The sequence below is a fragment of the Alligator mississippiensis genome, chromosome 15, assembly GCF_030867095.1.
Source record: "Alligator mississippiensis isolate rAllMis1 chromosome 15, rAllMis1, whole genome shotgun sequence".
NCBI lineage: Eukaryota > Metazoa > Chordata > Crocodylia > Alligatoridae > Alligator > Alligator mississippiensis.
In genome coordinates, this window is record NC_081838.1 from 29356878 (window position 1) to 29489765 (window position 132888).

Here is a 132888-nt window from a genome sequence, read left to right on the forward strand (position 1 = left end):
TCAGCGTGGGGGGGCGGTGCTATTTGGGGGCGGGGCTTGGGGAGGGAAGGGGGGGCCTCCCAGCCAATGGATTCAGGGGTGTGGTCAAGGGGAAGGGGTTTGGCCCCCGAGTGGGACATGAGAAAGGGGATGTGGCTATGGAGCTGGGTGGGGGCCATAGGCAGAGCTGTGCTTTGGGTGGGTGAGGGCAGAGGTGGGGTGTGGGATCAGGGGTGGAGTCTGAACTATGGGGGAGGGGTCAAGGAAAGGGGCGTGACTGCAAGAGGATTGGGAGAGAGAGAGAGAGAGAGAGTGTGTGTGTGTGTGTGTGTGTGTGTGTGTGTGTGTGTGTGTGTGTGTGTGTGTGTGTGTGTATGTATATCAGGGTGAAGGGGCGTGGCCACGGGAAGGGGTGCGGTCTGCCGAATGGGAGGGAGTGATGGGTGGGGGTGTGGCTACAGCCAGGGGGCCACCAGGGCAGTGGGGGGCGGGCCCCATGCAAGGGGCGGAGTCATGGGAGCAGTGAGCAGAGCTAGGGGAGTAGGGCAGTGCCAATGCAAGGGGCAGGGTCATGGGAGCAGGGAGCAAGGCTAAGCGAGCAGGGGGCGTGGCCAGTGCAAAGGGGCGGGGCCAGGGAGTAGGGGGCTAATTCAAGGGGCGGGGTCAGAGGGAACGGGAGGCAGGGCCAAGTGTGCCTGGGGGGCAGGGCTAAGGCAGGGGGCGGAGCCAATAACAGGCGGGGTCATAAGGGTGGGGGCCAGGTCAGGGGTGCGAGGGCGGGGCCAGGGAGCAGGGTTAGCTCAAGGGGCGGGGCACGGTGACGCAGGTACGTACCCTGGCGCAGGCGCGAGAGGTGCGCGAACAGCGCGTCCGCGTGGGGCGCAGGCACGAGGCGCGCGAGGCCGTCGCGGTCGAGGCGGCAGAGCGCGCGCCCGTCCACGTGCCCGAGCCGCGCGGGGTCGAGCCCGGCCAGGCCCAGGGCGGCGCGCGGCCCACGTGACCCAGCGCCGCACGTGCTCCGCGCTCCAGGCGCGCGGGTCTGCGGGGGGCGGGGCGTCAGTGCGCGGGCACGTGGCCCCGCCCCCCGTAGACTGGACCCCGACGCCTGGGTCCCAGCCCCGCCCGCCCCGAGCTGGGGGGCGGGGCCCAGTCGGACGCCTGGGTTCCCGCCCCCCCCCCCGCCCCCAGCACTGACCTGCGGGCACGATGACCCTCTTCTCGTCGGCGGGGGCCGGGGGGCTGCCCCCGTACGCGATCGGGGCCGCATCGGAGCCCCCGGCCTGGTCCCGCGGGGAAACGCCGCAGCCCAGGGGAGACTGCCTGCGGGGGGCGGGGGCACGCGTGGAGTGAGCGCGTCGGGGCTGGGGGGCGCAGTGCGGGGGGGGGGCGGGGCGGGAGCGAGGGGCAGCGCTGACCTCTCGGGGCTCCAGCCGGGCTCCTGCTCTGCCCCCGGCAGCGGGTCGGTCCGGATCGGGGCCCCGGGGTCGTAGGCGGCCTCGAACAGCGGCTGCTCCTCGCTCACCAGCGCCAGCGCCGCCTGCGGGGCACGCGCAAGTCAGCGCGGGCGGGGCCGCACTCCCGCCCCGCCCCGCCCCTCTCCCCCCAGCTGGGGGGAGCCCAGGTTGAGCTGTGCACATATATAGCAAATACGGTAAAATGGAGGGGGGGGGGGTACCGTATAGGTTTGCGTATCACCCCACCACTAATACTGACACCTTCATGCCCTCCGCCCCCTCCTCCTCCAGCTGCAGAGAGCCCTGGCCTCCAAGTCAACCTCCAGCAGTCAAACCTGAGCACTTGGGTGCAGGCAGCCGGACGCCTGACCTGGGAAGGGCGCTGGGATCTCTGGGGAAGGGGTGCGGGCTGGGGAAGCAGGGGGGCTGGGAGACCCGGACGCCTGGCTTCTCTCGTGGTTCCCCTCCCCGCTGACCCCGCTCACACAGGCGCCTTGCACGGAAAGCAGAAGTGCGACCTATGTTGCGGTTCCCCGCCCCCCGCCGTGCACCAGCGCTGGGCTTATGTGAGGGCTGTGCAAAAGCTTGGGCAGGGGGGGCTGAGTCTGGCCTGGGAGGCTGCAGGGCAGGCACTGGGAGCCCGGACACCTGGGTTCTCTGGGGGGAACGAGGTCTAAGGGGTGAGAGTAGGGGGCTGGGAGCCCCTCCAGCTTGGGGGGGGAGGTGCTGGGAGAGAACCCAGGTGTGGGCTCGCGGGCCTGGCCTGAAGGATGCATCTCGGAGACCCAATCGAGGCACATGCCTCGCATGACGGATGTATCGCCACAGGTGCCCTCCCGCACGGGGAGGGGAGGGGGCCTGGCAGCACCCTGGGTGCATGTCTTGGACAAGGGGCTGCCAGGCTCCTTGCACAGGGTTGGGGGCACTGAGGGCAGATGGGCCTGGGAGAGCCCAGATGCCTGGTTTCTCTGGAGGGGAATGAGGCCTAGCAGCGGTGAGAGCAGGGGGGCTGGGAGCCTGGATGCATGGGTTCCCTGGGGGGATGGCTGCATGCTTGGTGCTGTGCACTGACTTGGGGATGGCGGGGGCAGGAAGCAGAGGCAGACGCCGGAAGTGGTGGGGGGCCCTGAGAAGGCACCTGCTGGCTGGGCCTTTAAATAGCTCCATCTGGGCCCAGAGCACCCCCCCCCCCCCCCCAGCTGGAGAAAGCCCAGGGGTACGGGCGCCCAGTCCCCCCCCCCCCCACTCCCCAGCCCAACTCTCACCCTTCCGCAAGAACCCAGGCGTCCGGGCTCTCACCCCCAAGACCCCAGGCATCCAGTCTCCTAATCCCCCCAGACTGGGAGAGAAAGAGATCAATATTGTAGAAAAGGGGTGAGCATGACAGAGAGAGAAGGGGTGAGTGTGACAGAGGAGGAGGGATGGGGCAAAGTGTGAGAAAAGGGATGGGTGTGAAAGAGGAAGAGAAGGGAGGATGGACATAAGGAGTGAGAGAGTGAAGATGTGAGCGTGACAGATGGAAAGGAGGATGAGTGAGAGAAGGAGAGATGGAAAAGAGAGAGAGAAGGTGAGTGTGAAAGGGAGAGGAGGGATGCAGAAGAGTGAGAGTGAAGGCATGAGTGTGACGGATGGAAAGGAGGAATGTAAGACTGAGGGAAGGGATGAGTGTGAGAGGCAGGTGAAAAAGTGAGAGTGCAAAGGAGTGTGTGTGAAAGGGAGAGAAGGAAGGAGACAAGTGTGAGTGAGAAGGGGGAGTGAGATGACGGAGGGATGGAAAGGAAGAGGGGGGGAAGAAGGGAACGAGTGAAAAGAGTGATAGGTGAGAAAATGGCATGAGAGAGAAGGGTGGAGTGTGGATGAGCTGGATGGAGGAAATGAAAGAGGGAGGAGACGGAGGAAGAGAAGGGCTGGGTGGGAAGGAAGGAAAGGAAAGGAGGGAGTGTGGAAGGGAGACAGGAGGAGGAGTGCAATGGGGAGGAAAGGGGGGAGTGTGGCAGAGGGAAGAAGGAATGAATGTAAGAGATGGAGCATGGAAGAGGAAAAGGAGTGTGGAAGGGAGGGAAAGGAGAAGTGAATGAACAGAATGAAACAAGGGATGAGAACGAGGGAGAGGGAACGATGTGAGCGAGAGAATGAAGGAGCGTGACAGAGAGGACGGAGGAAAGAAAAAGAAAGAAGGAATGAAGGGGAAATGCCAGGGAGGAGTGTTTAGGGGGAGAGTAAAAGGGAGCGGGGAAGGCCAAGAGGAGGGCAGGAAGTGGAGAACAAATGAATAAAAGAAAGAGGAAAGGAGGAGTGTAAAGGGGGAGAGAACGTGGGAGCAAGAAAGGGACAGAAGATGAGTGCAGAGGAGGGAAGGAAGGAGAGACAGAGGGAGAGGGGGAAGCCACAGAGTGAGGGAATAAGAGAGGCAGAGAAAGGAGGAGTGCAGAGGGAGCAAGCAGGCCTGGACATGAACGAGGGAAGGAGAAAAAGGAGTGCAGAAGGGCAGGAAGGACAAGCTGGGCCGGAGGAGCGAGAGAATGAGAAAGGGGCAGATGGACAAGTGTGGCAGGGGGAAGGGGCGGAGAGAATCGGAGGGCAATGGGGAAGGGTGAAAGAAAGAGTGTGGAAGATGGGAAAGAAGGAAGGAGAAAGGACAAGGGTGAAGGACAGATGCTCCGGCCTGATGGGGAAGGAGAGAAAGAACGAGTGTGAAGAGTAAATGAAGAAGGGGAAGAAACAAGTGGAGAAGACAGGAATGAGGGACATGGGAAAAGGACGAGTGCGAGAGATGGGAGAGAAGGAAGGAGAAAGGGGCCCAGGCCTGACAGGGAAGGAGAGAATGAATGAGCGCAGAAGGAGGGAATGGGGGAAAGGATGAGCATGAGAGATGGGAGAGTATGAAGGAGTGGGGTCCAGGCCCATGGAACAGGGGGAAGAAGGAGTGTGAAAAGCAATGAGAGAAGGGGGAAAGAACGAGTGTGGGATGCGGGAGACGATCCAGGGAAGGAGGGAAAACGAGCGTGAAGGTGGGTCCAGGGGAGGCTGACGGAGCGGGACCCTGGGTGGGGGAAGGAAGCACGCGAGGGCCCCGGAGCGAGGCAGCGGAGGGCTGCGGGGCAGGACCCCGCCAGGCTGCCTCTGCGCTCCTGGACGCCTGGGTTCTTTATTTAAGGCCGGGGGAAGGGGAAGGAAGGAAGGAAGGAGCCGCAGCCCTGGCCCGGGCACCCACCTTGATGGTGCCGTCCATGGCATCCCCGGGCAGCTGGGTTCTCGGGGGCGGGTGGCTGGGACCGGGACGCCGGGGTCCTCGCCGGGGCCGGGGGTGGGTGGGTGGGTCCCGGATGCCTGGGTTCTGGGTGCGCGGGCCCCGGACGCCTGGGTTCTCTGTGGGAACGGGGGGTGGGTGGGGCCCGGATGCCTGGGTCCTGGGTGTGTGGGTGGGGCCCGGACGCCCGTGGTGTGTGTGTGTCTGTGTGACCAACACAGACACCTGGGTTTGGTGTGGGTTGGGTGTGTGTGTATATGTGACCTGGACGCCTGGGTTCAGGATGTGCATGTGGGTGGGTGTGGAGTGTGTGTATGTGTGACCCAGACGCCTGGGTTCAGGGTGTGCGTGTGTCCCAGGCCCCTGTATTTGTTAGCTCTGTGTGTGCATGTACCCCCCCCCCACACACACACCCATACACACACACGGGTTCTGCGTGCATGTCCCAGACGCCTGGGTTCTCTCAATCTGTGTGTGTGTGTGCACGTGTATGGGGGGTGAGCACACGGCCAAGACGCCTGGGCTGCCTGCGTGGTGGGGGCCAGGGGAAGGGAAGTCACGCCAACGGCCGGTGCTGGTTTCCTCTTGGTTGTTTTTCACTAGGCCCGGACGCCTGGGTCTTTCCCCTCCCCCCACCCAGCACCCAGGGGGGGCAGGGCAGGAAGTGGTTTTGGGGTGAAAAGCCTCAAGAAATGCAAATCCTCGAAGGCCCAATACCGGGAACTGGGCCCCGCCCCCTGCAAGGCAGGGGTGAGGCCAGGGGAGGCCACACACACCCCCCCCCGCCTGGGCCAGGGGGCAACTGGGAGTGCCCCCAGGGCTGCTTTAGCTGCCCCCAGGGCCCTACTCACCCCCACCACTGTGGGAGGGTGTGTGTGTGTGTGTGTGTGTGTGTGTGTGTGTGTGACACCTGGGTTGTTTGTTTCTGCATCCAGGATGCGGGGGGGGGGGGGGGGAGTGTCCCTGACATCTGGGTTTTGTGTGCACATCTGTCTTGGATGCCTGGAATGCCTTGGGCAAGTGGGTGTGTGTGTGTGCGCATATGAGTGTGTGCACACCTTGGTTGTCGTGTGTGTGGGTGGGAGGGGTGTTTGTATGTATGTGTGTCCTGAATGCTGTGCATGTGTGTCGGACACCTAGGTTCTGTGTGTGTCCATGTGACCTGGGTGCTTTTTGTATGTGTGTGTCCCTGACACCTGAGTTTTGTGCCTGCTGTCCTGGATGTCTGTGTGTGTGTGTGTGTGTGTGTGTGTGTGTGTGTCAGGAGGAGAGGTGTAGGCAGCTGCACCTGCCCTGGGGGGGCTGTGGTTTCTGCTTCTGCTGCTGTGGCGGTTGCACAACCCCAGGGCAGTGAGGGTAGTGGTTAGAGCAGGGGGCTGGGAGCCCAGATGCCCGGGTTCCCTGGGAGGGCAGTGGGGGGTAATGGTTAGAGCAGGGGGCTGGGAGCCCAGATGCCCGGGTTCCCTGGGAGGGCAGTGGGGGTAATGGTTAGAGCAGGGGGCTGGGAGCCCAGATGCCTGGGTTCCCTGGGAGGGCAGTGGGGGGTAATGGTTAGAGCAGGGGGCTGGGAGCCCAGATGCCCGGGTTCCCTGGGAGGGCAGTGGGGGGTAGTGTTTAGAGCAGGGGGCTGGGAGCCCAGACACCTGGGTTCCAGGCTCTGCCCCTTGTGCAATCCAATGGCTGTTACCCAAGGCCGAGAGATTGCAACAGTCCTCCATTGCACAACCCTGCTGGGTGTGTGGGTGCGGCCGGATGTCTGGGTTCTGTGAGCTAGGGGCAGAAGGAGGACGCTGCCTCCTGCTGGGCCAACGTGTGTGTGTGTGTGTGTGTGTGTGTGTGTGTGTGTGTGTGTTGTGCAAACAGGCTTGAATACAGCTACACAACAGCACCCCCCCCTTGCAGTATGGGTTGGTAGGGGTGGGCCTGGATTTTGGGGTGTTGCTCTGAACTTTAAGAAAACAAAGCAAAAAAGTCCTCAAATTCAGGCCCTTTTGGGTATGATCAATACCCACAATGCACCAGGCCAAGGACCCTTGCTTCCATAGGCCTCTCTGCTTGTTAGAGGCAGCTGGGCTCCCCACTTCCCCCTGCCCAGAGCTGGGGTGAACCCAGGCATCTGGGCTGCCAGATCCCTTCAACACGCCCCCAGGACCCCACTTCTCACCCCCCCCAGCGCCCCCACAAGGCTGGAGGGAGCCCAGGTGTCCAGTCCCCTGCTCTTACCGCCCCCACACCCATGCTGGAGAACGCGGGGGGCAGCTCCTGCTTTTGCCCCCCCCCCCCGGCCGCTTCCTGGAGAGAAGCCAGGCATCTGGCCCCTGCTTTTACCACCCCTCCCAAGACCCCTCCCATGCTGGAGAGAAACAAGGGGTCCAGGCCTATACCTCCATGACCATCACCCAACATCCCTGCCTTCTTGTGGGGGGGAATCATTGGGACCCCCAGTGCCCCCCCCTCCCGTCACCTGCTTGGCCCTCCAGAGGGTGCTTTTGGTGGGGGGGAGGAAGGCAGGAGCCTGGGACACCTGGGTCCCCACCCCCATTTGAGTGGGGGAGGAGGGGCGGCTGAGGGAGCTACCTGCAGCTGACACCACCCCCCGCCATAGTGTGTGGCACCCCCTGGTGACCACTGCGGGAAGTGCAGGCTCAGTCGTATGGGGGGGAGGGGGGGTGGCACTGGGAGCCCGGACTCCTGGGCTCCTCCCCAGTCCAGGGGTCCCACCGGAGGTGGGGGGAGTTTGTATGTTGGGGGTTGGGGGGTAGGAGGACACCTGGGTTCTTTACCAGGTGTTGTGGGGGGGGGGGGTGCCTTCAGTGCTGGGTTTTGGGGAGTAGCAGGGATAACTCTGGTACTTCCAGCCCCCCCCCCCAAAAAAAAAAAACAAATCCCCTCCCCAAACTGGGAGAGACCCTAGGCGTCCGGCCCTCCACCCCCATACAAAGCAAGATTGAAACCTCCAAAAGCTTCTGGGTACAAGATTTTATTTATTTCAGGGCTCCCCACTATGCTAATCCCCCCCAGCTCCCCTCCCCCCCCCCCCCCCCCCGAAAGAGACCCTGGCTGTCTAGGCTCCTGCCCCCACCCCGCCCCCACCATTTCTAACCCCCTACCCCCAAGTAAAGCCAGATCCCAGGCCCTGCCGTGCCCACGGGGAGAGACTCAAGGCACCCGGGCTCAGAGCAGCAGGTGCGCGATGCCCAGGGCCAACAGCAGGGGGCAGAAGGGGAGGCTGGGGGCGGCTCCAGCAACCTGCGGCCCCTTGGTGGGGATCCCCTGCTGCTTCCCGAGGTCCCCAGGGTGTCGGGCAGGCCTGGTGGAGAGGAAGGGGAAGGTGCTGGTTTGGGGACCCCCCTTAGCTGGGGGGGCCACGTCCTTGGGCTTCACGAAGAGGTCCTTGGCGTTGCTAGGGCCTGGGGTTGCCGTGGTGACCCAGCTGGTGGTCCTGTTCCCCCCTTTGGGGGCTAGGCTGGCGCTGACTGAGGCGGGGGTGCCCTCAGGGCCTATGGCTTCCTGGATGACATGGGACTCATTGCGGCTCTTCTGGGCCGCCGCGGTCCCCGTGCAGAAGCTGCCGCTGCAGCAGGCGCCCTCCTGGGTGAAGAGCAGGGGACCGACGCGGCGGCGGACGGGGGCCGTGGTGCAGGGCTGGGGCTGGCAGCTCCACACGAACAGGGGCACCGACAGCTCTCCTGCGGGGGCACGAGATGGGGGACATCAGGGGTGTGGGGAGACGCCAAGTATCCCACAGTGCCCTGGGGTAGGCCCCCGGGACGGGGAGACACCCAGCATCCCACAATGCTCTGTGTGTGTGTGTCCAATGCCTGGGTCCCCTGCGTGTGTGTCCTGGACACCTGATTTCCATTCATGTGTGTGTGGGGTGTGTCTAGGATACCTGGGTTGTGTGTTGAGTGTGTGTGTGTTTGTGCATGTGTGTCTCCCCCAAATGCCTGGACTGTTTGTGTGTGCATGTACACGTTCCCAGTGCCCGGGTTCTCTGCCGTGTGTCCCGGGCGCCTGGTTCCATGCGTGTGCATGTCCGTGTGTGCATTGTGTGTCCCGGACACCTGGGTTCTGTGTGTGCGCGAGATACCTGCTTCTGTGTGCATGTGGGTCCCAGACACCTAGGTCTCCCCCCACCCACCCAAGGCCTGAGGACCCCCCTCACCCCACTCACCTGCCATGATGGTGCCATTGCCCTGGTAACACTGGGCCTCCCTGGGGCAGGTCACCTGCTCCAGGACCCCCGGCTCTGGCTTGGGGCTCAGGCCCGACAGGCACTGGGTGGCATCATGGGGAGCTGGGCCTGAAAGAGGGGTTGTGGGGGGCTCTGGTCAGACCTGGGCCCCTCCCCCAAGCTGGAGGGTGCCCCCCCAAATCCGACCCCGCGTTTTACCTTCATTGGGCCCAAGGAGCATGGGGTCATCGAGAGGCACGGGGCTCTTGTAAAGGTCATCGTTGCAGAGATCAGAGGGGCACAGTTGGACGTAGCGCTGGAGGGGGGTGGCCCCGGGGGGCAGCGTGGCCCCGGGGGGCAGCGTGGTCCCGGGGACCCCCTCGCTGCACCCCAAGAAGGTCGCCGTCACCCACATGGCCCCTGGAGGTGGGGAAGGGGGAGGCATGGTGGAGTTGGGGTCGGGGGGGCACAGTCCCACCCTATGGGGCTGGCGACCCTGGGTGGGGGAGAGAAGCTAGGGGGCCGAGGCACACATGTGTGCACACATACAGGTTGAAGGCATGGGGGACAGGTACAGAGTCCAGGCATTTGGGATGAATACACACACACGAACCCATGTATCCAGGTCTCTTTCTCTCACACACACAAACACCCATGTGTCCGGGGTTCTCACACACTCACACCCTGTGCCCCCCACTTACCCATCTACCCACACCCATGCCCCAGTCCCACAGCCCCGCCCTGCCCTTCTCCTTGCACCCCACTCTCAGCCCTGCCCCTGCCCAGGGCAATGGGGTGGGCCAAACTGACCTGTGTGTAGCGTGGCACTGGTGGCAAGGCAGGCAGGGGTGTGCGGGGGGCAGCTCTGGTTGGTCTTGGGGGTCACAGTGGCATCTAACACACGGCCTCTGGGGCCATAGAACAGCACTGAGCTGGCCTGGTGGCACGTCAGTGCCCGGGAACCTGCAGACATGGAGTGCTATAAGAATATGTGTGTGTGTGTGTGTGCGTGCATTGGTTTGTGTATGTGTGTGTGTGGCCTGGACACCTGGGGGGTGGGTGTGTATGTGTGTGTATGTGCACACATGCATGCGTGTGTGTTCTGGCCTGGATGCCTGGGTTCTGTGTGTGCACACATGCATTTGTGTATTTTTGTGTGTGTCAGCGATGTCTCATCAGGACACCTGGGTTCTGTGTGTGTGCCTGGCTCAGCTGCCTAGCGCGCGCGCGCGCGCGCGCGTGTGTATCCTGGATGCATGGGTCCTGCATGAGTGCATGTGTTTTGGGTACAGACACTTGGGGGGTGTCCATCCAACGCCTGTATTCTGGGTGCCTTGAGTGAGCAACCCCAAAACCTTTGGCAGTCCTTGTGCGTCCCTCCTGGGAGACAGAACCCAGGTGTCTGGGCTCCCAGTCACCCCACACAAATCCCCTTCCCAGGGCCCCCCCACCTGCCGCCCCCCCCTTGCCAGGACCTCACACCCCCTTCCCACGGCCCCCCCACCTGCCGCCCCCCCCTTGCCAGGACCTCACACCCCCTTCCCACGGCCCCCCCACCTGCCGCCCCCCCCTTGCCAGGACCTCACACCCCCTTCCCGCAGTATCCAAGTCTCACCCCTTAGGCCTCACTCCCCGCCCAGAGAACCCAGGCGCCCGGGCCCCTCCACCACCTGTTCTGCCCACTACCGCCCCCTCCTCCTCCCAGGGAACCCAGACGTCGGGGTACCTGGGGCCAACACAGCCAGGGCCCCCAGCAGGGCAGCCATCCATGTCCCAGCGACCATCATGACTGCGAGGCCCTGATGTTGCATGCGCATGTGAGCAGCCAGGCACAACCGGGGTTTATACCCCTGCCCCCCCTCACTTCCCGCTCCTACCCCCTTGCGCCAGGCACCCACTTCCTCTGGGCCAACGGGTCCCGTTACACAACTGACCCCCTGTGTGCACACACACACACACACACACACACACAACGGTCTGATGGGGGCAGGCCTGGGAACACACACACACAACCCAGGTGTACAGGACACACAGAAAGAACCCAGGTGTATGAGCCACACAGGTGCGCACACACACAGAACCCAGGGATTCGGCACACACACACACCCTCCCTCGCCCCCAGGCATCCAGGACACACACACAAACACACACACACACACACACACACACACGTACAGACACACATACACAAATATGCCCTCCTCCAGGCATCCAGAACACACGCACGCACGCACACAGAACCTGGGTATTCAGGGTAAACACACACACGCACACCCCGGGCATCCAGGACACCCCTCCACCCCACCTTGTGCAAGAAGCATTAGGACATCCCAGGAACTTTTTCCTAGCCCTAGCTCGGGGGGGGAGGGGGCAAGACACCTGGGTTCCCCCAATCCATACCTCACTTTCCCCATCTGTATACTGGGCCCTGGCCTGAGGAGGGAAGCTCCTGGGGGGCAGGAACCCCTCCATCCCCAGCCTGCTCCCAGGAGTCATCTACCAATACGTAGAGAACCCAGATGTCCAGGTCACCCGCCACCACCCTTGTTTATAGCCCACAGGCAGAAGGTGTTGCACCCTCCTTGCCTCACAGCCCCTTTCTCAACTGGGTGCTGCAATCGGGTGTCCCAACCGCCACCCCCTCCCCCTGCCGTTGCAGAAAAAGCTTGGCCCCCAAAATGCGCCCAGCCTTGGGGGACAGCATTGGGCTGGGTCTAGCAGGGCCCCTGAGAGGCACCCAGCTCTGGGGTGGGAGTCACAGCTGGGTATAATTGGGCCCTGAGATACAGCTGGCTCTGGGGTGGGCATCTTGGCTGGGTAGAACAGGGCCCTGCAATGCGCCCAGCTCTGGGATGGATGTCATGGGTGGGTAGAACCAGACGCCAAGATGCACCCACCTCTAGAGGTGGGGTGTCATGGCTGGGTAGAAAGGGCCGCGTGATGCACCCAGTTCTGGGATGGGCATCACAGCTGGGTGTAATGGGGCCCTGAAATGCAGCTGGCTCTGGGGTGGGTACCACGGCTGGGTACAAGGGGCCCCCTGAGATGCGTCCAGCTCTGGGGTGGAGCAGGGAAAACCTTGCCCACAGGACCCGGATGCCCTGCCCACCCCCCGGATTTGAGTAGGCCCCACAAAACCTAGAGATATTGTAAAATAAACCTTTATTTGCCCCAAATCCATGGGCTATAAATAAGACAAAAAATACAATAAACAAGGATAAGGAAGTGGCGGGTTGCCCCCCCCATCCGTGACTGGATCACAAAGTATCTAGTACGAGGGGGCAATAAATAGTGCAGGCCCAGGTCAGAGGTGGGGGGGTGCTCAGGTCGCCTCCCTGCCTGAGGAAGGCAGTGGGAAGCCAGGCATCCAGACTCGAGCCCCGACACCCCTGTCGAGCTGGGGGAGGAACCCAGGCCTCCGGAGGGGGTGTTCCCCGAGAGTCTCGTGAAGGACCCAGGTGCCCGGGCGGGGGCTATGGCAGCTGGATGAGGAGCAGGCCAAGGGGGGCCAGCAGCGCGGTGGCAGGGGGCCAGGGTGGGGCGGCCCCCTGGTTGCAGCGGTCACCTTGGCAGCACTGGGCCCCGGCCCCCTGAAGCCCCTTGTAGATGGCCGTGTAGGGGGAGTCGCACCAGGCCGGTGAGGCGCAGCCCCGCACCCTCCAGCCTGGGCCCTCGACCTCTGCAGGAAGAGGGGCGGTCAGCACCCCTGGGGCACCCCCCCAGCCCTGCCCATCCCCCCCCAGCCCTGCCTCCCCAACCCAGCCCCATAATGAAGCCCCCCAGCCTGTCCAGGATCCCCCCCAAGCCCAGACTTTAGCCTATCACAGCCCCCCCAAATCCAGCCCCCCTGGGACTCCCCAACCCAGTCCCATGGCTTATCCAACCCCCCCACCCCCAGACCCAGAATTCAGCCTACCCTGGGCCCTCCCATGCAGGCCCCTCAAAGCTCAGATTTCTGCCTATCCTGCCCCCCCATCAAACCCAGCCCCATGGCTTATCCAGGACTTCTGCCCCAGGCCCAGGCTTTGACCTGCTCTGACCCCCCAAATCCAGCCCCCCAGGACCCCCCCCATGCAGTCCTGTGACCTATCCAGGACCGCCCCAGGCCCAGGCTTAGACTTCTACCTACCGCCCCCAGCGGCACCCCCTCACCCTGACCAAGCCCCTCCAGACCCAGGATTCAGTCAATCCCGCCCAAAACCCAGCGCCCCGGGGACCCCCCCCTGCCCTGTGGCCTGCCTGAGACCCCCCCCAACACCCCTGGGGCGGCAGGACCCCCAAACCCAGCCCCCGCCAGGTACAGCCCTACCGTGGGTGCCCTCGGCCTCCAGGCAGCGCGTCATGGGCCCGCGGCAGTGCAGCTCGGCCAGCGCGTGCGGGGCGCAGCCGTGGGTGCGGTTCCCCTCGCAGCTGTAGCACGTCACGTTGTTGAGGGGCAGCTGGGACACCTCCACGTCTGTGGGGAGGGGGAGGGGGATCAGGCCTGCAGGCCCCCGCACTGCCGCCCGCGGCCCCCGCACTGCCGGCCCGCGGCCCCCCGCAGGCCCCCGCACTGCCCCCCGCGGCCCCCGCACTGCCGCCCGCGGCCCCCGCACTGCCGGCCCGCAGCCCCCGCAGGCCCCCGCACTGCCGGCCCGCAGCCCCCGCAGGCCCCCGCACTGCCGGCCCGCAGGCCCCCGCACTGCCGGCCCGCAGCCCCCGCACTGCCGGCCCGCAGCCCCCGCAGGCCCCCGCACTGCCGGCCCGCAGCCCCCGCAGGCCCCCGCACTGCCGGCCCGCAGCCCCCGCAGGCCCCCGCACTGCCGGCCCGCAGGCCCCCGCACTGCCGGCCCGCAGCCCCCGCACTGCCGCCCGAGGCCCCCGCACTGCCGGCCCGCGGCCCCCGCAGGCCCCCGCACTGCCGGCCCGCGACCCCCCGCACTGCCGCCCGCGGCCCCCGCAGGCCCCCGCACTGCCGGCCCACCGTGCGGGTCGTCGTTGCAGAGGCTGCGGTTGCAGCAGCGCAGCAGGAAGAGGCTCCCCGCGCTGTGGAAGCCCAGGGGCGCCCCGCACCCCCAGAGCCGGCCGCAGCCCTTCAGGCGCCGCTCGTCCGGGGCGTCTGCGGGGCGAAAGGGCGGAGTCAGCGCAAGCCACACCCCCTTCGCCTCCCGGGCCCCCCCACCACACCCCTTCTTCCAAATGAAGCCCCGCCCCCTAGCTGCTGTCGCGTCCCGCCCTGGCTCCAACAGGCCACGCCCCTCGCCCCCTTAGCCCGGCCCCTTTCTGCCTTTAACCTCACCCCTTCTCCCTTTACTCCCCGCCTGGCCCAGCCCCTTTCTTCTGTTGGCTCCACCCCTCCTTTCGCCTGGTCCCGCCCCTTTCCCTTAGCCCCGCCCCTACCGTGGGGCCCGCCCAGGGTCGCGATGTCCACGCACTGGTCGCGGGGGTCGGCGCAGGGCAGCGGGGCCAGATCCCGGCCCGAGCACGATCCCTCGGAGGCGGCGCAGGACACGCAGCGCAGGGGGGTGCCGCGGGGGTGCGGGAAGTCGGGGCCTGCGGGGGGGGCGGGGTCAGTGGGGGGCCCGATCCGGATCCTGGAGGGGCCTCGAGCCTCAGCCCGCTGCCCCCGTCCTGGGAGGCAAGGGCTAAGCGGGGCCCGATCCTGATCCCCAACATCCCCACCCCGGGAAGGCAGGAAGGATCCTCATCCTTGTCCCCAGCCCCCACCCACACGGAGGGGCCCGATCCTGAGCCCAGCACCCCCCTGCCCACTGCCTCATGGGAGGGAGGAGGTTAAGAGGGGACCCGAACTTGATACCGCCCTCGACCCCCAAGGTAAACGAGGCCGAAAGGTCCCGATCCTGGCTCTAGTCTAGATGATGCAAGGCTCGGATCCTGATCCTGACACTATTGGGGGGCGATGGGGGGCGGGAGGAATGTCCTGGGTGGGGACCCGATCCTGGCCCCTCCTAACTCTGTGTCTGGCGGGGAGAGATCCAGGAGGGACCCGATCCCCCCCCCCCCCCCCGGGCACTGACCTCGGGGGTCCTCGCGGTTGCAGAGGTCGGAGGCGCAGAAGTGCTCGGAGAGGAAGAGGACGGAGCCGGTGGTGGAGGCGAAGGACACAGAGTTGTTGGGTTTCCCGGCGACATCGCAGCCGCGGCTGGTCCGGACCCACTGAGCCGTGCCTGGGGGGAGCGGGCGGGAGTGAGGGGCACCGGGAGGGGCTGCGGGGCGGGAGCGTGGGGCCGGGGGAGCAGGGGGCTGCGGGCGGGAGCGAGGGGCCGGGGGAGCAGGGGGCTGTGGGCGGAGGGTGGGGCCGGGGGAGCAGGGGGCTGCGGGCGGAGGGTGGGGCCGGGGGAGCAGGGGGCTGTGGGCGGAGGGTGGGGCCGGGGGAGCAGGGGGCTGCGGGCGGAGGGTGGGGCCGGGGGAGCAGGGGGCTGTGGGCGGAGGGTGGGGCCGGGGGAGCAGGGGGCTGCGGGCGGAGGGTGGGGCCGGGGGAGCAGGGGGCTGCGGGCGGGAGCGAGGGGCCGGGGGAGCAGGGGGCTGCGGGCGAGAGCGAGGGGCACTGGCAGGGCGGTGGTGGCAGGGCCGGGGGCGGGGTTGCAGGTCGGGAGTGTGGGGCAGCGCAGGCCGGACTCACGGGTGAGGGGCCGGAGGCTGGCCATGGCTGTGGCCCGGCACCGATCCTGCCCCGGGGCACAGTCCAGTTGCGGACACGACTCGTTCTCCTCATCCTCGCACGAGTAGCAGCGCAGGGCAGCGGCTGGGGGCGGGGGAGGGGGGGAGGGTCAAAGCGGGGGGAGAGAACCCGGCGTCCGGGCTGTCAGCCCCTTTCCGGGACGGAGCCCAGGTGTCCGAGTCCCCGCCCGCTCCCCGCACGGACACTTCTGCTTCGTGGCAGCCCTGATTCACACCCATGGGGGGGAAGTGAGGTCATGACCCCCCCTCAGAGGGAACCACTCATATCCTGGCCTGACTCAGCCCCAGGCACAGCTAGGGGCGGCCGGGGGTGGGATGGGACCCAGGCGTCTGGGCCACCCGCACCCCTCATCCCGGGAACCTGGGCGCTCAGTGCTCCCCCGACCCCGGGCTCCGGGCATGGGGAGGACTCAGGCGTCCGGGCTCCCGGCACCAGCCCCGACTCCCCACCAGAGATCCCAGGCGTCCGGGACCTCCCTGCCCGATTCTGACCCCCCACACCTCTCCTCCCACAGATCCCAGGTGTCCGGCCTCCCCCAGCCCCTAGTTCCGACCCCTCACCAGAGATCCAGGCATCCGGGACCTTCCTGCCCAACTCTGACCCCCCACACCTCCCCTCCCACAGATCCCAGGTGTCCGGCCTCCCCCAGCCCCTAGTCCCGACCCCTCACCAGAGATGCCCCTCCCCCAGCTCCGACCCTGAGCCGATCAGAGAACCCAGACGTCTGGGCCCCCCAGCGCCCCCCGCCCCCCAGGGTCGGGGGGAAAAGGACCCATGTGTCCAAGCCGGTACCTGTCCCCAGGGCCACGAGCACGAAGAGCCCGATCCGGATCCAGAGGCCCCGCATGATGGGCATGATTTTACCCCTCCCGCGCCAGCCCGGCTCTGAGCTGCCCCAGTCGCTGTGGCACCTTTAAGAGCTCCCGACCCCCCCCCACCCCCCAGCCCCTCCCTGCTGACTCAAGTCCAGCTCAAGCCGCCACGAATGAGGGAAGTACCCAGGAGTCCAGTGTACACCCCCCACACCCACGCATACCCCCTCCCAGGTGTCCGGGACACCCCCCCCCACCCCCCCAGGTGTCCGGGATACACACATCCAGGATACGGCACCTAGGCCCTGCCCCACGGTTCCCACCCCTGCCTCAAGTCCTCCCCCGCAGAGAACACAGGCGTCAGGCCTCAGTCCAGTCTCCCAGGTGGGTAAACTGAGGCAGGGGGAGGAGCAGAGAACCCGGGTGTCCAGGCACCAGGCCGGCCCCAGGCCATGGCTCGGGGCTGCCGGGACACCTGGTTTCTCTCCAGCCAGGGAGGGAGCTGGGTGTCCAGGGCGGGGGGGCAGGGTGGCAGCCTGGGCTCTCTCTGCGTAGCCAGAGGAAGTTGTGGTGAGGAAATTGTCACCAGACGCAGGGGATGTGGGAGGGGGGAGGGTGGGAGTGTGTGTGGCTGGGGGTGTCACAGTGTCAGGATCCTCTAGCAACCACTGCCCTGCCTGCCCCCATCTGCTCCCCACCCACCCCTGGGGTGCCCAGGGCTGACACAGAGAACCCAGGTATCCAAAACACAGACCCTCCCCCCATGGACCAGGCAGGGCCACACTTTCAGTCTCCATCTCTTTATTCTCCTCCCCCTCACGGGGTGCTGCGCAACTGCCCCTCCCACATCCCCCCCCCAACAAAGGGCAATAAATAACAAAGGGGGGCTTGATCCGCCCCAGTCCAGGAGCGCAGCCTCCTGGGTTCCCTCTGGGGGAAGCAGGGGGACTGGGGACAGGGGGCAGGGTTGATGGCAAGGTGGTGCCCAGATGTCTGGGTCCCCGGGAGGGGCAGGGGAGTGGGGAAAGGGAGCAGGGGTTGACCGGGGAGGGGTGGGGCGGAGCCTGGGTCCTCTCCAGCTCTAGGTGAGGGGTCAGAATGGGACGGTCCCGGGTGCCTGGGTCAGGTCCCTGTGGGGCTCAGCACAGCAGGGCCCCCAGCAGGGCAGTGAGGCCCAGCAGGCAGAGGCCGGGGGTGGGGCCAGGCCCCCCACTGGGCAGGGGCGGGTTGGGCTTGCCTAGGCCAGGCTCCTTGGCCCAGGTCTCATTCCTGCCCCGCTCCGGCAGGCCTGGCCGGGATTGTCCGGGGAAGCTGGTCGCTGCGGTTATGTTGTGGATGTTGATGGGAAACATGTGGGTTGAAGAGGAGGCGGAGTCCCGGGCGCCCCCAGCCTCCCGGGCAACCATGTGACCCTTGCCTGGGGGGCGCCTGCGGCAGGGGCGCCGGGTGCCAGGCGTCACCATAGCTCTGCCCTCTGCTTCAGAGGCTCCACCCTCCATCTGCCGCGGGAAGAGGTAGGGGACAGGCAAGATGGCTGCCAAGGGGTCCTGAGGCTGCACTGGGTGTGGGGAGGGCGATGCCATGACCTTTGACCCCACGGGAGCTGAGACCCCCGCAGTCCGGGAGACAGACGTGGTGCCCTCAGCATCATCTACGCACTCCTGCTCTGCCACCATGGCTGGTGCGACGCTGCCTGATGCCTCCCGGCCTGGCTGGCCATGTCCGACTGTCACCGTCACGGTATTGCCACTGGAATAAAAGCCACCAGCATCCAACACCCGGTCTCGGGAGTCATCAGAGCCCTGGGGAGATGCGGTGATGTGATTGCCTGACACTTCCCAGCCCGGCTGGTCATGTCTACCTGTTGCCGTCACAGTTTTGCCATCAGAGTACACCCTGCCGGCATCCAACACCTGGTCCCGGGAGTTATCCATGCCCTGGGATGATGCAGTGATGTAGCTGCCTAACACCTCCTGCCCTGGCTGATTGCGACTGCCTGTAGCCATCATGGTGTTGCCATCAGAGTAGAACCCACCAGCATTCAACACTCGGTCCTGGGAGCCATCTGTGTCTTGGGATGACACAGTGACATGCTTGCCTGATGCCTCCCAGCTTGGCTGGTCATGTCCGCCTGTTGCCGTCACTGTGTTGCCACTGGAGTAGAAGCCACCAGTGTCCAACACCCGGTCCCTGGAGTTATCTGTGCCCTGGGGAGATGCGGTGATGTGGTTGCCTGACACCTCCCAGCCTGGTGGGCCACGTCCGAATGTTGCCGTCACGGTGTTGCCATTGGAGTAGACCCCACCGGCATTCAATACCTGGTCCCAGGAGCTATCTACACCCTGGGATGATGCAGTGATGTGGTTGCCTGACACCTCCCAGCCTGGCTGGCCGTGTCTGCCTGTATCCGTCTCAGTGTTGCCACTGGAGTAGAAGCCACCAGAATCCAACACCTGGTCCCGGGAGCTGTCAGAGCCCCGGGATGATGCAGTGACGTGGTTGCCTGATGCCTCCCAGCCCTGTCTGCTTGTTGCTGTCATGGTGTTGCCATTGGAGTAGACCCCACTGTCATTCAATACCCGGTCCCAGGAGCTATCTGCACTCTGGGATGATGCGGTGTCATGGTTGTCTGACACCTCCCGGCCTGGCTGATTCTGTCCACCTGTAGACGTCACAGTATTGTTGTTGGAGTAGAAGCCACCAGCATGCAACACCTGGTCCCGGGAGCTGCCTGTGCCTTGCGGTGCCGCGGTAACGTAGTTGCCTGCAGCCTCCCAGGCCGGGTGCCCTTGTTCGTCTGCTGTCCTCGCAGTGCTGTCATCTGAGTAGAACCCGCCAGGCACCAACATCCGGTCCCAGGACCTCTCGGTGCTTGGAGGCAATGTAGCGCCATGTCCGCCCATTGTCGTAGCAGTGCCTGGTCTGGGGCCTGTGTGGTCATTGTCCTCCTGGATGCAGTCGGGCTTGGGGATGGGGGGTAGGGTGGGGGTGGAGGTGCATGGCATGCAATTGGGGACCCCCGTTGGCTGGGGGGCAGTGCTGGCGGCAACAAGGACACCCCTGGGCAGGTGGCGGTTGCAGAGGGAGCCGTTGCAGCACAGGACCTGGGTGTCATCCAACTCCTGCACCAGTGCCAACAGCGAGCTCTGGCACATGGCTGGGGTTGCGCAGCCCTTGAAGGTCACCAGGGTCCCACTGGGGGTCCCTGCGGGTAGATGGAGGAGTAGTGAGGACGAGGGAGAGGGTCCCAGATTGGGGCCCAATTCTTATGCCCCCACCCTTCCCCCCCCCGCCATGCCAGATCAGGGCCCAACCTTTATGTCTCCCATCAGGCCAGGATTGGGGCCCAGCCCCTTACAGCTCTCCTCCCAGTCCAGGATCAGGACCCATTCCTTACGCCTCCCCCTCCCTGGCCAGGATCGGGCCTTGGGGCTCACCACGGCGGGTGCGACCCACACCCTCCAGGCAGACAGTGTGGGCTCCGGTGCATTGGACGGTGGCACCAGCGTCAGTGTCCGTGGGGCAGCCAGAGCCATCTTGATCCAGGCAGGACAGGCAGTGCAGCCCGTTGGGGGCCTCGGCCTCCAGATGCAGGTCTAAGAGGTAGGGGGAGGTATATCCCACAAGCCTCCAGGAGCCCCAGGACGGGGTCCTTCCCTCCCTCCCTCCCTGGCTGGGATCATGTCCTTCTCTCCCTCTCTTCCTTGCCCAGGATTGGGCCTTTCTATCCTAGGATTGGGACCTTACACACATAATCACATCCCCCAGCTGCTGTTCCCTGTGGGACCTTTTATCCCAGAATCAGGGCCCCACCGACATAATATCCCCCACTTTCCTGCTCAGTAAGGGCCCTTTTCTCCCAGTGTCAGGGCCTCACAGACACAATCATCCCCCTTCCCTGCCCAGGATCAGGACCTCTCCCAAGGATGGGGGCAGTTCCCCTGGATACCTGAGTCCTGGTGGTTGCAGAAGTGGGTGTTGCAGCACTGGGCCCGCAGCGCGCCCGACCCCGTGTCGAAGCCGAGGGCACCGTGGTCACAGCCAGGCAGGAGGGCGCAGCCCTTCAGCCGCATGTCCGAGAAGGAGCCTGGGGCGGGGGACGGGAGTCAGGATAGGCCCCTCCCCTGCCCCTTGCCCTACCCCAGGTACCCTAAACCCTGCCTACACGTCCCTTTCAGTGCCTAGCCCCATCCCCTGCACCCAGCTCCACCCCACAGCCCCCATTTCAGGGCCCCCTGCCCCCTAGCCCCCTGCCTACCTCCTAAGCCCCTCCCATAGCCCCCTTGCTGCCAATCGTCCCACCCCTCCTTACTAGCCCCACCCCTACCTTGTAGCCCCACCCCTACCTTCCTAACCCTGCCCACAAGCCTTCATCCCAGCAATGTGCCCCGCCCCTAACCTTTAGCCCTGCCCCAGCTCCAAAGTCCCCCCTTTCCAACCAATCACCCCACCCCGCCCCTCCTTTGTCAGTCCCGCCTCTACCCTGTAGCCCCACCTCTACCTCCTAACCCTGCCCATTCCAACCAATCGCTCTGCCCCCTCCTTCCCAACCCCATCCCTTACCCTCTAGCCCTACCCCTCCCTCCTAAGACCCGCCCCCACCCAATCTTCCCACCCCCATGCCCTCCTGGCACCACCTCCCTGTCTGCCCCCTCTCTCAAGCCCCGCCCCCACCCCAGGCCCCGCCCCACTTACCCAGGACACCACGCAGTGCCAGGTCGAAGCAGCGGTCCTGGGCGCCGGTGCAGCCGAGGAGGGTCCGGGCAGTTGGGGGGCACCCTGGCTCATGGACGCTGCATGAGTGACAGTGCAGTGCATTGGGGGCGGCTGGGGGAGCAGCTGTGGGCAGAGGGGGTGGGGTCAGTGGAGGCGGGGCTAAAGGGATCTGGGGGCAGGACTAGGATAGGGAAGGCGGGAACCCAAGAGGTAAAGGGCTGGAGGTGGTGGTGGCTGGGCTAAAGTGGGCAGGGGCAGTGCTTGGGCAGGGGAGACAGGATTAGGCTGGTGGCGTGCAGCTGTCTGGAGTGAATTAGGCTGGGGGCGGAGGAAAATGGGCTGGGGGCGGGACTCAGGCAGGGGAGGTGGGGTTAGTTGCAGAGTGGCAGGTGCAGTGGTGGGGCTGTTAGGGGTAGGGCTAAAGGGGCTGGGGGAGCTGAGACCCCCTGGAGGTTGGTGTGGGAGGAGCTGAGGCTTGGAGCAGGGCCAGGTGTGGCCTGGGGGCAGGGCTCACCCAGCAGGACGTCATCATTGCAGTGGTTGTGGGCGCAGTGCTGGGTACGGGTCGCCAGGGCGAAGAGGTGTCCGCGCAGCTCCAGTGCCTCCTCAGGCCTGGCTCCGCCCCGGGCGCAGCCCTTCGTCACCGCCTGGAACTGCATGAAGGCTGCAGGGGCGGAGCCAAGAAAAAGGGGGCGGACTCAGGGCTCCATAGCCCTGCCCCCTGCTTTCCAAACAGGCCCAGGCCCTCCTTTGCCCCCAGCAGGCCCTGTCCCCACCTGCAGGCTCTGCCTCCTGCCTGTCACCTTAAGACCCCTCCCTACCCAGCACACTGGGACACACCCCGCTTCCAGCTCTGCCCATTTGACAAAGTCCCACCCCCTATCCTGTCCCCCCATAGACCCTGGCTATTACACTAGGCCACTGCTCCTTTCCCTTCATAGACCCCACCCATGACCTTAGGCCCCGCCTCCCGCCCTCATTAGGCCCAACCCCATGCACAGCCCCTGTCCATCATGCTAGGCCCCACCCCTATCTACAGCCCCCTCACAACGCCCCTTCCCTTTAGCAGGCCCCGCCAGACCCCCCTAGGCTCCGCCCCCTCAGACTGAGCCTCCTCACTGGGCCCCAATTTAACCCTTCCTCCTGGCCCTCGTGCAAGGGACTCACACACGGCAGCCGTGCGCACAGCTGTGCGACACGCGTCCTCGCCGGGCGCACACATCACCTCGCTCTCTACGTCGCACCCAAACTCGCCGTGGCACTGCTTGCATGTCAGGCTCCAGGCTGGGGGGTGGGTCAAGGGTCAGAGGTCAAGGGACCCAGGTGTCTGACCTCTTACTCTCACCTGTCTCCCAGGGAGCCCAGGTGTCCAGCCTAGGGGGGCTAGAAGCCTGTCATCCAGGCTCCTAATCCCACTTGTCCCCACCCCAGATGAAGCCAGGCATCCTGGCTCCCAGCCCCGCCCCGGCACCCTCCCACACGCCAGAGAACCCAGGCGTCTGGGCCAGAGGCGGGGGTGAGGCTGCTTCTTGCCTCTCCCGGTTTCGAGGAAGGGGGGGCAAGGCCCAGGGTTTTACTTGGGGTTGGGTAACACCCCCTGCTCCCTGCCCTGCCTCCACCCTGGACGCCTGGGTCCTCTCGCACTCCTGACGGGGAAACTGAGGCTCAGACAATCGCGCCCCCGCCCCCCCCGGTGGACCCTGTGCACCGTGGTGAGTTGGCCCCAAGTGTCTGGCGTCCCCCCCATTCTCCCCCCCAGCCCCCACTCCCCTCCCAGCGAACCCAGCCATCCGAGCTCCCCCACTTCTTCCCTCCTAGAGAACTCAGGGCTTTCATCCCCCCATTCCCACCCCCATCCCTCCCTGTCCCAAGGAACCCAGGTGTCCAGGCTCCCGCCCTGGAAAACCAAGGTGTCCCGGCCCCCACCTCCATTACATGCCATCCCACTGCCACAGGAGGGAGAGCGAGCCCAGGCATCTGGGTTTCTAAGCCCCTTCTGCTCCCCCCCAACCCCCCGCCAGAGAACCCAGGTGTCCAGGCGCGCCCTACCTGGCACCATCAGGGCACCCAGCAGCGCCAGGCCCAGGATCAGGGCCCTCAGGGTACCCCCCATCTCGTCTCTGCCGAAGGCTGCCCAGGGCTGCCTGAGCCTCGATAAATACCCTGGCCAGGGCCGCCCCACCCCTGCGGGAGGGGAGGGGGTGATGGGGGCAATTAGCCTGGCATACGAGTGGGGGCGGGAATGCAGCCAGGGGTGGGGAACCCAGGTGTCCGAGCCCCACCCAGCCCCGCTCACCTGCTACGAGCCCTGGACCCTGCTCCCCTCCCAGAGCCAAAAAGAGCCCAGGCATCTGGGATCCCCCTGACTCCCCCCTCAGACAACCCAGGTCTCTGGGCTTCCCCCCCACCCCATCCTGACCTCCCAGACCCTGCCCCCCCAAACCCAGGTGCCTGGGCTTCCCCCCAACCCCCAGGCCCCTCCCTCCCGACCCAGGTGTCTGGGCTCCCAGCTGCAAGTAGTGATGGGGAGCAGTGGTACATGGTGCAAGGCTCTTTGGGAGGGGAGGTTTCTGGGGGGTGAGCCCAGAGACCTGGGTTCTGCGGGGTGGGAGGGGTGGACACCTGGACTGTCTGTGGTGGGAGGGGGAGGTCTGGTGGCGGGGAGCTGGGAGCCCGGACGCCTGGGTGTTCCCAGCTCCCAGCTGGGATGGAGGCTCCATGCAGGGCAGGGCAGGGCGCCCAGATGCCTGGGTTCCCCAGCTTTCCCAGGGCCCGGCACGTGGGGGTGCGAGGTGTGCACTGGGTGCGTCCTGCCACACACGCACAAACACCCGGCTCTGTCATGTGGGCACCCATGGCCACCGGGACACTTGGGTTCCCTGCAGGTCACGAGTGGTGGGGGCAAGAGCGGGGCAGCCCGGAGGCATGGGCTCCCTGGGGGGGAAGTGGGGTCTAGGGGAGTGAGGAGCTCGGGCGTCTGGGTTCCCTCCAGCTCTGGGGGGAGCGGGGGCAGGGGTGCTGGGTTCCCTCCCCCTGGTGCAGAGGGAACGGGGTAGATAGGCCTGCCCATAAGGAAAAGCAAGGCCAATATTTGGATGGAAAAAGCTCGTTTTTTATGCCCTAAAAAAGCACTGTTTTGGGTCAACCCAGTCAAAAATACCCTGGCAGGGGCAGCTGTGACAGCAAATACCCTCCCCCCCCCCCCCCCCCCCCCCCCCCCGGTAGGAAGGAAACAGGGGCAAATAAACAGCCAATTATTCATTTCCTGGCCCAGGTCCCAGAGGAAACAACAGCCATTAGCCTAATGAGGGAGCAGGACATTCTGGGAAGGAGGAGGACCATGAGGGGAAATGGGGGGTTGTGTGGGGAAAAGTCAGTTTTCTGAGGGGAACAATAGGCCAATGATGGGAACGAGAGTGAGATGTGGAGGGACAAAGGGGGTTCATGTTGGGAAAACTGGGGTTTTTTTAGGGGAAAAATAGGCAAATGATGAAAACAAAAGAGGTTTGGTGGGGAAGTGAGGGGAAATGGGGGTTCAGTGTTGGGAAAATTTAGTTTTTTGAGGGAAAAATAGGTGAATGATGGAAAGGAGTGAGATTTTGGTGGAGAGTGGCGGGAAAGTGGGGTTTAGTGCTAGAAAAGTTCAATTTTCGGAGAGAAATATAGGTGAACAATTGCGGGGGAAAGTGAGATTTTTGGTGGAAAAAAAGCAAGATTTTGGTGGAAAAGAGAAGAAATGGGGTGTGTGTTAGGAAAAGTGGAATTTTTGAAGGGGGGAATAAGTGAATGGGGGAAAAGGGAGGTTTTGATGTAAAATTGAGGGGGAAGGGGTATAATGTTATTGAAAGTGGAAGTTTTGAGGGGGACGATGGAAAAGAGCAAGATTTTGGTGGAGGATTCAGGGAAAATGTGGTTCGGTGTAGGGAAAAGTGGGATTTTTGAGGGGAATAGTAGGTAAACGATGAAAAGGAGTGAGATTCTGGTGGGAGACTGAGTGAAATGGGGCTTTGTGTTAGGAAACATGGATTTATGAGAGGAGAAAACAGGTGGGTGATGATAAAAGAGTGAGATTTGGGTGGAAAAAAGGAGAAAGGGGTTTAGCATTAGGAACAGTGAAATTTTGAGGGGAAACGTAGGTAAATGATGAAAAAAGTGATATTTTGGTGAAATGGAAATGGGGTTCAGTGTAGAAAAAAAGTGAATTTCTTGAGGGGAAAGTAGGTGAATGATGGAAAGGACTGAAAGTATGGTGCAAAATTGAGGGAAAGTGGCGTTTAATGTTAATAAAAGTGGATTTTGGAGAGGAAAAACCAGGTGAGTGATGGTAAAAAGTGAGAAGAAAGAGGGGGAGAGGGGTTTAGTGTTAGGAAAAGTGAATTTTTGGAGGGGAAAAATAGGTGAATGGGGGAAAAGACTGAGATTGAGGGAAAATGGGGTTTAGTAGGGAGGGTTTCACACTTGTGAAAAAAACGATTTGGAGACATGAAGAAACGGAAAAATTGTTTTTGAGAAAAATCCAATATAAAAATCAGTTTTCAGTTATTTTAAAAGACCCTTTTTCACCAGGGGGCAAAAAAAAGAAAGAAAGTTATTTAAAAGTTTTCCTTTGACCTACATGGATGCCAGACACCAACGCTGAAACGTTAATTTTCAAGATGCTTGATTATTATAATTACATTGCTATAATTATCAAGGTCATTGCCGTGGGCAGTCCCTAGCAGCATAACACCAGCCAAACCCAGGGGCTTAGTTACACGTGAGAACGGAAAACAAATCGTCCGTAAAAGCCTCTTCGTTTCGAGAGTTTTTCCCCTGAAAAACAACAAATTTCTATTAAACCCCTGCAAAATCAATGTTCTAGTGGGAAGAAATTGATAAAAATAGGGGGGAAAGGAAAAGAAAACTAATTTCTATGATAACCCCCCCAAAATGATGTTCTTGTGGGGAATAAAATGATACAACCAGGAGGAGAAATAAAAGAAAAAGAATTTCTACTAACCCCCTGCCCCCAGTTACGTTCTCATGGGGAAAAATGGATAAAATCAAGAGAAGAAAGGGCTCCCCCCAAAAACAATGTCCTTGTGGGAAAAAATAGATACAGGGAGGAAAAAGAAAATCAAAAGAATTTCTATTTAACACCCCACAGCCCCTCCCCTTCCCCTCACCCATGTTTTTGCAGGGGAAAAAATGTATAAAAGCAGAAGGAAAAGAAAAAAAAATTATATTAACCCCCTCCCCCCCCGTCAAAAAAAATGTTATTCTTGTGGGAAAATATTTATATTTATTTATATTTAAAAAAACTAGGAAATGATGCTCTTGTGGGAAAAAATGGATAAAAACACTGTTCTTTCTCCTGTTTTTAGCCATTTTCCCCCCACAAGAACATCATTTTCTCTGTTTTTTTAAATAGAAATTCTCTTCCTTTTCTTTCTTCTTGTGTTTTTATCCATTTCTTTCCCACAGGAACATCATTTTCTGGCTTTTTAACAGAAACTATTGTCCTTTTGTTTCTACTCCTGTTCTTAGCCATTTTTCGCACAAGAACATTGCTTTTGGGGGTTTCTAGAATGTATATAACACATCCTTCAAAACGATGTTCTTGTGGGGGAACAGGTGCGTGTGCATGTGTGTGTGTGTGTGTGTCGGGGGGGGGTTAATAGAAATTCTGGAGGAAAAAGAAAAAAAATGTATATAAAAAAACTCCAAATATGAAGTTCTCTTGGGACAAAAACAGTAGGAAAATGAAAAAAAAAAAGCTTACAGAATAATTTTCAATGAGGTTTTGTGACTCTTGACTGTAAAACTTTCATTTAGCAGGTGGGGGGGGGAGGTGGAAATAACTAGCATGGGCCACCAGAAGTTAAAATAATTGGCATTGGGGGGGGGAGCATTTTTTTACAAAATTAACTGTTAGCCCTCCCAAGAGAAAAAGTTCTCTGTGGTTGAAGCTTTCTGAAGTAGGAAATGAGGTCATTCTTGTGGATTCAGAGAGAAAATATAGATTGCTGAGAGGATAATATGGATTATTCAGATGTAAATATAGATTATTTAGATTATTCAAAGGGAAAATGTAGATTATTCAGAGGGAAATATAGATGATTCAGACAGAAATATAGAGTATATAGATAATTAAGAGGCAATTATAGATTATATAGATGATTCAAAGGTAATTATTGACTACATAGCTGACTCAGAGGGGAATATAGATTATTCAGAAGAAAATATAGGTTATATGGATTATTCAGAGTGGAATTTAGATTATATAGATCACTCAGAGGGGAATATAGATGATTCAGATGGAAATATAGACTATATAGATAATTAAGAGGGAAAATTCAGATAGTTCAGAGGGAAACATAGATTATATAAATTATCCAGAGGGAAAATATAGATTATTCAGCGGAAAAAATATAGATTATTTGGAGGGAAATATTGATTAATCAGAAAATATAGAATATTCAGAGGAATTCCAGATTATTCAGAGGAATAACACAATTTATGCACAAAGGGTTTTATTTAAATTGAAACAAAACCTAGGTTTATAAATGGAAATTCTGCTTCATTAATGTGCCCGCCTCCATCCCACCCCCTAAAACGTGATTTATGAATGAACCATGACCCATTTATTGATTGAACTAAAAATCCCAGGAAAACCCCAGTACAACGGAGTTCAGAGCTGCAAATTGATTAAACTAAACTCATGCATTTAAAATCAAATTTAAAAAATCAAATTTAAAAAATCAAATCAAGTCAAAGTGATGTGTACAAGTGCCCTAAGAGGTGAAATCAGGTGAAACGAACCTGAAACATCAACTAGTATATCTGGGGGAAAATCAGTTCATTTCAGGCCAGGAAAGTCATCCACTGGGTTTATAAAGAGGTCAGACCAAAGTGGTGGGTGGACGGAGGGGACGGGGGGGTGGGGATAACCCCACATTTATGTAAAAAAATGCAGATTTTGTTCAAATAAAACCTGCCAACCTAGAAGGAAAAAAATATTATAATTAGCTTTTCATGGGAACTCTGTGATCATCTTTTCCAGCCCGTTTGCTTCATTCAGCACTTTTTTTTAGCTGTGTCAGGTCCACAGTCCACAACTAAAAGCTGCTGATTTTATGGGGAAAAGGAAAAAAAAGGTCAAATTTGGCAAAAAGAGGTCAAAATTCAAATCCTCTGCAGAGACAGGGGGTGGGACTAAGTCAAGAAAAATAACCAGTGAAATAACCAGTGAAACCAGTGGAATAACTGGAAAAATAGCCAGTGAAAATTAGAGGCCCTGGGATTGTGGGGTGGGGGGAGCCCTGAATTGGTAGAAAAAAGTAGAATTTTGGTAAGATGAGTGGAGTTTTTAGGCCTGCTTTGGGAAGGGAGCCCAGAGACCTGGGTTCTCTCCCTGCCCTGGGAAGGGCCTAGGGGATTCCTGGAAGAGCCCCCCACTCCAACCCCAAGTAGGCTGAGACCTCACACAACTCACCTCCACACCAGGCAGGAGGTCTGTGGAAGTCACCCCAACCATGACCTCCCCACCAACCTCGGGGGCTGCTCTAGCTTCTTCCCCCAGGACTCCTGGGCTCTCTGGATCTGCCCCTCCGCAGCGGAGCCAGGAACCCCCTCCCTGCCCATCACCAAGGACTCCTGGGTTTCTGGCTCAGACAGAGGAGAGAACCCAGGTGTCCAAGCCCCCCTGCTCTGATCTATCTGACCCATTTCCCTTCCCAGAGCGGGGGAAGGGTGGGGGGGCGGACCTTGCCACCTGAGACCTACTGCCGGTGCCCCTCACTCCTGACCCGCAGCCCAAGGTGATCACAAGCCGGACTCCCTCGAGTTCCTAGCTGGTGCTGCCCCAGAGGTGGGGGAGGGGCCGGGCAAAGAAAGACGCAAGGGCTTCTGGTTAAAGGACTTTAATGGCAATTTCAGGAAAGACCAAGAGAGAAGAAGCGTTAATAGAACCAACCCTGCAGGAATAGATCCCAGGAGTCCAGGCTCCCAGCACCCCCTGCTCTCACGCCCAAGACCCCGCTCCCCTCCCACAACAGGAAGAGAATCCAGGTGTCTGGGCTTTCAGCTGGCCCTGCTCTACCCAGCTGTGGATACCAGAAAGAGGCACACACCAATGATGTCAGGGGGCTGCCCCTCTCACCTCTACAGATCCAGGATCCCCAGCAGTGCCAGGAGGGCACCAGGGGGCAGGGTGGGGACAGGCAGGATTGCGGCATTGGTACTCTGGGCCTGGGAATTGTCCATGGGGGTCTCTGTCCTGGTGCTGGGGTTTGGGTCCTGAGGGTTGCCCATGGGGTGCTCCGTCCTGGCATGATTGCACAGGCTGTGGCCACAACACGAGTCCACGGTGACTGTTGTGGTGACATGGTTGTCACTCAGCTCAAGGCGGTCACCACAGCTCAGGGCCTGGCAGCTGCTGATGGAGAAGGACTGGGAGCAGGACCCTGGTGGGTGGGGGAGAGAAACGGAGGTGGGCGGGGGTTGATGGCCTGGCCAGGTGCCCCAGCACAGCCTTCTTTGCCTGCCACCACCCACCCACCCAAATACACACTTGACAGCCACCCACCCAAATAGTTACACATTCATTCATCCATCCATCCACCCTTCCATCCATCCATCTGTCCCTATATCCATCCCTCATCCATTTCTATATCCATCCATCCATCCACTCATCCAGAAATGGAGAACCCAGGGGTCCAGGCCACCCCATCTCCAACCTCGCGCAAGCTGCCCCTACCGATGGCAGCGGTGACCGTCCCAGAGGAGCAGTGGGTGTCATAGAGTCCGCACATGGTGACCTCAGCCCTGCCCAGGGAGCAGCTCTCAGAGGCTGGCCCGATGCAGCTGTAGCACTGCAGTGTCTCCGAGACATTGGCTGGAGGGTCTGGGCAGTGGGGAAGAAAGGCAGGGGTAGGGAGGAGGTTGGGAAAATCATGGGGGTCCTGTTTTCAACTCGTAAGACCCCAAATGGGACAGGAAAATCTCTGCCTCATCCTATACCCCAGGATCGGAACCAGGTCAAGTCTCTTTTTGTAGCTGGACAGCCATTTTCAAGGCCTGATAATGACTACACATGTGTGACTGGTCTCAATTTTTGGGGTCAAGCTCCTGGCTCCCAGGCAGGATAGAATCCAGGTGTCTGGACTCCCAGCCCCCCTCAGCTCTGACCCTCTGACTCCACTCCCCTTCCAAAGAACCCAGGCATCCGGGCTCCCCCAGTGTAATCCAGCCCTACTCCTGGAACTGAGACAAAGGACAGGTCCATCACAGATAAGGCAGAACAGTGCCCCCTGGAGGAGAAAGGCCTCACCTCCCTGCCCCCGAGCCAGCCAGTGTCACCCCCCACCCCAGATCCAGCCCAGATTGGGGCCAGTCTGGTACCTGCAGAGATGCTAAGGCTGCGGTTGAGGTAGCGCTGGTTGCAGAGCTGGGACCGACAGAACTGGACGTCAGTGAAGATACGAAGGGCCCCTTGTACCTGGGACCCCTGGATCCACAACCCACTCCCCGTGGTACAGCCGAGCCGTACCAGCCAGGCTGGCTGCCCGCCCGCTGGTGACAGGAGGATGGGAGAGAAGGATCCTGGATCAGGCCCCAGGATCAGGGCCACTCTCCCTGCCTTGAATTGGCTCCCCATAGCCCAGTGACCTCAGAACTGGAGCACCCCAGAATTGGGACTCTTCCCTGCTCCATCTTGTATCCCCTGGATCAGGGCCCTTCCCTGCCCCATATTGCCTCCTTCTTGCCCTGGATACTTTCCACTCCTCCCCTGACCCAGCTCCCCCAGCACCATATCCCTGGGCCCAGTGACCCCAGAATCAGGCCCCTCTGGCCCAGTGACTCAAGGATTGGTCCCCCTGAGGCCAGTAACCCCCAGGATTGGGCCCCTCCTGGGGTCCAGTGACTGCAGGATCGTCCCCCACCCTAAGGCTGAGTGACACCAAAATCAGGCCCTTCCCAGAACCCAGGATCGGGGCCCCTTCCCAACCTAAGTTTGGGCCCCCCTGGGGCCTCTGGTCCAGCCCAGGATCTAGGCCCAAGGATCCTGTCTCCCTACCGACTTGCAGGGCCACTGTCCCCTGGATGCAGACAGTCTCCTCTGGCTGACAGGGGACCGAGCCCACGTCTCTCAGCTCTGCCTGCCCATACAAGGTCCCTTCGAAGCTGTAGCACTCTAGGCCAGTGGTTGCTGGGAGAGGATGAGAAGAGAACCCAGGCGTCTGGGCTCTCAGTCCCCCTCATGCTCACCCTCCAACTCCAACTCCAACCTCCACTCTGCTCCCAGCGCAGGGTTAGAACCCATGTGTCCAGGCATCCCTCTTCTGCCACAGCTCTAACCCTTGCCCCAGACCCCCTTCCAATCCCATATTTGAGAAAAACCCAGGCGTCCGGGCTCCTCCTGCCCATACCTTGTAGCAGGACGCAGAGCAGCGCCCCCATCAGGGCCCTTCTAGGAGACATTTTCCTGGGACGATGCAATTCCCTGGAGGAGAACAGTCATGAGTTGTTTCACTGCAGGGCAGATCGGGAACCCAGGCATCTGGGCTCCCAGCTCCACCCCACCCTCCCCTTCTCTGCAGGGCTGGGGCAGGAAGAAGGCAACATTGGGCAACAGGAAGCCGGGTATGGGTTGGCACAGGCCTTGATGTGGGCCAAACAACTGGGTTGAGTGGGAACTGGGCACAGGGGCTCCAGCCGTGTCCCAGGGAGGGAAGGAAAGGGTGCATCAGGAGATGTGTGGATGGGTGGATAGAAGGCCCAGGACCCTTCTGTCTGACCGCACCCTCATTCTGACTGACCCCTGACCTCCTGACCCAGCCTAGGTTGCCTTGAAGATCTGGGGCTCCCTGTACCCCAGTCTTCCCCCCTACTAGTAACTCAAATAACCCATATCATGACCTCTCACATCTCCTCGATGTGGAGACTGGAGAGGAAACTCCACTTGTGTTGGACTCTGCTTGTCTCTCCTGATTGGCCAAGAGTGACACCACGGCAGACAGCCCAGTCTGTCTGTAGGCCCTGCCCCATATTCAAATGCAATCTGGGTAGAAACCAGCTATAAAGTTGCTACACATTTCCAAGCACTGACTTTGTAGCTGGTTGGCTCTTTTTGTAGCTGGACGGCTGTTTTGATGGCCTGACAATGACTCTACATGTGTGACTGGCCTCAATTTATTGCACTGTTGACCCATAAATTGCATGATAAATGTAACATGTGACAGAGGCCTGTGTGTCCCTCCTCCCATAGCACCCATGTCCCTGCCCCTCCATTGCATCCAGATGGCAGGAATGGGTCCCACTCAACACTGTTGCTTGCCCAAGGTAGGGATGTGTTGTAATCAGGATTGGTGTTTCCTGGTTTGCAGACATGGGATTGGGCAGATGGAAGGCGGGGCTTGGGAGGGGAGTTGGGACATAAGGGTTAAAGGGGACACACACAGTGGTTTATGTTTAGGTAGTTGGGCACTGGTGAGGGGTAGATGGATGGATGAATGGGGGATAGGTGGACTGATGGATGGAGGAAGGGTGGGGGGGATGGAATGGAGTACATGGGGATGGATGGATAGAGGGATCTAGGGATGGGTGAAGGGAGTTAGGGATGGGTGAGGGTTGTGGAGATGGATGGAGGGATAGATGAACAAAGCGATCTAGGGGTGGATGAAGGGATCTAGGGATGGAGAGATGGATGAGAGTTGTGGAGCTGGAGGGAGGGAGGAATGGGGGACACAGAGATGGATGGAGGAGTGTAGCTGGAGAGAGGTCACTTTGAAACGGGAAGATGAAGGGGAATGCGGGAGTGAGGGAAAGTGGGATGAACTGATGGAGTTATTGGCTTCTGATGCTTCATGGTTACAGCCTGTTAGAGGCTGCTGGGAGTGGGTGACCTGCAGCTGGATCCAGCCCAGGCCCTATCAAGATCCCATCTAGGGGTGCTGAGAATTGGCCATGAATGCAGGCCCAGTGATGTCATGGTGTGTCATTGCCACCTAGTGGGCAGCATTGATCACTGCAGCTGCCTATCCCCACTGAGCTGGCTGTGGCCGGGCCCTGAGGGTGGTTTGTCATGGGGAATCACTGGGTGATGCGTGACCTGGAGCCAGGGACAGGGGTGGGGCAGTGGGCAGAACTGAAGGGAAAGGAAAGGGGTCTTTAGCACAGAACCCAAGAGTCCTGAGCTGTATCTCACCTGCTGCCTTAACCCACTAGACTCTACCCCTCTCTCAGAGGAAGGGAGAGAACCCAGGTGCCCCAGCTCCCAGCCCTCCTTCCCCCGCTCCAACCTTCCCCCATAGAGCTGGAGAGAACCCAGGCATCCGGGTTTCCAGCCCCCACTCTTTTCCCCAAGCTAGGGGAGAACCCAGGAGTCCCCTGGTGGGTGTGGCAGGCTAGAAGCTAAGGAGGTGGGTTGGGGGGGCAGGTCCTAGGGTTGTTCAAAGGTAGTGCCTGCCTTTCTGTCTGTCCATTCATCCATCCATCTACCTACCCACCCACCCCGTCCATCCATCTGTCAGTTGATCTTTTGGTCCATCCATCCGTCCATCTGTCTGACCATCCTTCCATCCATCAGTCTATCTACCTCTCCAGCTCCCTGTCCACCCACCCATCCATCTTTCTGTCTCTCTGTCCTCCCATCTGTGTGTGTGTCTGTGTATTAATCTGTTCACCTATCCACACCTATCTATCTATCTATCTATCTATCTATCTATCTATCTATCTATCTATCTATCTATCTATCTATCTATCTATCTATCTATCTATCTATCTATCTATCTATCTATCTATCCATCCATCCATCCATCCATCCATCCATTGGGCTGTCTCTCCATCCTGCTATCCACCTATCTGTCCATCTCCTGATGTGCCCTTCCCTTCCCTCCCCCCATTGCCCCAGGGTCATACCTGCAGCCCCTGCACCCAGTTCCCCCTCAACCCAGTCACTCGCCCCATGCCAAAGCCTTTGCCAACCCATTCCTGGCTTCCTGTTGCCCAATGCTGCCTCCTTCCTGCCCCAGCCCTGGGGAGAAGGGGAGGATAGGGTGGAGCTGGAAGTCCAGATGCCTGGGTTCCTGACTTGCCCTGGGGTGAAATAACTCACGACTGTTCTCCTCCAAGGAATTGCATCGTCCCAGGAAAATGTCTCCCAGAAGGGCCTTGATGGGGGCACTTCTCTGCTTCCTCCTACCAGGTATGGGGAGGATGGAGCTGGGATGCCTGTGTTCTTCTCAAATCTGGGATGGGGGTGGTGGGTAGAGCTGTGGGGAGGAGGGATGCTGAGAGCCCGGCTGCCTGGGTTCTAACCTTGCTGTCAGAGGGGAGTGGGGGCTGGGGGGTGAGATTGAGAGGGACTGGGAGCCTGGGTTCTCTCCTTATCCTCTCCCAGCAACCACTGGCTGGGAGTGCTGCAGCTTTGAGGGGACCTTCTATGTAGATGGGACCCCCTAGGGCCCTGATCCTAGGCAGGGCCTGAGGTCCCGATCCTGGTGTCACTCAGCCTGTGTGGGGGGGGAATCCTGGGGGAGGGCTCCGATGTTCTGGTGTCCCACTACCCCACCTCCCACCAGCTCCCAGAACAAGTCCGGATTGGGACTAGCTCCCCCTGGAAGGGGAAATGCCTCCATGTCCTGACATTGGCCCATAGGGGCTGTAAACCCAGACATCCAGGCTGCCCTGCTTTTGGCTTTAGGTGTGTGCATGGCGATGGGGTGAGAGGTGGAGTCTGGACAAGATGCACTAAAGTTAGGGCTCCAGGTCAGAGCATGGGGGTCCTGGCTGGGGTTTTTTGGGATTGGCCCCCAGAGCCCTGTGGGTTGTAGGGGGTCAGTGTAGGAGGATGGGGGAAGGCCCAATCCCCTCCCAGGGCTAGAGAGCACTCAGGCATCCAAGCTCCCAGTCCGACCTTACTCTTACCCCCCAGCCCCTTTCCCTCCCAGAGAACCCAGGCATACAGGCTCTTCCTTGTCCCTCCTTGAACTGGGAGACTGGGAGTCCTGGATGCCTGGGTTCCATCCTTAGCTCTCAGATGGAAGTGGGTCACATGAGTGGGGGGAGGTTGGCGCAGGACTCCTGGGTTCTTGTGGATGCCCCACCTGCCCCTCCCCCAACTCCAGCTCCTAGTCCGGCCCCACCCTAGCCCTGCAGTGGCCAACTGCAACCTCCAGAGGGCGATGGGAGACGGAAGCCAGGGAAGCTGGCACCTCCTGGGAACCTCCTGCAGCCCTGGGGAGGCACTGGGCCAAGGGGCTGGAGCCCCTCATAACCTCCCTCAAGCCTGGCTGGCATCCTGCAGCTACCTCTTCCCACCCCTAGTGTCTCTTACACACACCCACCCCTAGTATCTCTTACACACACACACACACACACACACACGTCATCCAGGCTTAAGGGGGATGGGAGGGTGACCCAGGTGTCCAGGCTCCTTGATCTGCACCCCCCCCCCAAATGCCAACTCACCTCCCAGAGAACCCAGCAGTCCCAGCGCCCAGCCCTAATACTCTCACCCCCCAGTCCCCTCCCAGGTCTGGAGGGAACCCAGGCATGTGGGCATCCCCCAACAGCAGTCCCCACTCCCCTCCCAGAGCTGGGAGAGGACCCAGGCATCCTAGTCCCACGTCCCAGCCCCGCCTGGGGAAAGAACCCAGGAGTCCTGGCCTTCCAGCTCTGTCCCTGCAGCTCGCTCCCCTCCCAGAGCTGGAGAGAACCCAGGCATCCGGGTTCCCAGTTCTTCCCCCCCAACAGCCCCCAATTCCCTCCCAGAGCTGGCAAAGGACCCAGTCCTCCCCCCACCGCCCAGTAGCTCCCAGCCCCACCTTACCCTTCCAGCGCTGGAAAAGGATCCAGGCGTCAGGGCTCCTGTCATGGCTCCACCCACGTGACCACACATGCTGGTGGCATGGCCCTGGAGGCTGGGAGCCTGGATGCCTGGGTTCTCTGTGGGGGCACAGGAAGCTGGTGGGAACGCAATCCTGGCCTATAGGGCAAAGCTGGGGGAAGCCCTGCCCTGCCCTGCCCCCCCCCAAACCAGCCAGGCCGGTCCCGGGCGCGTCGGGGTGGGGCCGAGGACTGACTAATGCCCCCCCCCCCCCCCCCAGCAAGTCTGGGGCGGGGGAGAGGTGGGGCTTACCCCAACACCCTACAAAGACCCAAACCAGGGCCCTGGCACCTCAGAGATCCCAGGACTGTCGCCATGGCAACAGCCCCATGCCTGGTGCTGCTGGGGGCAGCTCTGCTCCTACCAGGTAGGACCCCCTGGGGGGTAAGAAACGGGTTGGGGGGCAAATCTACCCCTTTGGGGGGCAACAGAGGGGGGGCTGGCAGGCGGTGTAGGGAGCAATTCTAGCCCCTGTATTGGATTGGGAGGAGCCTGGGGGTGTAATTTTACCCCCCTGGGCAGTAAATAGTGGGGAAGTGGAAGATAGGAGGGTACAAGGGTCAATTCTAACCCCCTCCCCCCCCCCCCGGTAGAAAGGGGCTGAAGGGGGTGACTGTGCCCCCTGGCTGGGGCAGATGGGAGATGCAGAGAGCTATTCTGCCTCCCCTCCACAGCAGGAAGGGGCTGGGGGGGGGGGGGCAATTCTACTCCCCTAGGAGCAATAGAGTGGAGGAGGCAGATTCTGGAGGGTGCAGGGGGGCAATTCTAGCTTTTCCTCTGGGACAGGAAAGGGCTGGGAGGGGTAACTATACCCCCTGGAGGGGCAATAGAGTGGAAGAGGCTGATTCTGCCCTCCCTAGGGCAGATAAGGAGTGCAGGGGACAACTCTTGTTCCCCCCCAGAGGCCCCTGGGGCAGAAGAGGCTGGGGGGACTGAGCAGAGGTCAGATCCTGTCTCCTTTGGGGCAGGGTACAATTCCCCCCCCCCCCAGGGTAGGAAGGGGCTGGGGGAGCACTTCTACACCCCCTGGGGGGCAATAGAGTGGAGGGGACCTGATCCTGCCCCAGGGAAGTGGGGGTAGGGTTGGGCCAGGCAAATTTCACGCCCCCTAGTCATCCTTTCACGGTGGGGTTGGGGGGTGGGAGTGTGTAAGTTGCTCATGCGAGGCGGGGGAGAAAGTTCATGTGAGCGCAGTCATTAAAGGGGCACATGGAGAATGACATGCGAATAGTGAAAACTCCCTGCCAAAAAGGCCCCAAGGGGCAGGGGGTGGGGTTGAAAAGCCAGGTGGATTATCATGTAGGAATAGTGAAAAACCACGTGGAGCCACGAAATGTCATGGGGAGGCAGATATAGGAATTGTGAAAAACCCCATGTGAAAAAGATCAAAGGGAAAGTGAAAACCCACATGTATCATCGCACAGGGATAGTGAAAAACTAGGTGGAAAAGGACAGGTTGTGAAAGCGTCGTATGGAGACGTACACTGGAATCATGAAAAACCCTCATAAAAAATGCCCCCTGCCAGGGAAAGTGAAAATCCAGGTGGATTTTCACACAGGAATACTGACTAATCAAAGTGAAAGAGGATGGGATTGTGGAAAAGATGGAGAGTGACACAGGAATAGTGAAAATCCATGTGAAAAATGTCCCAGGGAGGGTGAAAACCCACATGGGACTGTGAAATGATCATGTGGAGCCTGATGTAGGAATAGTGAAAACCCATGTGAAAAGCAGCCCAGGGAGAGTGAAAAACCTGTGTGAGAAAGGCCCCAGGGAACGTGAAAATCCACAAGGACTGTGCAAAAGTCCAGGAGAAAAGGCTCAGAGTAGTGAAAACTCCATGGGAAAAAGGCCCCAGAGAGTGAAAATCCCTGTTGATGATCAGCCAGGGAGGGTGGAAAACGACCAAGAGAAACGTGGACATACCAAGAGATGATGGCATGGGGACACGTGTGATCTCATGGGGGAGATACCCTGAGCTGCAAGGCCACATGGGAATTTATGGTTGTGAGGGGAGGGGAATCCTCCACTGGAAAAAAAAGTGAAAGGGAAGCAGTTGTATTTGTGCAAATCAGGGAAGGTGAACCTGCCTCGCACGAGAAAGGTGTGAAGATTTGCATGAGGAGGGGTATGCAAGGAGGGCGGGGCAGGATTTAGGCTTCTTCCATGCAAAGTCACTCCACCCTAGAGGGAAATATAAGCACAGAGAAACGGGTGTGAGGCGCTGGGCACGGGATCCGTGCAAGGGCGTGCAACATGGACTGTGCATGAGACACCGGCTGCATGCAAAGAGGAAGGCAAAGGGACATGGGGAGAGGACTTGTGGGGGGGATGGGAGAGAGGAAGGGAAGGAGAGATGGGTCTCACTAGGAGCAGGGGCATGGCTGTCTTGCGAGGAGGCCCTTGTGAGTTCACGAGGACACTCCCCTGTACCCTCAGGCGTGGCGGCGCTGCAGTGCCTGAGCTGTGTGGAGCAGGGGGATGGCGGCTGCAGCCCCGAGCGGGTCCAGAATGTGACGTGTCCCAAGGGCACCAGCGTGTGCATGGAGGCCGCGGCTGGTGTGCAATGGAGTGAGTCACGAAGAGAACCCGGACCCCTGGGTTCTCTCTCCAGCTGTGGGAGGGGAGTGGGGGGCTGGAGCCTGGACGCCTGGGTCCTCACCTTGCCTCCCCACCCCGGCTCCTCACAGGCCATGGGCAGTTCGTGTTGGGAGAGCGCGGGTGCGGCGCAGGCATGGCGGGCACCAACGACAAGGGCGTGGATGTGCGAGGGATTGTGGCCTTCGGACAGCTGCGCCAGTGCAACCACAGCCACTGCAACGGGCTCCTCCCTCTGCAGGATCTAGTCCTGAGGCCTTCCGGTGAGCCCACGGACACCGGGGTCCCACGGAGGGGGGGAGGGGGAGGGGCAGATGCCTGGGTTTTCTCCCTAGCCTGGGATGGGAATGGGGTCTGGGGGGGTCAGATGGGGGGCTGGGACTTGGGTACCTGGGTTTTCTGCTCACTGGGTGGGCTGCAGATCTGGGAGCCCGGACGCCTGGGGTCTACCCCAGCTGTGGGAGGGGAGCGGGGTCTGGGCCACGGCCCTGGATGCCTGGGTTCCCCACTGGTGTCTAACCCACTGTCCCCTCACCCCCAGTTAACGTGAGCACCCAGGAGCCCAACGGGGTGGAGTGCTACGGCTGCCCAGACCAGGGCCCCTGCGAGGAGGCCAATGCCAGCGTGGTGGTGCGGTGCTATGGCAGCTGGCACGGCTGCTTCCACGGCAATGTCACCATCAAAGTCGGTGAGAAGGGGGGGCAGGGGAACCCGGGCATCTGGGACACACACACACACACACACACACACACACCACCCAGGCGTCTGACACACACACACACACAGAACTGAGGCATCTGGGCCACACATGCACACACACATGGAACCTAGGTGTGTGGGACATGTGCGCACACACACACCACCCAGGTGTCTCACACATACACATACACACACAGAGAACCCAGGTTTGTGGAGCATGTGCGCACACACACAGCACCCAGGAGTCTGACACACACAGGGAACCCAGGCATTCGGGACACACACACACACACACATGCACACACACAGGGAACCCAGGTGTGTGGGATGTGCGCGTACACACCCAGATGTCTTACACTCTCTCTCTCTCACACACACACACACACACACACGCACACACACACACACACAATGGGAACCCAGGTGTCTGGGACACACACACACACACATCCCCCAGGTATGTGAGACGTGCACACATAGGCATACCACCCAGGTGTCCGACACACACACACACACACACACACACACACAACACAGGAGCTCGGGACACAGACACACATACACAGACCCAGGTGTGTGGGACATGTGCGCGCGCACACAGCACCCAGGAATCTGACACACACACAGGGAACCAAGGTGTGCAGGACACACACACGCAGAACCCAGGTGTGCGGGACATGTACACACACACACAGCACCCAGCTGTCCCCCCCCCACACACACACACAGAGGGAATCCAGATGTCCTGGACACACATATACAGGGAACCCAGGTGTGTGGGACGTGCACACACACACACACACACGCACACACACACACAGCACCCAGGAGTCTGACATACACACAGGAAACCCAGGTATGTGGGACGTGTGCGCGTGCGCACACACACACACACACACACACACACACAAATGGCACCCAGGAGTCTGACATACACACAGGGAGCCCAGGCATCCCACACACACACACAGACACACACACACACGCACGTGCGCGCGCACACACTGTTGTCCGTTGTGAGCTCTCCTGCCTCCTGGACGCCTGGGCTCCCGCTGTGTGCGGTGCCAGGGCGCAGCCTGCCCCGGCCTGCCCGGCTCTGGGGCGTGGGCCCAGGCAAGAAGCGCAGGCGGCCCCCAGGCGGGTCCCGGGAAGCCGGGCGAGGCCCGGACGCCTGGGTCCCCACCCAGGGCCTCTGAGTCACTGCGGGGGCAGCGAGGGCGGCACCCACCCGGCACTCCCCTTGTGCCTCTGGTGCTCCCTGGGGGGGCAGGTGTCCCGACTCCTGGGTTGTCTGGGCTCACAGCACCCCTGGTGGGGCGGGGGGCGGGGGGGTCCCGGGCTCTAGTGCCCCTCGTGGGCGTGGGGACGGGGCAGGTTCTCTGCACGCTTCAGGCCACTCCTGCGGTGCCTCACGCGTGTCCCCTGACCCGCAGGCAACATGTCCCTGTGGCGGACGGTGCGGGGCTGCGCCCGGGACGGCGACTGCACGCGGGAGGTCAAGGGCAGCCCCAACGTGGTCCTGCAGGGCTCCTGCTGCTCCGGGCACCTCTGCAACGGCGACCTGAGCAACAAGACCTTCTTCGCCCCCGACCTGCCCCGCCTGGAGATCCTGCCCCAGCCCCAGCCCCAGCCCACCACCACGGCCCCCCGCCGCACCCTGCCGGCCTCCACCGGGGCGCCCACCACGGCCTCCAAGGCCCCCCTGGCCTCCACGTCGATGGCGCCCCCCCATCATGGCCCCCACCATGAGGAGGAGGAGGAACAGGAGGAGGAGGAGGAGGAGGAGGCTGCAGGCCCCCGGGACGGGGGGACAGTCAACAGTGAGGGCCGGAGCTACCCGGGGGCCAAGCAGCCGGGGGGTGGGAAGGGGGCTGCCATGGGGCTGAGGGGCTCGGCTTGGCTGGCTTTGGGGATCACAGCCACCCTGCTGCTCTGAGGGGAGGCAGGGGTTAAAAGGGTCATTAAGGCCTTAACGACTGGGGCCTTAATGACTGGGGCCTCTTTTTACCCCACCCACCAACGAGCCCCCTCCACGAGGCAGGAGTATTCGGCTCACAGGCAGGCTTCGGCCTAGTGGCGGTAGCCATCTTTTCCCCCTCCCGCACCCTGGTGTCTCCTGGTCTGAGACACGACTGCTCAACTCCCAGGCAGGCTTCGGCCTAGTCGTGGGGCCCTCGGCACCCCACCCCTGCCACCCTCCTGGCTCCCAGCTTGAGACCCACATGCTCAACTCCCAGGTAGGCTTCGGCCTACACGCAGTGGCCATCTTGTCTCTCATGTCTGCCGGCCCGAGTCCTAAATGCTTCATTCCCAGAAAGGCTTTGAGCTAGCTGTGGTGACCATTTCCCCTGGCTTCGCTCCCAGGCAGGCTTTGGCCTAGTCACGGCAGCCAACTTGTCCTCCCCAAACACTTACACCTCCCAGCCCTGGCCCCCTGCACTCAACTCCCAGGCAGGCTTTGGCCTACACCTAGTGGCCATCTTGTCCCCGCCACCAACCCGTGACCCAGCTCCTGGGTCCTCTTCCCCCGCACCCCCAAGGGGCATGGCACCTCCTGGGGTGGATATGGCGATGGGAGGGTGCAGACGCCTTACCCCCTACCCTTCCGCCTCCACACCTTGAGGGTTTGGGGGGGCCCTGAGATCACATCGACCCCATGAGCATCAAGCCCAGCCCTTGGGGCAGGTGGATTGTCCTGTCTCCCCAATGCCCCCCCTTGAGCCCAGCCCGCTCCCCCCACAATGCCTTCAAGACCCCCTACAACTGTTTTACACAACTCCCCCCCGGGGTAGGGAGTTGCTGGGGGTGGGAAAATAAAGCCCGCCGAGAGCGGGTGTTTCTCTGTTTGTGACGGTGTTTTATTGCCAATGGCGGTGGGGGGGGGGGGGGGGGGGTGAAGAAGAGGCATCCTGGACACCTGGGTTCCCCGTGGGCGGCTTGGTGTCTCCCAGTGGGCAGGGGTGGAGGGCGTCCCTGGCCACCGGGGGTCTCCTGTCCCCCTTAGTACGCTCTCCACCCCACTCCCTGTGCCCCAGCCCCAGAGGGGCTCCAGTGGGTGGCAAGTGCACCCCAGCCCCAGGCAGGATGAGACCCAGACGAGTCCAGCCCCCTGCTCCCCTCCCGGGGCTGGAGAGAAGCCAGGTGTCCGGGCCCCCAAACCCACTTGGCTCTCGCTCTTCTGTCTCGTGGCAGGGGGCGGCTGGAGGGCAGGGGCAGGAGGGGGTGGGAGCCTGGACACCGGGGTTCTTCACATTTTGGGCCACAGGGGATGGATTGAAGCAGGGGAAACTGGGAGCTCGGCCACCCGAACTCGTCCGTGTCTCGGGGGTGGCGAGGGCAAGGACCTGTGGACACTTGAGCTCTCTCCAGCTCTGGTAGGGCCCACAGCTAGCTCCCCGCCCCTTGGCCTCCTTGTCTCACGGGTGCTGACACTGCTGTGGTTGTCATGGGGGTAGTTGTCCGTGTCCCCAAGCCACTAGCCATGCCAAGTATGGCAACAGGCTTGGTGGTCATCTTAGCCCAGGCAGTGGTCATTGTGGCCTGGGGGGCAACCCTCTTAGCCCTTACACTGGCCCCCTTGGCCCAGGTGGTGACCATCATGGCTGGGGGAGGAAGGGGAGCAGCCCTTTTGGCCAAGGGGCTGCAGGTCAGGAGTGAGGAGCACTACTGGGACAAGGAGCAGGGTGCAGGGCTGTAGGCTGGGAGTGAGCGGCACCAGCAGGGCCAGGGGGTGGCAGGAAATGGAATAAACCAGACAGACACAGGTCCCTGTTACCTCTGTAATAAATACCCAGGGCCCCCAGCGGGCACCATGCCCGGGACAGAGGGACCTGCCCCCACCCCAATAAACGGGAGCAGGGGCCGATAGACATGGTATACACAATTGGGAATTACTGCAGCAGGGGATGCCGCCCTGGCTCCTGGGGCAAAGCATCCCCTCTACTTGGAAAGGAGAAAAGTCCAGGTTGGTGCTGACTGGCAGAGCCTGTTCTTCTATCTTCCCATTGGCCAGGAATCCCTCCACACTTTCTCTAATTGGGTAGGAAGAGTCCCACAAGCTGCTCTGCTATTGGTCGGTAAGGACAGGTCTCCTCCTTGGTCAGATTTCACACCCAGCTAGAAGACAAGTGGTGGGAAACACTTGGCTCGTACATGGATTGATCCAGCTCTTTCCACCTCTTCTGACTGGTCCAATCCATCCTCATTGGTACTCCACTCCGACTGGACCCAGCCCACCTCCCATTGGTGCAACAGGCTGAGAAGACACTCAACAACTCAGCTCCTTGTGTCCTCTCTGCCACCAGCAGTCAAGCAAGGGTGGGGCCAAGTTTCTAGCCTCTCCCCCTCCCTTGGAGACTCCAATGAGCCTCGCCCTTGGAGGAGATGTCAACACTCCAGCTTCCTCTGCCTCCCTTAGTGGGTGGAGCCAAGGCCAGGGTTCCACATCTGGGGGCAGGGCCACGGCCACGGCCAGGGGCAGGGTCAGTAGCGGGCATTCTCCTCGGCGGCCGTGACGATGGCGTCTATCCAGATGCGCATGGCCTCGGCGCTGGGGGCCACCAGGCAGAAGAGGCGGTCGTAGGTCTTCACGCAGAAGGTCAGGGCCGGGTTGGGGCTCTGCAGGGGGCATGGAAGAGGCGGGGTCAGGAGCCGGAGGAGGCGAAGCCAGGATCGCGGAGGGAGTGGGGTCTCACAGACAAGTGGCACTGGAGGAACAGAGTTCCTGGTCTCAGGGGTCCCTGAGCTCAAGGGGCATGGTCAGGGGATAGGGGAGGAGGCAGGAGGTTAGCAGGCGGAGGTAGGTACAGGGACACAGCCAAGACCTAAGGGAGCTGGATCTCAGGGATAAAGGGAGCAGAGCCTGGTGCTGGGGGAGGAAGGGGTTTCCAACCTCATGGGCAGACAATAGGGGCAGGTCCCCAGCCTTGGGGGCAGAGTCAGGAGCTGCGGGGTGGGGCAAGGATATGCCCCACCCCCCTCACCTTCCAGGCGCTGCGAAGATGGTCGTAATAAACCTCCTCGATGGCTTGGAAGTAGATGACGCCTTTCAGCTTTGTCTCCTCCTTGTCTGCAGAAAACAGGGGAGTTAGCCGGGCAGGGGGCTGCGGGCTGGGAGTGGAGGGGCACCGGTCAGGCTAGGAGGAGGCAGGGGAGTGCGGGTCGGGAGTGAGGGGCACCGGATGGGCCAGGGTGAGGCAGAAGGCTGTAGGTTAGGAGTGGGGGACACTTGGGGGGGGGGGAGGGGCCCTCACCAGCATAGTATGCCAGCAGGCGCTTGTGGCGGTCGAAGCAGAACCAGCGCCGGCGCCAGGTCTTCACGCGTCCGCCCATCTTCACCAGGAAGCCCTTGCAAGCTCGGCTTGAGACCCGCACGTCTCCACATGTCTCCACGCTGTGCCCCAAGGCCTCTAGGTGGCGCCGCAGATCCAGGGGTGCAACACCCTGCCCAGGCAGCCAGGGGGTTAACGAGACCTGGGACCCCCTCCCCCCCTGCCTCCCCCATTGGGTAGTGAAGGGTGCATAGAGGAGGGGGCGGGGCCTGTGCCCTCCCCTGTTTGGGCCAGCAAGGGGCACCACTGGCCAGACAGCAAGGGGTTAACTGGGGAAGGGGCTGGAGCCTCACCTTGGCAGGGGGCGGGAGCTCTGGGGGTTTTGAGGCCTGCTGGGCAGCTTTCTTGGCTTCCTGAGAAGGAAGATGGTGAGGTCAAGGTGGGGATCCAGCCCTGTCCTCATCTACTAGACCCTTCTACATAGCCCCGCCCCATCCACAAGACCCCCTCCCTATAGCACCACCCCTTCTGCACCTGGGAGTAGGCCCTGTCCCTCCCCCTATGGGGCTATTTCCTGTTTAAGCCATGTCCACCCACTCAGACTTAGTCCCACCCCTTGCTTGCTACAGGCTCCACCCCCCTCCACCAATCACCATTAGAGAGTAATAGGTCAAAGCAGTGGGGCTGGGAGCCTGGGCACCTGGGTTCTCTCTCTATCATGGGGATGGCAGGGGGGCAGAGCTGGGGGGGCTGGGCCTGGGCGATATTTCCCCCTTCTCCCCCCTGACCCAGGTCCTAGGAAAGCTCATTACACCTCTGTGGAGGGCGTAGGACATGAGAACTGGGGATGGGGCTGCACCAGCTGGGGGTGTCAGAGTCGGGAGTAGAGGGAAATCACCCAAAGAAAATTCCAGCCACTTTCTTTTTCCTACTAATGCTTTTTTTTTTTTTTTTAAATGACAACCAAGCTTTTTTTTGGTACTTCTTAATGTTATTTATTTATTTATTTATTTATTCATTCATTCCCCTCGAAAACTCCTTTTTTATTCCCCCCCAACAACCAAGCTGCTTTTTGACCAACCCAATTTTTTACCCAGAACCTAAGTTTTGTTTTAGACAACTTTTTTTTTTTTTTTAACCCCGCCAAACATTTTACCAACTTTTTTTTTTTTTTTTTTTTTTTTTTTTAACTGACACCTGTCCTTTTTCACTGACAAGTGGATGGCTTTTTTTTTTTTAAACTGAGATCCAAACTTTTTACCCACATCCATTACTTTTACCAACACATTTTTTTTAACTAAGAAAATTAAAGTTTGGTTTTCAAAGATAAACCTTTTCTTACCAGCAACCAACTTCTATTTTTAAATGAAAAAGATTTTTTTTTTGTTTTTTTTTTTTGGGGGGGGGGGGTTACACTAACTAATACACTTAGACATACACATACCCACATACACAAACTATGATTGGTATTAAACCCCTGAGTTTGACCCTGACCTTGACGCTATTATTTAAAACCAGGCAAAAGGGCGATATTGATAGGATATAATATGTGCGTCTATAAAGACATGTCAGTAAACACATCAGCAAAACGTTAGTGAAAAATATTTTCTTTGCATAGCAACTCTAGGACTGAGACTGAGATTGAGGGGTGGGGGGTGGGGGGGGTGCTGGGGTTCTCTCCTTGCTCCAAAAGGGGGCTGGGGGCTGGCACAGGACAGGGCCCGGACTCCCGGGTTCTTACCCGGGCCTGCAGCAGCCTCTCGCGCTCAGCCATGGCTTCCTGGACCCTTCGCTCCATCTCGGCCAATTGAGCCACGCACGATTCCAGACTGCTGGGGGGTCAAGAGGGTCAGCACGGGGGGGGGGAGGGGGGGAGAGGGAGGGGCAGGGGCAGATCTCACCTGTAAGGGGCCAAGTCAGTCCTCCGGCCGCCCCCGTCATTAGCCCCTCCCTCGCTTTGCAAGACCCGGACACCTGGGTTCAACACTTCTGGGGGGAAGGAAGGGGGCAAGAAAAAAATACAAGATGAAGGGGTTACAAAATTACCCGCCTCCCACAGGGAAATGGGGTGTCCAATCCCCTGCCCAAATACCATTGCCATGGAGAGAAAGGGGGCGCTGGGCGACGCGGGGGGATGGCCGGTCTCCACGGCGACGGGGGAGGCTCCCGGACCTCTGGAGTCCAATGGAGCCCTGGGGGTGGGGAGGAAGAGGGAGGGGGTTAGAAGGCGAGGTGTAGCTAAGCCCCACCCACCGGAGTTAAGCCCCACCCTCAGACAGGAAAGCCAAGCCCCCATGGGGGTGGGGGGTGCTAGCTCCGCCCCAGGATAAGCCCCACCCCTGGACTAGATCCCTTCCCCTGACGGACCTGGACGGAGCTGCGGACAGTGAACAGGGGCCCCGCACCGAGCACGATGAGACGCCGGTCTGTGCGCTGCGTGAACATGAGCTGCGGAGACACAGACACACATGGGTGCCGAGAGACGGCAGAGGACCCAGGTGTCCGGGCTCTCGCCTCTACCCCACCACCTATTTCCTTCCCAGAGCAGGGAAAGAGCCCAGGTGCACAGGCACTCAGCCCCTCCTGGCTCTAGCCCCCACCCCTTAGCCCTCATTTCCTTACCAGGGGGAAAGAAGAGAACCCAGGCATCCGGGCCCCTGCCCCCCACCCCATACCAGGGGCAAAGAACACAGGCGTCTGGGCAAATCTAAGCCAGTAAACCTACGACTGAGTGGGAAGGGAACCCAGGCATCTCTGTCCCCACCCTACCACTGGCGCTGGGTGTCCAAATACCCAACACCCCACAGGCAGGCAATTATTTCAGGCGGAGGGCCGCTTACTGAGTTTTGGCAAGCCATCGAGGGCCGCATGACAGGCAGCCAGGGGCGGATAAATACTAATTTTCTAAATTTTTTAGGGGCCCCGTGGGCTGGATACAATGGCCCGAGGGGGCTGCATGCGGCCCACAGGCTGCATTTTGCCCACCCTTGCCCCAGATACTGCCAAACCCTGCCCCCCAGCTGCAGCAAACAGAGGACCCAGGCACCTGGGCAGACATTACCTTGGTGAGCTCCTGGGTGGTGTCGCTGGAGGGGTCCCCGGTCCCAATCCTGGGGGAATCCCCTGGGGGCAGCAGCTGGGTCTTCTCCTAGGGCAAAGCAGAGGGGGAGTCAAGGGGGCCCAGACACCTGGGTTCTCTCCCCGTTTGGAGGCTAGGGGGTGAGAGCAGGGGGTGTCCCGGATGCCTGGGTTCCCTCCCTGTTTCAGGGCTGGGGAGTAGAAGCAGGGGGACCCCCGACACCTGGGTTTTCTCCCCATTTGAGAGCTAGAGGGAGTCCCAGATGCCTGGGTCTTCTTCTGCTGGCCAGGGGCTCCTCACCATCCTGCGTCCCTCAGGCTTTTCCTTCTGCTCCTGCTGCTGCATTGTCCTCTGAAGGGAGAGGGAGAGGGATGAGGTACAGGTGCCCCCAGGTGGGGAAAACCCAGAGCTGGAGTCCTCCAGGCACTGGACTGGAGTTAGCCCCTGCTCCCAGCCTCCCCCTGGAGCTGGACCCCTGGGAATGGGCTCTGGGAGACGGAGAAAACCCAGGGCTGGATCGCAGCCCCTCCGGAATGGGGTCATGGGGAAAACCCGGAGCTGGAGCCCCCCGGAGGCACTGGACCAGAGCTGAGAGGTTAGGTCCTTGCCCTGGGGCCCAGGGAAGACCTAGGACTGGATCACAATAGCCCCTGGACCGGAGTCCCTGGGTCTCAGGGGAAGACTGGAGCTGGATCCCAGCGGCCCCCAGACCAGAGTCCTGGATCCTTGGCCTGGGAGAGGGGGGAAACCCTGGAGCTGGATCCCCTTGGTCCCTGGACTGAGCCTCCAGGTCCCAGCTTGGGAGAGGGAAGACAGGGTTGGGTCCAGCTCACCGTGCGCTGGAGCCGGGCGATCTCACAGGCCAAGGCCGCACTGGCTGCCTCCCGCTCCTCCTCGCGCCGGCTCTCACGCTCCAGCTGCTGGAACTCCAGGTCCTCAAAGCGCTTCAGAGCCGTCTCCAGCAGCTCCGAGGCCTGGGGAGGGGGAAGGGCAGGGGCTAGCCTGGTCCATATAAGCCTGCTCTGGCTCATACAGAGCTGCCCTGGGCCCCAGAACAGGCCGTATAGCCCATCCCTTGTCTATATGGAACTGCCTGTCTTGTCCATACCCCCTATCCCTGGTCCATACAGGGCTGCTCCAACCCCAGGTCCATACAACCCTTCTCTAGTCCATATGGAGCTGCCCCAGTCTGGTCTATACCCCCAAACCCTGGTCTATGCACCCCAACTCTAGTCCATATAGAGGTGCTCTAGCCTGGTCCATATACCTGGGCCCCAGTCTATATAGGATTACCCCAGCCCCAGTCCATACAAAGCTGCCCCATCCTGGTCCATATCCCCAAACCCTGGTCTATACACCCTGGTTCTGATCCATACAGAGCTGCTCCAGCCTTGTTCATATACCCTAGACCCAGTCCATATAACCCTTCCCTGGTCCATACACCCCAGCTCCAGTTCATACAGAGCTGCCCTAGTCTGGTCCATATAACCCTTCCCCAGTCCATACAAAGCTGCCTTAGCCTGGCCTATATATATCCCAGACCTGGTCCATACAAGGCTAGCTCAGCCGCGATCCATATAATGCTTCTCTAGTCCATACAAAGGTGCCCCAGCTTGGTCTATAGGTCTGAACGCAAGTCTATACACACCAGCTCCAGTCCATATAGATCTGCCCCACACTGGTCCATATACCCGTTCCGGTCCATACAGGATGGCCTCAGTCCATATATCCCAGCCCCGGTCCACATAGAGCTGTCCTAAGCCCACTTCATATCCCCCAGATCTGACAGACACCCTGCAGACATGGCCCATACAGAGCTGCCCCAGCCTGGTTTATGCTCCCCAGCTGGGCCGTACCTCCCGGACCTGGCTCTCCCCGCGCTCTCGCAGGCTCTCGGGTTCCTGCTCCAGGCGCGTCTGGGCCTCCTGCAGCCGCTGGCGCAGCTCCTCCACCCCCTGGTGCTCGGCCTGCAGGCGGGCTTGGTCCTGTGAGGAAAGGGGGGTCAAAACTACCGGGTCCCTAAAATGCACAACACCCCCCCCCTCCTGCTCAGGCAGTCAGGAAGCATCCAAGATTTGTGGGAAAGCTGCCACCCCCTCCATGTGAAAGCAAAGGGGGGGGGGAGGGGGAAGTAAATGAAGAGCAATGGGTGCTGGGAAAAAACTAGGAAAGGGGCTGCTACAAATCACAGTGGGATGCTAGGGGGGCAAAGGGGCTGACCTCCAGGTGCTGGGCCCAGCTCCGCTGCTCTGTCTCAGCCAGGACGTGCCGGAGGTGCCGGAGATGATCCTGGTCTGGACGAAGACACCCCTCCTGAGGGGGCGGGGGGGTGTCAGTACTCCCCCCAGAGAACCAGGCTCCCACCCCTCCCTGCTCTCACCCCTCAGCCCCCAACCTCCCAGGGACCCCAGGTGTCTGGGCTCCCAGCCCCCTCCCCCTTCTCACCCCCACAGCCCCCAACCCCCTGCAAGACCTGGGGAGGGAACCCAGGCATCCAGGGAGCTCGGCTCAGTGTGGTCCCCGCCCCTGGCTGCGTCAGCCCCACCCTGCCCAGCTGGGCTGGCTCTGGTGGGACCGGTTTGGTGGGTCTTGGGAGGGGTGCAGGGGTGGGGGGGGGTGTCTCTGTGATTGTTGGCGGGGGCTCCCACCTCCAGGCTCATCCCCTGTGCCTGGTGCTGCAGGTCTGAGATCCGCAGGTCCAGCTCTGAGCTCTTGGCCTGGGGGCAGAGAAGGGGAGGAGACCCAGCAGTGAGCCCCCAAGACAGCCACAGCTGAGGAGCGGGGCCCGGCCTCCACCCACTGCTCTGAGCCTCTCCAAGCTGAGAGAAGCCAGGGGTCCGGTGTCCCAGCCCCCCCTGCTCCCCCCCCCACAGAGAACCCAGGCATCTGGGCCCCTCGCCCCTGACCTGGGGGCCATCGGTGCTGCTGGCCTCATCGGAAGACAGGGACTCGCCCTCGGGCTGGGGCCGCAGTAGAGGGGCCATGGCAGTTGCCCTGCCCTTGTGGGGAACCAGCTCCTGGGTACAGCGGGGGCTAGGCTTGGGGTCCTGCAGCTTCATAGCTCCCAGCCTGTGGGAGATGGGACCTGTTATACCTGGCCATGCACTTCCCCCCTCCAGAGCCAGCTGCATTTTGGGGCCCTGTTACACCCAGCCCTGATGCCCAGTCTTAGACAGCCACATCCCAGGGATCCCGTTACACCCAGCCATGATGCCCTAGCCCAGAGGCAGGTACATCTCAGGGCCCTGTTAGGCCCAGGCCTGATGCCCCACCCCAGTGCTGGGCACATTTCAGGGTCTTGTTACCCCCAGCCCTGACACGCCCCAGAGCCAGCTGCACCTCGGGGCCTGCGATACCCACTCGTGATGCCCACCCCAGATGACTTGTTATGCAGAGCCGTGACACCCTGCCCCAGAACCAGCTGCATCTCAGGGGCCCCATTATGCCCCGCCCCAGAAGTGGACGCATTTCCAAGCCCTACCCATTTCATGGCCTTTACACCAGTGAAACTCAACAGGAAGAAGTCTCGGGAGCCAGATCCTGGTGCGACCCCGGGCCCTGACCCAGCCTCCCCAACGCCTGCCAGGCCCCGGGGCTGGGGAGGTTGTGACCCCTGGGGCCGGGGGAAGCCCCGGGGTCAAGGCCCCTGCCCGGAGATGCAGCTGACTCTGGGGTGGGGCATCAGAGCCGGGTGTAACAGGGACCCTCCCCCCCCACGGCGTGCCCAGGTCGGGGGGACTTTAACCCTTCGGGGGCTGGAGGAAAAAGCGGGGTGGGGGTCGGGGGAATGAGGAGCCCCCACCCCACTCACCCGTCTGCGGGGCCCAGCGCCGTCCCAGCACCCCCGGGCCGAGCCGGGCGGCGCCTTCCCGGAGCACCTGTGACATCAGCGCCCCGGGGCCGCCTACGTCACGAGGAACCCAGGTGTCCGGCCCCGCCCCCGTGGCACGGCGGCCCGAAACCGCCCCCCCCCCACCGCCGCTCGGGAGTGTCTCGCGTTGAGCAACCGCTGCGCGCCGCGGGCGCCGGACCCCTCCAGCGCGGGAGGGGGAGGGGGAGGGGGAGGGAGCGGGCGCGGCGTGGGGCCCGGACGGACGCCCAGGCTCCAGCGATCCCTGCCTCAGTTTCCCCCTTCCCACGGGGCCGCCCCGGCAGGTCTCGGCAGATCCCGACGCTGCCCGGAGGCGCCGGGCCCCGCCCAGGGCGGGGAGAGAGCCCAGGCGTCCGCCCCCCCCCGCCCCGCGGGACGCAGCCGGGCTCCGGGCAGCCCCGGGGCATCTGGACAGGGCGGGGCCCAGCCCGGCACAGCGCCCCCCGGGACAGGGGCAGCCCCAGCCCCAGCCCCAGCCCCGCCCCCGCCCCCGCCCCACGCGAGGAGACTGGTCGGAGGAACGCGCCTTTATTGATGCTCTGAGACAATCACGTGGGGGGAGGGGGAGGCAGCTGCCCCCGGGGGGCAACTAGGACCCCCACGGCTGGGGGGGCAACTGGGGCCCCGCGGGCAGACAAGGGGCTCAGTCCGCGGTTCCCCAAGGGGAGCCCGGATGCCTGGGGCCTTCTTTTTTGCGGGGTGTCCATGCGTGGGAGTCCGGACACGGGTTCCGCGGGTGACAGGCCCTGGTCCTCACAGTTCATGACGGGGGGGTGGTGGCGGCGGCCCCCAAGGCAGGCAGGCAGCGGGGGGGGGGGCAGCTGCCATGGGAGCCGGAGTGCAAGGCCGCGGCACGGCAGGGGTTAAATCATCAGCGAGGGGGCGGGGCCAAGGCATAGTGGGCGGGGCTAGGCCGGCGGGGGGTCCTGGATGCCGCACTTGAGGTTGGCGGGGACGGCGATGTCTGCGGGGAAGAGGGAGAGCGCGGAGGTTAGCGCGGCCCCGGGCTCGCGGCCCCGCCCCCCCCCCCCCCCCGCGGGGTCCGGGCGCACCGATGTGCTCGGGCTTGGGCAGGTTGAGGTTGTTCATCAGCTCCACGAAGGCCTCAAGCGACAGCGTCAGGCGCGGGTTCAGGGTCCGCTCCTCCCCCACTGACGTCACCGAGTGGCCTGGGGGGGCGGGGCTTAGGGCGGGGGGCCAGGTCCCCAAGGGACCCCCCCCCCCAGTCCAAGACAGCCCACTGTCCCCCAAGTCCCTTAGGGACACCCAGGCCCTCAACCCCCCAAGGACCCCACAAAACTTTGAGAGCCACCCAAGTCCCTTAGGGATTTCCCAGCTCACCCCCAAGCCCCCAGGGATCCCCTAGCCCCCCCAAGCCCCTAGGCACCCCCATTAACCCCCCAGCCAGCACAAGTCCCTAAGGACACCCCCGCCCACTCTCACCCCCCAGGGACCCCAGCCCCCCTCCCAGCCCTTTTACACCCCCACCCAGGGACTCCCCCGCTCTCTAGGGACCCTGCAGCATCCGTCAAGGCCATCAGGGACCCCCCCACCCCCACCCTCTATGGTCCTCCCAGCCCCCCAAGCCCTGAGGGGCCCTCCCTTGCCCCCAACCCCCCAGGGACCCCCCAGAAACTTCCATGGCTCCCTAAGCCTCTAAGGACCCTCCCAACTCCCCTCAAAACCCTAGGGACCCCCCTGCCCCCCCAAAGCCCTTAGGGACCCTGTAGCCTCCCAAGCGTCTGCGGGAACCCTCTAGGGAACCCTCCCAGACCCTTAGAGGCCGCCTAGGGCCTGTACCGGTCCACCCAAAACCCCTAAGGACCCCCCAGGCTCAGCCAAGACCCCCCACCATTGTAGTCGTGGGCCGGGTAGAGCAGGCAGTCCTCAGGGAGGGTGAAGATCTGCTCGTGCACCGAGCGGTACAGGGTGGCTGCACAGCCTGCTGGGGCGAGGGGGGGCTGGTTGCCATGGAGAAAGTGCCCCGCAATCCCCACAGCAACCATCAGCCCCCCCCAATCTGAGATGCCCCTGTTGCCACAGTGACAAGCAGGGGTACCCAGGGATCCCCGGAAACCCCACTGTTCTCTGTTGGTAGGGCTGGGCCTAGGAGTCCATCGCCATGGCAACTTAGGAGCCTGCCCTGGAGTTAAGCCCCTGTGGCTGGGGGAATCCCACACTGTCCCCATGACAACCTGGCCCAGGGACACCTAGAGGGATACCCTGGCTGTTCCCACAGCAACTGAGGAGGGGAGGAGCCTGTGGCAACCCACTGCATCTAAGGAAGCCGGTTCCCATAGTAACTCCCCTAGGGTCCCTTCACCCCCCCCCCCCAACATAACCTCCATAAACCCTCTCTAGGAGACAACCCAGGGGGGCGGGCTCCCAGACCCCCTTGCTCTCACCCCCGGCCCCCCCACCAGAACCCAGGTGTCCGGGCGCGCACCCTGCTGGAAGTCGGTGCGGCCGCAGCCCCGCACGAGCAGCGCGTCCCCCGTGAAGGCCATGCTCTGGTCGTCCAGCACGAAGGTCAGGCACCCAGGGGTGTGCCCCGGTGTGGCCCGTGCCTCCAGCGTCTGGGGGGGAGGCGGGGGCAGTGGGACAGGGAACCCAGGAATCCGGGCACCCCATCCACCCCCCACTGCCCCCCAGAGCTGGAGAGAGCCCAGGCGGCCCAGCTACCCAAAAGCTGGGCATGAACCCAGGCGTTGGAGCTCCACCCCTGGCCTAGACTCAGTTTCCCCCTTTGCCGTCCGGGACGTGGGTAAAGAGCCCAGGTGCGTGAGCCCCCCCTTCCGGCAGGTGCAGAGCACCCAGGTGTCCAAGTCCCCGCTCCTCTCACCCGGCCGGCCGAGCCCAAGAGATGGGGACACAGGCCCCAGGCATTGGGGCTGAGCCCCGCAGAGGGGACCCGGGTGTCCAGGACACTCACAAGGTCGCCGAGGTGCAGGGTGTCGCCGTGGCGCAGCAGCAGGTCGGCGGCGGCACCGCTGTCACGGGCGATGACACTGCGGCAGGGCGGGAGCAGGCGGCGCAGGAGCCCTGAGCCGGTCACGTGGTCGGCATGGCAGTGGGTGTTCACTGGGGGGGGGGCGCAGAGCACAGTCAGGATCAGGCCCAAGGACCCAGCATGTCCAACGCGCAGTCCTCTGGGATTGCGAGAACCCATGCCCCAGGACCCCCAGATCTGCCACCCCGACCCCTGCTGCCCCCAGTGGCAGGATAGGGCCCCCCAGGACCATCCCCCCTGCCCCCAGGATCAGGTCCCTGCACCCAGACTCCTGGATCGGGGCTCCTCCATCCCAGGACCCTCCTCCCCACCCCTCAGGAGCAGGCCCAGGGACTGGGATCCTGCACCCAGGCCCAGATCCTCCCCTGTCCCCGTCACAGGATGGGGCCACCCAGGATCAGGTACCCCCAGGGCCACCCCTCCAGGATTGTGCCCCTGCCCCACCCCTGTATCTCAGGGACCCTCCAGCCCTCACTCCCAGGACTAGGTCAAGGGGTGCATTGGGGTTCCAGGTCCCAGGACTCCCGGGATTGTGTTGCTGCCCCCAGCCCCCCGTCCCGTCCCATCCCGTCCCGTCCCGTCCCAGCATGGGCCCCCAGGACCACCCCCCGCATCAGGCCCAGGGATCGGGCCCCCGGCGCGCACCCGCGTAGCGCAGCTCCAGCCCCAGGTCACGCACGAGGGCGGCGTCGCGCCGCGCGGTCTCGAGCACGGGGTCGAGCAGCAGCGCCTGGCGGGAGCGCGCGTCGCCCAGCAGGTAGGTGAAGGTGCAGGAGCGCGGCTCGAACAGCTGCGGGGCAGGGGGGAGGCGGGGGTCAGGACCCCTGGGTGCCCCCCTGGCCCGTTCACCGCCGGGATCGGGCCCAGGCGGCCAAGGTCCGATGCAGGCGCGGCCGCCCAGGCTCCACCCCGTCCCGTCCCGTCCCGAACCAGGAAGGCAGCCCGCGCCCCCGCTTTGCACGGGGAGGGAAGGCAGATCCCCCCCCGGGAAGGCCAGGGCCAGGGCCCGAGCCCGCCCCGCACCTGGCGGAAGATGACCCCGCGGCGCTGAGCCTGGCGGGCGCAGTAGGGCCGGGTCCGGATCGGGCCCAGTGCGGCCAGGCTCGGGCCCAGGCGGCTGCCACTCGCCCACATGGTGCCGGGGCTGCTGCGAGCCCTAGGTGCGCGGCCCCTTTAACGGTCCGGCTAGGGGGCGGGGCGTGGGGCTGGGCACCCAGCCTTAAAGGCACAGGGCACCTTAGGGGGCGGGGGTGGGACCCGTCTCGGGTCTCTGCCCCGGGGGTCTGGGGTCCCACTCCAGGGTTCCCGCTGGGTCCGGGGGAGGGGGCAGATGCTTGGGAGCAAGGGCTGGACAGGCAGGGGGTGGAGGGGACAGGGAACCCACCCAGGCATCTAGTCTATTCCTCGCCCAAGCTGGGCTGGGACCCCAGGGGTCTGGGACACCCCCCAATCATTGAGAGGATGTGGTAGGAAACGGTTCCTTTAAATAGGCAAACAACCTACACTCCACGCTCCTGATTGGCTCCCAGGAAAATAGGTGGGCTGGGCTGCCTTAACCCTGGTGCCAGCCTGGGGGTGGTGGGCAGTGCTGACCACCTGGGCACCTGGCTGCTCGCCCCCTGCCCCAAGCCAGGCACAGGCTGCTGCAGGAGCAGGAAGAGGTGGACACAGAGATAGCCCCGCCCTCCCAGCCAGGATTGCTAAACCGTAGAGGGAGCATTGCCTGTCCCACCCAGGAACCCAGGCTCCCGGGCGCAGCTCAGAGCTGGTCAAGGGCACCCACATCCTGCAGGGACCCCAGGCAAGGTGGGCCCTGGCTGTAACTGGGAGAGCAAACGCAGGTGTCCAGGCACAGGGCAGGCTGTGGACTTGGACGCCTGGGCTCAGCAACGTTTGTCCTGTGCCAGCCACCATAGAGAGCTGCTGTCGGCCCACAGTCTGGGTCATTTGCATAAGGGGGGCTCACCCCCCCCCAAAACATGGACTTGGTCCCATCCGTGCCAAGCTGCACCCATGGGGGGGCGGGTTGCCTCCCCACTCCCCTTGAAGTCCTAGCTCTGCTCCTGTCTGGGGGAAGACAACCCAGGTGTCCTGGTGCCCCTCACTCCTGACCCACAGCCCCATCACCACACTGCTACCCGGCTTGCTACAACTGAATTTAATTTAGAAAAACCAGAAACTGCCCCCAAAGTGGAGGGTGAGGCGATCCCCCCGCAAATCCATCCAGCCTTGGATCCTGAGGGCAGAGGGCACAGAGGGGGACCCAGGCATTGGGGACCCATGAGAAGCACCCCCCACTAAATCCCTTAGGCACAAACCCACCACAGGCCAGCCTGTTTTAGCAAACCCAGACTTCGGGGGGAACAGCCAGACAACCTGGGAGTACGGGGCTGCGCCACCTCAGACATCCAGGACACAGACTGATGCATAGAACCCAGGCATCCAGGGGCAGCTGGCAGACCCTGGGGTCTGGGTACAAGGCAAGCCAGAGAAGGGGGGCAAACCCCCTCCTTGGGGATCAGGTGGCCCTGCCCCCAGCAGGACGGGTCATGGTCGACCTTAGCTCCACCCCATCCCTAGGCGCAGGGCCCCACGGTGAATGGCTGGTGTGGGACCAGGCGGCGGCGCCGGCCGCAGGCGAAGATCCAGCGTGGGCGCACAAAGGCCAGGCCGGCATGGGCGTGCAGCGCCTGGGGGTACACACACACACACATACACGTTAGGAGCCCAGAAGTCCAGGATAGCCCCTTCCCCCTCCTGGAGCAGAAGGGAACCCAGGTGTCCAGCGCCCACTCACCTCCTCAAAGGCCTGGTCCCAATCCTGTGCGGTGACAACATAGTTGACACGGTCGTTCATGTAGTCCTCCAGCTCCCTGGGGTGGGGGGAAGGGGTGGGGAGCCTGAGTCCAACCCCCTCCAAGGGAACCCAGCTGTCTGGGCTTCCCCCGGCCCCAGCCATAGGGAACCCAGGTGTCTGGGCCGCTCACCCATTGAAGGCCGTGATGTAGCGCGTCAGCAGGCGGCGCTCATGGGCCGGGAACTCGCCGTAGAGGAAGAAGCCCTTGCCCACGAAAAGGTCTGAGGGGGGGCAATGTGGGGGACAATAACCTCAGTGGGAGAACAGTAAACTCAGTTGGAGGGTAATCATTTCGGTGTGGGGGACAAATTAGGCCAGGGTAGGGGGCTGAATTGCCGCAGTCTGGCCAAGATATGCCCCCTTAACCCAGGGCAGCTGACCCACCCCACAAAACAAAGAAGTGGGGTCAAACTAATCTGGATTAAACCCCCCTAATGCAAAATATCTGGTATCTCCCTTAATTTGGATTAGCCCCCCACTGAAATTATTGCCCCTCCCACTGAGATTACTGCCCCCTAGGGGTAAGATCACCCCAAACCCCACCCCTCAGCCTACCAGGCAGCTCCGGGATTGGCTGGTCACTGGGGCTCTGCCCCTCGTCCTCCGTGTTCTCGTCAGTGGAGCCACCATAGGGGTCATCATTGGGGTTGGCGCCAGGATCCCGACCCCCCTGCTGCTTCTTGCGGTGCTCCTCCTCCACCCTGGGGCAGTTAGAAATGGGGACAGAGAACCCAGGTATCCCCCCTCTCCCCATGAAGAGAGAACCCAGGTGTCCCGGATCACTGCCCTGGACTCCTGCCCCCACCTGCGCAGCTCATCATCTGTGTCCCCTGATTCGTCCTCGCTGCCGTCACTCAAACCTGGGGGGGGGGGGTGCAGAAACAAGAGGGAAAAAGCTGAACCCCAGGCACTGCAAAGGCTCATGGGGGGGAAGAGGTCGGGGGACAGGATGCCTGGGTTCTTTCCAGCTCTGGGAGGGGAGAGGGATCTACGGGATGAGAACCGGCAGTGGGAAGAGGAGCAGATGCTGACATCCTGTACCTACCTAGGCGGCCATCGCGCTCAGGGCAGGTCTGAGAGGTGCTGGGCTCTGCTTTGTCCCCAGGGGCGTCTGGCCGCTGTAGCCGGGGGTCCTCAGCTCCCTGTGGGGCAGAGGGGAGCTGGAGGGGACCCAGGTGTCCAGGGCCCCCTGTCCCCCTCCCCGAGGAGCTGCAGAAAACCCAGGCATCTGGGCCTACCTGGCCAGGGGAGGCCTCATTCTCACTCCCTTCCTCACTGCTGGATGATGCAGCCCCGTCCATCAGGTACCTGGGGGGGGGAAGGATTGCCCACAATGTCTCTGCAGCCCCTATTAACCCCCTCCCTATTTAACCCCTTCCACAGCAGGCCCCACCCTGTTAGCCCCACTCCTTTCACCTCTTGACGGGGAGGCGGCGCCGGGTGCGGTGGCAGTCCAGCACCCACTCCTTGCGCAGGATGATGCCCCCCAGGCGCTTCACTTGGCTGTACTTGGGAGTGTTGGCAAAGGCACAGCTGAGGGGGCAAAAAAAGGGGGGGGGGGGCGGCTCAGACACCTGGGTTCCTCCCCCATCTAAGGGAAGGGCAAGGGGCCCAGGTGCCTGAGTTCTCCCGTGGGGGGAAGCCCGGGTGCCTGGTTCTCCCTTGTGCAGCAGGGAGGGGAGCCCAGACGCCTGGGTTCTCTGGGCAGTGCAAGAGCTGTGGGGTGAGCACAGGGGGATTGGGCACCCCGGTTCATGGCCCCCTGCCAAGGACCTACATGAGGTGGGTGCTGTCGGGGGTCCAATCAGGCCGGTACCGGGCACCCATGGCCAGCGCTTGGTCCCGCAGCTCGGCGCGGAAGGGGTTCTGGAACCCGCTTAGCACCAGCACCACATCCTGCAGCAGCCGCTCAAAGGCCTCTGGTCCCACTCCCTGCCCCAGCCCTGTCCCCTCCTTCTGTGGTTTCCGGGGCGATGGTGTGGGGGGGGCCACAGCACCCAGGGAGACAGCTGGAGATGCACAGAGAGGAAGGGGTTAACAAGGGCTCACAACAAGGGCAAAGCCCCCACCAGCCAGAAAGAACCCAGGCATCTAGGTCCCACCCCAGGCTCACCCCTGGGTTTCTTGGGGGCCTTGGGCTCTGGTTTCCGGGCGGCACTGGGAGCCGCTTTCTCCTTGCCCAGCTCAAACCTCCTCTTGGCAGGGGCTGGATCCTGTGGGAGGAGCAAGGGGGGCTGGGTGTAACAGCGCTGGGGGCAACTGGCTCTGGGGAGGGCCAGGCTGGGTGCAACTGCCCTGGAGACAGCTGGCTCTGGGATAGCACAAATCAGCTTCAAGTGAGAGAAGCTTCCCGGGCTAGGACTGGCCTGGATCCCTCCATACCTTGGGTGAGGCCTTGGTGCTGGGTTTCTCGGGAGAGGCAGCAGCAGCAGCACTGGCCTGGAGTGTGGCTGCAGCATAGCTGGGTCCAGGGGCTTCGGCTTGGGGGGCTGTGGAGAGAGAACCCAGGTGCTTGGAACCCTCTTCTCTCACCCCACAGCCCCTGCACCCTTCCCAGAGCTGGAGAGAACCCAGGCATCTGGGGTCCCAGAACCCCTCCCCTGGTACCTACCGCTGTCAGGGGGTGGGGCCTTGCTGGCACGGCTGAAGAACAAGGCCCCTGGCCTAAGGGACCCGGAGATGCCATCCTCGTCCTTCACCTTGAACTGGCCAAATTTGGTCAGCTTCTGCAAGGGGTGTGGGTTGGGAGTGAGGGACGCTGGCAGGGCAGAGAGCTGCAAGTCAGGAGTGAGGGGCACCAGCAGGGCTAGGGTGGGGCCAAGAGGCTGTCACTCACCGGGGAGGCCACTTTCGATTGGCTGTCCTTGTCCGGTGGCGAGTGGAACCTCACAAAGGACAGGCCGTATGCCAGGGTCTGGGGTTGCGAGGGATGGGGGCAGAGGGAGAAAACAAGCCATCAGGAAAGAAGCCAGGCGTCTGGGTTCCCAGCCCCACCCTGCTTCCTCCAGGAAGGATGGGACCCAGGCGTCCTGACAGAGGAGCAGGTGGGGGCTGCGGGTCGGTAGTGAGGGGCACTGGCAGGGCTGGGTCAGGGCAGGGGGCTGCGGGTTAGGAGTGAGAGGCACCGGCCGGGTTGGGGGATGGAGCCAGCCAGTTGGAGCAGGGCCCACCTTGCTGTAGGGCTGGCTGCAAATGATCTTGACCCGGTCCCAGCGCCGCTCGGCCGCTGCCCGCACCAGCTTGTCAGGCCCAAAGAGCCGCACACGGTGCAGGTTGGACCCGCTGCGGCTCTCGCTCGGGGACATGAAGGACGAGGTCACCAGGAGCACCTGGGGGGGGGGTGTAGTCAGCCACAAGCCCCTCCCATCCAGCACCTAAGTGTGTGTGCTGGGGGGGGGGGGGGGGGAGCAGCTCTCCCTTTATGCTATTGAAAAAGGTGGGGAAATGAGGCTCATGGGGAGGAAACAAGATCTGAACCCCTTCTTCCAGTCCAGTTCCTATAGGGTGAAAAGGCTTGTGATGGGGGGGGGGGTGACCAAGACAGGCTCCCCCCCACATTAGAAAACAAGGTGAACTGCAATCCCAGCGAGGACTACAACTCCCAGCCAGCCGCCGTTCCTTAGGTGCCCAGTGCCTGCCCAATTCCCTTTTCTCATGTGGGGAGCTGGAGGGGGGCTCACCTCATAGTCCTGCTCGCTGGGGGAGGCCGAGCTGCCAACTAGCACCTCCACGAAGGCCGAGCCCTCATTCCCGATGTCAATGCCATGGATCTGCTCCTCCTTCTCAAACTGCCCGGTGGTGGGGCGAAGGGGAGACGGTTTGGTTACCGGGATGGAGGGGATGGCTGTCGCTGCCTGCACTGTTCCCCCCCTGGAGAACCCAGGTGTCCAAGCTCCCAGCACTCCCCGCTTCACCCCCCCGGCGTCCCCTCCCAGAGCCAGAGGGAACCCAGGGCTGGGGGGTCCTCACTTGCAGAATGACCGAGATCTGCTTCTCTCCGGGCTGTGCCGCTTTCCACTTGCGGTAGGTGTCGGGTCGGAGCAGGTTCTCAGCGCAGTGGGTCTGGGGCGTAAGTGGGGGGTAAGTATGATGGGCACGACCCCAAGTCCCACCCCCGCCCCCCACATGTTACAACTCAAAATAAATTCTCCCACTCTATGTGCTTCAAGCATGACCTCCCCCCATGACTCCCACAATGGTCCCTCCCACTCCCTTCAAAATCCCACCAGCATGGTTTCTCCACATTCCCTTAGAATGGCCCCTCCCAAGCTCCCCCTTCCTCCAAAAAGTATCTCCCCTCACCAGGGTTTCTTCCAGCACCCCCCACTTCAAATGATCCGCTCCAAAAACACCTAAAATAGTCCCTGCCACCCCCCAGTGGTCTTCTCCAGATCCCACTGCCCTAGAATGGTTTCATCCATGGCCACTACACGCCCCCTCCCCTGACACGGCTGCCTCCAATCCCCCTCAATGATCTCTCACCCCTCTTAGCATCCCCCCAGCTCCCATGCCATAATGGTCTCTACCACTGCCCCCCCCCCCCGAAGGTCCCTCCCGGAATGGTCTCTTCCAATTATCCCCGTCCCCCAGCAATCCCCAACAGCCCTCTAGAATGGTCCCTTCCAGTTCCCCGCAAATGATCTCTCCCAAGTCACACCCCCCTGCAGCACCCCTGAATGGTCCCTTCCAGATTCCCTCCCCCACCAAGAATGGCCTCACCCAGTACCCCCTGGAATGGTCTCACCCACACTCCCTCAGCATGCAAAAATGGTCCCTCCCACCCCCACGCTCCCCTAGAATGGCCTCTCCCCCCCGGACTTCCCCTCTCCCCCGCACCGGGTCGGCGCTGCTGGCGGACACCACGTGCCGCACCGCGATCTCCGGCATCGTCCCGTCCCGTCCCGTCCCGTCCCGTCGGCGCCTCCGCCTCCCGCCCCGGAACCAAAACTCCGGCCCAGCCCGGAAGCGAAGCCCGCTACGGGGCCTCTTTTGGGAACTCTATGGTTGCCCGGGTCCTTCGTCGCGCTCTGCGCAGACGCGGCGACCGATTCCGGGCCCGTGCGCATGAACCAAGCTCCGCCAGTTCCTCCAGCGGTCCGTCCGCATGCGCAAGGCCTTTCCCGCGGGCGCCACTTGTCCCGCCTCGACACTGCGCATGCCTCTTAGCAGGTGCAGCTACTGCGCATGCGCACGCGCACTGCTGGGTGACGTCTTTAGGGTATGAAGTGATGTCACTGCTCCCCCGCCCCCTCCCTAAAGGCCGCGCTCGTCCCTCCGCCTGCCTGTGATGCCATCTCGACGCCCCGCTACGTCAGAGTAGACCTGACAGCGGCCCCATGGCGTTACGTCATCACACGTGCCTGACGTCATGAGCGGGGCCGGGGGACCGTGACGTCATCGTGCAGCCGGCGCTGCGGTCCTAGCTTGAGTGTACAGATGTTCACAAGCAACCAATGACTCCCCCGCCACAACTGGAGGGGACCCAGGAGTCCTGGCTCCCAGCCCCCGCTGCTCTCACCTCTAGGCCTCACTCCCCCACCCCCCGAGTACCCAGGCATCCGGGCTCCTAACTCCCCTAGACCTCACCCCCTCCCCGAGTACCCAGGTGTCGGCTCTCCTAACTCCCCTCGACCCCACCACCCCCATGACCCCAGGTGTCCGGGCTCCTAACTCCCCTCCAGCCCACTTCCCCCCACAGTACCGAGGTGGAGGCGCTCCTAACTCCCCTCGACCCCACTCCCCCGCGAGAACCTAGGCGTCCGCACTCCTAACTCCCCTCGACCCCACTCCCCTCCCCTCGACCCCACTCCTCCCCCCGAGAACCCAGACGTCCACGCTCCTAACTCCCCTTGACCCCACTCCCCCCCCCGAGAACCCAGGTGCTTGGGCTCTTATCTTCTCTCGACTCCACTCCCCCTGAGTACCCAGGTGTCCGCACTCCTAACTCCCCTCGACCCCACTCCCCCCCCCGAGAACCCAGGCGTCCGTGCTCCTAACTTCCCTTGACCTCACTCCCCTCCCGAGTACCCAGGCGGCAGCGCTCCTAACTCCCCTCCACCCCACTTTCCCCCAGAGAACCCAGGCGTCTGCACTCCTAACTCTCCTCGACCTCACTCCCTTCCCTGAAAAACCACGTATCCACGCTCCTAACTGCTCTCGACTCCACTCCCCACCCGAGTACCCAGGCGTCTGCACTCCTAACTCCCCTCGACCTCACTCCCCGAGAACTCAGGCATCCACGCTCCTAACTCCCCTCGACTCCACTCCCCCCGAGAACCCAGGCGTCCGTGCTCCTAACCCCCCTTGACCTCACTCTCCCCCAAGAACCCAGGCGTCCACGCTCCTAACTCCCCTCGACTCCACTCCCCCCGAGAACCCAAGTGTCCACACTCCTAACTCCCCTCGACCTCACTCCCCTCCATAACCCAGGCATCTGCACTCCTAACTCCCCTTGACCTCACTCCCCCAAGTACCCAAGTATCTGTGCTCCTAACTCCCCTTGACCTCATTCCACCCCCCCCCCCCGCCCCCAGAACCCAGGTGTCTGGGCTCCGAACCCATTAGCCCCTGCACGCCTCCTCCTGCCCCCTCCCCAGCTTCACCTCTGGGTGCACCAGCGGGTCCCCTGGCTCTGACCCCTCCGCTCTGTCCCCCCTCCGGAGAGAACCCAAGTGTCTGGGCTCCCAGCCCAAAACCCCCCTGCGCAACCTAGGGGATTGGGGCCCCCCAGGGTACTGGCCCTGCCGTGGAGGCGGGGAGCAGGGACCCTGGAAGCCTGGGTTCCCCCCACCTCCGGAGCCTGCAGAGGAGATCGGGGGAGCTAGGATCCCGGAGCAAGGCTTCCTTCCAGCTCTTGGGTGGAGTGGGAGGAGAGCAGGGGCGGCTGGGAGCTCCGTGCCTGTGTTCCTTCCAGCTCGGAAGCCTAACAGGTGGGAGCAGGGGGAGCTGGGATCCCGGACGCCTGGGTTCCTTCCAGCTCTTGCACGGCAGTGGAGCTGGGATCCCAGTAGCCTGGGTTCCCCCCACCTCTGGGGCGGGGTGTGCGTCAGGCCGGCAGCCAGGACACCTGGGTTCTCTCCTGAATAGCTGCACACATGGCCAAGCCTGGCAGGTGCGTGGGCCCCCAGCCAGCCCGCACCTCCCCGCTCGCCCCGGACCGGGCAGAGAACCCAGGCGTCCCGGCTGCCAACCTCTGCACCTGGCTGGGCTCCAGCGGGGGTGGGGGGTCACCAGCTCCTGCCCTGCACCCGGATGCTTCCCGGATCCACCCCCCTGCTCCAGGGGCTATAAGTGCCTCTGGGCAGCTTGGGGCCCCCAGTGCCATCATGCTGTCCCCCCTGGCACTCGGGCTGCTTGCTGCCCTGCTGGGTGCAGGTGAGACCTCCACCCACTGCCTGGGAGGGAACCCAGGTGCCCGGGTTCCCGGGGACCCCTGCCCCAAAGCACCCTGCTCCCCTTCTGGAGAACACCGGTGTCTGGGCACTCTCAAAGCCCTGACTCCCCCCCCACCGCCCCCCTGAGAGCTGGAGAGGGCCCAGGCATCCGGGCAGCCAGACCCCCGCTCTCGCCCCCAAGCCTCCACTCTCCTCTTGAAGAATCCAGGCGTCCGGGCCCCCCCTTCTCTCTCACCCCTAGTCCCTAGTCCCCTCCCAGAGAACCCAGGAGTCTGGGCTCCCGGGCCCCCACTTTCACCCCTTGCTGCCCCCTCAGGCTCCCCCCTGAGCTGCCATCGCTGCAACGGCACTGGCCTCACATGCACGGGGCCCCTGGTGCCTTGTGCTCCCCTCCAGGATGCCTGCTTCACCCTGACCTCGGAGACCCACATTGGGGGTGAGTTGGGCCAGGATTGGGGCTCCCCAGGCTGGGATTGGCGGGTGGGGGCTGTCTGGACCCCCCCAAGCCAGGATCGGGGTGCTTTGTGCACTGTACAGACCCCCCAGGCAGAGATCAGGGTGGTCCGGGGGTTCCAGGGGGATCTGGGTGATGTCGATACCGCTTCCCCCCAGGATCCGGCCACACCAGGCACTGTATATATTTTCATGCCGGTTTTAACTCCGTGATGCCTGGGTGGGGGGGTTTGGGGACAGGGCAATGCCGAGTCCCTCCTGTCTGTGCCCACCCAGGGACGCCGGGGAAGGTGGACACCTTCAAGGGCTGCACAGCGAGGACACTCTGCCCCCCGCGCTCGTCCACGCTCAGTGCCGGTGCCGGCGTGCGCCTGCGGGGGGGCTCCGTGTGCTGCTCCCATGATGGCTGCAACCGGGGCGCCGTGAAATGTATGGACCCCCCGTTCTCTGGAGCCAGCGGGGAACTCAGGCATCTGGGATCCAGCCCCTGAATCCCCCCAGACCCCAGGTGTTCGGGCTCCCAGACCCCCCCTGCTCACCCCCCAGCCCCACTCCCATCCAGGAGCTGACGGGAGACCCAAGTGTCTGGGATCCCAGCACCCCCTGCTTTCAGCCCCCCATGCAGAGCTGAGGAGGACCCAGGTGTCTGGGGTACTCGTTGCCACCCCACACTCTCACCCCACAACCCACATGCCCCTCCCAGAACCCAGGCATCTGGGCTCCCAGCACTGATTCCCCCCCCCGCCCCCGCGACCCCACTTAACTCCCAGAGCTGGAGAGAAGCCAGGCGACCCCTACCCTGAGCCCTCCTGACCCCGCCTGTCCGTCCGTTCCAGTGCCGCTGGCCCCCGGGGTCCTGACCGGGCGCTGGTGCCCAGGCTGTGCTGTTGAAGGCCCTGCCTGCAAGCCCAAGGAGAGGGTCCCATGCCGGGACCACGAGGACCAGTGCCTCTACGTAGCTGGTGCCATCCACGTCGGTGAGAAGCCAGGAGTCCAGGCTCCCAGCTCCCCCCACCCCCACAGCGATCCTCCCCAGGCCTCACTCCCCTCCCAGAGAACCCAGGTGTCCATCCCCCAACCCCCACCTCCTGTCTTGGGGGATGGGGGGGAGATCCCCTCTTTTGGGGGGATTTGGGGGCATTAACCCTTTGCTTGCCAATATGCTGCTGGGGGGGGCAGGGGAGAAAGTATAAGGGGTCTTCCAGGGCCCCAATCCTGGGACTGGGGTCCCCTTGGCCCCCCCCAACCCCTCCTGTGTCTCCCTTCCAGGCAGCTACAACTACAGCTATGCCTTGGGGGGCTGCGCCACCCGTAGTGCCTGCGTCAGCGCTGTCGGTGTCTATGAGGTCAGCGGGGTCTTCACTGAGGTCATCAGCAAGGCAGAGTGCAGCCCTGCCCCCTCCCTCCACCTCAGCTCCACCCCCGCCCCCACCCCTACCCCTACCTCCACCCCCACCCCCACCCCCACCCCTACGGCCCCTGGGGAGCAGTAACTGTGGGGAAGCTTCCTGTGGCAACCAGCACTTTTCCCCTGGCAACCAGCATCCATCCCCCTGGCAACCAGCATCTACTCCCCTAACAACCAGCTGCACCCCCTTGCAACCAGCATCCACCACCCTGGCAACCAGCACCTACTCCCCTAACAACCAGCTTCATCCCCCTGGCAACCAGTATCCATCTTCCTGGCAACCAGCATTGTCCCCCTGGCAACCAGCATTGTCCCCCTGGCAACCATGGATCCACGGTTGTGCCCTGTGCCTTGGAACCAATTGGCTGAATAAAGCCCTGCCCCCAGCATGCAGGGCGGGTCATGGAAACAGGCTTGTATGGGTCTCTCATTCCCCTGGTGATGCTGTGGGAGGGGGTGGGGAACTGGCTGGTGTTGCGGAGGGGGCAGGGGTTAAGGGTAGGTTCAAGGGGTCTCCCACGAGGGGCAGCGGGGGTCTCCCCACCAGGCATTGGCCAACATCAGTCCCATCACAATAGGATATGACATGCCCCCCTCCCCCTACACACACCTAGCTGGGAGCTAAGGGTCCTGCCCCAGCCAGGCCAGGAAGGTGCAGGTTCAATTCCCCCACCTCCTCTGCAGTTACACAGATAGGCAAAGACCCCACCCCCCAGCCCAGGCCTGATGGGAGCAGGGGGACCTGGGTGCTGCCAGAACCCTGGGGTAGGAAGAAGGGTGCCCATGGAGGCCAGGTATGGGTTGATCCAGTTGATGTAGTACCACATGTACTCGAATACAAGATGACCCTGAATATAAGATGACCCTAAAATAAAAAATCAAAACAATCCTAAAAACAAGATGGCCCCCAAATACAAGACGATGACCCCCAAATATAAGATGTCACCAAAAACACGATGATTCTGAACATAAGACAACCCTGAAAACAAGACGACCCCCGTATGCGAGATGACCCTCAATACAAGATGACCCCTGAATACAAGACAACCTCCGAATACAAGATGACCCTGAAAACAAGATGCCCCTGAACACTTCATTACTCTGAATACAAGACGACCCCCAAATATAGGTCGACCCCAAATACAAGACGACCCTGAATATAAGATGATCCTGGAAACAAGACAATTCCAATACAAGACAACCCTGAATACAAGACGATCCTGGATATAAGATGACCTATAATACAAGAAGATCCCAGAATACAAGATGACCCCCAAATGCAAGCTGGCCTCAAATACAAGATGACCCTCCAGTAGTTAGCTCCTATACACAGACCATTGATACATGTTTGAATTTCCCTGGGGATCGGATGTACTTGTTGGAGGTTTGCCTTGACTTTGTCCCCCCTCCCGCTCCTAACCTGTGTCCAGTTGTGGGCCCCCCCACTACAGAAAGGATTGGAGAGAGTCCAGAGGAGGGCAACAAAGGTGGTTGTGGGGCTGAGGAACAGGACGGATGAGGAGAAGCTGAGGGAACTGGGCTGATTTAGCCGGGAGAAGATGGAGGTAGGATTTGAGAGCAGCCTTCAACTTCCTGCAGGGTGGCTGTTAAGAGGATGGAGCTGGACTGTTCTCAGTGAGGACAGACAACAGAACAAGGAGCAATGGGCGCAAGCTGCAGAAGGGGAAGTTGAGGTTAGATATTAGGAAGAATTTTCTCATGAGGAGGGTAGCAAAGCACTGAAACAGGCTACCCAGAGATGTGGTGGCATCTCCGTCCTTGGAGGTGGCGAACACCCAGCTACACAAAGCCTTGGCTGGGATGATGCAGTTTGACTCTGCCATGTGACACAGGAGATGGGGCAAGATGGACCTAGGGTCTGACACAGGGCATGGCAGCTCTGATGGTCTCATGTTTGGATAGGGCTGGTGCTGCCTCATGGAGGGGTTGGCCTAGATGTGACCTTTGGAGGTCTCTTCTAGCCCAATGTCTCTATGACCATATGATTATGGATGTATATAGGATGGTTTGGATAGGACTGGTCTTGACTCAGGTAGGGGGTTGGCCTAGTTGACCTCTAGAGGTCCCCATCTAGCCCAATGTCTCTATGACTGTATGATTATGGAGATGTATGGGATGGCTTGGATGGGGATGATCCAGCCTCTGGCAGGGGGTCGGCCAAGGTGTGACCTCTGGAGGTCCCTTCTAGCCCAACATCTCTAATTCTATGATTATGGACTTATATAGGATAGTTTGGACAGAGACGGTCTTGCCTCATGTAGGGGGTTGGCCTACTTGACCTCTGGAGGTCCCCTCTAGCCCAACGTCTCTGACTGACTCTTTGATTATGGGTTTGTATAGAACAGTTTGTCACATCTAGGGGGTGGCCTAGATGTGACCTCTCAAGGTCCCTTCCAGCCCAACATCTCTGTGATGCAATGACTTTGTTGGCCAGCCTATGACTCACCTTCTGGCCTCCACCAATGATGCCCAACCTATTTCCAAACTTGCAGCTCCACAGGGCGCCCTGTAGGCTGGGAACTGGTCTGGGTTGCTGGGGGCAGAGGTGTCACTGGGCCCAGCTGGATACAGGGCCCTGTCATATATAGCCCTGCTGGGCAGAGCCATGAGTGGGCATGGCCACCATCTTAAAGGGCCAGGCACCCAAGAAACAAGTCGAGGAGGAGGCGCCAAATACCGAGGAGGACGTCCCTATCACGGCATGGGCGCGAGTGATGGGGAAGGGACCCTCCCACTGCCGGCGGCAGGGACGCAACGCAATGGAAGTTCCCACGGGAAGCTCGGCGCCAGGGATTAGCTCTGGCGCCGGCCTCCGCCCCCCTCCCTTCTACCTCATGGCTCCCGGCCTATAAATCCCCACCGGCTCCGTACAGTTCCCAACACTGGCAGCCATGGGCGCCCTCCTCACTCTAGGCCTCCTGGCTGCTCTCCTGGCTTCAGGTGAGCTTCCCCCCTGCCATGGCTCCAGGCCAGGAGCTGGTAATTAGATCTGGGAGCTTGTTAATTAATTTTCTGGGAGAACCCTACAGGTGTCCGAGGCTTCTTATTGGCCGGAGGGGGGAGCACGGCAGAGGCAATGAAGCCTCATCACGAAGGGGCTTTTCAAGGGGGTAGAAAGGAACAGCTGGGGATGGTTAGAGCCTGGACGCCTAGGTTCTTTGGCAGGGTCTGGGATAGGGCTTGAAGCCCAGATGCCTGGCTTCTCTGGGATGGGGCTAGGGTCCTGTGGGATGCAGGATACCTGGGTCCCTGGGGGCTTTTCTGGCCAGCGTTTGGGAGTCCAAGCAGGGGGCGCTAGACCGAGTTGTCCCACCCCAAGAACGTGGCTTGGAGCACGTGGCTCGTGGTCCTCCACTATGGTCACCTCTGTCTGCCGCCGCTTGCACAGGTCCGCCCCTGGAAGGGTTAATGCCCCGGGGCTGCCACAGATGGCTGTCACCTCCAGGGCTGGAATTCAGCCGAGATAGGCAGGGTGGGGGTGGGCAGCATGAAGGAGGGCGGGGGGACACAACGCCAGATCCCCCAGGGCCCAGATATGATGATGGGCAGGGAAACCGGGAGGACGAGTGTGTGGGCCCGGAGGGAGTGAGCATGTGTGTGTGTGTGTGTCCTGGATGCCTGGGTTCTGTGTGCGCATGTTGGATACCTAGACTTTGTGTGTGTGTGTGTGTGTGTGTGTGTGTGTGTGCATCCTGGATTCAGAGTGCACAAGTGTATATGTGCGTGTGTGTGTGTGTGTCCCCACCAGAAGCCTGGATTCTATGAGTGTGTGAGCATTTGTGTCCTGGGCACCTGGGTTCCATGTGTCTGTGTCCCAGATACCTGCGTGTGTGTGGGTGTGTGTGCGTGTGTGCATGCATATCCCCCAGACATGCACACGTGCACATGTGTGTGTGTGAGAATGTCCCAAACGCCTGGATTCTGTGTGTCTGTGTGTGTCTGTGTGTCCCGGATGCATTGTGTGTGCATGTGTGTGTGTGACACCTGGGTTGTATGTGTGTGTGTGTGTGTGTGTGTGTATGTGTGGGGGGGGTGTTCCTGGATTCTGTGTGTGCATGTGTGCGCCCCAGATGCCTGGGTTCTGTGTGTGTGTATGTGTCTGCGTGTGCATGCGTTTCCGGAGGGAAAAAAGACTCTGGGCGCAGGTGGGGGAGAGAACCCAGCCCCCAGCCCCCATCTCCCTCACGGATTTGTGCCCCCACCCCCTTAGCAGCTCTGATGAAGCAGGGCGCAACACCAGAACAGAAGCAGGGAGGCCTGGGGCGCAAGACTGGAGGCGGGAGGGGAGGGGCATCTCTAGTCACGCCTCCTCTGACCCGGCCTATCACCTGCCTCCCCAGGCTCTGCCCTGCGCTGTGAGGAGTGCTTTGCTTTTACCACTGCCTGCTCTGGCCCGGTGCTGCCCTGCGACCCTGGGGAGGGGGCCTGTGTGAGCGGAGTGGGGCACTACACCTTGGGTGAGTACTGGGGGAGTCCTGCAGGGGGCATGTGGGGGCAGGCCTCAGGGGTCACAGGTCACATATACTTTGTTCCCACCAGGAGAGGGACGGACCCTCTCGGTGGCCGTCAGGTCCTGTCTGGAGCCAAGCAGCTGCAGCCAGCGCCATTTCAGCCTCACCTTCCGGCCTGGCATGGCCATGCGGATGAACTTCACCTGCTGCCACCAGGACGGCTGCAACACAGGGGTCGTGGAGCGTGAGTATCCGGGGGGTGGGACCCCTGCCCTCCCCCATTGCTCTAACCACCCCCTAAATCGCACTCCCCTCCCAGAGCAGGGAATGAACCCAGGCATCCGGGCTGCCAGTGGGAACCCGCCACACCCCACTGTCCTGCCAGAGCCAGAGAGGACACAGGTGTCCAGGCCTCAGGACTCCCACAGCCATCCCTGAATGGAGAGAGAACCCAGGTGTCCGGGCTCCCAGCCCCATTCACCTCTTGTGTCCCCAGTGCCGTCCGTGAGCTCCACCTCCAATGGCCGGTCCTGCCCATCCTGCTTTGCAGAGGGGGCCGATCACTGTGATCACATGACGCCGCTGCCCTGCACTGGGGAGGAAGATCATTGCTTTGAGTTCACTGGGACGATAACAGCAGGTAACGCTCACGCCAACCCCCCTCTGCTGAACTAGAGAAAACCCATCCCGGACACCGCTACTCTCACCCCCAGTTTCGCTCCCCTCCCAGAGCTGGAGAGAACCCTGGCATCTGGGCTCTCAACCCCACCTATTCTCACCCCCCAGCTCCCAGTCCCCTCCCGGAGCTGAAGGGAACCCAGGCGTCTGAGCTCCCAGACCCCCCTGCTCTCAATCCCCTGGGCACCAGAGCTGGAGAGAACCCAGGTGTCCAGGCTCCCATCCCCTTCGTGCTGCTCCCCACACCTTTCCCCATGTAAAAATCAGCCCTCCAAACTCAAAGTGCCTGTTCCAAGTTGATTTTTGATCCCTGGAATAGAAGCAGGGAGACACTGGGTTCAAAGGGCCACCAAGATGGCTGCCAGCAGCAGGGGTGGAGCCTAGCATTAACCCTCTCCCAGCTGCTGAGCTGGCTTTTGGATCGTGAACTTCTGCCAGCAGCCTGGGGGCTCTGGATGAGGCCATAACAGGAAATTCCTGCTGCCTGTGTGCCGTCTCCTGGGATACCTCCACTTCCTGGATGGTCTGTGTTCCCCGGTGGCCTGACTATGCTCCACCATTGGCCAGAACTCCCCCCCGATTCTGCCTTCCAAACCGAGGTCTTGTCATGGGGTGTGGGGGCTGGGGTCGTATGCTAGGAAATATGGTAGGCCTTCCTTCTCCCATAGAGAGAACCTAAGGGTCCGGCCTCCAAGCACCAAGACACCCAATCTCCTATCCTGGGTGGGAGTTTTACTGGATGTCTCCATCGCCTCCATGCTGGAGAGAACCCAGGCATCCCGGCACCCCCATCACCCTACTCATCTGTTAGAAGTGGGAAAGAACCCAGGTGTCCCGCTCCTCACTCGCTCTCCCTCTCACCTCCCAGATCCCTCTCCCCTCCCAGAGGTGGGGGTAGAACCCGGGTGTCCCAGTTCCCACCCCCCTGCTGTAACCCACCAAACCCCTTCCTCCTTATAGACCTAGATAAAGAACCCAGGTGTCCGACTCCCTGCCCTTCCTGCTGCAACCCATATCTCAGAGCCTCAGAGGGAACACAGGCGTCCGGGTTCCCAACCCTCCTTCTCTCTTCCCCTCCAGGCAATGCCTCCCTGACCAAGTCTTCGGCAGGGTGCGCGGCCCCTGGTGCTTGCCGCAAGAGAGTCGGGGTCACCAAATATGCCCGGGGAGTCTTCGACACCCTCACCCGAGCCGTGTGCTACCCAGCGCCCCGTGACGAGCTCTGAGCCCAGGGCCGGGCCTGCCCCTGGGCATGGGGGCACCCTCCCGTGGCTCCCACTCACTGTTGCTGCTCTGGGGCTAGGGAGTGTTTTTGGGAGACGGGGATGGTTTCTGTGAGGCCCAATAAAAACCTGGAGGAATCTTTGTCATCACGAATCTGCCTCATTTCTAAGGGCAAAAGAGCGGGGAGGGAGGGTGTCCAGGCTCCCAGCACCCTTTGCTCCAACCTGTCCAGCTACCATGCCCCTCCTAGAGCTAGAGAACCCAGGTGACCCGGGTCCCAGAGCTGGAGAGCCCAGGCATCCAGGATCCCTGTTTTAACCCACCAGACCTCACTCCCCTTCGCAGGGCTGGGAGGGAGCCCTGGCGTCTGAGCTCCCAGCCCTTTGCTCTAAGCTCCCAGGCCCCACTCCTCCCCCAGAGCTGGAGACCCCAGGAGACCTCAGGCATCCAGGTTCCTCCATGGTCTGACTGACGAGATCTCAGATCCATCCCAGAGCTGGGAAAAGAACCCAGGTGTCTGGGACCTCAGGGGACCTCCCCACCACATGCAGCTGCTTGTGTCCCTTCTCCAAACAATGAGAGCCTGGCTCGCTGTGAGCCCTTTGCTGACAGCTTTGCATTGCCATGGGGGATTGGCTGGGAGGGGGAACAAGGTGGGGCAGGACTCCTGGGTCCCTTCCCTCCCCATGACAAATGAAATCATGAGAACATAAGACCCAGCCTCATTAGTCTCTCCCCCACCCCACCACTCATCCTTGCTGCCCTTCTCTGGACCTTCTCCAGTTCTTCTATCTCCTTCAGGTGGTCTGGGGACCAGAAATGGGTGCAGTAATTCAAAGTGTGGACACACCGCGGAGGCAGCACTTGACCTTATGGGTCATTACAATCTACCTGATTCCTGCCAATCTCTTCATTGCACAGGCATTAACACCTCCTCGCTCCCATTTTTCAAATGGTCTTGAGCTTCCACCAGTGCTGTCCCTAGGGGACAGCGAATTGGGGCGACTGCCCTGGGCCCTGCGCTTGGGGGGGGGGGGGGGCACAGAGCTGGGCAGAGCGGCTGTGGCCATGGCCCCTCCTGCATGCCCCACCTGGAGCTGGCAGTTCAGCCCTGCACTGTGGAAGAAGCATGGAGACTCCCTCCCCACTTTGCGGGGGTACCACGGCTCCGCGCAGTGTTAAGGGGGCCCTGCACAGGCTTATTTCCCCCGGGCCCTGCACCACCCTAGGGCCTGCTCTGTCTTCCACCATCAAGCCAACCCTCCCTTCACCAGTTGGACTATCTGCAAGATGTTCCCAGGAACGTGGCTCCCATTTCATGGCTCTGAAGATTGGTTTTATGTCTTTCTTTTTTTGAACCCTAGCTTAAAAAACATTCACTCAGGCACAGAATTGACTTCTAACAAAGGATAGGATGCATCCTCCAGAGACTCCTAGAGCAGTGGGACTGGGAGGGACCTCTGGAGGTCACATCTAGTCCAGCACCATCTCTGAGGCTGGATCAGCCGTGTCCAAACCATCCCACTACAGAAGAAGCACCCCCTCACCCCCCAAAATTGGTACCAATCTGAGCATGGCATCGCCGGGGATCCTGGTTTTCTCTGATAAAAAAAAATCCCAAATTTTCTGATTTAAAAAAGTAATATTTTACACACACACACACACACACACACACACATTTGTGTAAGAGAGTGTGTGTGTATGGATTTAGGGTTAACTGTTTTAAATCAGAAAATTTGGGATTTTTTTAAATCTGGTTTCTTCTTATTTTTTTAAACTAGGAAACCTGGGTATCACCAGTGGGATGGGGGTGACACCAGGAGGCAGAAGAGCAGACAATGAGCCGAGGGCTGGCAGGGCACCCATGGCTGTGAGATCTCCGGTGCAGGAATTGGCCCAACAATGAGCCAGGCCAAAGCCAGGGTTGGTTTGCACCTTTGAGACTGACTTGTGCAGAGATCAGGGGTTTGGGAACACACAGCCAGAGGAGGTCTATTAAAATATGGTCACTAAACTGAGAGGGCTAAAGGAAGTGCAAGTAGCTCCCAGCCCCCTGGATGCACATGCTAACAAGGATATGTAAATAACAAGCTGAAATCGGGATAGCATGGGGGGGCATGTCGAAAATGGGCACACGCAGTCTGCATGGTATATAGGGGGACAGGACACGGGGAAGATTGCTCCATGCTTTTATTCAGCCAATGTGGTGCCATGAAACACCGCTGTGAAACATGCTGTGAGAGAAACTGTAGCCACTTATGGCTGGCGGGAAGGGGCTTCCTGGCTCAGGAGAGTGGCGGGGTCCCCAGTCAGGTGTGATGGGGAGCTGGGTAGCAGGCAACATCGGTGAGGATATCAAAGGTGTTTTTGATGTACTTGGTCACCCCAAATCTCTTATCACAGATCCCGGGAGAGCCACAGCCAAACGCAGACTTGAGGAGCGTAACGTTACCTGGAGAGGAGGAGAGAAAGAGCCTTGAGGGCTTGGAGATGTCTGGGCTTCTTCCCTCCCTGCTGAACCCCAGGCTTGGCATGTTGGCAAGGAGGTCGGGTCTGGTGGATCAGACCAGAGCAGTGCTGGGATCCAGTACACCTGGGTTCACCCCCAGGCCTGGGATGGGCATGGGTTGGGGCAGGCATTACCAGCTACTAGAATCCCAGTGAACTCGATACACTGATCTTCATCGCTGGTACAGGGTATCATCTTGGTGCTCTTACACTTCTTCCCTCCCAACTCTACGCATGATGGACACATCCGACCATTGGGCTCTGACTTCGAGGTTGGCACTGGAGACAGAAGGATAAAGGAGGACAGCTCAGCCGGGGGCGGGGGGGGGGGGTATCTGGTAGGTTACAGGAGGAGGGGGTAAGACCCTGGACACCTGGGTTCTCTCCCAGCCCTGGAAGAGCAGTGAGGTCTGCTGGGCTGGTGGACGGGGGGATGCGGCCAAGAATCATACAAAATGAGGGTTGAAGGGACCTCAGGAGGTCACATCTAGACTAACCCCCTGCTCCAAGCAGGTCCAGCCCCAACTAGATCATCCCAGTCAAGGCTTTGTCTAGTTGGGTCTTCAAAACTTCCAAGGATGGAGACCCCACCACACCTCTCTGGGGAGCCTGTTCCAGTGTTTTACTTCCCTTCTCATGAGAAAGATCTTCTTAATATCCAACTTCAACTTCCCTTGCCCTATGGAAGCACCGGGGGAGCAGGGAGAGCTCAGATGCCTTGGAAAGAAAGTCCTGAGGAGAGGGGAAAGGAGCTGGGCATATTCAGTTGGTGAAAAAGGCACTCAGGAGGGGACCTGAGAGCCATCTGCTGATACTCTGCTATAAAGAAGAAAGCTGTCTCTCATACTGCAGAGAGCAGGATGTGGACCAGTGCCTTGATGTGACAGGTTTAGATTAGAGATTAGGATAAAATACTCCACTGTCAGAGCCAGGAGGCAGTGGAGTGATTGCTCAGGGGAGTTATGGACTCTTCGTCATGGGAGAGGTTCAAGGAGAGGTTGGAGAGCCACTTGTGGGGGGTGATCGGGGCATAGCAATGTCTATGTCCTACTAGGGGGATGTCCGAGGCTTCTGGGCTTTGCTGGTTGTCTCTCCTCTTCCTGCTCCATGTGTCAGGGGGTTCTTAAGCCTCCTCCAGAGGCATTGGTGATGGCTGTAGCCCAGGCTGGGGATGGGGACTGGGCTGTGCCAATGTTCCTGCTGGGACCAACCCCAGAGGGTCCTGGCTAGAGGGCCTTGCCCCTCCACTCCAGGCCAGACTGATGCTGCATTTTGGGTCAAGAAGGAATATTTCCCCAGGTCATATTGATATGGACTGGGGGGGCTTTGCCTTCTTTTCTATCGGGGGGCATGGCCTTTATCTGGCATCTTTGGAGAATATATTATCAACCTTCTATAGAAGCAGGACATGGGCCCCCTGCTTTCCTGTGGCAGGTTGGGGTGTAATGTCTTGTGTCATGTCAGGGTTGATGGTTGTCTTGGGTAGAGTTTAGATGATGGATTTGTCTGGGCTGGTTTGAACAGGGCTGATCCTGCCTCAGGCAGGAGACTGGATTAGATGGGACTTCTGAAGGTCCCTTCCAGCCCAACTTCTCCATGACTCCATGACCATGACTATGGCAGGGGTGGGCAAAATGTGGCCCAGGGGCCGAATGCAGCCCGCCAGGCCATTCTATCTGGCCTGCAGAGACCCTAAAAAATTTAGAAAATTCATATTTATCTGCCCTGGGCTGCCTGTTGTGCGGCCCTTGATGGCTTGCCAAAACTCAGTAAGCAGCCCTCTGCCCAAAATAATTGCCTGTCCCTGCTCTATGGCTATGACTCTAAGACCTCTGGAAGTCCCTTCCAGCCCAATTTCTCCATGACTCCATGACCATGACTATGACTCTATGACCTCTGAACATCCCTTCCACCCCACTTCTCCATGACTCTATGAAATGTACCTTCGGGTACCCCGTGGTTGCATCCATCCTCATTGCAGTAGGTGAAAAGTTAATGCGGAGGCTGCTGTCTGGCTGGAAAGTTGCAACGAAGGGTCTTATCTGGTGACTTGTCTCCTCCAGGCAAGACTTGGCCCGTAAGGTCCCAGATTTTCCAACTGTGGAGGAAACAGTCCAGCTCAGCCCCTGGCACCAGCCCCCAACTTGGATCCAACCTGATGCTTCCAACATCTCCTACACAGCCTCTATCTCCAGCCTCAGGGTCCCCCCTCAGGTCCCCATCCTCCTTCGCTCCCCTGCAGTGCCCCTTGCTGGCCACCCCCTTCTTGTCCCACCTGGGAGCAAAGCCTTGGAAGTCCAGGAGAGGAAGAGGGCTCCAGAGTCACTCACGTAACTTGTAGCTGGTTATGACATTCACGTATGTGTCATCTGAGGGGCCGCAGGTGGTCAGGGAGCCGTCGCAGGGCCCCAAAAAGGACAGGCAGTCATAACACTGGAGGGAGTTCCCTGCACATGGAAGAGTTGTGTATCAATACAGCAACCGGCCACAGGGGCAGCTCTTCTGGGCTTCCCCTGATGCCCAGAGCAAACCAGAAAACTTTTCTTTCCTGTTCAAGTCAAAAGAGCTCACAGATTCAGCAGCTGGGCATCTGGGTAGATACTGATTGAATATATCATCTCCGTAAGCACCCAAGAGCCTGGTTTGGGCCTGAAATGCAGCTACCGAGAGTCATTCTTAGGCTCCAGAAGATCCAAACACTGACTGTCTACCCTAATGAGCCACCAAGCACTGAACACCAATAGCCAACCACTGACTGTCTACCCCAGCCAACCTCTGAGCACCAAACAACAACAGCTAACCGACTATCTACCACAACCAACCACCAAGCACCCAACACTGATAGCTAGCTACTGGCCATCTACCCCAACCAAACACCAATAGCTAACCACTGACCATCAACCCCAACCAACCACCAAGCACTGAACATCAACAGCCAACCACCAGCCATCAACCCCAGTCAACCACCAAGCACCGAACACCAACAGCCTGTCTACCCCAACCAGCCACCGAGTCAACCACAAAGACAAAACAACCAAGCAAACCCACAGCTTCATCTCCCTGCAACTGACTCCTAGGAGACTCCCCAGTTCAGGGTAATTTCAGCTCATGAATTGGGGCACCATATACAGTTGACCCTGGATCTCCACCATCTCTGGGGATTCTCCAGGAGAGCTTCTGTTTCCCTCTCACTCAAACTCCCTGCTTCCCCAGAGACCCCTTCCTCCATCCAACCCCCCACAAAGAGTCTCAATCAACCCTCCAGGTTTTGCAAACTAAATAGAGAGGAATTACAAAGTTTCCCTCTGCTTCAAATACCCAGAAACCTAGCCCAGAGACGGCCAATCTAGGGGGAGAGATAGCATCATGGAAAGAATGGAGCTGAAACTCACCCGGAGCTAGGAGAGCAGACAGGAGACTGAAGAGGAGCAGGATACCCATGGCTGCAGGTCTTCAGGGTACAGATCTGTCTGGGGAGGAGTGGATATTTAAGGGCAGGGAATGGTGCTGATGGGATCTGAGTGTCCCTGGAAGGTTACCCATGTTCCTGGTGCAATCCATGAGGGTGTGCTAGGCAAGTGCTAGCAGCTCATCTTGCTACATTGGCTCAAATTCTGCCCATATGGAGCCCTCCTTGTGACACTTCCATCATATTCCAGCCAATTGTTATCATGGATGCTGTGCGGGCCGGGAGTGATCGGGGCCCTTTTTTCGCGCCGCGGGCTGTGGCCAGCAGCCCGGACACGCTGGGTCGGAGAAAGCAGGTGACACGCTAGAATTAGGCACAGATGCTTAGTGGTTGATTCAAGATTGTTTACTTACACTGTAGATGTTCGTGGTGTAGGCTGGAGAACTTCCAGGTAAAACTCCGCTTAAATCCCCGTTTGAGGACTCGGACAGAACTCACACTCACACGGAGTTGTCGAGGCTCCGTGGATCCTTTTTGCGCGCAGGGAAGAGGGATATGTCGAGGATTGCGCTTGGCGACGGGGAGAAGAATCGATAGGTGATCAGTCTATCGATCAGCAGCCGCAGGTCAAAACTCCGTAGAGGCACTCTGCAGCGTGCTCAAAGTTCTCCGACTTGGGCGGAAACCATCCAAGCCTCTTATACGGCTAACAAGCCAATCGTTAGCCGCCACGTGGGAATAATTTAACACTAGCCAATAGTGGGGCTCGAATTTGAATACAAATGGCGGGAACTCCTTGCAACGTGCATTTCTGTGCTGCAACAGAGAAATGCACCCTGCAAAGAAAGCTCTAAACGGCGGGAACATAATTCAGTGGTGCCGAAGCACACACAAAAACAAAATCACACCCTTGGGTTGTGACAGATGCCAGCTCCTTGGTTACCCAACTCACACACTGGGGGTCTCCAGGATGGCGTCTGTTTCTCCTTGGCCAAGCTTCCTTCCTACTCTAGAGAACCTTTCCCCCATCCAAGCTTTCTCCCCACAAATCTTTGTGCAACACCCCAGGAATTTTGCCAAATGGACAAAAAAAAAAGCATTGTGAAATCCCATCCCACTCTAAATGCCTGATGGCTTGGCCCAGAGCTGGCCAATCTGGGCAGAGAAAGCATCACAGATGGGATGGGGAGGAAATTTACATGTAACCAGGAGAGCAGACAGGAGGCCAAGGACAAGCAAGATGCTTGTGGCTGCTGGGTCTCAGGGGCACAGATGGGTCTGAGGGTGGAGGAGATTTATAGGCACGGAGCAGTGTCAATGGATCTGGGTGTCCTGTGAAGGGTCCATGGATCGATTACTTGGAGCCAATGGTAGAGCACCCTGACGATATGGGTAGCAGGTGCTATTGGCTTATCTCTCCCACCCTTCTGCCCTCAGCTGGTGTTCAGCCCATCTGGTCCTCAACTTTCCATGTTTGACTGACATTTTCCCTTCTCTCACATTGATGTCTCCATTGGACATCCAGTCCAACCCTTCGGTGACACGATCTGCTAGATCCTCATTCTCTCCCATGGTCCATGGTTGGGTCTCACCAGCTTCCCAAGGCTGTGCACATTCTTGAGTAGAGGGAGCCAGAGTCTTCTGCCCAAACGCTTGGCTAGATTTTCTGCCTCTTGGTCCTTGACCTCAGGGACAGAGCTCACATGGCTGCATTGACCCTTGGGTCAGAGGATACAAGACTGGGCTTTCCTAGCAGATGAAACCTAGGACTCCTGGCCCCCACTGTATCCCACAGCTTGATCAACCCTGACTTTTACATGCACCTGACTCAACATCAGCAGCTCGTGAAGCTAGTCTAGGAGAGCTAGCAAGGTGCCAAGGGGTATTGCATCATGAAGATTAATGTGAACTCTGTCTACATGGATACTCAGTGTCCCTGGCTCTCCATCAAGCCAAAACATCTATTTTAATTGTCAGTGTGCATCCATGTGAGCTGTGTCCTAAACCAGATCAAGCTGGTACATAATGAGTAGAGAAAGGTTGAGCAGACGCACCTTCCTCTGAACTCATCTCACTTCACAAGAACATAAGAACTGCTGTTCACTGGGTCAGACCATAGGTCTGTCTTGCTCAGTCTTGTGTTTCACACAGCGGAGGCTGGAAGGCAGAGTGACCTGGGTCCAACCAGGGTTTTTCCCACCATTCCTCTCCCACTTGCAGCCTCCAGCATTGAAGGTCTGTGATGTTTTTATTCAGAGGCTGTGCACCCCTCATGCACCCCTCCATATCTAGTGATGCCCATTTCCTTCAAGAAGAGGCCTGGCCTCTTTAATCTCTTCTCCTATGGAAGCCTCTCCATAACACTCATCATCTTTGTTGCCCTTCTCTGGATCTTCTCAAGTTCTTCCATCTCCTTCTGGAGTTGCAGAGACTGGAACTGGGCACAGTATTCAAGGTGTGGATGCACCATAGTTTTATAGAGGGGTATCTTGACAGACCTCTGACATTCTCCCACCTGCTCTTTACCTTTGCCTCTTCCTCTCTCACCCAAACTCAAGCAGATGCAGGGAAATGCTAGATTACCTCACCGCTGAGCAGAAGGCTCCAGTGGTTCTCAACCTTGCTGGACTCAAGGCTCCCCTACCTCATTAAACTCAACCTACCCTTTGTTAGATGTGCGCCTGCCCTCATTTAGCTCAAAGTTCTCTGTTGGAAAATGCCAACTCTTGGCTTTCAGTTGCTTCTTGACTCTGGAACAATCCTAGAGAGAGTCTTCTGATACAAAGAACTCAACAGAGCCATGACAAGGCAGCAGGGTTTGGACACTGGATTCCTATTGGAAATTTTGGGGTTGATCTTGTGGAATTGTGTGTAGACACTTGCTCATTGAACTGGGCATGGCTCCCTTAAAAGGATCTCTTGGTATCCCAGTTGAGAACTACTGGTCTTTAGGTAGGCGGTAGAGGCTCTTGAAATGACCACAGTAGGTCACCCACATTTCACATCTGTAGAGGAGAGTGGGGATAGTGACTGCCTTGTAGACCTGGATCTTGAGGTCTTTTTGAAGATCATAGCAAGGAGCAATGGTTTCAAGTTGCAGCAAGGGACATTTTGGTTGGATATTAGGAAAAACTCTCTCACTAGGAGAGTGGTGAAGCACTGGAAAGTTACCTAGAGAAGTGGTGGAATCTCCATCCTTGGACATTTCTAAGGCCCGGTTCAACAAAGTCCTGACTGGGATGATCTAGTTGTGGCTGGTCCTGCTTTGAGCAGGGGGTTGGACTAGATGTGACCTCCTGAGGTCCCTTCCAGCCCTCATTGTCTATGATTCTAAGTCAAATTGGAAGGGACCTCCATAGGTCATCTAGTCCAACATGAATAAAAATGGTGGGAGTCTACTACAGACCTCCCACCCAAAGTCCTGAGCTTGACCAGGAGTTTGCCCGGGAACTGGCTGAGGCGGCATGCTCCAGGACCATGGTTGTCATGGGTGACTTGAATTACCCGGACATCTCGTGGGAGGATCACTCAGCAAAATCTGAGCGGTTGCAAAGCTTCCTCTCGTGCGTGGATGACCTCTACCTGACTCAAGAAGTCTATGGGCCAACGAGAGGCAAAGTGCTGCTCAACCTGGTACTGGCTACTGGGGATGACCTAGTCGGCGACCTAGTGATTGATGGGAAGCTGGGTGACAGCGACCACGAGCTGATCACCTTCACCATCCGCCGTAAAGCTGGCAAGTCAGTCAGCAACACGCAAGTCCTTGACTTCAGGAAAGCCGACTTTGACAAGCTCAGGAGGCTTGTCAGTGAGGCCCTAAGGGACCATGACCACGGGGAGAGGGGAGTTCAAGAAGAGTGGTTGCTCCTCAGGGAAGCAATCCTCAATGCACAAACTAAATCTATTCTATCTCAGAGGAAAGGCAGCAAGAGGGCACAGCAGCCCCCCTGGCTCTCCAGGGACCTAGCAGACCTCCTGAGGCTAAAAAGAAAGGCCTACAAAGGATGGAGGATGGGAGTCACCTCCAAGGAGGATTATTCTGCACTGGTCCGGTCCTGTAGGGAGCAGACCAGGAAAGCCAAGGCTGCAACTGAACTCCAGCTAGCTTTGAGCATCAAGGACAATAAAAAGTCCTTTTTCAGATATGTGGGGAGCCGGAGGAAAAGCAGGGGCAACGTTGGACCCCTGCTGAACCAGATGGGGCAACTGACAACTGACGCCCAGGAAAAAGCCAACCCATTAAATAGGTACTTTGCGTCGGTCTTTCATCAGTCCCATGGGACGCCCATGCTCACTACGGGACAGGGAAGTCCGGGTGAGGGTGATCCCCTGCCCTCCATTAATGCTGACTTCATGAAGGAACATCTTGAGAAGCTGGATACCTTCAAGTCAGCCGGCCCTGACAATCTTCACCCCAGGGTACTCAAGGAGCTGGCGAGCATCATAGCCCAGCCTCTAGCACGGATCTTTGAAAACTCTTGGCGCTCTGGTGAAGTGCCCGAAGACTGGAAGAAGGCCAATGTGGTGCCTATCTTCAAGAAAGGGAGGAAAGTGGATCCGGCTAACTATAGGCCCATCAGCCTGACTTCTGTCCCGGGGAAGATCTTAGAAAAGTTTATTAAAGAGGCCATCCTTAATGGACTGGCTGACGCCAACATCTTAAGGGATAGCCAGCACGGGTTTGTTGCGGGTAGGTCTTGCTTGACCAATCTCATTTCCTTCTACGACCAGGTGACCTATCACCTGGACAAGGGAGATGAGATCGATGTCATATATCTTGACTTCAAAAAAGCCTTCGATCTGGTATCCCATGATCACCTCTTAGAGAAACTGGCCAATTGTCGCCTTGGGTCCTCCACGATCCACTGGCTGGAAAATTGGCTCCGTGGTCGGACCCAGAGGGTAGTAATTGATGGAAGTCACTCATCGTGGTGTCCTGTGACCAGTGGGGTCCCCCAGGGCTCTGTCCTTGGACCCATACTGTTCAACATCTTCATTAATGATGTGGACACTGGAGTCAGAAGCGGACTGGCCAAGTTCGCCGATGACACCAAACTTTGGGGCAAAGCATCCACGCCAGAAGACAGGCGGGTGATCCAGGCTGACCTGGACAGGCTCAGCAAGTGGGCGGACGAGAACCTGATAGTGTTCGACGTCGATAAATGCAAGGTTCTCCACCTTGGGAAAAAAAACCCGCAGCATCCTTATAGGCTTGGCAGTGCTATGTTGGCTAGCACTATGCAAGAAAGAGACTTGGGGGTCATCATTGACCACAAGATGAACACGAGCCTGCAATGCGATGCTGCGGCTAGTAAAGTGACCAAAACGCTGGCTTGCATCCATAGATGCTTCTCAAGCAAATCCCGGGATGTCATTCTCCCCTTGTACTTGGCCTTAGTGAGTCTGCAGCTGGAGTACTGCGTCCAGTTTTGGGCTCCACATTTCAAAAAGGATGTGGAGAAGCTTGAGAGAGTCCAGAGAAGAGCCACGCACATGATCAGAGGACGGGGAAGCAGACCCTACGATGACAGGCTGAGAGCCCTGGGGCTCTTTAGCCTGGAAAAGCGCAGGCTCAGGTGTGATCTGATGGCCACCTACAAGTTTAACAGGGGTGACCACCAGTATCTGGGGGAACGTTTGTTCACCAGAGCGCCCCAAGGGATGACGACTAGGTCGAATGGTCATAAACTACTACAAGACCGTTTCAGGCTGGAGATAAGGAAGAATTTCTTTACTGTCCGAGCCCCCAAGGTCTGGAACAGCCTGCCACCGGAGGTGGTTCAAGCACCTACATTGAACACCTTCGAGAGCAAACTGGATGCTTATCTTGCTGGGATCCTATGACCCCAGCTGACTTCCTGCCCTTTGGGCAGGGGGCTGGACTCGACGATCTTCCGAGGTCCCTTCCAGCCCTGATGTCTATGAAATCTATGAAATCTATGAAAAACAGGCTGAAGCCATTTCTTGAAGGAAGCACTTGCACACTGGATCTCCTAATCAACATTCACTCGCTGAGAGAGCTGGCTACTGACATAGGAGAAGTGCTCAATTACCTCCAAGGTCTTTCCCTTGATGGTAATTGGGGGACAGGGGTCAGACTCATGGCCTGGGGTAGATTGGTCCTCTTGATGTCGAGAGGCCCAAAGTTTGGTAGACTTCTTTGAAGAGGTCCAGTGTGGTCTGGAGGTTTTCCTCAGTGTGCTCGAGGATGGTGGAGTCATCAGCATATTGAAGGTCAAGGGTGGTTATTTTGAGCGCTTAATTAATAGCTAAAGGTTGTGTGTTCATCCCCTTCTCCCCAAACGATCCCTACATTTGGACCCAGCCCTTTTCCCCTAACATTCATGGAAAACTATTGCTACCCACACTTTGGGGAGGAGGGAGGTAGAACAGAGGCCCAGTTCAGGCTCACAGCTCCTTATGGGTTGGCATAGAGCAGGGCTCTGGGTAGCACATGGTGATGGACAAGACATCAAAGATGCCCTTGGCACATTTTGTGAGCCCAACTGGTTTATCATCAGTGCCAGGGTGAATGCATCTAGTTCTGGCCTTGCTCAAAGACAAGTCACCTGAAAGGGAAGAGGGAAAGATGCAGAAAGGGGACTGTCCTTGCGTCAAGAAACTCAAGAAGAGAATGGGGATCTGCAGGGTTAGAAAAGGGAGGCTGGGAGCCCGGACACCTGGGTTTTGTCCCAGCTATGGGAGGGGAGTGGGGTCTGGGGAAGTAGTAGAGCACAGAGTGGCTGGATCCCAGACACCTGGGTTCTTGACTACCCCTGGGAAGGGAGCAGGGTCAGTCACATGGAACAGCAGCAGGGCAAAACTAAGATTATTTCTTCATGCTTTTATTAAAAGGTGCAATTGTTGCCACCCCAGAAACAACTGCCAAGAGAAGCAGGAGCAGGCTGAAGCTGCAAAGAGGCACCCACAAACCTGGGGCATGGTGGGGGAGTCTGGTCCAGCCTCACCAAGCAGGAGAAACCAGGACAGGGCACATGGCCTTCACCCAGCCAAAGACACCAACCAACCATTCAACATCCTACCCAACTAACCACCAACACCTCCCACTCAGCCAATGAACAAATACCCCAAACAATGAAGTGACAACACCCACATTTAACCACCTTACCAACCAAAGCCCCCAACACCCCACGTACACAGTCACCCACTAGCACTCCACTGACCCAGCCAACCATTTATCAAATACACCAACCAACAACCAGAACCCCACCCAACTACCTACCAACACTCCCCACGCATCCAGTGACCAAATTTCTAAACCAACAGCCTGACAACACCCACATTCAACCATCCCACCAGCCAAAGCCCCCAGCACCCCACCCACCATCACCCACTAGCACCCCACCCAGCCAACCAACCATCAAATACACCAACCAACCACTCAGTACCCCACCCAACAACCCAACACCCAACCAACCAAATATCCCAGCCAACCACATGACAACACCCATGCTCAGCATCCATCCAACAAAACACCCCAATTAAACGCCTGTCAGCACTTACCCCACTCAGCCAACCACCACTCACCCCAAGCACTCCACACCCTCCAACCACCCAACTGTTAAGTAGAGTCAGTAACCACAGAGCACCTTAGGGCCTGGACACATGGACATCTGGAGCTGGTTCAGAAAGGGAAGGGGAGACCAGGCACAGCGGTGGGTACGTTTCATAGATTTCATAGATGTTAGGGTCGGAAGGGACCTCAATAGATCATCGAGTCCGACCCCCTGCATAGGCAGGAAAGAGTGCTGGGTCTAGATGACCCCAACTAGATGCTCATCTAACCTCCTCTTGAAGACCCCCAGGGTAGGGGAGAGCACCACCTCCCTTGGGAGCCCGTTCCAGACCTTGGCCACTCGAACTGTGAAGAAGTTCTTCCTAATGTCCAATCTAAATCTGCTCTCTGCTAGTTTGTGGCCATTATTTCTTGTAACCCCCGGGGGCGCCTTGGTGAATAAATACTCACCAATTCCCTTCTGTGCCCCCGTCATGAACTTGTAGGCAGCCACAAGGTCACCTCTCAACCTTCTCTTGCGGAGGCTGAAAAGGTCCAGTTTCTCTAGTCTCGCCTCGTAGGGCTTGGTCTGCAGGCCCTTAACCATACGAGTGGCCCTTCTCTGGACCCTCTCCAGGTTATCCGCATCCTTCTTGAAGTGTGGTGCCCAGAATTGCACGCAGTACTCCAACTGCGGTCTGACCAGCGCCCGATAGAGGGGAAGTATCACCTCCTTGGACCTATTCATCATGCATCTGCTGATGCACGATAAAGTGCCATTGGCTTTTCTGATGGCTTCGTCACACTGCCGACTCATGTTCATCTTGGAGTCCACTAGGACTCCAAGATCCCTTTCCACTTCCGTGCCACCTAGCAGGTCATTCCCTAGGCTGTAGGTGTGCTGGACATTTTTCCTCCCTAGGTGCAGCACTTTGCATTTCTCCTTGTTGAACTGCATCCTGTTGTTTTCTGCCCACTTGTCCAACCTGTCCAGGTCTGCCTGCAGCTGTTCCCTGCCCCCCGGTGTGTCCACTTCTCCCCATAGCTTTGTGTCATCTGCAAACTTGGACAGAGTACATTTCACTCCCTCGTCCAAGTCACTGATGAAGACATTAAAGAGTATCGGTCCAAGGACCGAGCCCTGCGGGACCCCACTGCCCACACCCTTCCAGGTCGAGACCGACCCATCCACCACGACTCTCTGGGTGCGACCCTCCAGCCAATTCGCCACCCACCGGACTGTGTAGTCATCCAAGTCACAGCCTCTTAACTTGTTCACCAGTATGGGGTGGGATACCATATCGAAGGCCTTCCTGAAGTCTAAGTATACGACATCCACCCCTCCTCCTGTGTCTAGGCGTTTCGTAACCTGGTCATAAGAAGAGACTAGGTTGGTCAGGCACGATCTGCCTGCCATGAACCCGTGCTGGTTTCCCCTCAGCATAATTTGTCCTGCCGGGCTCTCACAAATGTGAGCCTTGATAATTTTTTCAAAGACTTTGCCAAGGATGGAGGTGAGACTGACTGGCCTATAGTTGCCCGGGTCCTCCTTCCTCCCCTTAGGGTGGAAGTCTTAGGGTGGTGTTATGTGAGCCCACAAATCAGGAGCCTCATGGCATTGACCTTGTGTCTCTGCCATCTTTGGGGTTTTCCAGGATGGTGCCTGTGTCCTGCCCGGCCAAACTCCTCTCCTGCCCCAGAGACCCCCTTCCCTATTCGAGCGTTAACAGATCCAGCATCTTCCTCTTCCCCTACCCCCAGAGAGCCACATTTAATCCTCCAGGATTCTTCAAAACAAAGCAAAGAGTCCCTGGATGCCCAGCAACGAGGCCCAGACCCTGCCAAGCTGTGGGGAGAGAAGGTTTCACCGATGGGATGGGGGGAACACCACCTGAAGCCAGGAGAGCAGAGAGGAGATGGAAAGCAAGAAAGACTTATATGACTGCTGGATCTCAGCTGCACAGATCAGTCTGAGGAGGATAAGACTTCCTCCCAGGCAGGGAGGGAGAAGTGAAGCTGGAATCTGGGTGCTGTAAGGAAGGGATCCGTGTGCTTTGTTTGATTAGCTTCAGCTAATGGCAAAGTACCCTGGGGACATGAGAAGCATCCCAGGGCTGGGAGAGACCTCAGGTAATTAGACCTCTGGCCACCCCTGCTCTAAGCCAAGACCCCACTGTCCTCCCTGAGGGGGGATAGGATACCTCGCTTCTGATCTAGATGGGCTCATCTCTCTCCCACTGTGGGAAAGTAACCAGGCATCTGGGCTCCCAGCCCCTCCCACTCAAACCCACCAGACCCCACCCCCTGCACAGACTTGAAGAACCCAGGTGTCTGGGCTCCAAGGTCCTCCAGTTGCACCCACCAGACTGCAGCCCTGTCCCAGAACAGAGAGAGAACCCAGGTGTCCCGAGTTCCACTCCCCTGGGTCTTATCCCACCCCTCTCTCAACCAGGGCAAAACCCAGGCCTCCAGGCTCCCACAATCCTCCTGCCTTTCCAGTGATTTCTCTGCTCTTTGCCCTAATTTTGCAATGGTACCAATGCTGCCAGCAGTCCTTTGAGGACCTCCCATTTCTCCCTGGGGTAAGGAACGCTCTGTGAGTCTTCCAGCTGCCGAACCCTTGGCTTTGCCCTGGATTAACGCCGTCACTCCTCCCCTGCCCAGAGCCATTGGGCATGGAATCTCCTTACCTCACCGCGGGTCCTGTCTCAGAGCAGCAAGGGAACATCTACACTGCAGGTTGAAGGCAAACAGGGTGACACATTTTGGCAGGCAGCTCATGCTGCTGGGAGGGAGAATTGGGCCGGATGCCTGGGTTCTCCACCTTGGGATTAGCCACGAGAGTACCTTGTTATAGCTGCAGGTTCTGAAGGAAACAAACTGTTGTACTTAGAAGCAAGACTCAACTAGCGTCGGGGTGTGTGAAGGGAAAAGGGAACACACAGATGCACGTGCAACCTTTAGGGGAGACATGGACAATGAAGTACCATAATTTCTCACATATAACATGCCCTAGAATACAGCACCCCCCTTATTCTTGAAAGACAGAATGATGAAACCCGACTCCCCCATTTTTCCTCGTATTAAAGTAACTCGTATTACTTGTATTTTCCTCACATTAAAACGGCAGCAAGGGGGCCGGGCCTGCTCTCTGTGGATCTCAGCATATTTTGCTTTTGGTTTTTCCAAGAAAAGGGCAGAAATGGCTCCTACCATATTTCCTGCACATAACTTGCACTGTGATTTCTAACAGCTGGGTTTTTCTTTGGAGAGAGAAACGTGCATTGTAGGTAAGAAAAGATATTAGCTGCTCATCCAAACTGAGGTGTAACAGCCTGTGCCAGGGACAGCCACCTGAGCCCTGCACCCAAGCTGCACTTGGTAGAGAGCTGCCAGTCCCCACCTCCTCCCTAGGATGACAGAAAAAGTTCCTGTTACAGTTAATTAACAGATGCTCATCCATTTGGAGCCGGGTCAAGATGGCAGCTGGTGTGTTATAGGCAAGAAATTATGGTACTTGGGCCCTTTTCCCAATGTGGGGTGGCAGGTCAGGACACCATTTAAAATGGAAGCAGAAACAAATAGAAGTTCATCACAATGAGCTACAACCAGTCTGCCTGGCTGTGAAACAGGAGCTTTGTGACCAGGAGCAGTGAACAGCTGGTAAGACTGAAGAACAAAGGAGAGCTTTATTGGTGGACATGAGCAGGGCTGAGGAAACACTAAGTGGTGATGAGAGAGTCAACAGGGATTTATTATGGTCCATCTCTCACCAGGTAAGAATGAGGGGTCATGACATGAAAGGAGCAGGTCCATCAGTTTAAAATGAGCACCAAGAAGTCCTTTTCCATCCAGCATGGGATGAATGGGGGAGCTTGTGGCCACCAGATGTGGTGGAAGCTGAGAGTTTGGCTCAGATCCCAAAAGGATTGGATCCATTCTTGGAGGAAAGGGGCATCAGGAACTACTGAGCATGGGAATAGTCGGACAGCCTCTGAATCAGAACATCCTGGACCTTCCCAGCTCCACAGAGAAAAGAGAGGGAGGAGTGCTCGTAGGCCAACAGCATTCACACAGGCATCACCCATGCGGCTGCAGGTGGGCAGGGGTCTCCTGGCTGACGGGAGAGAGTTGAAGGTCATGGGCAACTCAACGCCTTCCCCCAACTCCAGGGGCTGACATCACCAGGAAGACAGATGGCAGCAGAAGGTGGAAGGCACCAATCACATCAACCCCCAAGCTAGAAGCAGCCAGAGTTGGGAGCACATGACCTCCATCCATGCAATAGCATGGTTGTGGTTGCTTTCTTGTGGACCCAGCAGCCCCCATATTCCAGCTGAAGAAGATGGAAACTGTTCTCCCCAGTCTGGGAATGGGCTGTTGGATTCAGCCACTAGGGTCTGGGCAGATGCCAGTTGCTTCTGGCCTCTCCAAAAGGGGCCCAAGAGTTTAATTGACGTGCCCCTTACTTGAACTTGATGAAGATCTGAACATCAACCCTTCAATGAACCCCGCCACCAACCACCCACTCCCAGAACCAAAGAGAACCAACAACCCACACAAATACCCATGGAAAACCACAGCTGAGCTCCCTAGAGGACTCTCTGCCCAGAGCTGGGGTCATCTATCATCTTATCTCCCTGCAAATAATTCCTTGGAGATTTCTCCCCCAGGGGTAGCCATAGCTTAGCCCATGAATTGAGCCCTGCGCGGAGTCAGCCTCAGGTCTCCACCGCCTTTGGGTCCCTCTGGTCCAAACTCCACTCCTGTCCTGGACACCCCCTTCCTCCATCAGCACAACCATTGTGTTCCTTCCCCCTTAAGAGCCTCAGTCCACCCCCCAGGACTTTGCAAAGCCAAGAGCAATGAATTCTGAAGCTCCTGGCCCATTTGAAGGCCTGGTGACAGTCCAGAGCTGGATGATCTTGGAGGGGAAGAAGCATCATATTGGGGTGGGATGAACATTACCTGCAGCCAGGAGAGAAGGGAGGAGGCCAAGGGCAAGTAGGACACCCATAACTGCTGGTCTTAGGCAAGCAGATTGGCTGGGATTTATAGGTTAGGTGGAGGATGAGTGTTGTGGGTAGAATCACATTCCTAATTGATTTTGCTGTGGCTGATGTCAAAGCTCCCAGGAGCCAATGGAGGCAGGCGCTATGAGCTCATTCCTTGGTACATCAGTCAAGATGGCTGTCCTTGCCCGCTGCCATGTTCTCCTCCAAGCTTAGCCCGCAGTTCCCCTGCTACAGGTCCCCCCAGCTTGGTGTCTCCACCGTCTTGTATCTCCCCGCCTCTGCGCCTCCTCTTCCGCTGACTTTTGCCAGGTCCCTGAGGCCATGTCCTTCCGTGATGGCCCTGGGTGGCGGGCGCCAGGTGGAATGCAGCAGAACCCCTTGGGTTGTGTTGCCTGGGTTTTCTGGGGGTCTGAGAGCAAAACGTTTCCCTGCTCTCCAACAACCGGAGAGCAGAGCTTATGTCAGCAGCACCTCCGGGGCATGGAGCCAGGACTTGGCTTCTGTGGCATGAGTAATTCGGGAGTCTTGCCTCGGGAGTCCTGGCCTCCTGCTCTCACCCCACAGACCCCACTTGCTTCCCAAAACTGGAAATAACACCCAGGTGCCCTGGTTCCCTAATCCCTGCCCCTTCAATTCATTAGACAGCATTCCTCCCCGAGAGCTGGTAGCTTGCCAAGCTACTGAGCTCTGCACTTTCCCATTGATATCTTGGAGATGCCGCCTTTCTTCTCTGACACACCACTTGGGCCCCAGGGACCTCCCGTGTCACTCTTACCTTAGTGGGCCCAGCTAGCGAGGGCTCAGCTCCCTGCTGGCCCATTAGAAATAGCTTCTGAGACTAGATCCTCCCGGGGCCCAGGCCCTCGGCTCCCAGTTCTAACTTGAATCCAAGTGGATGAATCTCCCATCTCCCTCCCTTTTTCTTCAGTCTCAGGACCAACCCCCCAGATCTTGCCCCTTTAGTGCCCCCACTGGCCATCTCCTTCCTGCCCCAGGGATTGTAGGGCCTGCCCAGGGATAGTGTCCAGGCTCCCAGCCTCCCTTTTCTAGCCACCCGAGCCCCACTCCCCTCCCAGAACTGAAGAGAACCCGGGCGTCCAGCCTCCACCCCTCACGGAGCTGGGACGCAGCCCGGGTGTCCCGTGTGCCTTCCCCCACCTTGAAGCTGGATTTTCCACTTACGCACTTGGCTTAGCTCCGGCTGCCTGCTAAGTGCAGCCTCTCTGCCCGGCCCAGGGTTCAAGTCCAACTCTCTATCATCACTGAGACCTCCGCCGCGAAGCCTGGGAAATCTATTCTAAGCAGGCATTCCCGTGGGAACAAACTTCCCCACTCACAGGCTACATGCAGGGTTTTTTACAGGGGAAAAAAGGAGACAAAGACACAGCTGTAGAGGAAACAGTAGCTGCCGTAATTATTCGCATACCACGCACTGTCAGGTGGTATACCTGATGCACTCCCTGTTTAGCCGGCGGGCAGGGGGGCAGGTGGGAGCACCAGTGCCCCCCTGCGTGCGCCGGCCAGGAAGCGGGGCCACCAGTAAAAGCGACCACACCGCTTCTGGAAATGGCTGCAAGAGCTCTGGAAGTGGCACTGCTGCTTTTATGGTGAGTGAGATCAGATGAGGGGGGCCCTGCCCCCGCCCAGCCAGCGGGATCGGCCGCTGGGGGACCACCCCCCGGTCACTGACTGGTGTCAGGGGGGGCACGCAAATGGCTGCAGACGTAACTTTTCTTTCCCCTGCCAGAAACGGCTCTTACCATATTTTCTGCATTTTCTGCCCACTAACATTTTCAAATTAAAAAAAAATTAAAAATAAAACACACGCTGTAGGTGAGAAGATACCTCAAGAAACAAGTGAAAAGGAAGAGCTGGCGTTTTCCAAGAAGGCCCTAATGAGGTTGAGAACTGGGGGGTTATTGCCTCGTTAGTAGGATGGGCAACTCTGTCTAACCTGGTGGTGGAGAGATCCAGGCTGGTCGTGGAGCCGAAATGCCTGTTTCCCATCACTGATGATGTCTGGGTTGTCCAGAGCCCAGACCAAGGGCCCCAGGGCAGAGGTCTCTGGAACCATCTCTTGCTCTGAGGTAGGAAGGGAAATCTCCAGCCTTGGCGGGGCTAGTTCAGACAGGGCCTGTTGCAGGGATGTGACCCCTTGTACCCGATGTTTCTATGGTTCGAACACCACCAGGTGACATTGTTAAGGGTCCTCCAGGCTTTTATTCAACTGCTGCCCTGCAGAGAAGACCCTTGCCCCCCAAAAGTCCCCTCTCAAGAGAAACAGCAGCAGGTGGCAGCCAGAGGGGGTGCCCCCAAGCCGGAGGCAGGCCAAGTGTGGTTCACAGCTCTCCGTGGGGTGCCGGGTAGCACACAGCCCAGGTGAGGGTGTCAAAGATGCCTCTGGCGTATTTGGTGACCCCGACGCGCTTCTGGCAGGCACCAGGGGTGCCACAGCCCGCAGCCGCCTTGGTCAGGGACATGTTACCTAGAAGAGAAGGAGGAATTCCTTCAGGGTGTTGGGAGCCCGGACACCTGGGTTCGTTCCAGCTCTGAGAGGGCAGTGGGGGTTGACACAAGCATTACCAGCTGACAATGTCCCGGTGAACTCAACGCAGCGGTCCTCGGCCCCAGTGCAGGGTAGCGGCTCCATGCGTTTGCACTGGCTAGCTCCTTCCACATAGCATGACGGGCACAACCGGCCATTGGGGACAGAGCTCACGGATGGCACTAGGGACACATGGGCATAAGAGGTGAGCGGGGCAGGGAGCCTGGACGCCTGGGTTCTTCCCAGGTCTGAGAGGGGAGTGGGGTCTGGGGGGTAGAGTAGGGAGGCCGGCAGCCCAGACACCTAGGTTCCCCCAAAGTCTAAGATGGGAGTGGGGGCTGGAGGACTGGAGCAAGGGGTATTAGGAGCCCAGACACCTGGGTCCTCCCTCCACTCTGGAAGGGGAGTGGGGTTAGGAGGGGTGTGGTTAGAGCAGGGTGGGGGGCTGGGATCCCAGACACCAGATGAGGTGAGCGGGAGCTGAGGATGGGAGCCCGGATGCCTGGGTTCCACCTGCAGGGCTGCCCTCCATACTCACACTTCACGACCCCCGTGTTGCAGCCGTCCTCATGGCAGCAAGTGACATTCGCCCTTACGGTGACGTCGGGCCGGAAGGTGAGACTGAAATGCGTCGTCCTGCAGCTGTCCGGCTCCAGGCAGGACCTGAAGGCTATGAGCAGCGTCCTTCCCTCTAAAGGGGAGGGAGGAGCAGAGTCCATGGAAGCTCTCGGGGATCCCCCAACCACCCCCACAGCCCTCCCCCTCCAGCACTCACCCAGGGTGTAGTGCCCCATGCCGCTCATGCAGGCCTCCTCCCCCGGACCACAGGGCAGCACCGGGCCGGAGCAGGGTCCCCCCAGGCTGAAACACTCCTCACAGCTCAGGCCGGAGCCTGGGGAGGCAGGAGATAGGCTGCTAGAAAAGCCCCTCCCTTGCTTCCCTCCTTGTGCCCCATGGCTCCCTGCTCCTATTCTGGTGCTTCTGCTCCATCAGGGAGTCCTCTGGGGGGTGGGGTTTGAGTTGGGGGGAGAGATGGGTCACATCTGGGGGGCAGGGTGTCTGCCTGGTGCTGGAGTTCACCCATCATCTCTTTTTGTCCTCCCCCGCCACATGCACAGGGAACCCAGGCATCCGGGCTCTGAGCCCTCCCCTCCTGCCCCCCTGCTGTAACCCACCAGACCCCCACACCCCAGCCCTCTGCAGTGAGCTCAGCACAAGAGGGGTAGACTGTCCGCTCTCCAGCCCGGATGCCTGGCTTCTCTCTGAGGCTCCCGGTGATGACAAGGGTCTGCCGGGTTGGAGCATGCAGGGTTGGGAGCCAGATGCCTAGGTTGTCTGGGAAAGGAGAGGGCCTGGGGGGTTTGAGCAGGATGCCTGGGTTTTCTGGGAGAGGAGAGGGGGATGGGGTTCTGAGTGGGGGGGGAGCGGGAAGCCTGGGTTTTCTGGGACAGGAGTGGGGTTCACTGTGGAGGATGTGGGGTCTGGTGGGTTGCAGCAGTAGGGAGCTGGGATCCCAGACTCCTGGGTTTTTTCTCCAGCTCTGAGTGAGGGAAACAAGGGACTGGTGGGAGCAGGACATGAGGGAGGGGGAAACTGGGAGGTCCTGGGAGTTACTGGGTCCCCAAAGCCCACCCCACACCCCTCCTGCCCACATCAGCCTTTCCCCATCCAGTCCAGCCCCCCTCGCCTCCCAAATAACATCGCTGGATACCCCAGGAGGCCAGACCTCCTGCCAAGTTCAGACCCCCGGAGCTATGGGGGGATACAGGGGCCAGAAGGACCAGCAATACCTGGAGTCAGCAGCGTAGCCAGGAGGCCGAGGATGAGTAGGATGTGCATGGTGCTGTACGTGGGCACCGGTGCCCAGGGGGTTTTATACTTTGGGGCTGGGTGGGGCACGCAGCTCTCACCAAACCTAATCCCCCGGGATCAATTCCTGCCGCACCTGGCGCCAGCTCTCCTGGCCCCAGTGCGTCGTTTCTGGCAGGCCTCCCCGCCCCAGCCCAAACCCCATGGCCCTCCCAGAGCTCCCCCACGGGCTCCCAGCCCCACCCTGCTCTCACCCCCTGAGACCCCACTCCCCTCCTCTCCCCTCCCAGGGCTGGAGACAATCCGAGGGTCCAAGTCCCCCCTGCCAGCAGATCTGATCCCCTCTCCTGCCAGGGCAGGTCCCAAGCAGAGTAGAAATCCAGGAACACCTAGTATTCATTACTTAATTAAGAGGCTCAGACCTCCCTGAGCTGGGACTGGAGGCCTCTTGATCAAGGCAGAGGCAGCCTAAAGGAGGGGCTAACAGCCCAGCTGGATACCCACTGGCACCGAAGCCAACCCTTAAGAGGCCTGGGGCCCTTGAGGCCCTTAACAAAGCCAGACCTAAGGAGGCATGGGGCCCAGCCCAAGCCAGCCCAGCTGCCCTAAGGCAGCCAGTCCTAATGAGGCGTGGACAGCCTGAGCTAGCTCAGATTCTGAGGGCTGGGGTTTCCCCAAGGGGCTCGTTTGCATCCCAGCAGCTCGTTAATTCATTCGCTGACCAATTGTGCTCCCTAAGAGCTAGCCTAGGAAGCCTGAGGCCACAGGTCAAAGCCACGCCGGACATACCGTGTGGCCCCCAGCCTGGCTTCCTTACCCGTGCGGCTGGCACCCTACCCCACTCCCCTCCAGAGCTGGGGGAACCCAGGCGAGGGTCTCACTAGGGCCTAGGGTACTGAACACAGGAAGTGGGCAGGGGCTGCGGGGGAGGGGCTAAATCCAGAACCAATCAGGAACCCTGATGGGAAATTTGGGGTCCACCCCCAAATGACAGGAGCACCTCTCAGCCCCAGGGCCACCAGGGACCCACTGACAAGCTGGACCCCCATCTCATCTAGCCCCCCACCTGGGCAGACCCACAAAGAGGTGTGGCCACCATCTTAAAGGCCCAGACACTCAAGTGGAGGAGGGTGCTGGGCTCTCTCCAGGGCTGGGAGGTGCAGCGCCTGGGGGGTGAGAGCAGGGCTGGGGGCTCCGACTCCTGCCTTCTCTCTCCAGCTCTGGGAGGGAAAGGAGGGGAGTCTGGGGAGCGGAGGCAGGGAGCCCCGGTGCCCAAGTCCTATTCCTGAAAGAGGGGTAGGAAGCGCTGCCAGGGGCCTGTTGTTCTTTAATGGCCTGAAATCCATTATGGACTTAACTAACTGTGCAATTAGAGGGCGAGTGGGGCCCTGCTGCCCTCTGCTGGAGACCCCAGAGCCCAGTTCTACCCAGCCGTGCCCCACAGCCCCCCACCCCAGAGCCAGCTGCCCCCAGTGCTGGTCTACCTGGAGCTGGGAGAGAACCAGGGCATCCTGGCCTCCTCCCCCCAGGCAGCATGGGAACCCAGGCCCCCCCGTCCCCCCCACACACGCACGCACCCAGTACCTCACTCCCAACCCACAGCCCCCTGCCCCCCCAACCTGACTCCCCCCCCACTCCTGACCTACAGTCCCCTGGACCCAGGCCTTGCACTGCTCCAATCGCCTCCCCAGGCTTGCACTTCTCCCACAGAACCAGGCATCTCAGCAGGGGGGATCCTGGCATTATGGGGCATGGGAAGGAAGAGGGGTGGGCAGGCAGACGGATGAATAGACAGCTGAATGGATGGACAGACGGATAGAGTTAGACAGACAACAGGCAGGTGGAAACCCCTAGGCGCCCAAGCCTCTCCCAGAGCTGGAGAGAACCCAGGCGGCCGAGGTGGCGCCCAGGGAGGCCAGCCCTGACTGCGACACCACCCCTCCCCGAATGGGGAAGGAACACAGGTGCCCGGGCTCCCAGCCCCCTGCTCTCACCCCCAGACCCTACTGCCCTCCCAGAGAACCCAGGCATCCTGGATGATGGGCTTCCTTTGACGGTGCAGCCCCAGTGCCCCTCACTCCTGACCTGCTGCCCCCCACTCCTGCAAGTGCTCCTCACTCCTGACCAGCAGCCCCCCACCCCGGCACGTTCCCTGGGCAAAGTCCAGCCGGGGCGGGGAGCGGAGCCACCCACTCAAATATTGACCCTCGTGGGGCCTCGCCCTGCCCCGCCCGCCCCCACCCCAAACACACACAGGGCCCAGGGAGAGAACTCAGGCATCCAGACTCCCAGCCCCCCCTGCTCTCACCACCCCTCCCCTGCCCGCTCCCACGCCCCAGGGCTGATAGAGTCTGCGAGCCCCCACCCCCCTGCATCCAGGCACAAGGGACTGGACCAGGACCAGCGCAGGAGCCAAGGACACAGGTGGTGTTGGGGAGTGCCGATGCCCCTCATGCCCAACCCGCGGCCCCCTGCCCTCCAACCCTGCCAGTGACCCTCACTCCTGACCCACAGGCCCCTTTCCCCCCCAGCCCTGCTGGTGCCCCTCACTCCCGACCCACAGTCCCCTGGCTCTCCACTCCCAAGCCGCAGCCCCCTGCCCACCCAGCCCTGCTGGTGCCCTTCACTCCCGACCCTCAGCTCCCTGCCCCACAGATACCTGGCTGGGGGGGGTTAGGGGTCTCTGCTTTAACCTCCCCTCCCCCCCCAGACCACCATGTCCTACCAGACGGAGATCATTGTAGACTCACAGCCGGGGCCGCTGGGCCCTGGGGCAGTTTTCAGCGTGGGGGCGCTGCCGGGGGGGGCCTGGAGCTCCGAGCTCTGCGACTGCTGCTCTGACGTGGGCACCTGTGAGTAGGGGGGTGGCTCTGGGGGTTTGGGGGGGGTCTCAGGTGCCCTAGGGGAATGGGGTCCCCTAGGGGCACCTCTGGAGGGGGGTGTCTCTGGGTTGGATATCCAAGGCAGGGTTCCCAGAGGTGTGCCCCACTCCCAGGTCTGTGTGGTGCGCTGGTGCCCTGCATCTTGGCCTCCCGGGTCTCGGAGCGCTTCGGCCAGACCTGCCTGCTGCCCTGCTTGCCCGGGGCCCTGGTGGCCCTGCGGACCGGCATCCGTGAGCGCTACCGCATCGAGGTGGGTGTGGGACAGGGGGGCTGCGGGTTGGGAGTGAGGGGCACCGGGGGGAATTGGTGGGGGTGCGGGTCAGGAGTGAAGGACACTGTGGGGAGGGGATTGAGGGGCACCAGAGGGAGTGGAAGGGGCTGCAGGTTGGGAATGAGGGGCACCAGACAAGGGTGAAGGGTTGCAGGTCAGGAGTGAGGGGCACCAAACAGAGGGCTGTGAGTTGGGAGTGAGGGGCACCGGGGGTGTAGTGGGGGGCTGCAGGTCAGGAGTGGGGGGCAGCGGGGGTGTAGGGGGGCTGCAGGTCAGGAGTGGGGGGCAGCGGGGGTGTAGGGGGGCTGCAGGTCAGGAGTGGGGGGCAGCGGGGGTGTAGGGGGGCTGCAGGTCGGGAGTGGGGGGCAGCGGGGGTGTAGGGGGGCTGCAGGTCAGGAGTGGGGGGCAGCGGGGGTGTAGGGGGGCTGCAGGTCAGGAGTGGGGGGCAGCGGGGGTGTAGGGGGGCTGCAGGTTGGGCGGGAGGGGCAGCGGGGATGTAGGGGGGCTGCAGGTCGGGAGTGGGGGGCAGTGGGGGTGAAGGGGGGGGGGCTGCAGGTCTGGCGTGAGGGGCACCAGCTTCCCTCTGCCCCCCCAGGGCTCTGTGTGCGACGATTGGCTGGTGATGGTTTGCTGCCTGCCCTGCGGCCTGTGCCAGCTTTCCCGGGAGCAAGACGCCCGGCAGTGACGGGGGACGGTCATTTGCACAGATTTGCATGCATGCAAATGAGCTCACGCAAACGACCCTACCCCAGCTCCCCGCTGACACCTCAATAAAGAGCTGATTGGAGCCGCGCTGTGGACGGAGCCTTATTTCTCCCCGTTTCAAAGTGGCATCTGTTTGCATATATGCAAATCAATCTGTTAAAGGAGCCCCGCCCCAGGCTCAGAAGGGGTGTGTGTGGGAGGGGCATGTCCCATCCCCACGTTCCAGGAAGGGGGGCGCTGGAGGAGCCGGACTCTATTTCCCAGCATGCTTCGCGCCCCTCGCCTCTGGCTCCCGGCATACCCCGCGCCCCGCCCCCCCCGCAGCGTCGGTTACCCGTTGCCACGCCGACAGCCGCGCTCCGGCTCGGGACGCAGGTGAGGGGCGGGCGGGCGGGCGGGCGGCGGGGACCCGTTACCATGGCGACCCGGGATGCAGGGACCGCGCATCCCTGCTGGGGGGCGGGGGGGGACACACCGGGATCGGGGCCGGCCCCGCCCTGCACGGGCACGGATCGGGCCCCCTTGGGCACTCCGGATCGGGCCCTGCCCCCCGGAACCACCCCGGAGCAGGGCCCTATCGGCGACCCCCCTACGGGCCGTGTCCGCCCCTGCCCCCGGCACTGCGCACGCACCGGGCCGCGTCGGGTCCCGGAAGCTCTAAAAGGGGCCGAGTCCCCGCGGGACCTGCGCCCCCCCCCGCCCGGATCGGGCCCCAGGGGCTTGTAAAGGGGCTCAGCCCCGCCCCGGAGCTCCCAGCCCCCCGCTCTCCCGCCCAGGCCCGGCTCGGGCCCCGCCGCCATGGCCGGGAAGGGCCCCGCCAGCCCGGAGCAGCTCTTCCACCCGGGCAGCGACAGCGACAGCGACCCGCCCGCGCCCGGGGCCAGGTGCGGGGACCCCGGGGCTCGGGGGGGTGGGGGCGGAGGTGGTGGCGGGGTGCGGGGCCCGGGGCTGAAAGGGGGGGAAGATGCGGGACCCCGGGGGGGGGCGGGGCTCCAGTGGCGGTGTGTGGAGCGGGGGGATGCGGGGACGCGGGGGGGTGCGGGCCCCCGGGAGGGGGGGTGCGGGGATTCGGGGGGGGGTGCGGGCCCCCGGGAGAGGGGGGCGGGTCCCCCGCAGGGTCTCACCCCCGTCCCCCGCAGGTCCCCGCCGCCCCCCGGGCCGGGCGCGGCGCTGGGCGCGGGGCTGGCGCGGGCGCGGGGCTGGCTGGGCCGGTGCGGGGGTGTCCGGCCGTGGCCGCGGCTCCTGGACCCGCGCCGCTTCGCCAAACCGCGGGACGCGGCGGAGCTGGGCCGGCGCGTCACCCGTAACGCGCAGCGTTTCCACGGCAACTACGCGTGCGTGGCCGCCGCCCTGGCGCTCTACTGCCTGTGAGTGGGCGGGGCCGGGGCTCCGCGGGGCGGGGAGGGGGCCCGCTTCTATTGGGGGGCAGGGTCTGAGCCTGGTGGGTTAAGAGACCCATCCTGCAGGGGGCGGGGCCAGGGCCGGATGCATGGGGCGGGGCTCCGATGCTGGGGGTTGGGGTCCTGATGGGGGCAGTGGAAGCTGATCTGCCCCCTCCGGCCCCCGCAATTCTGGGGGGACAAGCCCAGATCCTGGCGGGTGGAGTGGGATTCTGGTGACCTGGGCCCTGAACCTGCCCCCAGGGGTGGGAGCTGAGGAAGCCAGGATGTCTTATGAGCGCTGGCATGGCAGGTGATCAGGGGAGTGGATCGAGGTCACCTGGGAGCTCTGCTCCCCCCCCCCCCACTTACCCTTGTGTCCCCCCCCAGCATCACGTCCCCGCTGCTGGTGGTGGCTCTCGCTGTCTTCCTCGGCGCCTGCTACGTCCTGCACGTCCGAGCCCAGCAGGGGCCACTCGTGGTCCTGGGTGAGGGGGCCCGATCCAGGCCTGATCCTGGGAAGGCAGCAGGGGGAGGGGAGGGGAGCATAGGGCAGGGGCTTGTTCCTCTGGCTGCAGGGGAGAGGGGGCATTGAGCTACCTGGGGAGGGTGGGGATTGGGTCTTTTCCATAGGGCCCGGGCCCAATCCTTGGGCATGGTGGGCTGCCTCTGGTAGTGGGGCTGGTCTGGGGTTAGGGTGGTGCTGGGTACCTCTGACCCTCCCATTTCAACCCCCCTCCCAGGCCGTGAGCTGAGCGCCGGGCAGCAGTATGCAGTGGCCGGAGGTGTCTCCTTCCCCCTCTTCTGGGTGGCGGGGGCTGGATCGGCTGTCTTCTGGGTTCTGGGTGAGTGAGGGAACCTCCCCCCTCCAGCTTGCAGGGCAGGCACTGGGCTGCGGGTTGGCAGTGAGGGGTACCGGCAGGACTGTAGCGGGGTGGGGGACTTTGGATTGGGAGTGAGAGGCAACAGCAGGGCTGGGATGGGCAAGGGCTGTGGGTTGGGAGTGGGGGACACCGGCAGGGCTGTAGAGAGCGGCCAGGGGGATGCGGGTGGAGAGTGAGGGGCACCAGCTGGGCAGGTGGGGTGGGGTACTTACGGCCCCCCCCCCCCCCCCATCCTCCTGTCTCCCGTGCCTATCCCTGACCCCGCAGGCGCGACCCTGGTGGTCATTGGCTCTCACGCCGCCTTCTACGAGACCGAGCCGGCCGAGGGCGAAGAGCTGCAGATGGAGCCTGTGTGAATTCCACTCCCAGCGGCCCCTTCTGCCCCCCAAGTCTGCCCCCCTATGTTGGCCTCTCCTCTGTCCCACCAGCTCTTTGGAGCCCCCTTCGCTGCAGCTCTGCCCCCGCTCTCCCAGTAGGAGAACCCAGGTATCTGGGCCTCCCCACTCCACGGGAGGCCTCTTGATGCTAATAAAGCCCTTTTGAGTGCGAGCTCGTGTCCTGTGTGGAAGGGATGGGGCAGTGTTGAAGCACACACGCCTTGTGCACATGGCACGCCCCGCTCACCTCCCAGCACCATGTGTCTATGATGTGTTTGGAGTTGGAGCAGGGGCTGGGAGCCTGGACACCTGGGTCATTGTCCAATTCTGCTCCCAGGAACTGAGATCTGGGATCTGAGAACTGGATAGCTGGGTTCTCTCCAGCTATGGGCTGGGATTGGGGGCTGGGGGGTGAGCAACAGGGGCTGGGAGCCCAGACGCCTGGGTGCTCTCCAGCTGCGGAAGGAGGCTGGGGGGATGACTTGGAGTAGGTGGGAGCTAGGAGCCAAGATACCTGGGTTCTCTCCAGCTAGGGGAGGGGGGTGGGGGGGATTGCTTAGGGCAGGTGGGGGCTGGGAGCCCGGACACCTGGGTTCTTCCCTGCTCTGGGGTCTAGGGGATTAGTGTAGAAGGGTCAAGGTTCCCCAATATTTTTTCTGGGAGACAATTTCTTTCCCGTGGGCAAACATCCCTGACCCCACTGGCCAGCTTGGCCTCGTGACCATGAGCTCTCTTCTCTGGCTTCAGTGTGGTAGGGGGCCTGACCCATGGAAGGGGACTCCGTGCTTGGGGTCAAAGACTAGGGGTGGATGGGGGAGGGGGCATGGTGCATTAGCCCCTCCCCCAGCTTTGATTCTGGCTCCACCCAACTTTTCAACCAACCACAGCCATGGTATTTCTATCCAGGCAGCCGCAAGAGGCTAATGCTTATGATCACCTACCGCATTCCTGCTCATCTCCTCATTCCATAGGCGTTAAGCCCCCCTCTTCGCTGTTGAATGGTTCTACTCTTCCATCAGTCAAGGCGAGCCCTCCTTTCTCTGGCCAGGCACCCCCACCATCTGTGCCAGCCCCCCTGCCAACTTTTCAATATCCTAGTTCTTTTCCTGTTGGGAATTTCCAGGTGGGGGGTGGAGGTATTGCCCCCATGTGATGCCAGGAGGCGCCTAGCTACCAGGCACAGGTGGGTGCTAGGATCTCACTGCCTGTAGATTTTGGCCACCAGCTCAGACGTTCCTCTGGGGCATCTGCTCCCGTGAAGACCCATGGGGGCAGGGGTAGGGGATGCTGTGGGCTGTAGGTGAACGGGACCTGCCTGTGTCTATCCCCATGTCCTGGAGTCACAGCTTGCCCCTGTCTTGGTTTCAGGGTGCAGTGTGGGTACAATGCAGTCCCCAGACACCTGTGTTCTTTACCTGTGCAGCCAGAGTGGGGCTCTCTTGCTCCATGAAGGAACTTGGAGACCTGGGGAGGAAGGATAGAGATGCGGGACTGGATGGCCATCCAGACAGAAGGGTGTGTGAAATAGGTCCCGCTCTGGCCCCCAGGACAGTGCTCAGACCCCTCAGGCCCACCTGGGTCGCCACCAGCCCCCACTCCCCCCCAGAGCTGGAGAGAAACCAGGCATCTGGGTTCCCAGCACTACCTGCTCTCACCCCCCAGACCTCGTATTCCCACTAGAGAACTTGGGTGCCTGGGCTTGTAGCACCCCCCTGCTTTCACCCCCCCCCCCGACCTCACTCCCGCCCCCCATTTTCTAATCTCCCCCCAGACATCATTTTCCTCCTAGAGAACCCAGATATCTGGGCTCCCACCTCTCCCATTGTAATCACCCCCAGATCTGGAGATAGGACCCCTAAGCCCACCCCCCCGGCCCCCAACCTCACCACACCCCCCACATCCTTTCCCAAAGCCAGGTTGAGACTCAGGAGTTTTGGGTCCCAACCACCCCCAGTTTTCCCCTACTCCCTCTCCAAAGCTGGGGCAAGACCCTGGGGTCCTCCTCCCAGCCCCTTTTGACCTAACCCACACCTCTCCCTGAGCTGGGGAGAACCCAGGAGTTTGGGCTCCTTCCTAGAGCTGGGGGAGAACCCAGACATGCGAGCAACCCTCCCCCCTTGCAATCAGGAGACCCCTCCCAGGGCTGGGCATAGACCCCAGACATCTGGTCTCCTAGTGATACCAATTATATCCCTGCCACTCCCACCATGGCACCCACTAGGCTGGACTCCTGTTGCCTTCCCCATGCCAGAGCCAAGGACCCAGACTTCGGATCCGCTGGGAGAAACCTGTCAGCAAACATTCACCCTTTGCAGAAATGAGAACCTCAGGGTGATGAAGGGAAGTTGCGGGGTGGGGAGGTAGGGACGGTGGCTGGAGGGGGCCATACAACTTCTGTATGGGCCAAGACTATGGCCAAGCCCCACGGCCCACCTGACAAGCTACTAGATCCCATGCATCTCCCAGAGCTGGGAAGGAACCTAGGCATCCTAGTGTCTCACCAACCCCCACGGACCCCTCCTCTCTGACCTAGGATGTAACCCAGGTGTCTGGGCTTCCAACCTGCCCCGACAGACTATTCCCAGAGCTGGGATGCAACCCAGTCATCCTGGCTTCACCCTCCCCCATAGAACCCAGCCGTCCTGCCCCTGTAGTGATTTCGCAGCCCCCTGCTTTATCCCATTAGACTCAATGCAGGGCATCTCTCTCTTCCTTCCCCCACCTCACCCCCGCCCTTCGTGCTCTGGCTGCATCCCCAGGAAGTCACTTTGCTGGCTCCGTGCTGGGTGGAGAAAGACACCAGTTGTCTGTAAATACTTTGAATCCATAAATAGCTCCGTGTTGCCTGCAGGTTGGCAAGGCAGGTCTCCCTGCTCATGGTTACACTGGGAGTGGGGACCCAGGGCTGGGTCCCAATGGCTGGCGGAGGGGGGAGTTGCAGATACTCCGTGGGGCACCTCAGGGGTGCCTGGGCACAGGATGGGTTGACCAAGGCATGGGCTGCACTGGGGGCCATTTGAACCCAGCTAGACCATGCCCCCATTCAGGAAGAACATGTCTTTCTGCCATGACATGGCCACAGAGGGAGAATGTGGCAGGTATGGACAGGATAGATAAATAGATGGATGTTGGGAAGAGGTACATGGATGGATGGATTTCAGTATGGCCAGACGGAGGAAGGGAAAGAAGGATAGAATGGGGTGCAGGGGGTGGGTGGATGGTTAGATGGAGTGGTATGTATGGTGATGAATGGATAGATAAATACATAGAGGGGCATCAATTAATAGATAGATGGATGAATGGCTGGAGTATATGGGGATAAAGGGAGAGAGAGGGTGCATGGGTAGAGGGGTGTCAGGGAGAGACAGAGATGGATGCATAGATGGATGGATGGATGGACAAAGCATGTGGGGGATGGACAGATGGGTGGATAGATGGATCAATACATGGATGGATGGAGGGGTGTGGATACAGGCACGTGCACATGGGTATGGATAGATGGATGAAGGAGGGGGTATAAGAGGAAGGAAGGAAGGAAGGAAAAGGAGCTATGGAGATGGAAGGAAAGAAGGATGGATGGATGGATGGATGGATGGATGGATGGAGAGATGGAGGGAGTGTAAGGGAATGGATCGAAGATGGGTAGAGGGGTGTTTGGAGATAGATAGATAGATAGATGGGAGAGGCTTTGGGTATAGACCAGGGGTGGGCACAATGCAGCCCATGGGCCAGATGCGGCCTGCTAGGCCATTCTATCCGGCCTGTGGGGCCCCTAAAAAATTTAGAAAATTACTATTTATCTGCCACTGGCTGACTGTCATGTGGCCCTCAATGGCTTGCCAAAACTCAGTAAGTGGCCCTCCGCCTAAAATAATTGCTTGTCCCTGGTATAGATGGACAGACAGGTATGCACGGGTGGCTGGATGGGGTCTGTGGGTTTGGACAGACAGATGTGCTTGGGAGTGGCTGGAGGGAGGGCTGGCATACATGAACATATGGACACATGGACAGAGAGGCTGTGGGGGTGTAGACAGGCAGACAGGAAGGTGCACATGAGAACCCATGAAGAGGCGGGTATACAGGGACAAATCCATGGATAGACAAATGGACCAATGGGCATGGGGCTGGACTGGTGGGTTACCTGTTATACCTGCCACTGGTCAAGGCTAGGCCTCTGGGGACCTGGAACACCCTCCCCCTCCCCCAAACGGGGAGAAGGGGAGCTCTAGTGGAGACCATCTTGCTCCCCCCCCCCCCCCCCGCAACCTGAAATTTCCTGTGCCCTGGCCCATGATGGTTCATAAAAGGAGGAAGCTGTGAATGATTAACCAACCCTGGGGAGCCACAGGCAGTGGCAGGTGATAACCTGGGGACAGCAGGGAGGGGTAAGTGGAAAATTTCTTGTGCCTTCTGTGCTGCCCCCATCCTTCCGCCCTGCCCCTGCCACAGCCCCAGCCCGGACACCCTCACCCACCTGCTCACCCAGACCTATGCACCAGCCAGGATGTCACCCTCCCACCCCCACACATGTGGGTGACACACCCACCCACCCACCCATTTGCCCTTTGATCTGTGGGTCTAGCCATTCATGCACAGGCACAGAGAGCATCTGCCTGTCTATTGAATCCCACACACCCCTTCTGCTCCTCCAGCCATCCATTCATCCATCCCTGCACTGCTCTCCTTTGTCCATACAGCCACCACGCACCCATCCACCCACCCATCCAATGCTTGCCTGGCTGGCTGTCCCACATTGCCCCTCCACCCCTTGGGGCTGCTTCTGGAGGGGCTGGGCCACCGTCATGGCTAAACATCTCAGCCCTCCTCTGGATCTCGTCTATCTGTTTCCTCCCACACCTCAATGCCCAGGGTTCAAACCTCCCTCCCTTTGGCCCTGGATGACTGGGGAGAGGGGGTTCTCCATGGGTTGGGCTACCCCCATATGCCCCAGGGAGCCTGTGGGAGGAGTGGAGACACTATTGGTTTTCCCTGGTACCCTGGATCCCAACCTGGTGGCATCTGTCCACAAGCCCAGGAGGAACTGGCTTACCTAGCGTGAGGGGGAATCCATGTTCTTCTCCATTACTTGTCTTCACACTTCCATCTTGCCGTCTTGGATGCGTTCCTCCCTCCTGCCAAAGATGCCAAGGCATAGATCTGTGCACCCCCCCTGCCCTGCTTTTGGGTTTAGTCAGCTCCATTCATCTCGCTCTCCAGAGTTCAGCTAGACCATCCAACCCCCCAGGGTATTCACATGTCTTCAAGGGTCTTCTGCCTACTCTCCGGTATTTTTTCCCATCCTCAAGTCACAGCTGGGCTTGGAGATGCATCCATCCCAGCAAGTGGTTGCATCTCCTGGCTGGCTCTCTCCAAGGGAATCCAGAAGAATTTTGGGGGGAGAGGGTTTCCGTGATTCTTAGGGGTTCCCCTGGCCTCAGAAATGCGTCCCTTGGTGATACACCCGTGGAACCACAAATAACTCTTTCAGGCATCATTCAGCTGATGACTGCAGCAGTGAAGGTCTGTTGTTGCCTGGTGGGTGCATTGACTGATATCAGGGCTACTCTTGTCCCAGGCTGAGATTGGGGCCCTGCCAGTACCTGTGCTGCCCAGGCCAAGCTTGGACCTCAAGGAGCTTGCAAGCTAAACAGTCAAAGAGAAGGCAACTCTCCCATTTCACAGATGGGGACACTGAAGGAGAGAAGGCCGTGGCCTGCTCAGGGGCCCATAATGGGACTGGGAATAAAATCCAGAAATGCAGGCTCCCAGTTCCAACCCCTGCAGCCCACCAGACCTCACTGGTGGCCAGACACCTGGGTTCTCTCTCAGCTCTGGGGGCAGTGGGGGTGAGAGGAGTGGGGGGCTGGGATCCTGGATTCTCTCCCAGATCTGGGAGGGGAGTGGGGGCAGTGGGGGTTAGGGGAGTGGGGAGCTGGCAGCCCGGACCCCTGCGTTCTCTCCCAGCTCAAGGAGGGGAATGGGGAGATGGGGGTTACAACAGTGAAGGGTGGGAGCCCGGACGCCTGGGTTACCTCCCGGCTCTGGGAAGGGGGCAGGTCCCAGCCCTGGGAGAGAACCCAGGCATCCTGGTTCCCAGCCCCCACTGCTCTCACTTCCCAGCTCCCACCCCCTTCCCAGAGCTGGGAGACAGTCCAGGTGTCCGGGCTCCCAGCTCCCCACTGCTCTACCCCTCACGCCCGCTGTTCCAAGAACAGCTTGACCTACCCCAGCTATGGTTCCTCAATTCATTTTTATTGCTGTTTTACCTTTGCTGGTTTATTATTATTATTATTGCACCAGGGATGGGTGAAAAACATCGTAACATTCAGCACAGCGAACAAGCAGCTCTCTCACGGGCCATTCCAGTTCTGGGGTGTGGTGGAGTGGGGTGGGGTAGCCAACAACCCAGGGAACTGCTGCAAGGGTTAGACAGCATGTGGTCTCCATACCTTGGGAGACCCTTGGCTGGGAGATTTTCCAACCAACCCCTGGAGAATGGCAAGGGGTCAAGACTCTGGGTGGGAAGGGAGTGCCCAATGAGGTGCCTTTCTCAGACTGGGAGGGAATTTCAGGTCTGGACCCGAGAGGCATAAAGATGCCCTCTGTAGACACCCGGGTTCCACTCCTCTGGCAGCGTCAGACCAGAGCCAGGTCTGTGTCTTCCATGTTACAGGGGAGACTTGGCCCCAGCAAGTTGTTGGTGATTTATGGGAGAGTTCTTCCTTCCTTCCCACTTGTTTGTTCTTTCTTTCCTTCATTTTGTTCATTTGATCCATAGCTTCTTTCTTTCATTCATTCCTCTGTTCCCCTAATTCATTTCTTTTGTCTGTCTGTCTGTCTGTCTGGCTGTCACTCTCATTTATTTCCAACCTTCTTCTCTTTTCTTCATTGGTTCCTTCATCTTCTTTCCCTCACTCCCTCATTTCTTTTCTTCATTCATTCCTTTGCTCCTTTGTTTCTCCCTTTCATTGGTTCTTCCTTCTTTCTGTTTCTCTTTTTGGTGATGCTTGGTCAAAGCTCTTGACCTTGTCCTCCCTACTTAACTATCCATCCATCCATCCATCCATCCATCCACCCACCCTGGTGGAAACCTGTGGCCATTTTTTTCAAACTAGAAATCTCCCCAAAGATTTTAGGGACAGAAGTGGTCTCTGTCCTGGTTTTCCCCAGGTAGAGTGAGAAACAAGACAGCCCAGCCCTTTGGCAGGGGTAGGACTACTGCCATATTGGCCAGCGCAGTGCAGGAATAAAGTAAATTCACCAACAAGTCACCAACGGCAGATGCAACATCACAATATCCAGCCCTAGAGTCTCACAAGCATGTTCAACTATGTCCTGGCCCCCCACAAAAAAAGTAGATCCGATGTGATGCAGGCCATCCATCTCCAGCCAGTTTTTCCCCTCTAAGTTTTGGGATAATGGGCCATGGGATGAATGGGTTTCTCTAGCAGGTGATTTCACATTGTGGAGAGGCTGTGATCTAGGAATACCGGTGTGGGAGGGCAGGTGGTTGCTCCGGGTTCATCCCACCTAAGTCAACAACAAGAGAGAATCCAAACAAGCCGGCTCGAGCAATGCTTGCACTTTGCCCCCTGGTCGTGCCAGTTGCCAGGTGTCTGGGGCAGCTCATTTAACCCCCTTCTCTGTGTGCTGGTAACAAGATCCCTCAGGCTTCCTTCATCTTGGTTGTTGTGAGTCCACCAAGGATTGACATGCATCTCAGTGCAGAGTGGGGCATAGAGAGGTGCTCACAACAGCCATATGAAGTCTCAGGTCACTACCAAATACTGGGGTTACCTCTAGAAATGGGTTGCAGCTACCAGGAGAGTTGTGGACAAAGAGGTCCAGAAACTAAGCCTGAGTTCCCATCACACCAGGTGCTGCCCAGACCCCACCCCCTGGGCTGAGATTGGGGTCCCAGTTCACCAAGACCCCACCAACTGCGTTCCTTGGTTGGCAAAGACCGGAGATGAACCTGGGGCCTCTCTCTTGGCAGGAACTGCCTAGATCCCAACTGAAATCAGGGCCCTGTCCTGTCAGACCTCACCTGCTCAGAGATCGGGACCCCCATCCAGCCTGGCACGAGGACACAGCCCCTTGAAATCTCACACCCTAACCAGACAAAGGACTGAGAAAAAAAACCCAGCTCACAGCTGAGGTTAGGCAGGAGGTTGGCCGCAGAACAGACAGGTGAGACCAGGCCTCCTATCCAGGAATATGATCCATTAATGACCTTCTTCCTGTTCTCTCTTTTTATGGCCCACAGCATCTTCTGAGGAATTTGCTTCCCACAGGGCTCATTCAGGAGGGTGGGGCCAGTCATCATTGCATCACATCAACCAGCTTTTTCCTGACAAAAACCTCATCATTGACCTTGGATGAAGGAACACTCCCTTAGGCTGGAACGGGATGGGCCAAGTGCTTTGCGGATGTCGGAAAAACTATAGCAAAAGCAGGAAGGGGGTGGGGGTGGGAGTGGGGGTTGGGGAAGATGCCCAAAACCTGTCTTGTGTTTTCAGAGAATAAGGTCATTCATCTCAGTGTGACATCACCAGAAAGCTATCCGAGGCATTATTTATCTATCCATTCATCCATCCCCCTGCCCCAGCCCCTCCATCCATTCACCTGCTCCCACTTTCCAGCTAGCAATCCATACACCTAACACCATACAGTACATCCATCTATCCATCCATCTGTAACAAGTGGGCCCGCCCACTCGTGTCAGGGCTAACCACCCGCCTACCTCACCTGCCATGCCTTTGATGATACTAATTGGAAGATGTTAACCAGGTGGGAGGCTGCCCATTTACTTGCCCTGATGCCAAGGGCCTATATACATGGCTCTGAACCTCTGTTTATACAGTGTCCCATGCCTCGCAGATGGCATCCATGGCCTAACACTTGGCCTAAAGCTTATGGCCTAACACTCGGCCTCTAATCCTGTGCCCTCACACTGGAACCCTCACTCCAGTGCCTTCTGTTGGGACTCTCACTCCCATGCCCCCATACTGGGCTCACAATCCCTGTGCCCTTACACTGGGCTCTCAATCTCACTCACTCAGGGCTCCCAGCCTCTCCCTTTGCCTCGGGCTCCCTGCCCGGTTTGGGACCCTCTTGGTTCCCCTAATGCTCCTACACTGGGGCCTCATTCCCTGCCCAACACTGGGCCTCATCCCACCCCCCTGGAGCCTCACACCCCGCTGCCTTAGTGTGCCTCAGACCTTGCTGTTGACCTGGGCTGTCTCTGGCCCCTTCATCTGACCAGAACCCTGCCTCAGGCTCCACACAGCAACCTGGGCCCTTGCCTTGTCTTTGGGGTGTGCTCCCCTAGCTTTTCCCCTCCATGGGATAACCCACAAGGCAGCTGGGGCTGAGGCTTTCTGGTGCCCCATACTCACCCTTCACTGGGGAGGCACAGGTGTGGCATGTCCTGGAGACTGCCCCACCACCAGCAGTCCCACCACACCATCCAGCCCCAGCAAGGTGGAGTTTTAAGTCATGCCCCAGGACCAGGAACCTCCAGCCACACCCACTGTGTTTGTCCTGTACCTCCCAGATGTTAGGAGCAGCAGCTCCAGCCAGGTGATGCTCTCTCTCCAGCTGCTGGCACCAAACTGCTGGCTCCACTGTTCAGAACCCTGTTCTTATAATAGACAGCTGGGCCCTATTCCCAATCGGGCAATTGTGCCTGAGTGGGAGTGCAGCCACCTGCAAGCTGCTCTGCTGCTTGTCCATGCTGTTTGAGTAACAGAGCACAACTTTGCTCTGTTACACCATACATCCACCACCTTGCTTACTTATCTACCCACCCACCCACCCACCCATATAGTTCGTCTGTCCTTCCATCTGTCCGTCCGTTCATCCCCATTCAGCCTGCTTGTCTTCTACATATACCCATCCATCTATACACTCACCCACCCATCCCAGTGCAGCCCCTTTTTCTGTTCCTTACACCATTCCATTCATTTTTGCTTCCAGTCTACCCTTTTCAATACTTTGATTATGGGAAGAGCCAGTGGCTGGGTTCCTGCTGACAGGTTCCCTGAAGACATGTCCTGTCCTGGATAACTGTGATGCAGGTCTGTTAGGGGTGGGTGGAGGGAGGGAGGGAGGGGGGGGGGGGGATGTTGCTAGCAGCTGGGGTATTTCCTTGCAGTCCTTCCCTCTCGAAGGATGGCCTGTTACTGAATCACATCTTCCCCTTGGAACCATTGGAGAATAAGCAAAGATCTTTTGCAGAGGTGAGTTGTTTGAATGCTGTTCATGACCACCTGGATTGCACAGTAGAACAGTGATGTGCTAGAAAAGAAAAACAAAAACTGCAACACAACACAACCCCCTTCTCCCAGACTCCTGAACCTGCATCAGTGACTCTCCCCTCCCATTCAAGACTGGCTTACAAGCCTTCAGGTCTGCTACCATGCTGCTACTGTACTGGCTTACAAGCCTTCAGTAGCTTCCTACTGGTGTTAGGAGTGGGATACTGACATGAAATATGAGTACATGGGCCCCCTCTATGGAGTCTAGCCACAACACGTTTCTCCCTCCCTTCTTTCTCTCTTTCTTTTTTCCACCCCAAGTCCCTGATATACTTTATTTATTCACATACTACACACATTTTCTCTGAAAACCAGCAATTGAAAATTGGGCTGTGACTCTTAAATGAGGGAACTAGTCACAAGAGGTTGGTTAAAAGGAAAAAAAATCTTTTCCCTCTCCTCCCCTCCTTCATTTTGCCTTCTCAAAACAAAGTGATGGTCTTATTTAGGGGTGTCTCATATGCAAATCAATATAGGACCTTGTCTGTGCCTAAAGGGGCTTCAGAATGGGCCTGCCACTATGTAGATTGCACTAAATTATATTTCCAGGGGAAACAAGATTTTCCTTATAAGGAATTATTTGTGGAAACTCCCTGTACCTGCTCAATGGAAACTGGGCACCAGCAAAAAGTCTGCACAAGTGAATTCTGGGTTAATTTAATAGATTTCATAGATTTCATAGACATCAGGGCTGGAAGGGACCTCAGAAGATCATTGAGTCCAGCCCCCCGCCTGAAGGGCAGGAAGTCAGCTGGGGTCATAGGATCCCAGCAAGATAAGCATCCTATTTTCTCTTGAAGGTGTTCAATGTAGGTGCTTGAACCACCTCCGATGGCAGGCTATTCCTGACCTTGGGGGCTTGGACAGTAAAGAAATTCTTCCTTATGTCCAGCCTGAAATGGTCTTGCAGTAGTTTATAACTGTTCGGCCTTGTCATCCCTTGGGGTGCTTTGGTGAACAATTGTTCCCCCAGATCCTGGTGAGCACCCCTGATGAACTTATAGGTGGCCACCAGATCACCCCTGAGCCTGCGCTTTTCCGGCTAAAGAGCCCCATAGCTCTTAGCCTGTCGTCGTAAGGTCTGTTTTCCTGACCTCTGATCATGCGCGTGGCTCTTCTCTGGACTCTCTCAAGCCTCTCCACATCTTGTTTGAATTGTGGGGCCCAAAACTGGATGTAGTACTCCAGCTGTGGCCTCACCAAGGCTGAGTACAAGGGGAGAATGACGTCCTGGGATTTGCTTGAGAAGCATCTATGGATGCAAGCCAGCGTTTTGCTTGCTTTACTAGCCACAGCATCACATTGCAGGTTCATGTTCATCTTGTGGCCAGTGATGACCCCCAAATCCCTTTAATCTGTAGTGCTAGCCAGTGTAGCACTGCTGAGCCTATAAGGATTCTGCAGGTTTTTCCTCCCAAGGTGGAAAACCTTGCATTTTTTGGTGTTAAACACCATCAGGTTTTCATTCGCCCATTTCCTGAGCCTGTCAAGGTCAGGCTGGGCTATGATGCTTGCCAGCTCCTTGAATACCCGGGGGTGTAACCAGTCAGGGCCAGCTGACTTGAAGGCGTCCAGCCTCTCGAGGTGTTCCTTCATGAGGTCAGCTTCGATGGAGGGCAGGGGATCTCCTCCCTGACCCACAGTGGGCAGGGGTGTCCCATGGGACTGGTGAAAAACTGATGCAAAGTACCCATTTAGCACATTTGCTTTTTCATGGGCATTGGTTGTCACTTGTCCCATCTGGTTTTGCAGGGGTCCAATGTTGCCCTTGCTTTTCCTCCGGCTCCCCACATATCTAAAAAAAGACTTTTTATTGTCCTTGATACTTGTAGCTAGTTGGAGTTCAGTTGCAGCCTTGGCTTTTCTGGTTCGCTCCCTGCAGGTCCGGACCATTGCAGAATATTTATTGCCTTCATCAATATTTCCATGTCCTCCTGCCCTGTCCCATTGCAAATTTCACCTCATTAGAGAAACTGTGACACCTGTGCTGATTTCCATGATGCCTGACAATAAATCCTGCCCCTTCCCAGAACAGAAACTAATATTATCTTCACAGTGCAAAGTTCATGGCCTCCTGAAGTTTCATTCGATTTTCTTGGTGGTTATGAAGCGGAAAACAAAGCAGGCATTGAAGCTTTTGACGATTGGTCACCTGACCCATAATGGAGTGTGATAAATCACCACTGAAGATGTTAGGTTATTCTCCCACCTTGGGTTAGAGGGGCAGAGCCAGGTCTATGGGCCACTCACTAAGGAGTGGTGGGGTAAGGGAATCCAGACCCTTGGGTTCTTAATCAGTTCTGGGAGGGCAATCGGGTCTGATGGGTTACAGCTGGAAGGGCTGGGAACAAAGACTCCTAACTAGACCCCAGGGAGAGCTGGGAACTGACCCCCAATCTCCTGTCCCCTTGGGGGTGCCTCAATATACCAGTGGGTCAAAATTCTTAGAAAGCATACCAGTGACACCAGCTCCTCAGGTGGAGGCCTATTTGAAAGCCCACTGAGGGTGAGAGGGGAGTTGACTAACTGTGGAGTGGGACCAAGAGACTTCCCCTTGGGAGGGGGAGATGGAGGCCATCAGGTCCAGATGGGTTGGGGACAGGGGAAGAGGGGCACAATGCATGGAAAGCTAGAGGAATGGTGATTAAAGTGGCTCCAGCCATCTCAAGGAACAATGAGCAGTAGGGCCGTGAGAAATGTCACCGGCTGTTTTGTTTCGATGCTGTTTCGATATCGAGCTCAAAACAGTGACATCAAAACAAAACGAACGGCTTTGAAACAGCCTTGAAACCAAACGAGGGCAGCTGAAACGTTTCGAAAGTTTCAAAACATTTTGAGTTTCAAAGCTGAAGCTGGGCTCGCCTGCAGGGAAACAGAAAGGAAGTGGGGGGGGAGAGGGGGAAGGACTGCTCTCGTATTGTATTGACGGTGACTGTTTGTTTGGCCGCCTGAGATGCTGCTGATCCTACCGTGCTGCTTACTAAGTTATGACCTGTTGTCATGTAAAGTGGTGGACTGGGATGAGGCTGTAAGGGAGGAGGAGACCTCACTGGGCCACACTGCCATGTCATGTAGAGGCCCCAGCGCCAGGGAGGGCATGCCTTAACGCACACAGTCAGACATCACGAGTTTGGCTTGTCAGCAGCCTGAGGTGCAGTTTCCCAGAAACCCCTGCACCTACCTCTTTGAAACCTGGCAGGCTTCATGGTCTCAGCAGGGACCAGCATGCCTGCACTTTTCACCCCCCTGTGCCTTACTTAGCACACACGTGACATGAGCTTTGCTTTCAAGACTTTGAGGTAGTTTCCCAGAAACCCCTACACCTATCTCCTTGAAACGTGGCAGGCTTTATGGCCTCAGCAGGGGCTACTATAGCTGCAGTTTTCATCCAAATCTGCCCCAAAATGACACTGACTGTTATAGGCAGTTTTGTGCTTCCCCATTATAGCCTCTGGGTGAAATGCCGAAACAGCACTGAAATAGCAAAACAGTTTTGATGAAACGAAATGGATCAGTGCTTTCAAAATTAAGTGAAGTGAAACTTGAAACAAAACACTGTGTCATAGAAACAGAGAAACAAGTCAAAATGAAACAGTGCTGTTTCACACAGCCCTAATGAGCATAGTATTTAACTGTGGCCAACTATCCACTACTTTCTAGCGTGGCCTTAGAGAACTCTAGTATATTAGGGAGGCATGATTTTTTTTTTTACAAAAGCCGTGTGAACTCTTCCCGGAGAAATCAGATGATGCCAAACTGGGAGGGGCTGAAAACCCTTTGGAGGATAGGAGCCGAATCCAGGTGGATCTTGATAGGTGGGAGAGCTGAGCCAGAGACAACAGGGTGAAGTCCAGCAGAGACCAGTGCAATAGGTTATGCATAGGGAAGAAGAATCAAAAGCACAAATGCAGCATGGGAGATGATTGGCTGCACGGTAGATCACTGAGAAGGATCTGGTGGATTCCAGGCTCAACATGAATCCTTGTGGCCAATCGTGCGGACCAGGGGGGTCCTCTGCAGCCAGTCGTACTCACCTAGAAGTGGCCGCTTCATCCAGCGCTCCCACTCCCCAGCTGGTGCTTTGCAGGGAGGGCACCGGTGCTCCCGCCTGCCCCCTTGCCCCTCGCCTCAGGGAGTGTGGCCTGAAAGGAGGTGCACCAGCACCCCCGTGCACCCCCTACACATCGCCACTGATCTGCAGCGTGATGCTGTGCAGCTTTAGGCTGCAGGTAAAGGAGAATCGTAGAAAATGAGGGTTGGGAGGGACCTCAGGAGGTTACATCTAGGCCAACCCCCTTCTTAAAGCAGGGCCAGCCTCAACTACATCATCCCAGCCAAGGCTCTGTCTAGTAGGGTCTTCAAAACCTCCAAGGATGGTGATTCAACCACCTCTCCGTGGAGCCCATCCCAGTGCTTCACTAACCTCCTTGTGAGAAAGTTTTTCCTAATATCTAAACTCAACTTCCCTTGCTGCAACTGGAGCCCATTGCTCCTTGTTCTGTCATCTGCCCCCGCTGAGAATAGTCCAGCTCCGCCCTCCTTGCAACCCACCTGCAGGGAGTTCATAGCATCATAGAAAGTTAGGGTTGGAAGGGATCTCAGGCAGTCATCTAGTCCAACCCCCATAAAGCTGAAGGCTTTTATTAAATCCCCCTCAGTCTTCTCTTCTCCAGACTAAATCAGCCCCGTTCCACCAGCCTCCCCTCACAAGTCATGTAACCTCAGCCCCTGAACCAATTTTGTTGCCCTCTGCTGGACTCTCTCCAATGTGTCCACATCCTTTCTGCAGTGGGCTGTCCAAAACTGGACACAGTACTCCAGAAGTCACCTCCCCAGTGCCAAATAGAGGGGAAGGATCATTTCCCTTGATCTGCTGACAACACTCCTACCAATGCAGCCCAGGGTGTCCTTAGCTTTCTGCACAACAAGGGCACACTGCTGGCTTCTGTTCAGCTTCTTGCCCCCCCAAGCGCCTTTTCTATCTAGGATGGGAGGGGAATCTGGGGGGGTTAGAGTTGGAAGGGCTGGGATCTTTGACACCTGGGTTCTTGCCAGGGGTAAAACCTTGGTGACAGATTCTAGGTTGGCACAAACCAGCAATGACATTAATGGAGCCAGTGAGGCTCACCCTGACTTATATCACCTGGAGGCTTGGATCACTTCCTCCATTCTTTCAGCCCTTTTCACCTTGCTCTTATGGACATATACACCAGGTCAAAACCTGTCCTGCAAGGCCATCACCACATTCCATATCAAATTTGGGCCTGTTGAAGTGTCCACCCATGGATCAACGAACAGGAAAGAATGAGCCTTATTCTTTCCTGCCTCAAGACCAAGGGCAGAATGTTTTCTTGCTTTCACTGATAAGTGATCTTTGCCCTATAACACATTCAGCAACATGACACCTCACCTCATTGCTTTTAATTATTGCACACAGCTCTGAAACAACATGGTGTATTTTATGACCAGGAAGAGGTGAACTCTGTACCTGCCCCAATTGAATCATGGCTAAATAATGAGTAGGACCTTTTCCCCATACCAGAGTCTATAAATGTTCACCCTGTGAGAACGCCGATGGATCAATTTCTGTTTTGCAAGCTCTTTTTGAAATGATGGAAGGACTGAGTCAGGCTCAAATCAGAAAAAGGAAAGATGGAGAACTTCCTTTCTGATGAAAGTGAAAAATGTTTCCCTCCTTATTTCCACAGAATCCTAGGAAGGCTGGAGTGTGATATTTAGTCCAACCGCCTGCTCAAAGAGGGATCGTAGAGTCATAGAGAACGAGGGTTGGAAGGGAGCTCAGGAGGTCACATCTAGTCCAACCCCCTGCTCAAAGCAGGACCAGCCCCAACTAGATCATCCCAATCAAGGCTTTGCCCTCCTTGGTCTTCAAAACCTCAACTTAAAAACTGATCTGACCTGGGGGCAGAAAGGATCACCCCTGACTAAATCAGCCTAGCCAAGGGTTTAACTAATCTGCCACTCAAAACATCCAACGATGGAGATAGTACCAAAGAGTCAAACAAAATCTGACTGTTGGGGGTCACAGGCAGAATGCATTTAGGCTGGACGCTGTATATTTGCCAACCCAAATGGACCTCTTTTTTGGACCTCTCTCATATTCCACCACCCCAGAGCTCCTGATGAGAAACGAACCCTACAATATTCCAGAGGCAGAAGGCAGGGCAAGGTGGACCCTTGGACACTAACTGGAGATGTCTTGCCACAAGGGAGATTTGGGCAGTGCCCATGCCTTTGCACAGGAAAGGCAGCAAATCCATGAGGTTAAAATCTCCTTGGATTATTCCAGAAAGGATGACTGAGGATGGTGAAGAACTGCAATGGTCTTTACCCATCTGACCCGAAGGCAAAATTGTCATTTAATGTTTCACAAAATTAAATTCTTTTTGTGCTTAGATTCATAGATTCATAGAGTCAGGAGAGACCTCAGTGGGCCATCTAATCTGACCCCCTGCCCTGGGCAGGCAAGAAAAGAGTCACCAACCCTGGGGTCATGTGACCCCAGCCAGGTGCCTGTCCAGTCTCCTCTTGAAGACCCCCAAGGATGGGGGAGCACCACCTCCCTTGGGAGCCCCTTCCAGATTCTGGGAACACTGACTGTGAAGAACTTTCTCCTAATGTCCAGCCTAAACCTTCTCTCCAGTAGTTTATGGCCATTGTTCCTTGTCCTTCCAGGGGGTGCCCTGGTGAATGGATCATCTCCTACTTCTTGTTGCTCTCCCCTTATGAATTTGTACATCGTCACAAGGTCCCCTCTCAGCCTTCTCTTGGAGAGGCTGAAGAGGTTAAGGTCTCTTAACCTTTCCTCATAGGGCCTTCCCTGCAGGCCTCTAATCAGGCGAGTGGCTCTTCTTTGGATCTTCTCCAGGTTGTCCACGTCCCGCTTGAACTGTGGCATCCGGAACTGGACACAGTACTCCAGCTGTGGTCTGACCAGTCATGCATACAGGGGGAGAATCACTTCCCTGGACCTGCTTGTGAAGCACCTACGGATGCATGACAAGGTGTGATTGGCTCTGCCGACTGCTTCATCACATTGACAACTCATGTTCATCCTGGAGTCAACAGTGACTCCAAGATCTTTTTCTGCCTCAGTGGAGCTGACAAGGTCGCCCCCCAGCCTGGAGGTATGATGGCAGTTTTTCCTCCCTAGATGCAGCACCTTGCACTTGTCCTTATTGAATTGCATCCTGTTGCTCTCTGCCCACTTCCCCAGCCTGACTAGGTTGGCCTGGATCTGGTTCCTCCTCTCCAGGGTGTTAGCTGCATCCCATAATTTTGTGTCGTCCATGAATTTGGACAGCGTGTTTCCCACCCCCTTGTCCAGATCACTGATGCAGATGTTGAACAGCACTGGCCCCAGAACTGAGCCCTGAGGGACTCCACTGCACCCACCTTTCCAGGTTGACACCGACCCATTCACTACCACCCTCTGAGTGTGGCCCTTGAGCCAATTTGCTACCCAGTCTACCGTGTAATCATCCAGGGCAAATCCCCTCAGTTTATTTATAAGGATGTTATGGGATACCGTGTCAAAGGCCTTCTTGAAGTCCAGATAGATAACATCCACCTCGACTCCTGCGTCTAAACATTTGGTGGCCTTGTTGTAAAAGGAAATTAGGTTAATCAGGCAGGACCTGCCTGCTAAAAACCCATGTTGGTTAGCCCTCCGCATCACATTAGCCAGCGGGCTCCCACAGATGTGCTCCTTGATAATTTTTTCTAGGATTTTCCCAGGGATAGAGGTCAGGTTGACTGGTCTATTGTTCTCCAGGTCCTCCTTCCTCCCCTTCTTAAAGATTGGGATGACGTTAGCCCTCTTCCAATCCTCAGGGACCTGACCTGAGCATCATGAGTGCTCATGTATCCTTGCCAGTGGATCAGCTATGACCCCTGCTAATTCCTTCATTACCCATGGGTGGAGTCCCTCCAGCCCTGGTGATTTGAATATGTCCAGTCCCTCCAAGTGTCTTTTTACCATGTCGGCACTGACCGTTGGTCAGCTGATGTTCCCTTTGTTGGTGTCTGTGATGTATGTTGAGGATTTGTCTAGATTCCCATTTAAGTAGAGGCAAAAAACTCATTGAAGAGCTCTGCCTTGTCCCTGCTATCCATCACTAAGCCCTGCTGCCCATCCTGTATGGGTCCTATGCTACCCCGCACCCTCTTTTTGCCCCCAGTGTACCTAAAGAAGGACTTTTTGTTGTCCTTAATCCCTGACGCTAGCCTGAGCTCTTGAGTCGCCTTGGCCTTCTTGACTGACTCCCTGCAGGTGCAGGCCAAGGAAGTATACTCCTCTTTGCTAGCTACCCCCTGCTTCCACTTCCTGTATGCCTCTTTTTTGCCCTTAAGGGATCTTGGATGCCCCTGGTTAGCCAAAGGGGCTTCCTGGCCCCCTTGTCCCCTTTCCTCTGCCATGGGATTGACTCACTCTGAGCCCAAAGAATGGTTTCCTTGAGGAATGTCCACCCATCTGAACCCTCAACGCACCCAAGTTCTTAGCTCCTAGCACCTTGCTAACCAATCCCCTGAGTCTATTAAAGTCAGCTTTTTTAAAGTTCAGCACCCGTGCCCTGCTGGGTATAATGCCTGCCCTTCACTGGATAGTGAATTTAATCATTTGGTGATCGCTGTCCCCTAAGTTGCCTTGAATCCGCAGGTCCCCCACCAGGTCATCCCTTGTGGCCAACACCAAGTTGAGCAAGGCATTGCCCTTGGTGGGACACCTTGACTCATGTGGTAGGTGGAGGTCATGAGTACAGGTTAAGAACCTGTGAGAGCGGTTAGATCTAGCTGACTGCTCCTCCTAGCATATGTCTGGGTAGCTAAGGTCCCCCATGACTACCATGTCTCTAGACCTCACAGCCTCTTCGAGCTGCTTGGAAAATTCCTGGTCTAACTCATCGTCCTGGTGCGGCAGCCTGCAGTAGACCCCCACCACCAGATCCCTTTCACCCTGAGACCATTGGATCCTAGCCCACAGAGACTCTGCTTGACCACCCTCTGACCCTAATTTGATTAGGGAAGATGTGTACTGTTCCTTGACATAGAGAGCAACTCCCTCACCATTTTTTCCCTACTCTATCTCTCCTATACAACCTATAGCCCTCTATTCCCACCACCCAGCCATGAGAAGAGTCCCACCAGGTTTCAGTTAGTCCCACTAGGTCAAAGTTGTTGCTTGCTAGCAAGAGCTCTAGATCCTCCTGCTTGTTTCCCATGCTTCTGGCATTTGTGTATATACACCTAATTCCCCTGGTGGCTGTCCCTAGTCCCCCCTTAAACTGCTGTTTAATAGGATCTTTGCTACATATCTGGGCTGGTCTCATGGGTGTCTCTTGGTTCGGTGTTCCGTGGCTCCCTCCATACTCATCCTCCCCTTCCCCCAATGAACCTAGTTTAAATCAGTGGCTGAACTGATTTTGTGTTTAAATCAGTGGCTGAACTGGGTCCTGGACAGACATTCACATACCCTGCATAATTCCCAAGGGTCCATTTAGGCCAACAGCCTGTTCCTGTCTTGCTGGTTCAGCACAGCTTCATCCAAGCCATCCATCCATCCATCCACCCACCCACCCACCTATCCATCCATCCATGACTGGCATGATACTGCCCCCAACCTCAATCAATATCTTGGCCAGTACCTGGCCCAATGAAGACCCCAGTCTCAGTCTGAGGGGGGTCTATCTAGTGCCTGCTATGAGGGGGTCCATGGTCTCAGCATGTGGGATTGATCTCCGCATGTGGAAGCAGTACCCAGACTATCAGCCAGAGCCTTTAACACCAACCCTACAATATTTCTACGCCACTTTTCTTTGGAGACCTCTAGGCCCCTCCTCATCAGAGAAGCACTGAGATGTAGCCATTTCTGGCACAGTGATAAGACTATAACTGGGTGCTACCAAGTGATATGGCCTTTGGAGACATTAATTGTGGCATTAAAATCACAGTAACAACTCAATGCAGTAGCAGCCTTGAGATATCAATTGCCAGCTGTAAAAAGGACCAAGGTCCAATGAGTTCCTACTGGTACATCAGTGAGCAGAGGGTTAATTGATAACTGCCTGAAATGAGGTCATCTATAATTTGCTATCATTCCTCCTGTAATGAGAAATCCACCCTCTGTAGTTTCCTGGTATGATATATATCAATATGCATGTATAAAAGAGGTGTGCTTTTATGACAGCCAGCTACAGGGATTTGAAGCAGAAGGTAAGAACGCTTTCCTCCCCTCCCTCTGCCTTAAAATTACTCTCTATTCTTCGGTAAGTAGCAAATGCCAGCCAATGCATAAATATGGTCTTAAATTGGTACCTTGGGTCACATCCACTCAAAACAGTTGAGAAGTATTGAGTTTTTGCCTTCATCCTCATTTGCATTTTTTACTCTCAATTGGGTCGTTCTTTGGATGTTGTAGTGGAAATCATTCTTCCTTTTTTTTTTTTTTTTCCTTCGAACCTGGATAAATCACCTTTTGCCAAGATCAATTTTTTTTCGGAAAAATACAATTTTTCCCCCCTGTAAAAAATAGTCCAGGTGCAGGAAGAAGCTCAGCTAAAAGTCTGTTGATTTATCTATCCATGTAACTGTCCTCATCCTTCTCTAGGTCTACCTAGCCATCCGTTCCATACAACCTCTATCTATCTATCTATCTATCTATCTATCTATCTATCTATCTATCTATCTATCTATCTATCTATCTATCTATCTATCTATCTATCTATCTATCTATCTATCTATCTAGGCATATGTACATCTTCTTTGCCCATCGGTTCCAAAACCATCTTTATCTATGACATTTCTCTCTGAAAAAGAAAATGTTTATTGTCAACTTTCTATTGGGAAATGGAGTGAGGAAATCTGTTTTAAAAAACCACGATAAAAATGTCAGGGAAGAGATTGTAAAAGGTGAAAGAGAAACCCCCCAAACTGAAAACAAAAAAACTGTTTAAGAAAAGATTTTGAAAAAAAACTTGAGAGGAAAAAAAGCGCTGATTGTCCCTTTCCATTTTGTCTTGATCAACTCTGTATCAATTGCAAATAGAAGCCAGGGTCTATGCTGGCACCTGCTCTTGATCTGGGCAGTGACCATCTCAACAACCCCCAAATTTCAATAGGAAATTTTAGCTGTCTCTATTAATTTGAGATTTTTCCTATTATTTCATAGACTCATAGAATCAAAGAAAATGAGGGTTGGCGGATGCTGGGTTGGGCAGTAGATCACTGAGAAGGATCTGGTGGGCTTGGGGGATCCCAGGCTCAACATGAGTCTGCAGCGTGACGCAGTGCATCTTTGGGCTGCAAGCAAAGAGGAATCGTAGAATCATAGAAAAGCAGGATTGAAAGGGACCTCAGGAGGTCACATCTAGTTCAACCCCCTGCTCAAAGCAGGACCAGCCCCAACTCCATCATCCCAGCCAAGGCTTTGTCTACCTGGGTCTTCAAAACCTCCAAGGATGGAGATCCCACCACCTCTCTGGGGAACCTTTTCCAGTGCTTCACTAACCTCTTTGTGAAAAAGTTTTTTTCCCTGATATCCAGCCTGTACTTCCCTTGCTGCAGCTGGAGCCCATTGCTCCTTGTTCTGTCATCTGCCCCCACTGAGAACAGTCCAGCTCCATCCTCTTTTGGGCCACCCTTCAAGGAGTTAAAAGCTGCTATTCAATCCCCCACCCCCCCAGTCTTCTCTTCTCCAGACTAAATCAGCCCAGTTCCCCCAGCCTCTCCTCATAAGTCATGTGCCCCAGCCCCCGAACCATTTTTGTTGCCCTCTGCTGGACTTTTGGAAGGTATTTCCCCCAGACCTTTGTGGAACATCCACAGAACAAGGATGTATTGTTCAATTGACCTTTTGAACGAGGAGATCACATAAACGCCTTTCTTTTTTTAGCATTTTCCAATGTCAAATTATATATTGCCAGAAAATGTCATTCTGATTTTTTTTTTAATAGAAGAGTCCTGGGAAATAATTCCCAGGCACATAATCATTTCTGGGCCAACCAGGAAGGAAACTCAAAAAATCAAAATGGCCAACACGGCTTGCAAAATGGAGCTTGTGACCTTTCGATGTGCTGCAGCAGAAAATAGTTTGAGTCCGAAAGGGACAGGGGCAGGGCTATGCAAATTGACAGGGAGTTATACAAATCGATGAGATTCAATTAGAGGGATGATAAAAAAAAAATGGCCTTGAAAATTCACGGCAGGTTTGTTAGACCATTTCTACTACAGACCTGACCGTGGACGATCAGGTAGAAAACTCATTCAAGGTCCATCCAGAAGTACGGACTCTGGTACATGTGAAGCTTTTTTAAAGGAGAGCTGAATTTCGGGAGCATCCAACAGTTCTTCTGTTTTACTTGTTATGCTGCGAGCAAGACAAACGTAGCAAAATGGCTGTTATCCCTGGAAGAAGCCATGTTGCAATTTGGAGCAAGTGTTGCTATGTTTGTCATGTCCACAGGTAACAATGCAACAGCTGCTGATCTTTAGAAACACCCACCTTCCAAAATGACTACACCTGAAGCTCTCCACACCCATGGATAACCACTCTATTGTATTTTCTCACATATCATAGGCACCTTTCCCCCAACAATTAGCCATCCAGAATTGACTGGGTGTTTTAAATAAGGAAACCAATATCTTGGCCATGCTGGGTGTTGGTGCTCCCCAGTCTGAATGCTCCAGTGGTATGAAGCGGAAGCAGAGTAAAACCTGTCACTGCTACAGAGCCAACAGTGACAGGTTTAAACCTCTTTGAGCCACTGCCAAATTCAGCCTGGGGGTGGGAGGTGTCAAGCCTGGATGAGTTGTGCTGCAGCATGGCAGAGTCTGGAAAAATCGTTTCCCCGTATTTTGCCTTCCTGCAACAGGGTGCACATTTTATGGTATGCAGATAAATACGGTATTACATTTTCCACTGTTGCATCTGGGGTGGCACAGATGCTGAGATGGGATTTGGAGCCAGGTAGCCAGGAGGGCCGATTAAGGGGTAAACTTGAGGTGAAAGGTGCCTTGGTGACTTAGGAGCAAAGACCTGGAATGTGAAAAAGGACATATGCTGCCAACAAAAACATCTTGCACGGCTAAAACTGCTAACAAAAGACCTATTTTTAGAGCATCTCTCATGCATGCTGCCAAAAGGTTACATTTCCATCTTTTCCCTAAGAGACCAGTGGGTGGATAGCTCACCTGAAAAACAGGAGACTGGGGTTCAATTCCTCTCCCAAATGTATGTGAGGGGGTGATTCAAACCAGTATCTCTTACCCCCAAGAAAATTCCCCAACCACCAGGCTTCTTTTGAAGCTGAAGGATGGGAGATGTACAGGGGCCAGGAAGAGTGGGTTGGGTGCTCTACTAGGGAGGAGGGAGTGCTGGGTTTTGGACCCATTGGGTGTAATATTCAAGCTGGGACTTTGCCAGGGATAAGGCAGAGGCTGTTGAAAAGGCCATGCCACAGAGTCGTGATTTTCTTTCACAGCTTCCCACCAGACGATACTGCCCAGTGTCCCAGAGGAAGAGCCCAGTCCGGCTTGGTACTGTACCCAACATCATGCAGGGTATCTGGGCCCTCCTGCTCCTGTCTGCACTCTTCGGTTTGGCTGCAGGCCAAGGTAAGTTTCTATTATCACTATTGTTTAATGAAGGTGTTGCCTTTAGGTGCTCAATCCCTTGGAGTCTGACCTAAATGGCCTCCCAAGGTCCCTTCCAGCCCTACATCTCTGATTCTACAAGTCAATTCCATTGGTTTAGTGGGATCACTTCTGACTTACCTTAGTAACACCCATTGGCTTAACTGGTGTCACTCCCAAGTGTTTTACCCCAACAGTACCCAGTTGGCCCAGCAAAATGCACACACATTACCACTCCCCAACACTGTTCAAAGGGTCCTCAGAAGAGCTTGGAGAGCACAAGCTCTTGGACTGAGTCCTTAGCATAGAGCATGACTGATATGTGTTTCACAGAAAGCAAGATGTGTAGAGACATGGACAGAGAGGTAGAAGGGGGTGGAATAGATCCCCGTCCTGGCTCCTAAGCCCCCTGCTCTAACCTACTGGACCCCACTGCCTGCTCAGGCCTGGGGAGAGGACCAAGGTGTCCTGCATTTCAGGTCAGTGTCAGGAAACCTGTGGGTGTTCATGTGGTTCAAGCATGTGATGGCCACACTGCATCTGTCCCCAGCCACCAGGGGCAGATCCTGGGGGATGGTGGTGGGAGGGAAGTTTCACTCCACTTGAATTCCTGGTCCACCCAACTTTTAAAATCAACTGCCTGAGAGAGACACTGCCATTGCTCTTCAGGCAGCACCGAGGGAGACCCTTGATTTCATGGCTTATTATCATCTATTTGATTCCTTTTAAACTCTTCATTCCAGAGGTGTTAATGTCCTCTTTTCCTTCTTTAATGGCCTTTAATGGTTGCAAGACTCAAGCCATCTTTACTTCTGCAAAGGCTGCTGTCTGGTAGCTGTTCCCTAGTAAAGGAGCTCCTGTTTCACAGAAATATTAACACAGGTGGGGAAATGTTAACTCCAGTGAATGTTAGCTCAAATGTGAAAATAATTTTCCATGAAGCATTGGGTGTCCTGTCAAGAGGCGAGAAGGCTTGATATTGGTTCATGAATCTGAAAGAGAGATGTACATTGAACCACAGTGATTGCAGGATGAATGAAACAACATCTCTGGGTTGTTTTTTGCCTAGTGCATTGTGATTTTATATGTAATATGTGATATGGAAAGTTAGCGCATATTCTGGCTTTGGCAGGTTCTAGATCATGCGCCTGTATGCCAAAGGTTGGTAATTGTACGTCTGGAAATCAGACCTGTCAGGAAAAAGAAAAATTCTGCATTGCTGTGGCATCAGGTGAGTGAGAGGCAGCTTGGGCTGAACTTTCCCACAGCCTGGGCCATGGATGGGGGGTCCTGGGCAAGGAAGTTGGAGGAAGGTGATACCTCATGACCATAAAACGAATCCCCTGTCCATCCCAATACACTATTTACACCTGCTCTATTCGTCCATACATGAACCAATCCTCCTTCCTGCCCTCTGTCCATCCTCATTCCCTTCCTCACCCCTCTCTTTCTACCCCACTATTTAGCCATACCCCACCAGGTCTCTTTCCATCTATTCATATCCATAGACTTGATTCACCTATCCACCCATCCACTCACCCACCTGCCATCTTTTATCAATCAAGGGAGTTGTGGGGTGCCACATCTCTCCAGGCACCTCTAAATGCTGACGAGACTCACTCTAAGAAGCTCCTGTCACTGGCTCAGAGCTCCTCAGCTCTAGTCCAGAACCCTAATCTATCTTCCTTCTGGTCTTCCCAAGCACCTTACAGGGACTCCAAGGCCTGAGGTGATCCTTAGGGTGGTTTTCTAGACTTCCTGTAGGAAAATGGAATGGCTCTTAGGCCTCCCTGCCTCAAGGCTACCCTGGTGTGCGCTAGGACTTGGTATTCCCAGGTCTCTTCCTGACCATTCTGATCCTGCCCAGGACTCACCCCTTATCCCCACCTGGGTGGGATCAAAAGGTTGCCAAGAATGGTGGTAGGACCTTGTCAGTCACCCAGAGGCAAGAACTGGGGAGGGAGATGGGTTAGGAAGAACCTGACAGTTTGGGGGGAAAATGGCTCTTCTTAGTGCCTCCTTCTCTCACAGAGGACAGAGTGTATTATAAGGCCTGCAGCATAAATTGTAAGAACCAGATTGTGACGATGTCCGTGGGGAATCAAAATCTCCTTCAAGTGACCAACTTCTGCTGCAATGAAACAGACTGCAACAAATACACAGCACCTTTGCCTGGTAAGTATCTTCTCTCATTGTGCCCATCTCTCAGCCTCTGTTTCCACATCTGAGGATGCGCCCTGGTCCCTGCCACCTCCATGAGAAAAGGACTGGTGCTCAATCTTCCCACCCCATGGGTTGAATGAGTGTAATGGGGCTCATCTATGCACTCCAATATGGCCTTGAAGAGACCTTGTGCCTGACCACACTGGCAGATTTCTGGACCTGTGGGGAACCTGGTGGGTTGGATGGGACTTTCAGGCTGGAGGCAAAGCATGCCTGCACTAGATAAATTCACTGGCGATAGATCCATTCATATCTATTATACAAAACAGTTGGGGATGTACCTCTAACCACTGGTGGTGGACACCATGTATCCACTGACATCCCAGAAGGGTCTGACATGGGATTGATTATGCTAGATCATCTCCTGTACCATATTCTCTCTCTCAAAAGCACCCACTTCTGCCACCATCAGAGACGGGATCCAGGGCAAAATGGATTATTAGTCCAACCTGGTATGGCTCTGACGTTAGCCTACTCCATCCTCAGAATTTCCACACACAGAGCTACAGGGGTTTCACTGGAGATCATGCAAACTCTGAATCCGGGATGGGGGCTGCCTCTCTCAACCTCTGTCTTTGTCTTCTTGGGCACACAGCCGCACCTATCAGCAAGTTGAAGAACGGCGTACTATGCAATGCCTGCCAAAACCTGACGAATGCGAACTGCAGCACTACAGTCATTGAATGCATGGGCAATGAGGACAAGTGCTTCAAAGCAACAGGAACTGAAAAAAATACAAGTAGGTTGTACCAGCCATACATGGGAGCAGCCTTGTGGGAGGGGCGGTTTGAGGAAGGTGTTGGTTAGCAGGTGAAATCCAGGTTCTTCAGACCTGAGCTGGGACCCTTGATATAGACAAGAGTCCCACAGCTGGGTAGAACCCAGGTGTCTTGGGTCCCATCTCTAAACCACAAGGTCCCATTCCCATTCCAGAGTTGGGGTTTGAACCCAGGTATCCAGGCTCCCAGCCCCACTGTATAACCCACTAAACATCACTTCCTTCCCAGAACTGGGCAAGAACCCAGATGTCCTGACTCCCATCCATCCTCTTCTTTTTCAGAAACAAACTTTGTCCTAATGGGCTGTGCCACATCTAACATAAACGAGCTTGCAGCGAAGGATGTCATCTTCATCAAAGACAAGCTCTATGAGCTCAGTGGGGCGCCAAGCAATGAGACCATCATACCCACTACCACCACCCCTGCTACTGTCCCCTCCAGGACCACCAGTGGGGCTAGCCAGCTGCCTGGGAAGGGATCCTTTACACTTCTGCTCTCCAGTGTACCTGCCCTCCTGCTGCTGCCTCAGCTCCTGTCCTGAGCCCCCTGAGATGACCACCTCTGCTGGGAGAGCGAATAGCATCTACTTAGAGTACTGAATACTACTTTCCCAGAAAATAAATGGGGAGCTCCATTAGTTCAGTGTCTGGTGTTATGTGGGGGGGAAGGGATGGCAGCTGTGCTGCAGGGGCTGGGGCTGGGGCAGGGACCCATGTGGTGTGTGAAGGGGTTAAATAAAATCTAATCAATAAGTAACATTTAAATAAAACATGATCAAATGAGGGGTGCCATGAGATTCTTTTAAGGGTGCCACAGTATCAGCATGATTTGGGATACAAGCATCCACACACACATCCCGAGATCAAACCCAGGATTTCAAGTAAGAATCCAGAGGGTACAAACCATTCTGATTGGCTGTGGGCTGGTCAAGTCCTTCATAATGCAACAACTACACCATATGCCTTTTGTCATCAAGAAATGAGCAGAAGCAAAGAGTCAGCATTTTCTGAGGGGGGCTTCAAGCCTAATGAGGGGCCCTTGAGTCCAATGAGAGGGGGCCTTGAGTTGGAGGTTGAGAGCCACTGATCCATCCCTTCCACCCTGTTCTGTCCACAGAAACAAGACTGTTTCCATATATCCAGAGGGGTCCTTCCAAAAATTCCCAATCGCGCCACTTGGAATTCCGACCTCAGAACTTGGGGAAAATAAATTCCCTCTGTGGAAGATCTCCAACAGGAAAATCTCCCCCTGGCCACACACTCGCAAATGCTTATCTGTCCCCTCCCCACAGATGCTGGCAGCTGGCAGCCTAGGAAGTCCTAATGTAGAGGTTGCACCTTGAACACTCCTCTTTCACACCCACCAGTGGACCTGTCCTCCATGAATTTGTCCTGCCCATCCTGGAACATGGTTAAATTGTCTGTGTCCATGCACAGCTTAGGGCTGGGCATGTCAGAAGTGAATTCTATGCCCTGTGGAAACAGAACTTCCTTTCACTGGTCTTAAACCTGCTTCCAAATCATATCATTGCCTGTTCCTTGTTTTTGGCCATGGGGAGAGATCATAGAAGCAATGAATGATAGAAAATTAGGGTTCAAAGGGGCCTCAAGAGGTCATCTAGTCTTACCCTTGGTCATCTAATCCAATCCCCTGTTCCAAGCAAGACTATCTCCAAATATATCATCCCAGCCAAGGCTTTGTCTAGCTGGGTCTTCAAAAGCAATAAGGACAGAGATTCCACCACCTCTCTGAGATGCCAAAGAGTAAATCCATATTTCCTTTCTCCATGCCAGTGGTTTTCAACCTGTGGTCTATTGACCCTTTGGGGTCCATGAAAGATGACAGTTACTAATCAAAAGTACGTGAATACCCACACTTACAATTCAAAGGGGCCTGTGCCTCCATTTGAAAATGTTTAGGGGTCCTCAAATGAAAAAAATGTTGAAAAGGCACTGCTCTATGTCATTGGCTGTCAACCATTTTACACTCAAGACACCTCCTGTTCTCAGTGGTGACATGACAGAACAAGGACAAAAGTTCTCAAGTTTCAGCAAAGGAGATTTAGGTTGGATATTAGGAAGAACGTTTCTCACTAGGAGGGTGGTGAAGCACAGGAATGGGTTACCTAGAGGGGTGGTAGAATCTCAATCCTTGGTGGTTTTGAAGACCCGGACAGGCAAAGCCTTGTCTGGGATGATGTAGTTGGGCCTGGTCCTGCTTTGAGCAGGGGAGTGGACTAGATGTGACCTCCTGAGGGCCTTTCCTGCCCTCATTGTCTATGATTCTATAAATAGGGGTGGAAGGTAAACACAGAAGAATGGTCAAGCCAACCATACATAAATCAGCTGGACCTCTTGGGAAGCATTTCTGACCTCTATCTTCAGACCTCCTGGAGATGTTATTAATGGTTAATGAGGCAGCATATCCCAGAAATAGCCATTCCCTTTCTCACCCCCACTGCCCAACTCACTGTTTTCTGTCCGAGGTAAGAATCGAGAATGAGGGTCATGAAGGGGTGAGGTGCTCTGGGTGCTTGGGTACCTTTTCCAACAGATGGGGTAACAGCCAAGCAGGGCTCCCTCTACTCAGACATGACTGTATGAGCCCCTTGATGCCATCCCAGCTCTGTCCACCACCATGATGCTCCTCCATTTCTGCATCTCTAGGACACAAAATACCATAGTTGCTTATGTACAACACACCCTCAGAATATCACACACCTTGGTTCTGAAAGACAAAATAATGGAGAAAAGATGTTTCCTTGTTTTAAGGAACTGACTTGTGGCAGCAAGGGATACGGGCCTGCTTATTACTTTCTCCCTGTGGATCACTGCAGGCTTTCCTTTTGCTTTTGCACAGTAAGCAGTAGAAATGGCTCTTACCATATTTCTCACATATAATATGCACTTCAGTTTCCTGCAGCTGTATCTTTTGGGGCAAGTGGGCGTTATATGTGAGACTATACAGCATCCTCATCACTAGAATGGTGATCTTAGCTATCTATGCAAGATCCTGTGGTAAAGGGTTCCATAGGTTAACTACACCAGTTAACTACACTACATCCTGGATTATGGTGTTGGCTATGGCTTCCCTTGGGTAAATTCGAGGTACTTCTTTTGTTCTTTCCTTGTTCAACAAGGTAAATCATGTTTCACAGCCCCCGAATCCTAATTTACTGGAGTTTTAACCCAAATTTCTAAAAATATTGCATATCATCCATGCAAATAATATGCAAATGAGGTGTGGTCCACATAAGACTCTCTCTTAGCTCACAGATACATGGTCTTCCTGCGGTTCCCCCAGAAGTCAAGGGGTCAGTACCTGGTTCTCAAGGATCCAGACCATGGGAGCTAGTCCGGACCAGAATTCCTTGCTGCATGGAAGAGGCTGAGATAGCACAGTGATGAGAGAATGAACATTGCCTAGGGCCCCTGCATGAGGTCACAGAATCCAGTTAGAAGGCAGCTTCCTCTTATGGGTTCCTTGTGAATCACTGAGCCCATAAATAAACAAATTAGTGTCCTAATACCTGTTTTTATGTGAAGGTCACCTCCTTCCTTGTCTAATTTATGACCTGCTATATTTATTTCACAACATTGGCCCATCTGATATGCCCTACAGGTTCCCAGGATGTGTCAAATGGGAAATGAATCTCTTGGCTGTTTTT

General features: G+C 58.0%; 12 protein-coding genes, 1 long non-coding RNA gene and 1 other non-coding gene across 26 annotated transcripts in view; 5 read left to right on the plus strand and 9 right to left on the minus strand.

Annotated features, from left to right (window-relative positions):
• LOC109285046 (transcriptional regulator ERG-like) overlaps positions 1-1572 on the minus strand; it is a 4759-nt gene extending 3187 nt beyond the window's left edge. The window contains exons 1-3 of the mRNA XM_059718108.1: positions 1395-1572; positions 1175-1299; positions 814-1018 (exon numbers count right to left, since the gene is read on the minus strand). The gene's annotated coding sequence lies outside the window, so the exon portion shown is untranslated. The remainder of the gene's footprint in view (positions 1-813; positions 1019-1174; positions 1300-1394) is intronic.
• Positions 1573-7771: 6199 nt separating this feature from the next.
• LOC109284233 (uncharacterized) lies at positions 7772-16442 on the minus strand. The gene is made up of 10 exons (XM_059718629.1): positions 16332-16442; positions 15480-15602; positions 14875-15024; positions 14237-14389; positions 13821-13955; positions 13167-13313; positions 9668-9820; positions 9077-9277; positions 8858-8986; positions 7772-8372 (listed from the first exon to the last, which is right to left on the minus strand). Exons 1-10 carry the CDS (start codon positions 16393-16395, stop codon positions 7858-7860), a joined length of 1770 nt encoding a protein of 589 aa, XP_059574612.1. The 5' UTR covers positions 16396-16442; the 3' UTR covers positions 7772-7857.
• Positions 16443-17135: 693 nt separating this feature from the next.
• LOC102564320 (uncharacterized) lies at positions 17136-23386 on the minus strand. The gene is made up of 7 exons (XM_014594729.3): positions 23117-23386; positions 22235-22351; positions 21582-21731; positions 21047-21190; positions 20301-20438; positions 19789-19947; positions 17136-19556 (listed from the first exon to the last, which is right to left on the minus strand). Exons 1-7 carry the CDS (start codon positions 23178-23180, stop codon positions 17491-17493), a joined length of 2838 nt encoding a protein of 945 aa, XP_014450215.3. The 5' UTR covers positions 23181-23386; the 3' UTR covers positions 17136-17490.
• Positions 23387-25710: 2324 nt separating this feature from the next.
• On the minus strand, positions 25711-36070 carry LOC106737810 (ly6/PLAUR domain-containing protein 5). Of its 5 annotated transcripts, XM_019491880.2 has the most exons (7): positions 35880-36064; positions 31477-31550; positions 31125-31256; positions 30449-30619; positions 29805-29951; positions 29208-29511; positions 25711-25879 (listed from the first exon to the last, which is right to left on the minus strand). In XM_019491880.2, exons 2-6 carry the CDS (start codon positions 31526-31528, stop codon positions 29210-29212), a joined length of 804 nt encoding a protein of 267 aa, XP_019347425.2. In that variant the 5' UTR covers positions 31529-31550; positions 35880-36064; the 3' UTR covers positions 25711-25879; positions 29208-29209. The 5 variants fall into 5 exon arrangements, 3 of the variants coding, with proteins under 3 accessions (XP_019347425.2, XP_019347427.2, XP_059574614.1); XR_002091608.2 differs by lacking the exon at positions 25711-25879 and having other exon boundaries at positions 28953-29511; positions 31125-31287; positions 35880-36070; XR_009457485.1 differs by lacking the exon at positions 25711-25879 and having other exon boundaries at positions 28953-29511; positions 30449-30494; positions 35880-36066.
• Positions 36071-36160: 90 nt separating this feature from the next.
• Positions 36161-42080, plus strand: LYPD3 (LY6/PLAUR domain containing 3). Its single transcript, XM_014594736.3, has 5 exons — positions 36161-36303; positions 38377-38508; positions 38628-38798; positions 39077-39223; positions 40668-42080. The coding sequence occupies exons 1-5, from the start codon at positions 36252-36254 to the stop codon at positions 41168-41170; spliced, it is 1005 nt and encodes a 334-aa protein (XP_014450222.2). The 5' UTR covers positions 36161-36251; the 3' UTR covers positions 41171-42080.
• Positions 42081-42999: 919 nt separating this feature from the next.
• On the minus strand, positions 43000-51883 carry PHLDB3 (pleckstrin homology like domain family B member 3). 5 transcript variants are annotated; one of them, XM_059718625.1, is made up of 16 exons: positions 51560-51883; positions 50490-50652; positions 50232-50300; positions 49804-49896; positions 49440-49568; positions 48417-48557; positions 47884-47934; positions 47566-47652; positions 46872-46952; positions 46597-46696; positions 46406-46490; positions 46246-46336; positions 44858-44917; positions 44487-44676; positions 44217-44302; positions 43000-43851 (listed from the first exon to the last, which is right to left on the minus strand). In XM_059718625.1, the coding sequence occupies exons 1-16, from the start codon at positions 51859-51861 to the stop codon at positions 43717-43719; spliced, it is 1863 nt and encodes a 620-aa protein (XP_059574608.1). In that variant the 5' UTR covers positions 51862-51883; the 3' UTR covers positions 43000-43716. The 5 variants fall into 5 exon arrangements, with proteins under 5 accessions (XP_059574608.1, XP_059574609.1, XP_059574607.1 ...); XM_059718626.1 differs by having other exon boundaries at positions 46406-46493; positions 49449-49568; positions 51560-51882; XM_059718624.1 differs by having other exon boundaries at positions 46246-46333; positions 46406-46493; positions 51560-51881.
• An 83-nt stretch (positions 51884-51966) lies between these two features.
• On the minus strand, positions 51967-56519 carry ETHE1 (ETHE1 persulfide dioxygenase). Of its 2 annotated transcripts, none has more exons than XM_059718630.1 (7): positions 55968-56519; positions 55110-55254; positions 54387-54535; positions 53901-54030; positions 53307-53396; positions 52507-52623; positions 51967-52418 (listed from the first exon to the last, which is right to left on the minus strand). In XM_059718630.1, exons 1-7 carry the CDS (start codon positions 56415-56417, stop codon positions 52363-52365), a joined length of 1137 nt encoding a protein of 378 aa, XP_059574613.1. In that variant the 5' UTR covers positions 56418-56519; the 3' UTR covers positions 51967-52362. The 2 variants fall into 2 exon arrangements, with proteins under 2 accessions (XP_059574613.1, XP_014450214.1); XM_014594728.3 differs by lacking the exon at positions 55968-56519 and adding an exon at positions 55488-55946.
• Positions 56520-56607: 88 nt separating this feature from the next.
• On the minus strand, positions 56608-62767 carry XRCC1 (X-ray repair cross complementing 1). 3 transcript variants are annotated; one of them, XM_059718628.1, is made up of 17 exons: positions 62194-62767; positions 61291-61383; positions 61002-61109; positions 60492-60650; positions 60158-60235; positions 59933-60047; positions 59704-59810; positions 59435-59534; positions 59099-59330; positions 58738-58854; positions 58560-58629; positions 58367-58481; positions 58127-58181; positions 57877-58022; positions 57452-57542; positions 57262-57337; positions 56608-57154 (listed from the first exon to the last, which is right to left on the minus strand). In XM_059718628.1, the coding sequence occupies exons 1-17, from the start codon at positions 62206-62208 to the stop codon at positions 57041-57043; spliced, it is 1791 nt and encodes a 596-aa protein (XP_059574611.1). In that variant the 5' UTR covers positions 62209-62767; the 3' UTR covers positions 56608-57040. The 3 variants fall into 3 exon arrangements, with proteins under 3 accessions (XP_059574611.1, XP_006278374.3, XP_014450212.2); XM_006278312.4 differs by having other exon boundaries at positions 58367-58463; positions 62158-62767; XM_014594726.3 differs by having other exon boundaries at positions 62158-62766.
• LOC132243323 (phospholipase A2 inhibitor and Ly6/PLAUR domain-containing protein-like) lies at positions 62386-66985 on the plus strand. Its single transcript, XM_059718136.1, has 7 exons — positions 62386-62415; positions 62581-62637; positions 64034-64250; positions 65032-65151; positions 65445-65597; positions 66005-66145; positions 66438-66985. The coding sequence occupies exons 1-7, from the start codon at positions 62386-62388 to the stop codon at positions 66659-66661; spliced, it is 942 nt and encodes a 313-aa protein (XP_059574119.1). The 3' UTR covers positions 66662-66985.
• A 2503-nt stretch (positions 66986-69488) lies between these two features.
• On the plus strand, positions 69489-72952 carry LOC106737781 (phospholipase A2 inhibitor and Ly6/PLAUR domain-containing protein). The gene is made up of 5 exons (XM_019496274.2): positions 69489-69537; positions 70938-71054; positions 71137-71292; positions 71545-71688; positions 72807-72952. Exons 1-5 carry the CDS (start codon positions 69489-69491, stop codon positions 72950-72952), a joined length of 612 nt encoding a protein of 203 aa, XP_019351819.1.
• A 2173-nt stretch (positions 72953-75125) lies between these two features.
• On the minus strand, positions 75126-82920 carry LOC132245731 (uncharacterized). Its single transcript, XR_009457452.1, has 5 exons — positions 78851-82920; positions 77789-77905; positions 77402-77556; positions 75594-75737; positions 75126-75402 (listed from the first exon to the last, which is right to left on the minus strand). It is a non-coding gene; the product is annotated as an uncharacterized LOC132245731 (long non-coding RNA).
• A 10675-nt stretch (positions 82921-93595) lies between these two features.
• LOC106737670 (uncharacterized) lies at positions 93596-95726 on the minus strand. The gene is made up of 4 exons (XR_009457231.1): positions 94719-95726; positions 94482-94634; positions 93982-94125; positions 93596-93883 (listed from the first exon to the last, which is right to left on the minus strand). It is a non-coding gene; the product is annotated as an uncharacterized LOC106737670 (transcript).
• On the plus strand, positions 94405-99692 carry LOC102572200 (cornifelin homolog). 2 transcript variants are annotated; one of them, XM_059717957.1, is made up of 4 exons: positions 94405-94558; positions 98463-98604; positions 98748-98884; positions 99501-99692. In XM_059717957.1, the coding sequence occupies exons 1-4, from the start codon at positions 94430-94432 to the stop codon at positions 99588-99590; spliced, it is 498 nt and encodes a 165-aa protein (XP_059573940.1). In that variant the 5' UTR covers positions 94405-94429; the 3' UTR covers positions 99591-99692. The 2 variants fall into 2 exon arrangements, 1 of the variants encoding a protein (XP_059573940.1); XR_009457230.1 differs by lacking the exons at positions 98463-98604; positions 99501-99692 and having other exon boundaries at positions 94472-94558; positions 98748-99141.
• A 168-nt stretch (positions 99693-99860) lies between these two features.
• RABAC1 (Rab acceptor 1) lies at positions 99861-102422 on the plus strand. The gene is made up of 6 exons (XM_014600510.3): positions 99861-99985; positions 100387-100494; positions 100750-100977; positions 101380-101477; positions 101733-101834; positions 102141-102422. The coding sequence occupies exons 1-6, from the start codon at positions 99876-99878 to the stop codon at positions 102227-102229; spliced, it is 735 nt and encodes a 244-aa protein (XP_014455996.3). The 5' UTR covers positions 99861-99875; the 3' UTR covers positions 102230-102422.
• The last annotated feature ends 30466 nt before the right edge of the window (positions 102423-132888 follow it).

Bases quoted from the DNA above. Each gene is read 5' to 3' on its own strand.
- LOC109284233 (XM_059718629.1), bottom strand. From the start codon at position 16,395: ATGCCCATCATGCGGGGCCTCTGGATCCGGATCGGGCTCTTCGTGCTC. The intron at 15,603-16,331 runs GTACCGGCTTGG...CCCCGCCCCCAG, and splicing joins GCTCGTGGCCCTGGGGACAG to CCGCTGCCCTGCGCTGCTAC. The intron at 9,821-13,166 runs GTAGGGCTGTAC...CCATGTCTGCAG, and splicing joins GGAGGCCGAGGGCACCCACG to GTTCCCGGGCACTGACGTGC.
- LOC102564320 (XM_014594729.3), bottom strand. From the start codon at position 23,180: ATGGGGGGTACCCTGAGGGCCCTGATCCTGGGCCTGGCGCTGCTGGGT. The intron at 21,191-21,581 runs GTGAGCCCTGCC...CTCTGCCCACAG, and splicing joins CAATGATGACGTCCTGCTGG to CTGCTCCCCCAGCCGCCCCC. The intron at 19,948-20,300 runs GTATCCAGGGGA...CCTACCTCTTAG, and splicing joins CTGCAACCACCAGGACTCAG to ACCTGCATCTGGAGGCCGAG.
- LOC106737810 (XM_019491880.2), bottom strand. From the start codon at position 31,528: ATGTCTCCTAGAAGGGCCCTGATGGGGGCGCTGCTCTGCGTCCTGCTA. The intron at 31,257-31,476 runs GTATGGGCAGGA...ATCCTCTCCCAG, and splicing joins GCTCTGCGTCCTGCTACAAG to CAACCACTGGCCTAGAGTGC. The intron at 29,952-30,448 runs GTACCAGACTGG...CCCACTGCCCAG, and splicing joins CAGCCTTAGCATCTCTGCAG to ACCCTCCAGCCAATGTCTCG.
- LYPD3 (XM_014594736.3), top strand. From the start codon at position 36,252: ATGGCAACAGCCCCATGCCTGGTGCTGCTGGGGGCAGCTCTGCTCCTA. The intron at 36,304-38,376 runs GTAGGACCCCCT...CTGTACCCTCAG, and splicing joins GGCAGCTCTGCTCCTACCAG to GCGTGGCGGCGCTGCAGTGC. The intron at 38,509-38,627 runs GTGAGTCACGAA...GGCTCCTCACAG, and splicing joins CGCGGCTGGTGTGCAATGGA to GCCATGGGCAGTTCGTGTTG.
- PHLDB3 (XM_059718623.1), bottom strand. From the start codon at position 51,861: ATGCCCCGGGGCTGCCCGGAGCCCGGCTGCGTCCCGCGGGGCGGGGGG. The intron at 44,918-46,245 runs GTAAGAACCCGG...CTTCCTTCTCAG, and splicing joins AGAGGCTGCTGCAGGCCCGG to GAAGCCAAGAAAGCTGCCCA. The intron at 44,677-44,857 runs GTGAGGCTCCAG...CTGCCTGGGCAG, and splicing joins AGCTCCCGCCCCCTGCCAAG to GGTGTTGCACCCCTGGATCT.
- ETHE1 (XM_059718630.1), bottom strand. From the start codon at position 56,417: ATGCAAATGACCCAGACTGTGGGCCGACAGCAGCTCTCTATGGTGGCT. The intron at 54,031-54,386 runs GTGAGTGTCCTG...CCTCCCCCCCAG, and splicing joins CCCTGCACCTCGGCGACCTT to ACGCTGGAGGCACGGGCCAC. The intron at 52,419-52,506 runs GTGCGCCCGGAC...TCTTCCCCGCAG, and splicing joins GCCCAAGCCCGAGCACATCG to ACATCGCCGTCCCCGCCAAC.
- XRCC1 (XM_014594726.3), bottom strand. From the start codon at position 62,208: ATGCCGGAGATCGCGGTGCGGCACGTGGTGTCCGCCAGCAGCGCCGAC. The intron at 60,651-61,001 runs GTGAGCCCCCCT...CCCCCCCCCCAG, and splicing joins CCAGCGAGCAGGACTATGAG to GTGCTCCTGGTGACCTCGTC. The intron at 60,048-60,157 runs GTGAGTGACAGC...CACCCCTTGCAG, and splicing joins AATCGAAAGTGGCCTCCCCG to AAGCTGACCAAATTTGGCCA.
- LOC132243323 (XM_059718136.1), top strand. From the start codon at position 62,386: ATGAACCAAGCTCCGCCAGTTCCTCCAGCG. The intron at 62,638-64,033 runs GTAGACCTGACA...TGCGCAACCTAG, and splicing joins CGACGCCCCGCTACGTCAGA to GGGATTGGGGCCCCCCAGGG. The intron at 66,146-66,437 runs GTGAGAAGCCAG...TCTCCCTTCCAG, and splicing joins AGCTGGTGCCATCCACGTCG to GCAGCTACAACTACAGCTAT.
- LOC106737781 (XM_019496274.2), top strand. From the start codon at position 69,489: ATGGGCGCCCTCCTCACTCTAGGCCTCCTGGCTGCTCTCCTGGCTTCA. The intron at 69,538-70,937 runs GTGAGCTTCCCC...CTGCCTCCCCAG, and splicing joins GGCTGCTCTCCTGGCTTCAG to GCTCTGCCCTGCGCTGTGAG. The intron at 71,689-72,806 runs GTAACGCTCACG...CTTCCCCTCCAG, and splicing joins CACTGGGACGATAACAGCAG to GCAATGCCTCCCTGACCAAG.
- LOC102572200 (XM_059717957.1), top strand. From the start codon at position 94,430: ATGGGAGCCCGGATGCCTGGGTTCCACCTGCAGGGCTGCCCTCCATAC. The intron at 94,559-98,462 runs GTGAGACTGAAA...CTCCCCCCCCAG, and splicing joins CGGTGACGTCGGGCCGGAAG to ACCACCATGTCCTACCAGAC. The intron at 98,605-98,747 runs GTGAGTAGGGGG...CCCCACTCCCAG, and splicing joins CTGCTCTGACGTGGGCACCT to GTCTGTGTGGTGCGCTGGTG.
- RABAC1 (XM_014600510.3), top strand. From the start codon at position 99,876: ATGCTTCGCGCCCCTCGCCTCTGGCTCCCGGCATACCCCGCGCCCCGC. The intron at 100,978-101,379 runs GTGAGTGGGCGG...GTCCCCCCCCAG, and splicing joins GCCCTGGCGCTCTACTGCCT to CATCACGTCCCCGCTGCTGG. The intron at 101,478-101,732 runs GTGAGGGGGCCC...CCCCCCTCCCAG, and splicing joins GGGGCCACTCGTGGTCCTGG to GCCGTGAGCTGAGCGCCGGG.